Genomic DNA, 144,179 nt, shown 5'->3' with positions numbered 1-144,179 from the left:
GATGGAATCATATAGAAGAAATAAGCTTGTTTTGTTACCTTAATGGTTTAAGATGTGATGAATGCTAAGCCGTGAGAATAATCACTCACTATGTTGTGTGAAATTATGAAGAAGTGAATATGAAAGAGTGCAACATGGTGGGTGATGACTTAAGACGGGTAATCAGAGTCGCGCAGCGAAAGTGTGATGTGGAGTAGTGTTATGAGTACTACTCGCGGGAAGTAAGGAATTAATATGTCGAAAGCCTACATAGAGAATATGTATTGATCTATATGTTGGATTTAGAATCCAGTGGATGTAAGGATGTCGTGTCGAAGAATTATAACTCTTTTGAATAATTGCCGAGATGATGAATATGTTATTACGGTTGTACGTAGTTAACGAGTATGTATTCGGAAAAATTAAAACGAAGAGTTGATGCTATATGACGTTGTAATAATTTTGTGTTGTTGTTAAGGGGTTATTGTAGATTCTAGATATAATGAGGAATTATACTCTATGAAGGGAGGAATTGATTTAATTCTTAGAAAAGAGCGAAACTCAATTTGAGTTGTTTTGTAAAAAAAAATGGCGTATTGAGGCTGATGAGCATATTATAATTACTTGTGTGCACTCGTTCCGATGGCCGGAATGTTTAATAAATGTAGTAACTCAGGAATTTGTTTTTGAGTGCGAGTAAGTATTACTGAGTGGTAAATTGGTACCATGAATGATGAAGAATGATTCTTGAACGAATAAGTAAAGAGAGTCGGGATCGGGTAAAGCTCGGAAGTCTAATTGGTATAGATGATTGTGATGAGTAGTCAGAGTAGTGCGGAAAGAAAAAACGGAATGTAAAGTGTTGGATAATCGATGGCTTGACTTAAGAGGAGTCAGATAATTGGAATTCAATGGTATAGGAATATGAGTATTGAGTTTCTTGAAGGAAGCGGTTGGTGAAAAATGTAAGTATTATTTTATCGCTCAGATGGAAGAGTATGTCTAAGGTTGGTATGTCTGGTAGATGGTATGCATTACTGCAGCGTTGATCAGTGTGATCATACTATAGATTGTGTAATTGTATTACTCGGCTGTTGAGCGTATTGTATAGGTTGTACCTCAATGTTCTGTTGTTGTTAACCTTTTGGAGCTATAGCGAGTGGTATACTTTTGGATAGTCAAAAGCGACGTAAGAACTGGGATTTGAATGTATGAAACATGTTTCATGTTGGTTATGTCAGATGGATTTTGAGGATTGACCGATGGTAATGTTAATTGGGAGCTGAAGAGTCAGGTAGAGGACTCTTATACGAGCTGGTTACTTGAGGTATGTTTTCGAGGACGAAAACTCTTTTAGTGGGGGAGAGTTGTAACACCCGTATATTTTAATTTTTAATTTAAATGGAAATTTAATTTATAATTAGAATTATTGGTGGTTTGTGGGATTTAATTGGAAGAAAGATGGTTTATAGTATTGGGCCAAGTGTGGTGTTAGTAAAGAGGTGGTGCTATGTTAGTAAAGCCCTTTACTAATTTATATGTTATTTTTCATAAAAATAAGGAAAATTGGGAGAAAGGAAAAAGGAACGTGAAAAGCAGAGCAGAGGAGATGAGGGATTGGAAAGCTGGTACGTGAAGAGGAGCAATGGAGGGAGAGACCAATCAAGAATCTTTGGCTAAGGTAAGGGGGGACTCTCCGGTTATCATCTATTATCGTATTCTTGGATAATAATATTGATTAGGGATGTTGTTGAGTCAATTGGATTATATGTCGGGTTTAGGGAGGTTATGAATTGATGAAAATTGCATAGATTATTGATTGATTATGTGTTGTTTTGATGTGTGATGATGAATAATGATGCAATTGATGATTAACTGCCTGTATATTACGTTTAGAGTCAGTTTTGGACTCAGATTGAGTCAGATCGCAGGATCTGACGCAGACCCGAAAATCTGTGAAATCGCCAGTTCGCGCCGCGTCCCCGTGTTGGCGCCGCGAAGGCGTACTTGTTTTCTCGTATCGCGCCGCGTGCATAGGTTGGCGCCGCGAACGTGTTTGTGTGCTTCAGGTCGCGCCGCGAGCCTTGGTTGCGCCGCGTGCTGTAGCGATAGTTGTTTCCTTGAAAAAGTTAAATGATGTGTAACTTTCGAACCGTAGGCCTGTTTTTAGTGCCGTTTCGAGCACGATGAATCTTATGAGATAGCCTATGTTTTAAATGATGGAATAAGGTGTGAATCCAATTATTTTTAAATATGATTTTGTTTCTTGGTGAATGATGTATTGTACATATATGTGATAAGATGTGTTAAATACATGCTACGTTGAAATATTAATCATGTGACGATTTGTTTAATTAGATGATATATTGTTGACATATATGATGAAATGTTACAATATAAGATGTTGTTTTGAAAAACATTATGATGTGATGATTTGTTGAGAGTTGTATGATGATGACTGATTTGTTTTGGAATGGTGTGGATACATGTGTGTTCTTATTATTGATGATGATTGATTTTATTTGAATGATGCTAATGTATATAAACATACTTTGATGATGATGATGATGATGAAATGGGTATTTGATGATGTTACTCATTAGACTTGACGATGGTATAAGTATGTTGTATATGTTGCATTCATTCATATTCATTGATGATACTGTATCCATAAGGGTGTGTTGGATCAGTAAAGGGCATGATTCCCATTGTGTGGAATCTGTGCTGGCAGGGCCGTATCTGGATGATGTTGGATCGGTCATGGGTTATTCCCATTGGATGATGTTGGTACCACATGCATAGTGTCAGTTCATACATATGCATACTTTTATAACATGATTGGAAGTATTCCAGTGTTATAAATATTGATGACGTGTTGGTTGTGTGTTTTGTTGAATTAGTGTTGAGTATGATTGTCTGTTTGGAAGATGTGTTTTGCTGACGTTTGTGTAAATGATGGATGTTCCTGATAATCTGAATATGATGAAATTGGGTGAATAATATAACTATGATGTGTTGTTATTTAAGATGCAATAACATTTGTTAACTGTGATGAGACTCACCCTTACTGTTGACATTTTCAGATTGAGGATAGCTGCTTTCGACTTGGTGAGGATTAGCTCATAAGTCGGTTTAGTTGTTGTGTCGGTGTCATGCTCTGATAGATGTAACACTGGGGACGCGATGTTTGAGTTTCGATTATAACTCTATTGTTTATTTTGTTTGAAGTCTGATACATTAACGATGTAATGTTGACTTGATGATTTGATTCCGCTGTGTAAACATGATTTCTATCTAATGAGTTATAATTTCAGATGTTTCAGTGAATGCATGACATATGCCGAACGTGTGTTTTCTTTTATTTTTGAATTGTGACACCCTTTGCATGTTTACTCTGATTTAATTTTGTTAATTGCCGTGGGGTATTAGAGGGGTGTTACAGTGGGTCAATTGATCGGGGATAGAGATATTTCGGATCATTGTCCGATATGGATCAAGACGGATATTGCCAATTGGGGGCCTAAACCTTTTAAATTCAACAACGAGTGGTTTTCTTTGGATTCTTTCTTACCTTTTGTGGAGAAGGCTTGGAAGAGTATGGTGGTGGAAGGTAGAGGTGACTACGTTTTGAAGGAAAAACTTAGGATCTTGAAAGATAAATTAAAGGAGTGGAATAAGGAGGTGTTTGGGAAGATAGATTTGGAATTGGAAGAGTGTGTGCGAAATATTAACTTAGCGGATGAAAAAATGGAGCCGGATGATAGTCCGTCTTTTTTTGTCAATCTTGATTTGAGTAAGGAGGCTAGCGGTAATTTTTGGAAAAACTTAAGGATTAAGGAGAACATGATTATTCAAAAATCTAGATCTAAGTGGCTCAAAGAGGGAGATGCTAATAGCGGTTTTTTTCACAAGGTGATGAAGCAAAGAAGAAGACATAATCATTTAGGGCCGATTCTTACTCCTTGTGGTGTGAAGGAGACGGTGGAGGATGTTAAAGAGGCGGTATGGGATCATTTTAGGCATAAATGTTTGGAAACGAGGGAGGTTAGACCGGTGTTGGATGGTATTTCTTTTAATTCTATTAGTGAGGAGGATATGGCGGAGTTAGAAAAACCTTTTCTTGAAGGAGAAATTAAGGAAGCGGTGTGGGAATGTGGTGGAGATAAAAGTCCGGGTCCGGATGGTTATTCATTTCTTTTCATTAAGAAGTGTTGGTATTTCATTAAATTTGACTTTATGAGGTTTTTTAATCATGTTTTTGAAGGAAGAACGATCTCTAAGGCCATAACATCATCTTTTCTTTCTTTAATTCCGAAGATTAATAATCCTTTATCCTTGGATGATTATAGGCCCATTTGTTTGGTGGGTTGCATGTATAAGGTGGTGGCAAAGTTATTGGCGGGTAGGTTGAAAAAAGTGCTTAATTCCATCATCTCCCCGTGCCAAAGTGCCTTTGTACCCGGAAGACAATTGTTGGATGGTGTTCTTGTGGCGAACGAAGTGGTGGATTATGCGAAAAAGGAAGGGAAGAATTGTATGCTTTTCAAAGTTGACTTTGAGAAGGCATATGATAAAGTTAGTTGGAACTTTCTTAGATACATGCTTAGAAGGATGGGATTCGGAGAAAAATGGTTGCAATGGATGGAGCTATTAGTGTTTACAAGTAGTATGTCGGTTTTGGTTAATGGGAGCCCCACTAAGGAATTTACGGTGTCTCGTGGGTTGAGACAAGGCGATCCTCTTTCGCCTTTTCTTTTTGTGTTGGTGGCGGAAGGTTTAGCGGGTCTTGTGAGGAAGTCCATTGAAATTGGTGAATTCCAAAGCTTTGATATTAATGGTACTTGTAAGGTGGATTTGCTCCAATTTGCGGATGACACGTTAATTGTGGGAGAAGGGGGATGGAGGCATGTGTGGGCGATAAAAGCGGTGCTTCGGGCTTTCGAAATTGTTTCGGGCTTAGGCATTAATTATCATAAAAGCAAGTTGATTGGAATTAATTCCAACACTTACTTTTTGGAGGCGGCCTCTCACTTGTTTTCTTATAGGAGGGAAGAAAGCAAATTCTATTTTCTTGGAATTCCCATTGGATTCAATCCTAGGAAGGAATCCACTTGGAATCCTCTCGTTCAAAAGTTGAAGAAGCGTTTGGAAGGTTGGACTAATCGTTTTTTGAATTTGGGAGGTAGGATCACTTTATTAAAGTCCGTGCTTAGTTCTTTAACTATTTTCACTCTATCCTTTCTTAAAGCTCCGAGCATCATTGTGAAGAAATTTACTAGCATTCTTAACAAGTTTTTGTGGGGAGGAGTTAGGGAAAAGAGATCCATTCATTGGGTTAGGTGGGAGGATGTTAATTTACCGTTGGAGAATGGGGGGCTTGGAGTGAAAAATATTGCTTTTTTTAATCTAGCACTCATTAATAAATGGAGATGGAGAATTATTAAAGGTTCTAATTCCATGTGGTATAATGTCTTGAAGTCGCGTTATGGAGACTTATCTACTAAGATCTTTGGTGTTGATAAAGTCTTTAAACTTTCTTCTTCTTGTTCCTTTTGGTGGAAGGACTTATTAAAGATAGGTGGGTGCTCTTTGTTGGACCCTTTGGTTGAGAATTGTAGATTTTCCATTCATGATGGTTTTAAAACTCCTTTTTGGGAAGCTAGATGGTTGGAGGATATGGTGTTGAAAGAATATTTTCCGGAATTATTCAAGGCTCCTTGCTTGAAAAATGTTTCGGTGGCGGCTATGGGAGGATGGAGAGATGGTAGATGGTATTGGAGTGATCTTGGTATTTCAAATGGTGCATTGGATAGTGATGAGTTATTGGAGTCTTTTGGCGCTTTAAAGGAGCGGTTGGAGATTTTTGAGGGTTGGTCGGAGGGTAAGGACGAAGTAGCTTGGTTAGCAAATTCGGATGCGGATTTTTCGGTAGCTTCGTGTTACGAGTTTTATGAAAAATTGCGTATTCCGTTTGGTCCAAATAATAAAAGTGATGTAGCTTTTGGTTTGATATGGAAAATGGAGGTACCTTTTAAAATAAAAGCTTTTGGTTGGAGACTTTTTCTCAATAAGCTTCCAACTAAAGATCTTTTGGCTTTTAGAGGTTTGGCTTTCTCTATTGATAATCTATCTTGCTCTTTGTGTGGGAGTGGTATGGAGGATAGAAATCATTTCTTTTTTAGGTGTTCGGTGGTGAAAAGGATTTGGAGGGAGGTGGCAAATTGGGTTGGCAAAGAGGACAATAGGAAGGAAGAGTGCTTAGCAAACTTCATGGATTGGCATGAATATTTCGATTGTATGAAGGTGAAGCATAGAAAGGAGGGTGTGGTGTGGCTTGCGACTACGTGGCATTTGTGGATTTTAAGGAATGAGGTGTGTTTTAGGAAAGAAAAGTAGAGCGTTAATAATGCCGTTTGGAATATTAAGTTGCTTATTTGGAGATGGTCCTTTCGTGGGAATATTACCCATTCCAAATACTCTTTTTATGAGTTTATTAAGGACCCTTTGTTCTTCTTATCATAATGGTTATTTGGTTGGTAATGTTTCCTTTGGTCGGCTATTTCCGGCTTTTGTATATGGATTGAGGAACTCCTAGTTCTTCCGTTAATGTTATATTGCTTTCTAAAAAAAAAAAAAGTCTCCGGTGAAGATGTGTTTTTGAATTTTGAACAACATGAGAGGACTTGATCTTTTGGTTAGAGAGGGAGATTAATGACAATAAAAGAGTTAGATGTATTGTAACATTATTTTCATTTACTTCCATTGATCCCTAGTGTACTATTAACCTCAACAGCTTCACATTCTCCAACACAACAAAGTAAATTTATGACAAAAATTCTATGCTTCACATTCTCCTACACAACAAAGTAAACTTATGACATTAATTTTATTTACTTACTTATAGTTATTAAGTCTAAATTTTAGTTTTTTTTTTATAATTAATAATGTATTACAGGAAAGTACTATGCGGTACTTTAAACCCAAATACAAAGGAAACAGAAAACAAACAGTCCAGCCCGTTAACAAACACCTACAAATAAGCTAAGGGATTCCTGAACTATTCATAGAAATTACAATGAATCTTCTTCCTATCCCCTATTGCTAACCACCACCAAGAGAACATCAAAATATTGTGAACAATCTCGTTCGGATCGACCACCCCATTATTGAAAATAATATCGTTACGATGACGCCACAAACACCAACACACGACCAGCCAGATTTCCCCGATGCGATTGTTGGTGCAGTAAGGTTTCAAAACAGTCACCATCTGTAGAAAATGGTCACAACACATAGCTTCTTCCACATAATCCAACTGCAGCCAACCGAAAATTTTCCTCCAAACTCGCCTAGCACAGTAGCAGCCAATGAATAAATGATTAACATCCTCCACCTGGTTGTAACCAAACAAACATAAAGATTCTACATCTTCATATATAATACCCCGTTTAACCAATTAGAATTTCGTAGGCAGCCTATCCCGCACCAAACGCCAACCAAAAATTTGCACCTTTGATGGAACCTTTGCTTTTCATAACTCAGCGAAAGCAGTCTTCACCCTATTATCTCCACCCTCCATCACCGAGTCTTGAAGTAATTTTGAATAATAGAACCGCACCGAAAAGCACTTAGTGCCTTGAAACGGCCAAATAATCAAATCATTATTCTGACCAGAAGGCGCAATATGAGCCAACACCGCCTATAGATCATCTAATTCAGAAGTAGCCTCAGCGTTAAGAACCGTGAAGCAATTATCAAATTGTCATTCCCAATTATTATCAACCCAACATCCCATATTACTAACACTGTATTTATCATCTGTAACAAATTGGTATAAAATTGGAAAAGTAACTCTAAAAGTTCCATGCCCCATTGAATATCCCATAACGGAGTAGACACTCCATTACCAATCCTGCTAGAAATGAGTGAAGTAAAACTAGTGTTGTCCAACGAATTCCCTAAAACCATTAAGTCTCGCCACGATTGAGACTTGTTGCAATTCCTTCCAACCTTTTTCTTGAACAGAATTCTGTCTATTAGATTTCCGTATCTTAGTTTATTTGGTTTAGGTGGCCACCGGTGAGATGAATTACAAAAGATATCCTAGAAAAAAATTCATTTGAACTGACTTGTCGTATTGGGGGCGTTAATTTGATTGGCGTGGCCTAGAGGAGGCACCATCTCACTTGAATTGCTTTCTAAAATGTTTATTGCATGCGCCAAATTAACTAACTTGTGTTCCGCATCATAATTTTTTTTTATTTGAAACATGAGTATTTTGTAAAATAGTGGAGAAATATGTGATGTCGAATGATATGTCACGACACAAATATCTGTTGATAAATACTATGGAACAAGATGGTAGCAGTAACGAAAAATAGTACAGAAAGCTAAAAGACACAAGGAATTGTTTACCCAGTTCGGAACAACCTTCCTACTCTGGGGGCTCCCAAGCCAGGGATGAAATCAATATAGGATAGTATCAATTCGAAGTTAAACTCCCCCGTTTACAATTTCTCACTTAATCACTACCCTTCCTATGACTTCTACCAAAGACTCACCTAGGTATGAGGCCCTCCTCAAATCCCCTCAGTCACAACCCGTGACAAACAACACAAACAATCAAAAGTAGAAGACACTCTTCTAAACACACAATTCTCAATGCTTAAAAGCTTATGAGAACTGACAATACTCTCCTTGCTATTCTCAATGCTTCAGCCATTGTTTCTCATAATGTTTGATATATTTGCTTAATTTTTTATTTTTCTTTAGGTTTCTAATAAAATGAAATGCATTGTTCGGTTTTGAATCTACTTCACTTTGGGTAACAAAACTACTTGCATGTGTTTTCATTAAAATTGAAAGGACTATTCCAAATATGAAGTTCTTAAATTTCCAAATGTAGTTCATTGACTTTATCAGTCCCTTCCATAAAGAATGTTTTATATAAAATAAATAAAGTATTGTATTTTATCGGAGAGTTATCTTCAATCATATCCTCTAAGTTTAATACACAACACTATTTTCCTAAAAGTTAACGTTATTGTTCTGCAAGATCTAACAGAAAAGTTAGAATACAACACTGATTTCTCTAAACAAGATTTCCGCTATGTTGTAATCTAATCAAGTCTTAATGGGTTAGTGACCCTTCTGCATAATATATCCCAATCACATGTTTCATTTCCATTGTTCTTTTACTAAACCATAGAAATGTCTTACTATGATTTTTAAAATTCTTTTAGATATTGAATCTCCTTTTGTTAAACTGGGTTAGTGTTTAACCTGATTTTGTTAGAAGAAAGAATATTTTGGGTGATTGAAACCCCATGCTCGTCCTCTTTTCTCATTCATCATTGATATCCAGTAATACAAGTAATGGACATTCTTTACTTTTTTTAGGGTACCTTGTTTTCTGTTCTTAGTTTTTTTAAAGTGTATTCTTCCATTGCCTTTAGCTGGTTTTGTTTTTTTGGCTACTTAACTTTTATCCAAATGCTGAGGTAATAAAGTACACAGAAAAGCTTCTGAATTACAAGGTATTTATGTCATCTTATAGTTTATGAACATGAAGCTATTAAAAACATGAAGTAATGTCATCTTAACTTTTATCCAATGTTTACTCAGGTGGGTTGTTTACTCACGTATATTTCGTGTTTAGTGATGAGGATTATTTTATCCCTAATCTTCTCGGTTATCCTTTGTGTTAAAATCTATTCTTTCTATGTATTAAAATGTTGTAAAATAGTTAATTAAAGTGAAATGTAATAAATTATAAATTTATATAAAAGAATTTGATTGGAATACACTGTAAAGAAATTTTATACCTTCAGTGATTCACAACCCTTAATTTGTTGGAAATATTTGATTTCTATTTTAATTTTTAAAAAAATAATATAATCGTGGTTGAGATTCATTGACAGTGCATAACAATTAAACTCGTCATTTATTATTTATAGTTATGTTTTTTTTTGTAAAATTGCTATTTTTTTTAAATAATCATATTTTCTAAAAAAAAATCCAAATATTCATATGTTTCTCCACTATTTTTCTAAAAACTTTATCACAAACAAAAAAAAAAAAATCAGACGCATAGCTCAACCCAATTGAATTTCCACGCGCATTAGACATTTTAGAAGCTAAACCAAGCGAATTGGCACCTCCTTTGGATCAAGGAAATCTAATAGGCGTCTCTAGTAGGACAAACCGTTCCAATTGGAAGCTACATTTTGATCTTCAAAGGAGGCCCCAGTTCATCTTGCAACAACACTTTGCATTTTTTTAAATTGATTTTTGTTTCAATAGGCAATGGTATTAGAAAGAGAGTATAAGGGATATTCCTCCCGATACACACGGAGATTATAGGTAGTGGATAACCATTTCCACGAAATGAAAATGATCTCCGACACACATTCCGAAAAACTAAAGGACCCATTATCAAATATGATAGCGTTTCGCCTCACTCAAATACACCACACCGATGCTAGCCAAATTACCGCTACATCTCCCTTCGAACCAACAATCTCACCTTATCAAAATTAAAAGGGAAAACCTGAAATTCCTCCAAGGTTAACCCGGCGCTGTATCCAATCCACTCTAAAACCTTCTTCTATCTGGCCGCGACCACCCGACAACCGCCGAGAATATGTGATAAACGCTCTTCCTCCGATGAACAAAAAACATAAAGCAAGTTGTTATTATCCAAAATACCTCTCTTATGTAAGAGATCCTTAGTGGAAATTCTATTGTGAATGACCCGCCAACCGAAGAGGATGAATAGAGATGTGATGTGAATTAATTGTTTCATACATCTTTTCATTTTCTTAATATTTATCCATCTGTTCAAACATGAATAGTAAAAGACATAGACATGTTTTTTTATTTGAGTATCAAGTCTCCAATGAAGATGTGTTTTAGAATCATCCGAAGTTTTGAACAACATGAGAGGACTTGATATTTTCGTTAGAGGGGGAGATTAATGACAATAAAAGAGTTAGATGTATTGTAATATCCATTGATCCCTGGTGTTCTATTAACCTGAGCTTCACATTTTCCTACACAACAAAGTAAATTTAATATGATTTTTGTCTTTATAAATATTTCAACTTTCATTTTTAATCCCTATTAAAAAAATTATATATTTTAATCCTTACAAAAATTTCATGCATGCAGTTTTAATCCTTGCTATTTTCTAAAATTTCAAAAACTGTTTAATTAGCTTAAACTTATAATTTTTGAGTAATTTTTTTCATACATGTTTAGAATACAATAAAACATTTCTTTCTCAAATTTTAAAATTTTTTAAAACAAGAAGAATTAAATATGAATTTTTTAAATTTCAAAAGATAATGATAAAAGTAATAAAAATCTCGACTTAGAAATCAAATTTTGAGTTTCTTTTTTTTAGAGGAACTTTTTATAACGTTCTAAACATGTCTTCAAAATAATCATTCAAAAATACACATTGGTTTAATAGGAGAGACTAAAATTACATACATAATAATTTTGTAGGTACTAACATATATTATTTTTTTAATCGAGACTAAAATTAAAAGTTAAAATAATTATAAGGACAAAAATATATTTAACCCTTATTTTATTTACTTACTGTAGTTATTAATTCTAAATAATATATTTTAGTTTTGTAGGTTTAGGTAACCACCAGTAGGGGTGCTCGCGGTGCGGTTTGGGCGGTTTTGACGAAAAAAATCATCCGAATTGCAAGAGAAAAAATAGTGCGGTTTGGTTTGGTTCGGTTGGCTTTTAAAAAAATTCGAACCAAACCAAACCTAACTAATGCGGTTTGGTTCGGTTCGATTGGTTCGGTTTTTTACAAATATTTTATTGAGCCATACATACACATATAGATGATAAAATAATTTTGTATTTATACATTCATACACTATCAAATAACAACAAAACTCGTCATATTTTGACAACAATTTTCCATTTAATATGTAAAAATTAAATTAGACAAAAGTGGAATATTAAACATAAAATAATAGCATAAAACAATATAAAAATTATTATAACGAAATAAAAAAAATAGAAGAGACGAAAGATTAGTGAAAGTGAAAAAGAAAAAAAGTGTTGAGAGATTAGAGAAGAAGATATGCGATAAAAACGAAACTGAAATACGGAATATTTACATAAAAATGAGAAGGTGAAAAAGAAAGAATATAAGAGAGTAGAGATTATAGAAGAAGATAGAAGATGTATGTGGCAAAGAAGGTGCGTTAATGTTATTAGAGATTTTAGAAGATCGGGACTGAAATTATATGGGTAAGGATGAGAAAATTGTTCGTAATCATAATGCTAATGTATAATAAATTTAAGTTTGGGTTGGATGTGAGTTAGTAAAATTTAGGTTGTAACATAGTGCGGTTTGATTCGGTTTGGTTTGGTTTACAAAATACAAACCGTAAACCGAACTGAACCGCGCGGTTTTGTAAAAACTGACTCAAACTAATCCGAACCAAATGCGGTTTTTTGCGGTTTCGGTTTGGTTTGGTTTGGTTTGCGGTTTTCTATTGGGGGTATTTGGTTTTGATCACCCCTAACCACCAGTGAGATGAATTACAAAAGATGTCCTAGAAAAAAATTCATTTAAACTGACTTGCCGTATTGGGGGCGTTAATTTGATTGGAGTGGCCTATAGGAGGCACCATCTCACTTTTTTTTTTTTCAATAAGCAATTGATTGAAAGGAAAACGCACTAGGGGTGCAACCCTTACAATCGGGAAAAGAAAAAACAAAGAACCAGATCTACAGCACTAAATTGGTAACTTATACCAATCGTAGAAACTAGTTCTAGGAAACAAAATACTACACTCCGACCACCGCCACGACAGGAACACAATTCTGTTAAACACCTTCTCAAAACTAAAAGTTTCATTGTTGAAAACAATGTCATTCCTCATAAGCCATAAACTCCAAGTAGTCGCCAACCAAATAATATTAACTTTATCCCGGTTACTTGATTTTGACACCTTGGATTGAATATCATCAAGACCCAAAAACGCCTCCCTTAAAAGGCCTGAGCTAAAACCAACCCACTGAAGAACCTTTTCCCATATGTTCTTTGAAATATGGCAGAAGAAGAACAAGTGTTCCAAGGATTCCTCAATGTTATCACAAAATGGGCATTTAGGATCTATGTTGTTCGCTACCAAACCTCTAAGCAGCAACAAATCTTTCAAGGGCAGCCTAGAAATCAACAACCTCCAAGCAAAAATTTTTATTTTTTGCGGAACCAACGATTTCCACATTGTGCTCAGTCTCCTAATAATAACAGTACCCCAAGCTGGCTCCTTATACTCCTCAAGTAAAACAGCCACACTTGCTACTGAAAACACACCTTCATGGCTTGGCATCCACTCGAAACCATCCTCAGCAGCAGGAACCAGCAAACACGAGTTCACCATATGCAAAAACCTCTTCCAATTTGCCGATAGCATCTCACTTGAATTGCCTTCTAAAATGTTTATTGTATGCGCCAAATTAACTGACTTGTGTTAGGCATCTTAAATTTTTTTATTTAAAACATGAGTTTTGTAAAATAGTGGAGAAATATGTTAATTTTAAAAAAACCATGTAAATGTATATTATTGTGAAAATTGATGTTAAATGTAAAAAAGAAAAGAAAAAGAATCTATATTACAATTATTTTATATTACATTTATTTTAAATATGAAAAGGAAAAGTAAAAGAAAAGGTAAAAGAAAAAAGAAAAGGAAATGTATATTCCAATTATTAAATATAAAAGAGGAAAATGAAAAGTAAATATATATTAAAATTATTTTGAATAAGGAAAAGAATTCTAAAAAATAGATTTTTATGTGATGGAGAAAGTATTAATAAATGCATTTTAGTAAATAATATTTAATTTATCATAGAATTTAGGGGTGGAAAAGTGGGCAGCCCGCCCTATTAGGAAGATCCTAAAGTCAAGTCTCACAGTGATTGGAGATAGAGCGGTGAAAAAGTTTATATAGAGTGACACTCTTCACTTTAGCAACTAATTTTGTAAGGATGAGTTAGGTCAAACTCTAATATGGTATCAGAGTCTATTGATCTGATCATGGGACGTCGACCGTTAATATCCACGCATCAAGTCCAAAAAGAATGTTGGGTCTGAGCGCGTATATTAGGAAAATTCTAAAGTCAAGTCCCACATTGATTAGAGATAGAACATTGAAAGAGATTATATAGAGTGACACTCTTCACCTTACCAATAGATTCTGTAAGGATGAGTTATGTCAAACTCTATTACGTCCCATTTATGCCTATTCATTTAAATCTGTCCAAAATCGGGATGTGGTAGGACGGACCTACTTAGAAGTGAGAGGTCAAAATTCAAGTTCACCTCGTTTTCTAGCGAGTCGGCAGGATAGCACCCGCCAAATGTTTTTTCCCTTTAATTACTACTTTATTCATAATTTTTTAAATAATTTAATAATTTATATATGGTTTTATTTACTATTGTATTTACAAACTTTAAATTGGGTTTATTTTATATTCCATATGTTATTATCATCCAAACAATAATACACACTTTTAAGTGGCTTTAAAAAATAATATTTTATTAAAATTCTAGTATTTTACTAAATAAAAAAAATTTACTATTTCATTACTTCTAAAATTTTAAATTCACATCTCATAAATTATTGATTTTCACATTTGCAACTTGCATTTATTCACTGTGTGAAATAACCTGGAAACAAATTTTTTCAATTACATGGTGACATAAGTCGTAAGGATTTAAATTCCAATTTTTTAACAATTAGGAGAAAAAATTTGTGGATTTCTCTCCCCAAACTTTGAATATTCTTTAGTTCTGTTAAAATGCTTTTAAAAAATTGGGACACTTCAAATTGTTCTCATTAAGAAAAAAACAAATAATTGGTATTATAATTGTAATATCATATACCAATTTTCCTATATATACCCTACATTTTGTGAGATCAATACACACTTGCCATTTCTCATTTTCCTATTTCATACTTATTTTTCTACGTAGAGAAATGGCTTGCGCGACTAAAACATTGTTTGGTTTGTATCTTGTTTTCTTGGCTGCATGCAACATGCAGCATTGTGTTGGTTCATCTCAAGTGCCTTGCCTATTCATATTTGGAGACTCCTTCTCTGACAGTGGTAACAACAACTATATTGAAACCACTGCAAAGGCGAATTACTTGCCATTCGGTATCGACTTTCCAACAGGACCAACCGGAAGAGCTACCAATGGAAGAACCAAAGTTGACATAATTGGTAACAACTATCTGTACTATTAAGAACAATTGACATAAATGGCGTATATAATTTTATTTTGAATCAAGACAAGCTGTTAAATGGCGTATATAATTTTATTTTGGGGGTAAAAAATGTGGACATTGTGAATGTAGCTTTGCTAAGCAAATGGAAGTGGCGTATTCTTATGGACAAGGAGGCGGTTTGGCAAAATTTGTTAGAAGCTAGATATGGCAATACGAAGCTTAAAGTGTTGATAGGGGATGTATCGGTCTTGAATAAGAAGGATTCTTTTTGGTGGAGAGATTTAATTGTTTCGGATAATTATGAGAAGCTTCTCTTCGACCATTTTACGGGTGCAATTAAATGTAAAATTGGTAACGGGGCTTTTACACCTTTTTGGTATGCGTCTTAGGCGGGACAACAATCGTTGATGGAAGCCTTTCCCGATCTATTCTTTTTGTTTGAAAATTATATGGATTCTATAAATCTTGCAGGGTTTTTGGTGGAGGATGTTGGCGTTGGAATTTTGCAAAGTGGTTCGGGGAAGGGAGTGATGCAGCCAATGCTACAGCCAGGTTTGAAGAATCAGTTTGGCCGAATTCTGTGGAGGCGGGTGACGCTACTATGCACACTGCTGTTGGTGCTGGCAGCAGTTCCGGTTTGGACTCAGCAGCCGGTCAGCAGATGGCAGGTTCCCTGCAGCGTTTAATTGCTGTCCTCCAACGGGTTCCGATGCGTGAGAATATTGAGGACAGTTTTTCATGGTCTTTGACTTCTAATGGGTGTTTCTCGGTGAAGTCGTGCTACGACCGCTTTATGGCAAATTTCTCTGGGCCTCCTATGGATGGTAACAAGGTATTGGCTCTAAACTTACTTTGGAAGTGCAAAGTTCCTTCGAGAATTCTTTTTTTCGGTTGGAGATTTATTCTAAATAGAATAGCCACTAGGGATCAATTGGTGAGAAGGGGTATTTTGGTGGAAGGTCTTGATTCTTTATGTGCTTTATGCTTATCGGAGGAGGAATCTTTACCGCACTTATTTTTTTCGTGTGATATTACTTCTCGCATTTGGAGAAGGGTGTATATGTGGCTTGATTTTACCGAGTTCATGTCTCTTGAGGAGTTTGGGGATTTTTTTCATAATTATGGAAAAGTCCTTTTCTTGAATAAGAGAATGATCGCGGAAATTGTCTGGCTTGCTACGGTTTGGTCTATTTGGTTAAAGCGTGATGCAGTGATCTTTAAAGAGGAGTCTTTTAGTTTTACCGAGTGCATGTCGGAGATTGTTCATATTTCGTGGAGGTGGCTTTGTTCCTCTTATAAGAAGGTGAATCTTTGTAGCTTTTATTATTGGAAAATTCTTCCTCTCGAGTGCTTTGAGAGGTAGGAACTTTCCGTTTTGTATCAGGGTGGAGCATCCCTTTTGCTCCCTTTAATTCCATTGCTTATTTAAAAATAAAATAAAAAATTAATAGCTCGCGACTCTTCCTTCCATACCTTTGGCGTGTCTTCAGTCGCCTCTATGGTTTAGAGGGTCTTAAGGTTTCAGATTTACAATTAGAATCTCAATTGGGTAACCACGTAACAAAACTTAGAGTTGATTCTTACGTAAGTAATGTGTGTTCGGTATAGAATATAACTATCGTGAATATGTGTGTTAGTTAGGTTCAGTTTTGAGTAAGTTTCTTGAAATTAGAGCTGGAGGGTGAGGTTGAGTTAAAAACATTCCCTTTAATGAAAACTTTATTTAAGGACCAAACTAGTTATGAAATGATATACACATCAGGGAGGCTGGAAACTAGAGGTGAAACACAATTTTAAGCCAATTACATTATACATGTATACTTTTATGACATAGTTCTACTGTGTTCTCATGGAACTACTTACCAAGCTACGTTTGACTTGGGAACGCGTGGATCAAATGAGAGAGTCTTATCCGCTTCTGTTTTCGCCAGATAATTTTTATGGATGAAAATTCTTTAAGTGGAGGAGAATTGTAACACCCCAAAATAATTAAATTATTTATTTAATTATTTAATTGCGAATATTGTGATTGATTTGTGAAGTTATGTGATGTTTTGATGAATATGATGTGCGCTGTGGTGATATGGGTGGTAGAGTGAGAATTAAAGAAATATTGAGTATTTTAAATAATCTTGGATAATTAAAATAAATAGTTATAATTGTTTTAATTAGTCAAATAGAATAATATTGGTGTTAGAGATGATAAATTATCCATTTTTAGAAATAGTTAATTAAAATAATTAATTTATTAATTAAAAAATATTAAAAAATAAGTTATTCATTTCTAAAAATATTTATTAAAATAATTAATTTATTAATTAAAAAATATTAAATAATAAAATATAGAGTCATCTGTGTCACGTCATTTGTGGCAGAAGGTCTTGCTAGATTGGTAAGAAAATCCATGGAGATGGGTGATTTTGAGAGCTTTTATTTTTCAAAGTAGTTGTGAAGTGGATATTCTCCAATTTGCGGATGACACTTTATTGATTGGAAAAGGGTCTTGGGAACAAGTGTGGGCTATTAAAGTGGTTCTTAAGGCTTTTGAGCTAGTGTCGGGGTTGGGCATTAACTATAATAAAAGCAAGTTGATTGGCATCAATGTGGGTAGAGGTTTCTTGGAGGCCGCTTCTAACTCTCTTGCATGTAAGGTAGAAGAAAGTAACTTTTTCTTTCTTGGAATACTGGTGGGTTTTAATCCGAGAAAATACGAGACGTGGAGTCCGCTTATTTCCAAGATGAAAAATCAGTTGGTAGTGTGGAAAAATAGGTTTCTCAACATAGGTGGTAGAATTACATTATTGAAGTCCATTTTGGTTCTCTAACCGTTTTTACCATGTCTTTCTACATGATGCCAAAAAAGGTGGTGAAGGAGATAACAAAAATCCAAAGTAATTTCCTTTGGGGAGGAGGGAATGAGAAGAGGTGTATCCATTGGATTAGTTGGAATGATGTTACTCAACCGTTTGAGAAGGGGGGGATTAGGAGTGAAAAATATTAAAGATTTTAATGTGGCACTTTTGAGCAAGTGGAGGTGGAAGATCATTCAAGGGGCGGATTCTCTTTGTTTCAAAATCTTAAAATCTCGTTATGGTGATCTTTCGGTGAAGATGTCGGGAGGGGTGGTTGATGCCAAAGATGTTAGGAGGGCATCCTTTTGGTGAAAGGATATGTTGAAAATTGGGACCGATTTTTTTCTTGACCCGTTTGTTTCTTTGTGTAGGTTTTCAATAAATAATGGGTTTCGAACACCTTTTTGGGAGTCGGTTTTGTTGGACGGGAGGGTTTTGAAGGCTGAGTTTCCAGCCCTTTTTGAGGCATCGGCGTTGAAAGGGGTGGCGGTAGCCGCGATGGGTGGATGGGTGGATGGTAAATGGGTGTGGGGGGATATTGGTATAGCGGAGCACTTGTTGTCTAACGGTGCTATTTTGGTCGAATGGGAGGAGATTGGGAATTTGTTGGTGGATTTCGGGGATTTGGGGGAGGACAAGGACGGAGTGGAGGGGGATCTCAATAGCGGTGAAGGTTTTTCGGTTGCATCGTGTTATACGGAGTATGCTAGTAAGCGTGCTCCGTTTGGTCCTCTTTGTAGATTTCATGAGGCGAAGGGGTTGGTTTGGAAGTCAAACGTCCCATTCAAGATAAAAGCTTTTGCGTGGAGGCTCCTTGCTAATAGGCTTCCAACAAAAGACCTATTGGTGCTTCGAGGTATCCCTTTCTCTCTTGATAACTTAAAGTGTTCCTTTTGTACGAGGGATTTGGAAAATAGAGACCATTCTTTTTTTGCTTGTTCTTTTGTAAAGAATATTTGGAGGAATATAGCGGGGTGGATTGAAAAGAGTGGGATAGAGGAAAAAGAGAGTTTGTCGAGTTTTATGGATTGGCACTCGTTTTGTATATCAAAGAAGGTAGATGTAAAGAAAGTAGATATTAGTTGGTTGGCAACGACGTGGGCTATTTGGTTAGGTAGGAATGGGGTTTGTTTTAGGGAAGCGGTTTGGAATTTTGATGATTTAGCTTGGAACATCAAAATCTTGGCTTGGAGGTGGTCTTTTTGCGGAGAAATTACTCACTCCAATTATTCCTTTTACGATTTTGTCAAAGAACCTCTAAGGTTCTTATCGTAATTATATTTGGGATGTAATTTCTGTGTTTAGGCGTTTTTGCCGTTCCTTTTGTAAACAGGTTGGAGAACCCTTAGTTCTCCGGTTATATGATATCTTGTTTACTATAAAAATTAAAAATAAATTTTATAACTTATTCATCACTAAAATTGGAGGGAGACCAACAAAATCACTAAGGCTATGTTTGTAACACCCCATACATACATTGCCTAGGATATACGTATATGGCATTAGAATGGTACTCGAAAATCATAAACATAAGCAGCGGAATGGATAATATATAAGTACAAGTACAAAAGCCCAAACTGTTATGGCCAAAATACATGAGTTCCAACTGGTACGAATACATATCCATAGTACAAAAGATGATAGTACAAAATATCAAGAACTATAAAAGAACGCATCGCCAAGAAACACCATCTCGAAGCTAAGGCATCTTACCCTTCCCACGATCCTGCCTCGAACCACCTGGAAAAAGAATAATTGGAATGGGGTGAGATTACTAAATCTCAGTGAGTCTCCCTATCTTACGGGTTCACTCGGTTCTACAAGGAGCATGCAATCAATGGATCGACCGAGAATCCGGGTTACCTCACGGCTAGGTACAAGTACAAACAAGGTATACCACCATTAGAAGTCCCATAACTATCCAATGTGGCTACAAAGATAATCACACAATCAAAACCACCGTATGCAAACCCGTACCCATGTACGAGGAATCCAGGAGCAAGTTACAGCCCGCTCATTAGGCTACGCAATCCACACCCTCGGTGAGTTACACCCGTGCATCGCGTCAAGAGACTTGTACCGGCACACCGCAAGATGGAACAAACGAGTCCTAAGTGGCACACCGTTTGCGACGAGTTGCAGCGGTGACATTGCCTACATGGCGTCACAGCCTCGTCAACCATCAAAACGCACGTGTGAGGGACCCAGCCAGCTCAGTACAAAACGCCATCTTGACAACACGAGCCCAACGGGCGAAAGCCTAGTGATCTTGCCTACGTGGCATCACTAGAGGCGAATCGAAAGTAATGTTGCCTACATGGCATTACTTCTCCACCAAACCAAGCACGCCGATGTGTAACCGCTAGTGGAGAAACGCCTATAAGACCTCCACATGCACATCGCAATGGTAGCTCAGGTGTGTAGAACATACCGAGAACGCTGATGTGTACTGCAAGTGTGGAAGTTCCCCCTTCGGCCCGCACAAGCACATCGCAACGGTATCAAGTGTTCTATGCGATTTACCCCCTAATAGCCTAGGCCCACTTCGATTCAGCATACCATAACACAATCAGGCCACAGGGGCAAAGTGTCTCCGAACGTTCAACCGGAACGAACGAGAAAGGAAACGATCACATCATAACACAATCAACAATTGCATCTCTTAAACATACATGCATACAAGTAAGATGGTGATCATATATTAGTCTCATACACTTAGAACATGCACTAACATATCATACAAGTCATTAGAGGCCTTCGGTTCCGATACGAAGCGAAACTGCACTCAAATAGGGGAAATATCAATTCTGCATCAGACTAGTTCGCTACAGCGAACTTCTGTTCGCTACAGCGAACTCAAACAAAAGCAAACTTTCTCAAATCCAGGTTAGTTCGCTACAGCGAACTCCCAGCGAAGCCCCGATTCGCTACAGCGAAGGAAAGTTCGCTACAGCGAATGAATTAATTCAACTCCCAGGTTTATTCGCTACACAGTTCGCTACAGCGAATCATTCGCTACAGCGAATGAAAGTTCGCTGCAGTGAACTCTGCAAAATCAGCAAAAATGCAGAAACGTATTTGGGGTCCCCAAGCCCCAAATTTCGACATGCATCCATTCTTAAATGAAAATGAGACATAGAAACAATATGTAAACGGATTATTGCTACCAACAAGGTCTAACACATGCAAAAGAATGAGGATCAAAGCATTTACTCACAAACCCTTAATCCCCAAAGTTAGCATAAACCCCCAAAATATTCCCCAAGGTCTCTATCTATGAGACTCACCTGATTAGGCTGAGGAAGAAGCTCTGAAAATCAGAAGTAGATGATGAAGGTTGATGGATCAAAGGTGCATGCAAGGCTGAAAGTTGAAGTTGGCAATGGGTCTTCCTCTCCTTCCTTCTTGTTTCATGTTCTTCCTCTTCTACTCTCCACAATTCTGTTTTTGGCTTCTAAAAATCAGAATTGTTCCAAACCAAACAACCCTTAAGACTTAGATAGAGTGCAAAGACTAAAGTATCCCCCAACTAAACTTTATTTACCAAAGTGCCATTTAGTTACATTCTAACTAAATAGTTATTCCTAATATTTAGTCTCTTGAAATAATATTAGGATATTACAATGTTTGGGAGTTTGGAGGGGAGGAGAGGGGAAGGCTTTCAAAAATAAATTTTAAAAAAATATAAAAAAATATTTGACATTTTTTGAAAAAATGATTTTATTTAGAATGATAAAAGAGTCATTATCATTACTAAATTTTTAATTTTTCAGAATACTATAACAACCTAAAAAATATTTGGAAAATTTATATAAGCCCTTTAAAACCCTCTAAAACCCTCCTTCAATACAAATTTTTTTTTTTTTAGAAAGCAATATATCATTAACGGAAGAACTAGGAGTTCCTCAATCAATATACAAAAGCCGGAAATAGCCGACCAAAGGAAACATTACCAACCAAATAACCATTATGATAAGAAGAACAAAGGGTCCTTAATAAACTCATAAAAAGAGTATTTGGAATGGGTAATATTCCCACAAAAGGACCATCTCCAAATAAGCAACTTAATATTCCAAACGGTATTATTAACGCTTCAATACAATTTTTGAGTTCCCCCATTTTATGGGGTTTTTGGTATTATGAATAAAATCAAACCCTCCAAAACCCTCCTACCCAAAATCTTTTTATCATTTTCACTCAATTCTTCCTATTTTTCAAAGCCCTCCCCTCCCTCCCCCTCCAAACTCCCAAACATAGCCTAATGAAACAAAATTCTAAAAAATTGGGTTTTAAAATTGGGAGACTAAAAATTTAAAAACATCATAATAGAGGGACAAAAAGTGCATTTAACATTAAAAACAATTTTGTCATAGTGACATTGAAGTTCAATATCATGCATGAGATTAAAAAAAACATTCTCCATAATAAAAGTATGATATAACTTTGCAAGACTTAAGTAAGTAACATACTGACAAAACATGAGCAGCTGACTTAAATTCTCCCTGTTGGTCTCTAGCTCCAAATATGGAGTTCTCAAATTTCCAAGGGTAGTTCTTTGACTTTATCAGTCCCTGTCATAAACAATGTTTTATATTAAACAAACAAAGTGTTGTATTTTATCTGAGAGTTATCTTCAATCATATCCACTAGCTAAATTTACATATTTCAAAGAGAGAAAAGGATTCCTTAAATACCTCTATCCTCTAAGTTTAATACACAACACTATTTTCCTAAAAGGTAACGTTATTGTTCTGCAAGATCTAACAGAAAAGTTAGAATACAACACTGATTTCTCTAATCTAGTCTTAATGGGTTATTTACCCTTCTGCATAATATATCCCAATCACATGTTTCATTTCCATTGTTCTTTTACTAAACCATAAAAATGTTTTACTATGATTTTTAAAATTCTTTTAGATATTGAATCTCCTTTTGTTAGTTTGGGTTAGTATTTAACATGATTTTGTTAGAAGAAAGAAGATTTTGGGTGTTGAAACCCATGCTCGTCCCCTTTTCTCATTCATCATTGAAATCCAGTTATACAAGTAATGGATATTCTTTAGTTTTTTTTTAATGGTAGGTTGTCTTCTATTCTTAGTTTTTTTAAAGTGTATTCTTCCATTGCCTTTAGCTGGTTTTGTTTTTTTGGCTACTTAGTTTTTATCCAAATGCTGAGGTGATAAAGTACATACAAAGGCTTCTGATTTACAAGGTATTTATGTCATCTTATAGTTTATAAACATGAAGCTATTAAAAACTGACATTAATATATGCAATTTTAGATAATGACTTTACGGCAACAAAATGTAAAAAGAAAAGTGCTCCATTGCTTCATCTTATTCTTATCTTAAATTTCCCTCTAACTTTATTCCATTTTTTGTCAACTTAAAATGGACCACTTGCAATGTTTATGAATGGTCCCTAGACATTTCATTGTCAATATCTTATTTTTTCACCAGCAGCATAGTGGACCCATTAATGTGCTTATCAAATTGAGGTTAAGGATGATGTATAGGTTGATCATATTTTTCTCAAGGTAGATAACAGAAGTCTAGGTCTTGCATCAAGGTGGATATTAATCATATTTTTTTCAACATTTTAAATAATATTTCTATATATTAAAATGATATCAAACCTTGCCATTTACTATTTTATTTAGTTAAAGAAATATGAATAATATGAGCAATTTTTCATTATCCAATGTTTACTCAGGTGGGTTTTTTACTCACGTATATTTCGTGTGTAGTGAGGATTATTTTATCCTTTTTTTTTCCAATAGGTAATGGAATTAATCTCAAAACGACAAAAAAACAACAGAACTAACACTACCTTTGTGTTAAAATCTTCTCAGTCATCCTTTGTGTTAAAATCTATTCTTTCAATGTATTAAAATGTTGTAAAACAGTTAATTAAAGTGAAATGTTACAAATTATAAATATTTTGTAAAAGAATTTAATTGGAATACATTGTAAAAAAATTCTACACCGTCAGTGAATCACAACCGTTAATTTATTGGAATTGTTTGACTTTTATTTTAATTTAAAAAAAAAAAAATATAATCGAGTGGTTAAGATGCATTGATAGTGTAAAAAAATTTACGCTGCATAACAATTAAACTCATCATTTATTATTTATAGTTATGTTTTTTTATAATAGGCGTTTCTAGTAGGATAAACCATTCCAATTGGAATCTACATTTTGATCTTCAAAGGAGGCCCCGGTTAACCTTGTAACAACACTTTGCATTTTTTTAAGTTAATATCAATTGTATTATAGTTTAATAGGCATCATTATATATAAATAGAGGTGTGGTGTGAATTAATTGTTTCATACGTCTTTTTATTTTCTTAATATTTATCCATCTGTTCAAACATGAATAGTAAAAAACATAGACATATTTTTTATTTTAGTATCAAGTCTCCGGTGAAGATGTGTTTTTGAATTTTGAACAACATGAGAGGACTTGATCTTTTGGTTAGAGAGGGAGATTAATGACAATAAAAGAGTTAGATGTATTGTAACATTATTTTCATTTACTTCCATTGATCCCTAGTGTACTATTAACCTCAACAGCTTCACATTCTCCAACACAACAAAGTAAATTTATGACAAAAATTCTATGCTTCACATTCTCCTACACAACAAAGTAAACTTATGACATTAATTTTATTTACTTACTTATAGTTATTAAGTCTAAATTTTAGTTTTTTTTTTTTATAATTAATAATGTATTACAGGAAAGTACTATGCGGTACTTTAAACCCAAATACAAAGGAAACAGAAAACAAACAGTCCAGCCCGTTAACAAACACCTACAAATAAGCTAAGGGATTCCTGAACTATTCATAGAAATTACAATGAATCTTCTTCCTATCCCCTATTGCTAACCACCACCAAGAGAACATCAAAATATTGTGAACAATCTCGTTCGGATCGACCACCCCATTATTGAAAATAATATCGTTACGATGACGCCACAAACACCAACACACGACCAGCCAGATTTCCCCGATGCGATTGTTGGTGCAGTAAGGTTTCAAAACAGTCACCATCTGTAGAAAATGGTCACAACACATAGCTTCTTCCACATAATCCAACTGCAGCCAACCGAAAATTTTCCTCCAAACTCGCCTAGCACAGTAGCAGCCAATGAATAAATGATTAACATCCTCCACCTGGTTGTAACCAAACAAACATAAAGATTCTACATCTTCATATATAATACCCCGTTTAACCAATTAGAATTTCGTAGGTAGCCTATCCCGCACCAAACACCAACCAAAAATTTGCACCTTTGATGGAGCCTTTGCTTTTCATAACTCAGCGAAAGCAGTCTTCACCCTATTATCTCCACCCTCCATCACCGAGTCTTGAAGTAATTTTGAATAATAGAACCGCACCGAAAAGCACTTAGTGCCTTGAAACGGCCAAATAATCAAATCATTATTCTGACCAGAAGGCGCAATATGAGCCAACACCGCCTTTAGATCATCTAATTCAGAAGCAGCCTCAGCGTTAAGAACCGTGAAGCAATTATCAAATTGTCATTCCCAATTATTATCAACCCAACATCCCATATTACTAACACTGCATTTATCATCTGTAACAAATTGGTATAAAATTGGAAAAGTAACTCTAAAAGCTCCATGCCCCATTGAATATCCCATAACGGAGTAGACACTCCATTACCAATCCTGCTAGAAATGAGTGAAGTAAAACTAGTGTTGTCCAACGAATTCCCTAAAACCATTAAGTCTCGCCACGATTGAGACTTGTTGCAATTCCTTCCAACCTTTTTCTTGAACAGAATTCTGTCTATTAGATTTCCGTATCTTAGTTTATTTGGTTTAGGTGGCCACCGGTGAGATGAATTACAAAAGATATCCTAGAAAAAAATTCATTTGAACTGACTTGTCGTATTGGGGGCGTTAATTTGATTGGCGTGGCCTAGAGGAGGCACCATCTCACTTGAATTGCTTTCTAAAATGTTTATTGCATGCGCCAAATTAACTAACTTGTGTTCCGCATCATAATTTTTTTTATTTGAAACATGAGTATTTTGTAAAATAGTGGAGAAATATGTGATGTCGAATGATATGTCACGACACAAATATCTGTTGATAAATACTATGGAACAAGATGGTAGCAGTAACGAAAAATAGTACAGAAAGCTAAAAGACACAAGGAATTGTTTACCCAGTTCGGAACAACCTTCCTACTCTGGGGGCTCCCAAGTCAGGGATGAAATCAATATAGGATAGTATCAATTCGAAGTTAAACTCCCCCGTTTACAATTTCTCACTTAATCACTACCCTTCCTATGACTTCTACCAAAGACTCACCTAGGTATGAGGCCCTCCTCAAATCCCCTCAGTCACAACCCGTGACAAACAACACAAACAATCAAAAGTAGAAGACACTCTTCTAAACACACAATTCTCAATGCTTAAAAGCTTATGAGAACTGACAATACTCTCCTTGCTATTCTCAATGCTTCAGCCATTGTTTCTCATAATGTTTGATATATTTGCTTAATTTTTTATTTTTCTTTAGGTTTCTAATAAAATGAAATGCATTGTTCGGTTTTGAATCTACTTCACTTTGGGTAACAAAACTACTTGCATGTGTTTTCATTAAAATTGAAAGGACTATTCCAAATATGAAGTTCTTAAATTTCCAAATGTAGTTCATTGACTTTATCAGTCCCTTCCATAAAGAATGTTTTATATAAAATAAATAAAGTATTGTATTTTATCGGAGAGTTATCTTCAATCATATCCTCTAAGTTTAATACACAACACTATTTTCCTAAAAGTTAACGTTATTGTTCTGCAAGATCTAACAGAAAAGTTAGAATACAACACTGATTTCTCTAAACAAGATTTCCGCTATGTTGTAATCTAATCAAGTCTTAATGGGTTAGTGACCCTTCTGCATAATATATCCCAATCACATGTTTCATTTCAATTGTTCTTTTACTAAACCATAGAAATGTCTTACTATGATTTTTAAAATTCTTTTAGATATTGAATCTCCTTTTGTTAAACTGGGTTAGTGTTTAACCTGATTTTGTTAGAAGAAAGAATATTTTGGGTGATTGAAACCCCATGCTCGTCCTCTTTTCTCATTCATCATTTATATCCAGTAATACAAGTAATGGATATTCTTTACTTTTTTTAGGGTACCTTGTTTTCTGTTCTTAGTTTTTTTAAAGTGTATTCTTCCATTGCCTTTAGCTGGTTTTGTTTTTTTGGCTACTTAACTTTTATCCAAATGCTGAGGTAATAAAGTACATACAAAAGCTTCTGAATTACAAGGTATTTATGTCATCTTATAGTTTATAAACATGAAGCTCTAAAAAACTGACATTAATATATGCAATTTTAGATACTGACTTCACTGCAACAATATGTAACAATACAAAAAGTGTTACATTGCTTCATCTTATTCTTATCTTAAATTTCCCACTAACTTTATTCCATTTTTTGTCATCTAAATTTGGACCACATGCAATGCTTATGAATGATCCCTAAGACATTTCATTGTCAATATCTTATTTTTTCACCAGCAGCATATATAGTAGACACATTAATGTGCTTATCAAATTGAGGTTAAGGATGATGTATAGGATAATAATCATATTTTTCTCAACATTTTAAATAATATTTCTATATATTAAAATGATATCAAACCTTGTCATTTATTAATTTATTTAATTAAAGAAATATGAATAATATGAGCAATTTTTCATTATCCAATGTTTACTCAGGTGGGTTGTTTACTCACGTATATTTCGTGTGTAGTGACGATTATTTTATCCCTAATCTTCTCGGTTATCCTTTGTGTTAAAATCTATTCTTTCTATGTATTAAAATGTTGTAAAATAGTTAATTAAAGTGAAATGTAATAAATTAAAAATTTTTATAAAAGAATTTGATTGAATACACTGTAAAGAAATTTTATACCTTCAGTGATTTACAACCGTTAATTTGTTGGAAATATTTGATTTCTATTTTAATTTTAAAAAAAATAATATAATCGAGTGGTTGAGATTCATTGACAGTGCATAACAATTAAACTCGTCATTTATTATTTATAGTTATGTTTTTTTTGTAAAATTGCTATTTTTTTTTAAATAATCATATTTTCCAAAAAAAAATCCAAATATTCATATGTTTCTCCACTATTTTTCTAAAAACTTTATCACAAAAAAAAAAAAAAATCAGACGCATAGCTCAACCCAATTGAATTTCCACGCGCATTAGACATTTTAGAAGCTAAACCAAGCGAATTGGCCCCTCCTTTGGATCAAGGAAATCTAATAGGCGTCTCTAGTAGGACAAACCGTTCCAATTGGAAGCTACATTTTGATCTTCAAAGGAGGCCCCAGTTCATCTTGCAACAACACTTTGCATTTTTTTAAATTGATTTTTGTTTCAATAAGCAATGGTATTAGAAAGAGAGTATAAGGAATATTCCTCCCGATACGGACGGAGATTATAGATAGTGGATAACCATTTCCACGAAATGAAAATGATCTCCGACATACATTCCGAAAAACTAAAGGACCCATTATCAAATATGATAGCGTTTCGCCTCACTCAAATACACCACACCGATGCTAGCCAAATTACCGCTACATCTCCCTTCGAACCAACAATCTCACCTTGTCAAAATTAAAAGGGAAAACCTGAAATTCCTCCAAGGTTAACCCGACGCTGTATCCAATCCACTCTCTTCCTCCGATGAACAAAAAACATAAAGCAAGTTGTTATTATCCAAAATACCTCTCTTATGTAAGAGATCCTTAGTGGAAATTCTATTGTGAATGACCCGCCAACCGAAGAGGATGAATAGAGATGTGATGTGAATTAATTGTTTCATACATCTTTTCATTTTCTTAATATTTATCCATCTGTTCAAACATGAATAGTAAAAGACATAGACATGTTTTTTTATTTGAGTATCAAATCTCCGATGAAGATGTGTTTTTGAATCATCCGAAGTTTTGAACAACATGAGAGGACTTGATATTTTGGTTAGAGGGGGAGATTAATGACAATAAAAGAGTTAGATGTATTGTAATATCCATTGATCCCTAGTGTTCTGTTAACCTCAGCTTCACATTTTTCTACACAACAAAGTAAATTTAATATGATTTTGGTCTTTATAAATATCTCAACTTTCATTTTTAATCCCTATTAAAAAAATTATATATTTTAATCCTTACAAAAATTTCATGCATGCAGTTTTAATCCTTGCTATTTTCTAAAATTTCAAAAACTGTTTAATTAGCTTAAACTTATAATTTTTGAGTAATTTTTTTCATACATGTTTAGAATACAATAAAACATTTCTTTATCAAATTTTACAATTGTTTAAAACAAGAAGAATTAAATATGAATTTTTTAAATTTCAAAAGATAATGATAAAAGTAATAAAAATCTCGACTTAGAAATCAAATTTTGAGTTTCTTTTTTTTAGAGGAACTTTTTATAACGTTCTAAACATGTCTTCAAAATAATCATTCAAAATACACATTGGTTTAATAGGAGAGACTAAAATTACATACATAACAATTTTGTAGGTACTTACATATATTATTTTTTTAATCGAGACTAAAATTAAAAGTTAAAATAATTATAAGGACAAAAATATATTTAACCCTTATTTTATTTACTTACTGTAGTTATTAAATCTAAATAATATATTTTAGTTTTGTAGGTTTAGGTAACCACCAGTGAGATGAATTACAAAATTCATTTAAACTGACTTGCCGTATTGGGGGCGTTAATTTGATTGGAGTGGCCTATAGGAGGCACCATCTCACTTGAATTGCCTTCTAAAATGTTTATTGTATGCGCCAAATTAACTGACTTGTGTTAGGCATCTTAAATTTTTTTATTTAAAACATGAGTTTTGTAAAATAGTGGAGAAATATGTTAATTTTAAAAAAACCATGTAAATGTATATTAATGTGAAAATTGATGTTAAATGTTAAAAAGAAAAGGAAAAGAATCTATATTACAATTATTTTATATTACATTTATTTTAAATATGAAAAGGAAAAGTAAAAGAAAAAGTAAAAGAAAAAAGAAAAGGAAATGTATACTCCAATTATTAAATGTAAAAGAGGAAAATGAAAAGTAAATATATATTAAAATTATTTTGAATAAGGAAAAGAATTCTAAAAAATAAATTTTTATGTGATGGAGAAAGTATTAATAAATGCATTTTAGTAAATAATATTTAATTATATTTATCATAGAATTTAGGGGTGGAAAAGTGGGCGGCCCGCCCTATTAGGAAGATCCTAAAGTCAAGTCTCATAGTGATTGGAGATAGAGCGGTGAAAGAGTTTATATAGAGTGACACTCTTCACTTTAGCAACTAATTTTGTAAGGATGAGTTAGGTCAAACTCTAATATGGTATCAGAGTCTATCGATCTGATCATGAGACGTCGACCGTTAATATCCCCACATCAAGTTCAAAAAGAATGTTGGGTCTGAGGGGGTATATTAGGAAAATTCTAAAGTCAAGTCCCACATTGGTTAGAGATAGAGCATTGAAAGAGATTATATAGAGTGACACTCTTCACCTTACCAATAGATTTTGTAAGGATGAGTTATGTCAAACTCTATTACGTCCCATTTAGGCCTATTCATTTAAATCTGTCCAAAATCGGGATGTGGTTGGACGGACCTACTTAGAAGTGAGACGTCAAAATTCAAGTTCACCTCGTTTTCTAGCGACTCGGCAGGATAGCACCCGCCAAATGTTTTTTTCCCTTTAATTACTACTTTATTCATAATTTTTTAAATAATTTAATAATTTATTTATGGTTTTATTTACTATTGTATTTACAAACTTTAAATTGGGTTTATTTTATATTCCATATGTAATTACCATCCAAACAATAATACACACTTTTAAGTGGCTTTAAAAAATAATATTTTATTAAAATTCTAGTATTTTACTAAACAATAAAAAAATTTTACTATTTCATTACTTCTAAAATTTTAAATTCAAATCTCATAAATTATTGATTTTCACATTTGCAACTTGCATTTATTCTCTGTGTGAAATAACCTGGAAACAATTTTTTTCAATTACATGGTGACATAAGTCGTAAGGATTTAAATTCCAATTTTTTAACAATTAGGAGAAAAAATTTGTGGATTTCTCTCCCCAAACTTTGAATATTCTTTAGTTCTGTTAAAATGCTTTTAAAAAATTGGGACACTTCAATTTGTTCTCATTAAGAAAAAAACAAATAATTGGTATTATAATTGTAATATCATATACCAATTTTCCTATATATACCCTACATTTTGTGAGATCAATACACACTTGCCATTTCTCATTTTCCTATTTCATACTTATTTTTCTACGTAGAGAAATGGCCTGCGAGACTAAAACATGGTTTGGTTTGTATCTTGTTTTCTTGGCTGCATGCTACATGCAGCATTGTGTTGGTTCATCTCAAGTGCCTTGCCTATTCATATTTGGAGACTCCTTCTCTGACAGTGGAAACAACAACTATATTGAAACCACTGCAAAGGCCAATTACTTGCCATTCGGTATCGACTTTCCAACAGGACCAACCGGAAGAGCTACCAATGGAAGAACCAAAGTTGACATAATTGGTAACAATTATCTGTATTTATATAGAACAATTGACATAAATGGCGTATCTAATTTTATTTTGAATCAAGACAAGCTAACGTTTGCTGTTAATTGATGTAGGAGAACTACTTGGATTTAAGAAATTCATCCCTCCTTTTGCAAATACTACTGGCTATGATATACTCAAAGGTGTCAACTATGCATCTAGTTCAGCTGGAATTCGTTACGAAACAGGAAAAAAAACAGCGGTATTTCATGGTTCATCTTTATATATAAATGAGAGTGGTATTTATTATTCATAGTAAATTTAAATAAAATATTATATTTGTTCATCATTTTTCTGTTTTGTAAATTTTTTTTTTTGTTAAATATGGTAAGTGTTTATATTGTATTACTATTAAGGGTTTATATTGGTTTTTGGTATGTTTTATGATTATTATGTTTTGATAACATATTCATATTTTCAAAGATAATGAATGTCACTAATGTAGTGTATTGCAATTTTTATGTAGATTAATAATATCGCATTGGGATTACAGTTACAAAATCACATAATCACAGTGTCCAGAATTGTCGCCAGGCTTGGCGGTTTGCGACAAGCCCAAAATCATTTGTCAAAGTGCTTGTATTATGTTTATATAGGCACCAACGATTATGCCCTAAATTATTTTCAACCAGATCTCTATCCAACAAGTAGCATCTATACCCCTGAACAATATGCTCAAGCTCTTATCGTCGAATTATCCGTTTACCTACAGGTATATGTACTAAAATTGTATATAAAATTCAATGATATAAAACTGCCAATGATAATTTAAATGTTTCTAATAAATTGGTATTTTTGGTGGACAGGTTTTGCATAAGACTTGGGCAAGTAAACTCGTGCTAGTTGGGTTAGATAACATAGGTTGCGCTCCGCTTGAGATTGCTAATGAGGGGAAACTTAATGGATCATGTGTTGAAGAACAGAATGCTGCTGCATTAATATTTAGTCAAAAGCTTAGATCTCTTGTGGATGAATTCAATGCCTTGCGTATTTTTTCCAAAACTATCTTCATAAATACCACTGCAATCACCCTAGACAGCTCAGTTGGTAAACATTTTAATTATTTTCATTTTATATTTTAATATTAATAATGAAACAAATGAAAATATCTATGATTTTGATTCTTAAATATTATCAATAATGCCAATGATCGTTTGTGTTTTAGGTTTTACTGTTACAAATGCTTCATGTTGTCCGACGAAAGATAATGGATTTTGTTTTCCTGATTCAATACCATGCACAGATAGGAATGAATATGTTTATTTTGATGGAATTCACCCCACAGAAGCCGTGAACAACCTTGTTGCATTAGCTTCGTATGATAGCAGTTCTTATCCAGATGTGACTTATCCAATGGATATCAACAAACTTGCTCAGTTCATTAATGGAAAGGAGACTTAGTTTGAATTGTATCTTTATATAATTTCGTGTGTGAACAATAAGCAGTTGTGTTTGTTTTCAATCAATAAGCAATCATATTGCCTAAAAAAGATTAGGGTTGATGTCCTAGTCCTTAATGTTGTCTTGATGGAGTGTTTTGATGTTGGAATTGTTTCCCTTTCATTGTAATATTGTTTTTATCTTTAATAGATTCGAGTCTCATTTGTGTTCAATTTTATTTTGACGGTACAAAACAAGTTGAAATAAAATTATACCATTGGTTTCTCTTTTTTGACATATCTTCAACGAAACATGTTAATTAATATAGTAACTAATTTTATTCGGTATAATAATTTTTTAAAATTAAGTTACTATACCCTTTTTTTAATTTCATTTCCAAGATAAACCGGATAGATCTCTTTCTTTTATAAATAATTTTTTCCTGATTCCAACTTAACGGTGAGCCCACAAGTAAGTTTGATTATATCCTTGTTACCGATATTACTACGAATAAGTGATATTACCATTTACCTCAATTAGTAATGGGATTTCAATATGGTTTCGTAGGCGAAGCAAAGAAGCGTGTCATGGAATGGAATGTGTGTAAAATTAATTCGTATTATTTGTTACCTAATGGAAAATCGAATATGATTATGAGTTCAATCCTAAACACAACATTATTTTTCTTATCAAGCGCGCAACACATTTCTGAGCATGTTTCCCCTTGCTTACACTACGCCGTACAAGGGCTTTCACAGCGCTTTTTTTGGCCTTTAACAGCGCTTTAAAGCGCTGCCAAAGCCAGCGCTGGCGTAGGCTACGAAAGCGCTTTTAAAAGCGCTCTGGTAGACCCCCCCTTTAAGAGCGCTTTCCTGGAAAAAGCGCTCTGGTAGGACCCCCTATAAGAGCGCTTTTCTGGAAAAAGCGCTCTGGTAGACCCCCCTTTAAGAGCGCTTCTTAGTAAAAGCGCTGGCAAAGACCAGTAAAAAAGCAAAAAAAATTAAAAAATTACGCAGCATACAAAAGCGCTTTTGGAAAAGCGCTCTGGTAGGCCCCCCTATGAGAGCGCTCTGGTAATCCTTGGTCTCTATGTCGTATGATTCCCCTCATAATAGTGATGCCTCGTGCAACCTCTTTTGCTTCAGTATCAGGTGGAGCATTTGTATCCGAAGCAACTCTTTCTTGTGAGTTTTCTTGTAAGTTTTCAGGTGGGTTTTCAGGTGGAGCATCTCTATCTGAAGCCATTGAACCTGTATCAAACAAACTAAAGCACATTAGTACATTATTAATAAGCTAACAATCTATACAAGTCAAATGGAAGTCAAACCATGCATGTACAAGTAAATCGGAAACGAAATCGGTACAAATCAAAATAAGCGTAAAAAAAGAAAGTTATCGGAATTGAACGAAATTTACATGGCTATGGTAAAACGTCGCCACGGACTCAAAAACAAAGTCGGTTTTCCGAAATTCAGACCCTAAGCCCGACTTTTGATTACGGGCAGAAGCAAAACCGATAAAAAAATAGTCCCGAAATGTAAAGATAAGTGCATGAGCAGCTCCGGAATCGTCAAAATAGTATAGTTACATGTAAAGAAGTCAACAAGCGGATACATGGTTCAAAAGTTATGTACAAAACGAGAATATGCACCAAATTGAATAAAACAAATTAGTCGGACTATGTATACTATTACCTTTATCACTAACGTCTCTTTCTTTTCTTGGTAGGTTTGTGTACTACGCGTCTCTTAACAATGCGGACGGTTGGATTGATCCAAATACCCTCATTATGATCATTTCTAATACAAGATTCATTCTCATTTTGATCGTTTCTTGTACAAGATTCAATGCCAACACCAATATCACCTTGATCTTCAATTTTTTCATCAACTATTTTGTTAGATAAAAGCACTATAGACCATTTCGTACTTGTCGGATCATTGACATAGAACACTTGTTTAGCTTGAGAGGCTAGAATGAAAGGCTCATCTTTGTACCCTACCCTATTGAGATCCACTTGCAAAAATCCTGACTTATCCATTCGTACGCCCCTATTATTTTCAACCCACTTGCAACCAAATACAGGAATCTGAAACTTCGCGTAATCAAACACCAAAATGCGCTCGATAACCCCAAAATATGACAAATTTGCAAATTTCGGATTTAAGTCATTCGCACTTGATATGTGCATAGCTTCAGCTACCAAGGTAACACCACTATTTTGCATAGTACTTTTATCATCCTGTTCTTTGGTATAAAATGTGTATCCATTAATTGCGTATGCGCTATAAGAAAGTACAATTACAGATGGACCATAGGCTAAACATCTCAACCTTTCTGTTACTGAAGCAGGATCTGAACGATACTTTGAATAAATATGATCTCTAAACCACGGTATGAAACTTCGATTGTGCTCTCGTACTATCCAGTTCTCATTTCTATTTGGATTTAAATCTCGGAGAACAACTTTGTGCATTTCAACAAACGGCTCAACCTCAATCTCATTGTGCAGAACATACAAGTGCACTTGATCCCGTTCGACCATTGATACTGTCACAACTTTATTTCCAATTAGCCTTTTTCCTTCTTTTTTTTCGACAATATGAGATTTGGGGAGTCCAATTGATTGAACATTTGACAGATATTCAGTACAAAACTCAACCGCTTCTTCAGCAACGTATCGCTCGGCAATACAACCCTCCGGTCGACTTCTGTTTTTCACGTACCCTTTTAATATTTTCATATAACGTTCAGCAGGGTACATCCATCTCATATAAGCTGGTCCGCACAGTTGTGTCTCTTTCACAAGATGAACGACTAGATGAACCATTATGTCAAAAAACGAGGGAGGAAAATACATTTCAAGATCACATAAAGTAACAACTATCTCATTTTGCAATGTTGGTAAGATCGCGGGATCGACCACCTTACTGCAAATAGACCTGAAGAAGAAACACAGCTTAGTTATTGCGCTTCTTACTTTTTCTGGCAGAATAGAACGTATACCTATTGGTAAAAAATGTTCCATTATAACATGGCAATCATGCGTCTTCAAACTCTTTAACTTGAGGTCTTTCATGGACACAAGTCTTCTAATATCTGAAGAGTAGCCTTCTGGAACTTTTACTTCACTGAGGAACTTACACAATGTTTTCTTCTCCTTTCTAGATAGAGTGTAAACAGCAGGTGGCAGATATGTTCGTCTTCCTTTCGTCACGGGCCCCAATTCAGTTCTCATCCCCATGTTTACCATGTCATTCCTTATGTTAACGCCATCCTTAGACTTTCCTTGTATATTGAGTAGCGTACCTATAACGCTGTCAAATACATTTTTTTCAATATGCATAACATCCAGGAAATGTCTTACGTACAACGACTTCCAATATGGAAGTTCAAAGAAAATTGACTTCTTCTTCCACCCACCCTTGACAATTGAATGTGCAAAAGGCTTGCCAAACTGAGTGCTCACATCTTTCACCTTTTCAAAAATTTGATCACCTGACAAAAAAGGCGGGGCTGTACGATGTTCGGCCTCTCCATTGAATGCTTTTCTCCACCCACGGTAGTGATGATTAGAATTTAAGAATCTACGATGGCCGAGAAAGACATTCTTCTGACAAAGCGCCAATCGTGTCGTATCGGTTTCATCTTCACAAACAGGACACGCCTTTTGACCCTTGTTGCTGTACCCGGATAGATTTCCGTATGCTGGAAAATCATTAATTGTTCCAAACAACATCGCCCTCAAGTTGAAACTTTCTTTCCTATACCCATCGTAAACCTCCACACCTCTCTCCCACAAAAACTTTAAATCTTCGATTAAGGGTGCCAAGTATACGTCTATGTCATTCCCTGGTTGTTTAGGCCCAGAAATTAGCATAGATAACATCATGTACTTACGCTTCATACATAGCCACGGAGGTAAGTTATAAATCATAAGAATCACAGGCCATGTGCTATGCGAGATACTTTGAATACCATGCGGGTTCATTCCATCAGTAGACAATGACAACCGAAGGTTTCTTGCTTCTTTTCCAAATTCAGGATATTCAGTATCAACTTTACTCCATTGTGGTGAGTCTGCCGGATGTCGCAACTTTCCATCAATAATTCTTTCATCTGCATGCCAAGTCAAGTGTCTTGAATCGGTCTCACTACGATACATGCGTCTAAATCTCGGAATTATAGGAAAATACCATAAGACTTTAGCAGGAGACAACTTTTTCTTATATCGAGGGGCACCACATTTAGGACACTCATTCAACGCTGCATACTCGTTTCGAAACAAAACGCAATCGTTTGGACATGCGTGTATCTTATCATAGCTCATTCCAATAGAAGACAACATCTTTTTGGCTTCATACGTTCGATTGGGAAGAACATTATCCTCTGGTAGCATATCTTTCATAAGGGCTAATAACTCTGTGAAACTTTTATCCGACCATCCATTGTCCGCCTTTAAGTTGTACAACTTTAACACCGCAGACAATCTTGTGAATTTTGAACAACCATCATACAACGGTTTCTCTGCATCGCTTACCAACCTCTCAAACATTTTGGGACAATCCGCTAGATCTTCTTCCAGCGCTTCTGCAATCTCTTCGACTCGATCACAATCGTATGTGTCTGTGCAATCGTCGTTTGAAGCATACTTCCTATTACACCTCGACCCAGCATTCCCGGTACTTTTCTCACCATGCATTGTCCAACATGTATAACTTCTATCAATTCCAAACCGTAGTAAATGAGATCCCAACTGATTCCCGTCAACCTTACCCCCGGCATAACAGCAACCCAAGCAAGGACACGGCATTCGAAGCGGGTCTTTGGAGTTCGCAACCGCAAACTCAACAAATTCCCATACCCCTTTCTCGTACTCTTTCGACAATCGGTTTGAATTCATCCATGTCTTATCCATGTCTTAATTAAGCTAAACAACAACGGTCAAACTTCCACTCTTCACAAGTAACCCCTATGGCGAATTCAATTCACAAAGTTAGTAAGTACCTCCTATATTAACTCTCTAAACACATAAAACTAATGTGTTTCTGTCAAAACGCAAAGTATAAACGGAATGAATCCGAAGCAATAAAACGTAACATATATAATCACACAATTTCAGACAAATTCATCATAATACCAGTAATTTGAGAAAGAAATTTACCTCGGATGTTACCGAACTCAAGAAAACGCCAAACGTCGAACTAGGCTGGGAAACGATCAAACTTTCACTATACACAAGTTACCCCTATAGCAAATTCACAAAGTTAGTAACCACCAAGACAAAATCGATTGAACAAAGGAAATCAACAATAGTTTGATGTGTGTACATACTCCTAAATATGTAGTACCAGAGTCAATGATACGAGCTCCAAAGAGATCCAAAGTTATCAATCCAGTCAGACCTATACAAGAAATTCAATTCAATGTATGATTATAATAAGAATGGGTGAATAGCTCATGATGCAGTTAATTAAATACACCACTACTAACACTACTAACACAAGACACACGATGCAGTTAATTAAATACACCACTACTAACACGAAGCTATAAAACTTTTTGCTCAAAAGCAAACCTTATGAATCATCCTTGTCTATATACATTAACTCACTCTTGTTTCATTCTTTACCTTCTCTCTTCCTCATTAATTCAACTCTCATAAGGTATATATTATTACTATTATTATATATTATTTATTATTTAATTTCTCTATGTGCTGTCATTCTCATACTTTACAGTACTTGGCATCCTTGAACAAGCCAATTTATTGTACAATATATACCATCACTCTCAATCTCATACACACACAACATATATATCATAGAGTTATTATATATAAATAAAAGTATATAATATATATTTTATCATTTAATTTATATTCAGTTTTATGCCCAAATATATGATGGGCATCGGTTATGCCACTAGCTAGTTATATACCTTTACACGTATGTATATACCGACATGCCTCAAAATCCACTACATATATCATCATTGGTAGAGAAATATTGCACCTCCTCCACTATCTTATACAACAGTCAAGAAACTTTACTCACAATTTCAATTCTACTAAGATAACAAGAGACTCACAATTTCAATTGTACTAAGATAAGAAGAGGCTAAGGACATAAATGGAGACCACAAATTAAGAATAAGAGCCTCTCTATGGAACAGAACTCAAAAGATAAGAAGAGGTTAAATTTATATCTTGTGAAAACCATACAAGCAGACCCCAAACAATCCAACAGCCACCATTTCACAGTTCAACAGAACTCAAAACCCTATCACTTAGAAGTTTCTGGAACAAACCCTATCACCTAAAATCACACGTTTCTGGAACTAGGCAATTGCTAACAGAAATATTATGTATATATATATATATATCAAAGGCCTTAAGAAAAGAGCATTCCATCAAATTCAGAATCACAAGGATACATTGATACATCTAGGGTTTTGTTAAAAGCTATGAGAAGTGTGATACCTGGGTGGCGCAAAGCAAGTTGCTACCAGAGGAGAAGAGACGGAGACGAAACGATGGTGGTGGACGGAGGAGAAGAAGTTCGCGCGATGGTGGTGGACGGAGGACCGATAAGGTTGACGGAGGACCGACGACGGTGAGGGGTGGGGTTTCTGGTTCGCGTGCAGAGAGAAAAAGAAAGAGAGAAAGTGAGAAACAGTAGAAGCGTGTTTTTGGTTTTAATTTTAGTAATAAGGCTACTAAAGCGCTTCTGGAAAGCGCTCTCATAGCCTGGGCTATACCAGCGCTTTTGACAAAAAGCGCTCTCATTAAACACCCCTACCAGAGCGCTTTTGAAAAGCGCTTTCGTTCCCCCCATGTTCCCCCCACCTACCAGAGCGCTTTTGTAAAGCGCTTTCGTACCCCCCCTACCAGAGTGCTTTTGAAAAGCGCTCTCATAACCCCCCCCCTACCAGAGCGCTTCTTAAAAGCGCTTTCATACCCCCCACTATTAGAGCGCTTTTTTAGCGTGTTTTTTAATTTTGTCTTTAGCGAAGCCTATGCCAGCGCTTTTCCTAAAAGCGCTTTCGTAGGGGTGCTGCTAAAAGTCAAATTTGGCGTAGTGTTAAATTTCTTAACCGAAGGAGAGATTGACAACTTCTACCTTACTTTTAGATTAAAACACAGGATAAAACCTTTGTATGTTGAGTATTTTATATTATTTTACAAACCTTCATTTTAATCCTTACAATACTTTTGTCCAAAACATATTCCTTTAAAAAGTTGCTACTATTTTATTATTTTTGAGAGACAAAACTTTCACAAATATTGTTACATGAGAACTTTCGCAAAGATCTTTCACATACCGCATGAAATGTAATCAATACTTTTTATCTTCTTTATTTATATTAAGGTTTCTATTTTATTTTACTAGGATAAAAAATTCTACTACCAACAAACCTTATGAATTTGTGACCAATATTATTGTACGGAATAAGTCCTTACCTTCATTGTTTTTCATCCAAACAAGGTTGCCATGAGAAATATCGTCTCTTTCTTATGCTTTCGTATACTAGTTAAAAATTAAATATTGCAATAAACTAAACGTTGGACTCCTAAATTTGTCCTCCTATCTTTTCTAATTGACTTACACTTTGCATTAGACCATATACATAGATACATGTCATTGGCTCCAAAATCAAGGGATCAAGGTTCCCTCTTTCAAAAGCTACAGGAGAAATGAATCTTCTGTCAGTCGATATAGTGAAGTGAGAGCTCAGGTTACTTGAATTCGATACATTGAAATGAATAGTCCGCAGTTTTTCTCAAGTCCTCTCATCAGGGACCGATCAAACCCTTATCATAGAGAGTGACCTCTCACTCCAGTGTACTTTGAAACGCATAAGAAATCAAGAGTTTCCGCAGTTTTGGGATATTTTTAGATCAAGAGTTAGTTTTACGGCGTGTGCAAAATTCATAACTTTCGACTGGAAGTTCCTTGGTGCTTGGTTTTCTGGTAGTTAAAATTGTTTTGGCATTCTCTACATCTTTTGTGTTCAAGTCAGAAGCCAGATCTTTGAGGAAGATGCCCAGAAGTGCAAATTACTTGAGATTCGGATTTACTGTTCAACTGTCTTTCGGAGATTCGAAAAATCATAACTTTTGTTCGTTAAGTCAGTTTGAAGCGATCCATATGCCAAAAGAACCGTCTTGAGGTCTGCTACAATTCATGTGTTCTGGTCGATAATTGTTTTTTTGAAGAAGATTTATGTATTCGTAATTTATCTGAGAATATACAGTGAGAAAGCGTGTTGAACCGTTGTCTCCAGGACGATAAAAAATTCATAACTCCTGCACCGTTTATTATCTCGAGCTGAAATTTTAACACAAATTCCGTTTAAATGTCCCTGAGATTTCGTATGTTGGAACCAAAAGGCAATTCTGCACTAGAAATTTCAGAATCTTTCAAAAGCGTCGAGAATTAATGGCCAAAACAGAGTTTCTCGCACTATGCGACGATATTGGAAAATACATAACTTTCTAAATTTTTATCGGATCGGGCCCATTTCTAGCAGCATTCTTTCACAAATTTTTTCGGATATCAGTTATTTTCAGAACTCTAGTTACTAATTTAATCGGAACGTTGAATTTCATTGCATTCTTTGAGAGGTGCACACGAAAATCTACACAGTTGAGTTTTCCGCCTAAGATAACCAGATGATTTTCACCATTCAAACGTGCAAAATTTTTTCACCGTTTATCAGATTGAGTCTATTCCAGCAGCAATGTTTCAAAAAAATTTCATCTTTGATTTTTTCGTTGGTCTCGATTCTGAATTTCGCATCGAAACACATTTCCTCAAAAACGGAGTTAGAAAAGTCGTTTTGGCACACTTTTGGAAATTTAAATTTCACGGTACTATATATTCATTTTCCCTCATTTTTCACTCATTAACTCGAATTTTCACAAACACAATTTTCTCTCAAATTTTACAACACCTTCATCAAGAAATTAAAGAACACGAAGAACAAAAATCTCAAAATTCCTCAAATCTCCGACGAATCACCAACAGAGCACTACCGACTTTGCACCACCTCCATCGTGACTTCAGCCATCACCTGACCACTACATCTTCGGCGCGATTTTCTTTCCAGCGCAAACTCTCTCCTCTCCGCCTCTTTCGATCCAAAGCTCTCTGATCGCCTCCTCTCTCTTCGCAAGAACAACCGCGACACCTCTTTTGTCTTCGCGCTTCAATTTTGTTAATTGCTTGAACGTTTACTTGAATTAAATTTTGAATGATAATTATTGAACTTAATCGTGATTGATTCTTGAGATATTGTTGTTGATTCTTGAGCATAAATTGTTGATGGAGAATAATTTTTGATGCTTGATTTCAAATATTGATGTTAATAATTGTTGTTCATGATGATTAAGTTGAAGTGTTGATGATTAGGTTGTGCTTGATTCTTTGAATGCGAACATGAGTTATTGAATTGATGTTGAATCAAATTGCCGATTTTTTTTAATTATGCACTTAATTGATTCTTGAAGCGACAATGTTGTAAAAATCCGTATTTGGTTAAATGTTGATAATCTTGAATTTCGATTGCTAATTGTTTTGTTGAGTACTATTTCGTTGATAATTTTTTATTCCTATTGACAATTGTTGAATGTATGAAAATTCAATAATTATGTGATTTATGTGATCGAAATGGTACTTTTCATGAGAAATTTTTGTTTGCAATATGCTTGCGCTTTGATGTCGATTTAACTTGAACCGTTACATGATTTTGTGCACTAGTTTGCAGTATTTAATGTCGAATTTGGTGGAATTTAATGCATGATGTCATTTCTGCGCGAAACTGGAAATGTTCCATAGTTTACTTTTGGAAATTCACTTGTTGGTTGCTTATACTTGTTTATGCGTTTAGTGACAAATCGTGTTGTTAAATTTCTATTTCAGTGCGATTTCATATGCGTTTCTTCATGTGCGTTGTTGTCCCGTTTATTTCATAACATGTAATTTGTGATCCGAAATTCGATTTATGCATGTTGTCATACCCTAACTCTAGACCTCCATGAGATGTTACATCATATAACATCTCAACTACTCCATCAACTCAAAATAGATATCCAGAGGAGTCACTTGTTCACCAAGTACTTAGATTAGGGTTTCAAGCCAGGAATTTCAGGAAAAGGATCAATCATTATTTGAAATTCATCCTCAACACAATCATAGAGCTCAAAATTCTCCATGAATTTACACTTGATGTCCATTCTCAGAGCATCAAGCCTCAAGTCCATCAAAGGCACCAAATTATGGTTTTGAGCCTATCATGGCTTTCACTTGGGAAGACTCATAAAGCTTCAAAGAATGATTCAAAGAGCTCAAGCATCTTCAAATGATTCTCACATCAATATCTAATGCAATGTGTACTTCAATTCAAGCTCAACAACTCCCAAATTCATCCCGTCCACAATTAGGGTTTTTGACCTAGTTCACCTGGAAAGTTGACTTTTGACATAAGATCCCATGGCTCAAATCGTAGTTCAAGGGTCTCCAATACTTTATTATAATCCACTCACATCATTCATTTGAAGAGGAGAGCTTGATTCAATTATTAGGTCAAAACAATCCTAAAAAGGAAAAGATCCAACCCAAAGGCCCATGGACCTTCTTGGTCCTCAAGATTAAGAACCTGGACGTACTTGTGTCCAGGTGCGTCCAAGTGCAAAAAAGGATCAAAAATAGTTTAAAAATATGGAAATGCACCAAGCGGGAATTGAACCCGTTACCTTTTGTGTGCAAGCCTTGCTTCCTAACCAACTAAGCTATGTTATTTGTTTGAAATAAAAAGCCAATCGAAAGTGTATGAAGCATATGCAAGCATTCTTCTATTTATTAAAATATAACAACTTAAGAGTAAATGGTTATATTTTAAAATAGACATTAAATTGAATAGTTATAAAAATAGGATATCAATGTAAATGAACCCTAAATTTTTATAAAACCCAAATTTTGAAATAGGTTCAGATTTTTGAAAAGTGTGGGCAAATTTTGAGGTATGACATTCTTGCATAACAATAATCCAGAACTCTCAGTCAGGACTTCCTTGAAATTCTTTGGTTCAACTTTTGAAACAAAGAAGGAGTTTCACACAACTTCGCTTAACCTGGTGGTTACCCCTTTATTCATATCTCTTATGATATGCTTCTTAGGATGATCTTCCTAAATCCTGATAGAGGGTCCTTTATCAGCTGTCTTAATGTTTGTGGTTCAACATTTACATTGGAGTCACCGCATTACCAATTAGAGGATGGGATGTTTTAAAATTCTCTATAGGAGAAGATGTCTCAACATTGTTTCAACATCATCTACGACATCAACTTCTTTTGGTGAGTCATCAACCACCATATTTATGGACTTCATCATCACCTTTGTTCTTGTATTGAACACTATATATGCTCTATTGTTGGTAGAGTGTCCTATAAATATTCTCTCATCATTTTTAGGGTCAATTTTCCTTCTCTAGTCTTTATCATCCAGAATGTAGCATTTACTTCCAAAAACATGGAAATATTTCACAGTTGGTTTCTTTCCTTTCCACAGTTCATAGAGAGTAGCCGAAGTTCCAGATCTGATAGTTACTATATTGTGGATATTACATGCACTGTTCATAGCTTCAACCCAGAAATAATATGGGTGTTTCTTAGCATGAAGCATGACCGTTGCACATTCTTGGATAGTCCTATTTTTGCGTTCCACCACCCCATTTTATTGAGGAATGATGGGTGATGAGAACTCATGACTAATCCCTTTAGCAGAACATAATTCTTCAAATTTTATATTCTCAAATTCCTTCCCATGGTCACTTCTGATTCTGGCCATATTGCATCCTTTCTCTCTTTGGATCATTTGACACATTTCTTTGAAGATTTCAAAGACATCAGACTTCTCTCTGATGAAACTCACCCAAGTGAATCTTAAGAAGTCATCAACAACTACATAAGCATATTTCTTTCCTCCAAGACTTACAACTTGCATTGGTCCCATTAAGCCCATGTGAAGTCTCTCAAGGACCTTAAACATGGTAGTAAGATGTTGAACATTCTTACGAGACATCCTTGTTTGCTTCTTAATTTGACATTATCCATAAATATTTTCTTCATGAATCTTTAATCGGGAAACACCTCTGACAGCTTCACTTGATAAGACCTTCTTCATACCTTTTAAGTGTAGATGCCTAATTTTTTGACGCCATAGGATAGCTTCATCCTTATTTGACATCAAACACGTTGAGAAGCATTCAGTTTTTCGAGGACTCCATAAGTAACAATTATCTTTTGATATGACTCCCTTCATGATAACTTCACCTCCCTCATTTGTTACAAGGCATTCCGACTTGTTAAAGTTAACTTTTAAACCTTGGACACATAGTTGACTAATACTAATCATGTTAGCAGTTAGCCGCTTAACAAGCAAAACATTGTCAAGACCTGGCTATCCTGCATGGTCCAGCTTAACCACACCTTTTATTTCACCTTTTAATCCATCTCCAAAAATGATATAACTTGTAGAACGTGGCTTGATGTTTACCAAGAATATCTGGATACTTGTCATGTGTTTAAAGCACCCACTATCAAAATATTAGTTTTTTCTAGTGGTGGCTCTGACAGAAGTGTGAGCTAGGAGGGCATTCACAGCCTTTTTGGAAATCCACTTCTTCCTTGCTTTAACACCAGTCTATTCCTTTCTGGGTTGTGAAACCTGAAATTCTCGTATGACTCACTCTGGATGCCATTCACGATGTCAAGACATCTGATCTATTATTAATGTTGCAGAGGCAGAACAGAAGATCCCCCAAATTTTAATTACCCCTAAGAAGGAGTCAATGAGACCTAGGATGACATATGTTTAGTCAACATACCCAGATTGTAGATTTCATATGGTTCTGTAAAGGAATAGCTAACACTTCTGAACCTAATGTTATACACGATGTCATAACATCCATGACTGAATAAACAACATAATGCAGAAGATAAATAACCTAGTTAATTGTTAACCCAGTTCGCTCTAACTACCTACTCTGGGGGCAACCAAGCCAGGAAGAAGATTTCACTATCAGTAGTACTATTTCATGTAAACAACCTCAGGTTTACAGATAAACAACCTTTGGTTTACCTAGTCACTACCCAATCCAACCTTTATCTCAGACATCCATCCAAGACAAGAGAACCTCTGCTCACTCCCTAGTGATACCTAACTGTTACAACCCTGTAACAGCTATTTACACAATTAACAATGAACAATAACTTGATCTTGCTTCACAGCTTCAATCAAGAACACAGTACTCAACTCTTACCTATAGGTTTCGAGTGAGAACAATCACTTCTCTTACCTACAGGTTTCGAGAAGGACATGGCAGCCATCCCACAACCTGGGTGGTCTACCTATAGAAACCCTAATGACTACATCTTTTCTAAACAAGGTTTTCTAAATAAAACTAGGTTACAGAGGTTTCTATTTATAAACTATTCCCAATTGGACTTGGGCTTACAAATCACAGCACTCCTTGCTGTTACAAATCTGCAGAAATCTTGTGCTACAATCAAGGTCTTTTTAATCACGAGTTTCCTAATTTATCCCCTAAATTAAAAACTGCTGAATCTTCAATCTTCTGATCTGATTCTTCCTGAATCTTCAATCTTCTGATCTGATTCTTCAATATTATTGACCTTTAAATTTGCGCCACATAGGATTACAAAATATTCGACGAATATCCTGTATCTGTTGAGTAACAAACTGAATCTTCCTTCCAGTTTTGCAGGCGCGACGTCATGAGTTGATGTCATGAAATTCCATATAACTTCTTGCATGTACCTGTTTTGTTCTTTTTATATTTGCAAGATTACACATTGTATTATGTTTTACTGCTATTATGTTTTAGTCAAACATAGATGCCAATCAGCCAATAAAAGCACTAACAAAACCATCCTGGGATAGCCATGCAATATGAAACAGAAGGATCAATATAAAGTTCAATTTAAAGAAGAGACAACATGTACAAAATCAGGATCATTGAGAGTAAATGTTTATGCACATTGAAACCCTAGCTATGGAAACTGAAACTCTTGTAACATTCATGATTTCAATTGATTTTTAGCTTAAACCATAACTTGATAGCACTGGTATTTCTTATTAACTGTATTAAAGTGTGAAGATGCGGTGATGGGACTCTGAGGAACGAAGTGTATCTAATGTCAAGAGAATACCTGAGTAGAAGTGTGAAGATGAAGAAGACCACAACGCTAGGCTCCGACGAGGTTGCGGCAACAAAACACCGGCGAAGATGCGATGATGGGACTCCGAGGAACGGGCTATGGCGAGGTTGCGGCAACAGAACACCGACGAAGATGCGATGATGGGACTCCGAGGAACGGGCTACGGCTATGGCGAGGTTGCGGCGAAGACCAATTGATTTTTAGGTTTTTGAATTGTGTTTGAAGTTGAGTAATTTTGTTGAGCAAAGTAACATTGCAGGAACAATGTTGTATCAAGAATTACAATATCAGCAGAGTAAACATAATTTAAGTAGTAACAATATCAAGAACTACAATTTAATGAAGTGTCTTAGTGGTAGTTACTTAGTGCAATTAAATTCAAAATCTGGGTTCGATTTTTAGCCCAATTTTTTAAAGTTTCTTAATTTTATTTTTTAAAAATTTTGATACCTATTATTTTTTTATAATTTTATAATTTATTTTTTAAAAACTTTCATACTTATTATTAAATATAAGTTGAAGAATTATATATATATATATATATAATTCAAAATTTGCATACCATTTTTTATTTTAATAAAAGTTAAGATTAAAATTTGTAAAAAAAAAAAAGTTAAGATTAAAATTAAAAATAAAAATTAACTAAAACATATTATAAAAATAATTAATAACATAGAAAAAATTAAGATTAAAAATTAAAATTAAACTAAATAAAAAACACCATAAATATAATTAATAAAATAGAAAAAATAATGATTAACTTTTTTTATAAATTTAAATATTGAAATATGTCAAATCCGCAGGTAATTCCGCAGGAACATTTCCTGCGGAATTACCTGCGAAGACTGTATTAAATTTGGTTTTAATAAAAGTTTATATTAGCAGGAAGTTCCGCAGGAAAGTTTCCTGTGAAATTACCTGCGGATTTTATATTTTTGTGAGATATTTTGTTTAAAATGTATATTCGGCAGTAAAATCCGCAGGTATTCCTGCGGAATTTGCTGCCATTGCTGGATCCGCTGGAAATTTTTTTTTTAAATAAAGTCCAAGAAAATTCCGCAGGTATACCTGCGGAATAATTTTCGCAGGAAATTCCGTAGGTAATACGAGTATTTCTAGTAGTGTTTGTGTTAAAATCTATTCTTTTAATGTATTAAAATGTTGTAAAACAATGAATTAAAGTGAAATGTAACAAATTATAAATAGTTTGTAAAAGAACTATATTTTTTTTTCACAATTACTGAATCACAACAGTTAATTGGTTGGAAGTGTTTGACTTTTATTTTAATTTTTAAGAAATAATATAATCAAGTGGTTGAGATGCATAGTGTAAAAAAATTTACACTGTATAACAATTAAACTCATCATTTATTATTTATAGTTATGTCTTTTATAAAATTACTCTTTTTTAAAATAATCATATTTTCCAAAAAATTATCCAAATATTCATGTTTCTCCACTATTGTGTTAAATAATTTATTAAAATAATAAAAAAATCAGACGCATAGCTCAACCCAATTGAATTTCCACACTACTAGAAATACTATGTTTTCCTGCGGATTTACCTGCGGTTTTTTGTCCCCAGCTAAAACCTTCGTGGGTAAATTTTTCGGCAGGTAATTCCGTAGGAAAATCCGCAGTTAAATCCGCAGGTAAATCCGCAGGTAAATCCGGAAAACGAAAGTAAATATATATTACAATTATTTTGAATAAGGAAAAGATTTTTAAAAAATTGATTTTTATGTGATGGAGAAAGTATTATTAAATACATTTTAGTAAATAATATTGATTTTATCATAAAATTTTTAGTGGAAAAGTGGGCGGTCCGCTCGTCCAATATCGGGATGTGGTAGGACGGACTTACTTAGAAGTGAGAGGTCAAAATTCAATTTCACCTCGTTTTCTAGCGAGTCGGCGGGATAGCATCCGCCAAAATAATTACTATTTTATTCATAAATTTTTTTAGTGATTTAATAATTTATTTATGGTTTTATTTACTATTGTATTTACAAACTTTAAAACGGGTTTATTTTTTATTCCATATGTCATTATCATTCAAATAATAATACACACTTTTAAGAGACTTTAAACACTAATATATTTTTGAAATTCTAGTATTTTACAAAATAATAAAAAAATTTACTATTTCATTTTTTTTTTTGAAAGCAAGGAAAATATATTAATGAACCAACCAAATCTCAAAATACAGAACAACTCCTACCAAAAAAAATTACACACCTATTGAATCCTAGCTTAAGTAATACAATGGGTTATTGCAAAACTTATAGAAATTACAATTGGTATGCGTAATTTTCCCAATATACGACCATCTCCAAATTAGAGCTTTACAACTCCACACGATGGCTCTTGAGTTCCAATTTGAATTGTTGAAGACAATCTCATTACATCTTAAATTTTAAATTCATATCTCATAAATTATTGATTTTCACATTTGCAACTTGCATTTCTTCACTGTATATGAAATAACCTGGAAACAAATTTTATCGATTACATGGTGACATAAGTCTTAAGGATTTAAATTCCAATTTTTTTAACAATAAGGAGAAAAAAATTATTCTCTCCTCAAACTTTGAATATTCCTTAGTTCTGTTAAAATGCTTTTACAAAATTGGGACACTTCAATTTGTTTTAATTAAGAAAAAAACAAATTATTTGTACTATAATTGTAATATCATACCCATTTTCCTATATCATACTTATTTTTCTACGTAGAGAAACGGCTTGCGAGACTAAAACATGGTTTGGTTTGTATCTTGTTTTCTTGGCTGCATGCTACATGCAGCATTGTGCTGATTCATCTCAAGTGCCTTGCCTATTCATATTTGGAGACTCCTTCTCTGACAGTGGAAACAACAACTATATTAAAACCACTGCAAAGGCCAATTACTTGCCATTCGGTATCGACTTTCCAGCAGGACCAACCGAAGAGCTACCAATGGAAGAACCAAAGTTGACATAATTGGTAACAATTATCTGTACTATTAAGAACATGTTTTATATAGAACAATTGACATAAATGGCGTATATAATTTTATTTTGAATCAAGACAAGCTAACGTTTGCTGTTAATTGATGTAGGAGAACTACTTGGATTTAAGAAATTCATCCCTCCTTTTGCAAATACTACTGGCTATGATATACTCAAAGGTGTTAACTATGCATCTAGTTCAGCTGGAATTCGTTCCGAAACAGGAAAAAAAAACAGCGGTATTTAATGGTTCATCTCTATATATAATTGAGAGCAGTATTTATGATTCATAGTAAATTTAAATAATATATTATATTTGTTCATCATTTTTCAGTTTTGTAAAACTTTTGTTTCATTAAATATGGTAAGTGTTTATATTGTATTACCATTAAGGGTTTATATTGGACACCATATATATAATTAATTTTTGGTATATTTTATGACTGTTATGTTTTGATGACATATTCATATTTTCAAAGATAATGAACGTCACTAATGTAGTGTTATGCAATTTTTATGTAGATTAATAATATCGCATTGGGATTACAGTTACAAAATCACATAATTACAGTGTCCAGAATTGTTGCCAAGCTTGGCGGTTTGCGACAAGCCCAAAATCATTTGTCAAAGTGCTTGTATTATGTATATATAGGCACCAACGATTACGCACTAAATTATTTTCAACCCGATCTCTATCCAACAAGTAGCATCTATAACCCTGAACAATATCTGATACTTCCACTACAAAAAAACTCCTCCCCAGCGACATAAGTTGCGACGTGGACAACACGTGGCTAGAAAATTCTGGTTGCGACGTGATCTACACATCGCCACCTATATTTTAATAATAAATAACTTTACAGCTTTAAAGTGACTAGAAGTCAGACATGGGGTAATGTGAAAAACAGTTGCGACGTGGGATACACGTCGCTACATTAATTACATAAATTAATTCACCACACCCCATAACGTTCAAATGGGGGGAATATTCAAATTTATGAAAAATTTGGTTGTGACGTTATTACCACGTCGCTACATTTAAAATTCAAATACAACGTTCCATTGATGTGACACAGTGGCAGTTCTGCAGGCGTGTATGTGACCGTTGCCATGTTGCGACGTGTATGTCACGTGGCAACTAGCGATGTGCTTTCCACGTCGCTACATTGTCTTTTAATCCAACCATTTCACTTCCCCCCACCACCATTCACGAACCCTTTCACACTCTTTCTCTGCAAACCCTTTCTCACTCTTTCTCTGCAAACTCAAAAACCATTTCTCTGCAAACTCAAACCCTTCTCCTAAAATCCAACCCTTCTCTCCCAAATCAGTTCAATCCCAATTCTTTTTTTGAATCAAAGGTAGTTAATGTTATTTTGATATTTTGTTTATTTTCTGATAATTTTATTATATATGTTGTTGTTAATTTTTGATTTTTTTTGTATAGGTTAATTAGTAGATTGAAGAAGGTTGTAGATTGAAGAAGGAGGAGTAGATTGAAGAAGAGGTACGTTATTTTTGTGTATTATAGTATACATTAAATAGATTTAATAGGTATATATGTTAATTTGTTTATAAAATTTGTTTAATAGGTATTGTATTTGTTGAAAATATATTGTGTTTGTTATAAAATTTATAAAATTCTAGTATATATTGTGTTTGTATATATTGTGTTTGTTATATTGTGTTTGTATTTGTTGTAGTATATATATATATATATATATATATATATATATATATATATATATATATATATATATATATATATATATATATATATATATATAGGTATGTTTATTATATATGTTTATTTATTAGGTATATTATAAAGTTTTTATTTTTAATTTTTATTATATATATTAGTTATTATAATGAGTAATTATACTATATTTTAAAAAAACAGAATATATATTAGATATGTTTATTATACTATATTTATATATATTTGTTTATTAGATATGTTTATTATATATTTTTGTTTATTAGGTATATTATACTTTATTATAAAAAAATAGAATATTTATTAAAATATTTATATAGAATTTAATTTTTATTATAAATTTAATTTTTACATATATAGAAATTAACTTTTTATGTTTATAATAAAAGGATAATATTTTTATATTATGGATTATGAAAATAAAATATTAACAAGAAAATAATTTTATATATATAAGTTATGAATTTTTTATGTTTATATAAAATAAGTTATTTTTTTGAAGAATAGAAAGATAAACAAACTATAATTAAAAATACATCATTTTTATATATATTTGATAAAAATAGTTTTATTAAAAAAATTCTAATAGAATATGTTTTATATGTAATATATATTATTGTTTTTAAAAATAGAAATTATTATTAAAAATAATATACATATTAATCTTAATGAGTGTAAAAGTTATGTTTACAATATATTATTTATATTTAAAAATAAAAAATAAAATATTATAATTTAAAATAAAATAATATTTTTAATAATAGTAAATATTTAAAATTAGTATTTTTATTAAAGAATATTTTCAATATGTGTAGCTTAAAATGTGTAGTTAATAAAATAGTAACTTTATGGTTAACATAGGTTCAATATAACATGTGTAGTTAAAAATATTAGTAGTATTGTTATTAAATAATATTTTTAAGAATAGTAAATATTAACTAGTATACGTCTAAGAATAGTATCAAGTTGATTAGTATTCTAACTCAAAATGACAATGATTGTATAAATGTGCAGTATGGAATATTATCGGTATTATCGTAGTTGGATGTACGATAGAACATTTCCAGGAAGAATGGGACTTAAACCCAATTTTATAGTAGGAGTTGAAGGGTTTATCAGTTGGGCGTTTGCTCAGGAATTATGTCGAAGCGAAGGAGGAGTTAGGTGTCCCTGTCTTAAATGTGAATGTAGACCAATAATTAGTGACCCACATGAAATAACAGCTCATTTGCATAGAAGGGGTTTCATAGCAAATTATTGGGTTTGGACGTTTAACGGTGAAGAAATGCCTAGTAACGTACCAGAGACTAGCAACTCTCATGCTTCAAGTAGTCGGCCGCCTGTGGAATATGAGGAAAACTTTAATCTGATTGGTGACATGGTTGAGGATGCTTTTGGTGTGAACGTGACTTATGATGAGCCTGAAGATTTTGGTGGGGAAGAGATGCCGAATGAGGAAGCGCAGAAATTTTATCAGTTGTTGAATGAGATGAATACGCCGTTGTTTGATGGATCGTCTGACTCAAAGTTATCAATGTGTGTGAGATTGTTGGCCGCCAAGGCAAATTGGAATGTTCCTGATAAGTGTTTGGAATTCTTCGTAAAGATGATGTTGGACTCAACTGCAATGAAAGACAACTTGCCTACAACATTTTATGAAGCAAAGAAGTTGGTGTCGAAGTTGGGCTTAAGAGTAAGAAAGATTGATTGTTGCATTAATGGCTGTATGTTGTTCTACGACAATGAGTTTGGTACTCAAGATGGGTTGTTGGAGGAATGTAAGTTTTGTATGAGTCCAAGATATAAAGTTCCAAGTAGAGCCGTTAACACTAATCAAGACCGTGTAGCAGTAAAGTCCATGTTTTATCTTCCGATAATACCAAGGTTAAAAAGAATGTTTGCTTCAATGCACAGTGCAAGTCAAATGACATGGCATCACACAAATAACACAAGTCCAGGCACTATGCGGCATCCATCTGATGGCGAGGCATGGAAGCACTTTGATCGGATGCATCCTGATTTTGCCGCAGAACCTAGAAATGTCAGGTTGGGATTATGCTCTGATGGATTTACTCCATATGTCCAAGGGTCGGGAACTGCATATTCTTGTTGGCCAGTTATTGTAACCCCTTACAACCTCCCTCCTGAGATGTGCATGACAAAACCATACATGTTTTTGACGTGCGTCATTCCAGGACCTTCGAGTCCAAAAGCAGGAATTGATGTGTATTTACAACCTTTAATTGATGATTTGAAGAGATTGTGGATTGGAGAATGGACTTATGATATATCACGTAAAGAAAACTTTACAATGCGAGCTTCATTGATGTGGACCATCAACGACTTTCCAGCATATGGCATGTTGTCTGGTTGGGGTACGCATGGCAAAATGGGTTGTCCGCATTGCATGGGAAACAACAAAGGGTTCACGTTGGATAAAGGTGGGAAAAGCTCGTGGTTTGACTGTCACCGCAGATTCCTACCACGAAATCACTCCTATAGAAGAAACATGACAAACTTTAAAAAAGATGTACGAGTGAAAGATGCGCCTCCGCCTCGATTGTCACCATGGGCTATATGGGAACAAGTTAGTGAGCTACCAAAATTTACAGATACTGGCAAAGAATGCCGAATTGAAGGATACGGAGTCACGCACAATTGGACAAAAAGAAGTATATTTTGGGACCTCCCGTATTGGAAGGATAACTTGTTGCGCCATAATCTAGATGTTATGCATATTGAGAAGAATTTTTTTGATAATGTATTTAACACAGTGATGGATGTGAAAGGCAAAACGAAAGATAATGAAAAGGCCAGACAAGACATGGAAAAATGGTGTAACAGAAGAGAGTTGGAGTTGAGGCCTCTACCGAATGGAAAGTTATTAAAACCCAAGGCTTGTTTCACTCTGACTTCCCAAGAAGCTAAAGCTGTTTGTCGATGGCTAAAAGATTTGAGAATGCCCGATGGCTATTCATCAAATTTATCAAGGTGTGCTGACCCTAACACTGGGAAGTTGCATGGAATGAAAAGTCACGATTGTCACATTTTCATGGAACAATTGTTACCAATTGCATTTGGCTCGCTACCCAAACATGTTCTTGATCCACTAACTGAAATTAGTCAGTTTTTTAGAGATATTTGTGCGTCATCTTTAAAAGTGGAAGACATCATGAAGTTGGACCAAAACATTGCAATCATTCTTTGTAAGTTGGAACAAGTATTTCCGCCTGGTTTCTTTGACTCCATGGAACATTTACCTGTGCATCTTGCATATGAAGCTTTTCTTGGTGGACCAGTTCAATATAGGTGGATGTATCCGTTTGAAAGGTTCATGGGTGATTCAAAGCGATCAGTGAAGAATAAAGCAAGAGTTGAAGGTTCTATATGTGCACATTACCTGCATCGAGAAACATCACATTTTTGCAGTCATTATTTCAATCACTTGATGTTAACTCCTAGAACCATACGGAATCCGGTAAATGTCAACCAGAGGAGTCAATTCACCTTATCGGTATTCGGTCTTCCAGGTCGACCTTCTGGAAAGAAGAGTGTGCATTGGTTGACCCAGAAAGAAATGCAATCCGCACATGTCCATGTCTTGATCAACTGCGTTGAAGTTAAACAATACCTTGAGTAAGTTTACCCAATAGTTTTTTTACCTTTGTTGACAATGTCTGTATACCAAACTTATTTAACTTATGCTGTATATTTTGTAGGGAATTTAACAATGCCTATTTTCATAGTACCGGTGTACAGTCAACATCCGGCGTCATTCATGCTCAATTTCCCTTATGGTTCAAGCAAAGATTGTCTACCGTGTTTCCACCAACTCCAGAAATACTCCATTTGAGAAACTTAGCAGAAGGCCCTATCCAAAGCGCAAATGATTGGCACACATACTTCGTGAACGGATATAAGTTTCACACTGAGGCATGGACTGAAGGGAAAAAAACCATAAACAGTGGTGTATTTGTAAAAGGAGTTACAGATGGTGGTGAAGATGACTTTTATGGAGTTATTAAACATATCTACGAGTTGGTATACCATTACTTGGATTCAGAAAATAAAGTTGTCTTGTTTTATTGTGAATGGTATGATCCAAGTAGAGGCACCAAAATAGACAGGTCATACGGTACTGTTGAGATTCAAATGAACCGGAAATACAAAGAGTATGATCCTTTCATAATGTCAAATATTGTTAGGCAAGTTTATTATGTACCTTATCCTTCATTTGTGACACGTAAAAGAGGATGGTGTGTTGTAATAAAAACAAAACCCCAAGGTCATATTGAAAACGGAGATCAAGTAGAAGATGTTGCCTATCAAGTTGATGATGTTGATCAAATTAATGAAGTGGTTCCAGCTGAAGACATTACAAGTTTGAATGACACAACTGTTGAGGGACATCAAGTTGATGCATCTATATTGTTGGTTGAAAATAATGTGGATGAAGAGAATGATGAAGAGTTTGAATCCGATGACAATAATGAAGAGAATGACGAAGAGAATGATGAAGAGAATGACGAAGAGAATGACGAAGAGAATGATGAAGAGAATGATGAAGAGAATGATATGGATAGCGAAGATGAAGAATAACTAAACATTGAATGTAATATCTAATTATGTGTTAAGTAATATCTAATTATGTGTTAAAGAATAACTATTTATGTGTTAATGAATATCTATTTATGTGTTAATGAATATCTATTTATGTGTTAATGAATATATATTGATCTTAATGAATTTATTATCTTTGTTGGTGAATAATAAAATAGGTAACATGCCACCTAAGAGTAAAGATAGTGGTAGGAAGTCCCAACGTCCGAGGATAGTAGTATGTGACGCGCCTCACACAGCAGCGTGTCCCCGCCCTCAGAGTCATGTTGATCCTATGTCTCTAGCCAGTACTCAGGCTTTTACCCCATTACTCTCCTCCCACACATTCCCGTCTGGGGTACCTGCATCTTTCCAGTACTCAGCGGTACCTCCATCCTTCCAGCATCCTGGTGTGCCATCGTCCTTCCAGCAGGCAGCAGGACCTAGCTTTCCATTCACACATACTGGTGTGCCCCCTCCCAGCTTTCCATTCTCCCATACTGGCATGCCTTCATCCTTCCAGCAGACTGGAGGATCTGGTTTTTCATATCCCATCCTGATGACTTCATCCTTCCAGCAGACGGGAGGGTCCAGCAGTACACGTCCGACACAGGCTGGACGATCTCCTAGTCCACGCCCCACACAGGCTGGACAATCTCCCCGTCCACGTCCCACACAGGCTGGACGATCTCCTAGTCCACGCCCCACACAGGTTGGAGGCTCACGCACCCCACATCCCACACATGTACCAGCACGTGAGGTTGATGAGGCAGTTGATGAGATAGATGGAGCTGATCTTCGTGGGAGGGATGATCCTGATGAGATTCATGTGATTGACGGCTGATTTTGGATTCAGCCCGAAGGAAGCAAGTAAGTTTCCTATTTAAAAACTTTTATAGTATGTATACTTTTTCATTTTTTTTATAAATTTATATCTAACATTTTCATTTTTTGTTTCAGTTTTACGCCGAGTCGGACAGCTGCTAGGGTTGTTAGCTATATAATTCAGCAGATGTATAAATCAGCTTTTAAGAGCTATGGGGACGTCAAAAATAAAGATGAATGGTTTAGAATGTTTAAGGTATTGTTATTTATATATGTTATGCATTTAATTTATTGTTTTAGTTATAGTTATTTAAATAAAATTCTCATTATAATTACTTAACATTTTATTTTAATGTCATACATTATTGCAGGAGAAATGTGTGTGGGATCCTTTGAGTGAAAAAAGTGTTCAGAAAGTTTTCAACACCAGATGCTCTAAAAGAATGTCTGATATGCTGCGGAGAGTAAGGGAGAATCATGAGCTTCATGGCATCCGTCCTAACTGGATAGGCGAGGAGGTTTTTCATGATCTTGTTACATATTGGAGGAGTCCAGAATTCTGGGCTAAATCAGAAACTTTTAAGAAGATGAGGGCATCTGAAAAGGGCGGTTGTGTCAACACAGTTGGAAGTATTAGCACCGCCGAGCATGCCCGACGATTGGTAAAAATTTTAAATTTTTTAAGTTACATCTTTATTCATAATATATTTTACTAATTATTTTTAATTATATTATTTAGGCTAAGGAGTTGGGGAGAAAACCATTGATGCCTGAGCTGATTTCGAGGACCCGGACAAGGAGATCGGGAGGTTTTGTCGACGAGCGCACGAAGTTGTATCTTGTAAGTGAAATTTACGTTGTTTATTTTTTTTTAAATTAATACAAAATTTGTGACGTGAATTTCATGTGGCAATTGATAAATTGCCACATTAAAATCATGTGGCAAATCGTAAGTTGTGGCGTGAAAATCACGTGGCAACTTTTTAATATATTTTAATTGACTAATTAAATATGCATTTAAATATTTAACTTACATTTTTTATTGAATATCTGTGCAGGAAGATTATGATAGGCGACTTGCCATTTTTCTGGAAAATAATCCTCAATTCATGCCAGCAGAGGGGGAGCCGCTAAATGCGGATGTTGATCACTATATCTGGTGTGAGGTTATTAAAGAAAAAGGACCTAATGGTTGCTTTTTTGGTGCTGGAAATTTGGCGGCCAGCTATAGACGTGGTGACCGCAATCTGTTTCAAAGACTTCAGGATGGAGAGGGTGGATCGCGTCAACCAAATCTGACACAGGAACAAACTGAATTAGTAAGGCAATTGGCGAGACGCGAAAGTGAGGCCCAGATCGAGATGATGCGGAAGAAGCAGGCTGATATGGAGGAGCAGCATGCGCGACAGATGGAGGGCATTATGAAGAAGCAAGCTGAGATGGAGGAGCAGATGAGACGGTTTATGCAAGGAGGTGGAAATTACAGTAATGCTCCTCCTCAAGAGCCGGAGGATGACGGGGTGGCTGATGATTTTAATCCGGATAATTATTTTCCGGATGATGCGTCTTGAAAACATTTTGTATTTTATTTATTTTTAATTTATTTTTATGTAAAATATTCTACATTTTAATTCATTACAGTATTAGTTTTAAATTTTTAGTTTTAATTAATTGAATTTATTATATAATGTTTATTATATGAATTTATTTTATACAAATTTATTATATAAATTAGTTTTTATAGATTTTAATATATAAATTTTATTTTATAGGTTTTATTATATAAATTTTATTTTATAAATTTTATTATATAAATTTTATTATATAAATTTTATTATATATATTTTATTATATATATTTTATTATATATATTTTATTATATATTAATTAATTATAAAAAATATATAAAACAAAACAAATCTAGCGTGAATAAATTTAAAAAAAAAAAAGCATTTAATGTAGCGATGTGGTAATCACGTCGCTACATTGGTCAGCAAACACACTGTCCCACACCTGCCACGCCTGTTGTGTGTGCAGATGGATGTTCCCCATGTTTCCTTGTTGCGACGTGGGAGTCACGTCGCTACTTTCTGACGTGGTCTCCACGTCGCTACAAGTTGCCACTTTGTCTCCTGCGACGTAGTGGCTCACGTCGCTACTTTTTTGTTGCCACGTGATATTTCATGTTGCGACGTGTTTCCCACGTCGCTGCAGAGCATATTTTTTGTAGTGTTCGTTCCGGGTAATGAGATAGGCTCAGCTATGTCATGGCCAAGAGAAAGGGTTAGACAAGATAATGGAGTAACTAGAACATGGGGATCGATTGCTTAATCAGATGACTCTGATACTGAGACATATATAGGTGAACTTATTGTAATTTAACTGGCAACAAGATTCTTAGAAACTTCCTTGGAAAACGAATGGCTTGGGAAGAAAGTAATAAAGCATAGAAATTCTACATCTCTACTACAAGATGAGAGAAAGGAACTCTTTGAAATCATTGAGGATCTTAAAGAAGATGGTGTGATGTCTAAATCAGACCAATGCAACATGACTCAAATGAGAAGGAGATCATTCATAAGGACCTCTAAGAAAGGGATGAATCGTTGGAAGGGAAAGAATAGTAAAAAGATCAAGAGTCCTAACTCAAGAAGCCTAGAAATTGAGAAGGCTCCTCAAAGGAAAAAGTAGAGGATGTCAAGACCTGAGTCTCAACATCTGAAAATGGCAAAGAAAAGGTACGATAACTCTCACCATAAACATATTAACTATGATCACTATGGAAGGTCCAGTCATTCAAAGGCTACATGCTACAACTTGACTAGATTTTGCAAATGGATGTTGTCTCATCAAGAGAATCATGGTAAGACACACTCTGTGTTAAAGAAATTTTACGCTCCTAAGGCAAGTGTGAGAAATGCGTCTCAGGACAGATGCCATGCTATACATGGAAGAAAGTCCAAGTTAACAAAGGTTGAAGGCTAAAAAGGAGGGAATAATGCTGGTGCAATGAGTATTAATCTCTCTTAGGTCGAAATGACGAGGAAGTCTGCGGATTCGAGGGTTAAAACAGGAAAGGAAGACAAATGTAATCTAACCAAATGGAAGAAGATAATGGATTATACTGATGAGATCATTAGTGACCTTATCAAAAAGGTAAACATTGTCAAGACGACTGCATCTGCAACTGAAAGAAGCTTAAATGAAGATGTTTCAACATGTGATGTCAACACTAATGGATATAAAGCATATGCTGAAACCGAAGAAACTCAGGTTGTTGTCAAAGACCTAGGTGTTAGAATGTAGCAAGATAGGTACGATGTTCCTAGCCCAAAAGTTACTTCCTAATCAAGTGAAGGTTCATCAAGTCTCAACTATAGTTCAGAGCATGATTCATGGGCTGATCGCACGGAAGTGGGACTCAATCAATACATGAGGAATGATACAGAGAACCAGGTCTCAAGAGATTATGACAGTGGCTTCAAGGATGAGGAGAGTCTTGACTATCAGATTGAATATCCAGGTGAATTTCAAATTGAATGGGCTTGTATGAGTAATCGGTTCTTGCTCGATCTCATACTCACGCAAAGAATGTGTGTGGATGAAACTAACAAATACTGAAGGTTATGGAATATGATGTTGACTGAATCTCAAGCCAGTCATGGGGATAAAAGGAATGAAACTGACAAAGCTCTCTATGTTGAGAAGAACCCAAGAAACTATGCTCAAATGTATGTAAGTATGAAAGGGATGTCGGATAAAATAATCCAACATCTCGTCAAACAGATAAAACCAAAGATTGAAGAGTCTACAAGGAATGAAGAGTGGAGACTGTTCTTAGAAAACATCATTCATGAAGGAAATTTTGTCTCCTATCATCACAAAGGATTTAATTGTTCTTCTTTCCTTTTGATCTTTGAAATTTTAGCTTTTATTTTAACTCCTTCTAACCATATGTTATTCATTTTTGTCTCCAGATTCTTCTCATCCTTAGCATTTATGAATCTAACAAATCCAAAACGGTTGCCTCTCCAATCTCTCTTAGGAGATATAACTATCTCCTCTATCAATCCTAATTCCTTAAACTCCATAAACAAATCTCTAGCATTCCATTTGTCCCCAAATTCTGTGATAAAATTGTTGTTAACAAGTTCCTCTTCACACCATGTTCCTTTTTGAGAATGTCCCATTTTGTGCCTCCTCCTATCCTCTTGCTGTTCCTCTCCTTCACTTGTATCCATCCTTCCTCCATAGATTGCTCGGTTGAAAATGTAAACACAGAAACGTCAGACTCTCTAGGCACTCTCTCTCTCTCTCTCTCTCTCTCTCTCTTGTTTCTCTTTCATCTTTGTGTTTGAGAATTTTATATAAATCAAAACTAAAAAGCAAGTTTAACTGATTAATAAACTTAGACAAAAAACTTAAAAGTGTAAATTCTTGAATAGACGTTTATAAATCTTTATTTGTAATAATATTCAGTCGTTAAACACTTATAATTTGTATAATACTTTTGGACAAAATCATTATTTAGAAAACTATAATCCTTTTAAAAAGTTGCTACTATTTTATTATTTTTGAGAGATAAAACTTTCACAAGTATTGTTACTTGAGAACTTTCACAAAGATCTTTCACATACCACATGAAATGTAAACAATACTTTTTATCTTCTTTATTTATATTAAGCTTTTTATTTTATTTTATTAGGATAAAAAATTCTGCTACCAACAAACCTTATGAATTTATGACCTATATTATTGTACGGAATAAGTCCTTACCTTCAATGTTTTTCATCCAAACAAGGTCGCCATGAGAAATATCATCTCTTTCCTATGCTTTTGTATACTAGTTACAGTTTGAATTCCAAAATTTTCTCTCTTTTATCTCTTAATTCTCCAATTGTTTTGTTTTCATAGTAAATTACAAAAAAAATTTAAAAATAAAATATTGCAATAAAAGAAATGTTGCACTCCTAAATTTGCCCCCCTATCTTTTCTAATTGGCTTAGATTTTGCATTAGACAATATGCATACATACATGTCATTGGCTCTAGGATCACGGGATCAAGGTTCCCTCTTTCAAAAGCTACAGCAGAAATGAATGTTCTGTGAGTTAATATAATGAAGTGAGAGTTCAGGTTTCTTGAAGTCGATACAGTGAAATGAATGGTCCGCAGTTTTTCCGAAGCCCTCTCATCAGGGAACGGTCAAATCCTTATCATAGAAAGTGACCTCTAACTCCAATGTACTTTGAATCGCAGAAGAAATCAAGAGTTTACGCTGTTTTGGGACATTTCAGATCAAAAGTCAGTTTTACGGCGTGTGCAAAATTCGTAACTTTCGACTGGAAGGTCGTTGAGGCTTGGTTCTCACGTTGCTAAAAACGTTTTGGCATTCTTTACATCTTTTGTGTTCAAGTTAGAAGCTAGTTCTTTGAGGAAGATGCCCAAAAGTGCAAATTACTTGAGATTCAGATTTACTGTTCAACTAGCTTTCAGAGGTTCAAAAAATCATAACTTCCGTCCGTTAAGTCAGTTTGAAGTGATCCATATGCCAAAAGAACCTTCTTAAGGTCTGTTACATTTCATGTGTTCTGGTCGAGAATTGTTTTTTTATGAAGATTTCTGTATTCGTAATTTACCTGAGGATATACAATGAGAAAGCGTGTAGAACCGTTGTCTCCTGGACGATAAAAAATTCATAACTCTTGCACCTTTTATTCGGTCAAACCTCAATGCGTTTGAGTCAAATTTGCAGGGGACTCTGTGCGAAATTTGGCACCAGACCGAGAAGCAAAAATATAGCTGACGTCGATAAAAACCTCGTGCCAAAAAATGAGTCCAATCGGATGTAAAACGAAGGAGATATGAATTTTCCCGTGAAAAGACTATTAAATTCGAATTTTCCTTTCAAGTTCAGCCACTTCGTTTTGCGAAATAAACTAAAAACGAAGGTCTTAGGAGTACCGCTCTGTAACGCCCGAAAATTTATTTATTCGCTTAATTTAGACGTTTGTGATGTTTATTGAATCCTTTACGTTTTGGGTCTACTTAGTCGGTATTAGTTCGGGATAGCGGATCGACATTTAACCGGATATTTTAATATTTTTAGTATTAGAAATATTAATAAGCTAATATGTAGCATTTTGGGAATTTTCTGAGTATTTGAGATTAGACCGTAAATATGAGTTATTGAGTATTAACCCGATATATTAAATAATCATATATTATTTTTTATGAGAATAATAGTGGAATATTATTAGAAGTAGTAATTTGACCTATTTATTTTATGTTAAGGAGAATATTGGGCCTATTTTATTTAAGTGAAGAATAGAAATGTGGTGTTAGTATTTTAAGCCCAAATATGAAATTAAATGGAAAATAGGTTTTTGTTGGGTAGAAAAACCAGAAAAATAGAAAGTAGAGTAGTCATTTTAATGGAAGAGAAGAAAACTAGGGTTTTAGAGGGAAGAAGGAGGCCAAAGAGGGATTCCATTCAAGAGCTATTTTCTCCAAATTTCTCCAAGAATCCATTAGAGTTGCACTCAATCCAAGGTAAGGATGGGGGTTTTCTTCCTATAATGGGGTTTATGAGAAATTATATGTGGGAATTAGGGATTTAGGTTAATGTTTTGTTGTGTTAATTTGTACCGAAACTTGAATTCTGTTCATCGCTGTTTGTTGATTTCTACTGCTTGTTGGATAATTGAATGAAGCTAAACTTGTGTATTAAATGTTTGTTGATGTGGTTGCTGTTCGTGTAAATTGGAAATGTTGTATTAAACGTGAGAATGGAATTGACTTGATGTGAGTAGTGGAAATGAATGTCTGGCGGACGGCAAGCAAGGCCACGACGGCCGACAGGCCTTGGTTCATGCGCCATGATGCCTTGCATTGGTTCATGCTGACGGTGAGGAGATCACTTGGATTGCGTTCCACATGGAATTCTTGAGGAAGTACTTTCCTGAGGATGTCCGTGGTAAGAAGGAGATTGAGTTCCTTGAGCTAAGACAAGGGAACAAATTTGTTGTGGAGTATGCTGCCAAGTTTGGTGAGTTGGCTAAGTTCTACCAATACTATGATGGTGCGAATGGTGAATTCTCCAAGTGCATCAAGTTTGAGAATGGGTTACGTCCAGAAATCAAGAAAGCAGTTAGTTACTAGATGTTACCAAAGATTTCAACTTCCCTATATTTAGAAAGAATGAGAAGAGACGAAAGAGAAACTTGGTCGAAGAAGGTTCGACATAGAGTCTAAGAGCACTCCGTCGAAGCAAGTTACAGTGCATTTATTCTTAAAGATGCAAGTGTCAAAGACTGGCTTCTAAAAGCCAATCGAAGTCGAAGAGCGGGAAGAAAAATGGCAGTTGTTGTTGGTTTTATATTTTGAGACACGTGGAGAAGTTCTGATTAATATCTTATGCATGGTAGTATACGTGTCTTCAAGGGAATAAACAACCGTCAGAAACAGTTATTTTGAAATGCCTATTTAAGCAGAAGAATAGAATCATCTAGGGGGTCCACAATTTTACAATTTATGATAAACTCAATCTCTACACTGAAAATTAGAAACGAGTGCAATCTGGAAATGTATGTTTGTGTACCAATTTACTTTTAATGCAATCATTTATATCCTTTTCATTAATGTTATTTTGTTTCCTTTTACCACACTTTATCACCTTTTACTTTGCATTTATTTCAGTTAAAGTCTTTTCATTTGTTCTTCTTTTTCTCTACATTAAATTTGTTTGTCTTTATTGCATTTAAGTGAGTTTTGTCCTGCGTTTATTGCATTCAAAACTCACTTACTCTCCATCTTTCCATCATTCATTAGTTTCAACGTATCCATATTAGTCGATAGTCTACAACAAATCATAGGTTAGCACTTTGGTCTGAAATATTCTAGTTGATTCCGCAAAAGTAACCTTTAAAAAGGAAACTAGAGATTGTTTACCGTTTTTCTGGGTAAACAAATTGGCACGCCCTGTGGGACCCGTTTAGTGCTAAATATTATCATTTGTTTTAATAAAATCGAAAGTATGTATGAGATTACAAAGTGGTAGGCAATTGAGTGAAATGTCGAACAGTAACACTTCAAATAATGTCGATCCACCTAGAAACAATATAGATGTGGTTCCAACCGGAACATTACCATAAAATACGATGCTTATGTCACCAACACGAAATCCTACCAATACTGGGACAGTGGCAGCCACTGTATCGTCGCAAGTACGTTCGCCATTCCAGTTGGCGAGACCATTATTTCAAGGGGGAATTCCTCCACCTGGATTTCCCCAATATGGAATGCCTACATCAATGATGATGGGATTACATACTAATCCTGCCACTTATTCTAAAAATATGATGGCTACAGGTACTTCTTATAATCCAGGATGGGCGAACCCCAGGAGTAGGGTACTTGCCACCACCACCACCGACGTTAAATACGTCTTCCATGATTTCAATTAGACAATAGATGGATGAGAGTAATCATGATATGGTTAACGCTTTGACTCAACAGATTGGGACTATATTCACTCCCATGATAAATAATACAAACCATAGTTAGGAAACGTTAGCCAATCAAATGTCTAGAATAACATATTTCTTTGGGACACCACCAGTCCAACCTAGGCATACTTCTCAAGTGTCGAATGTGAGAGTAGTCGAAACACCAGGTAATGGGGATGGTTTATGTATTCAACGTCAAACCACAGAAAGAGGCGAAGAGGAACATTTGGAACAAAATATACCTAGGGTAGTACAAAGAAATCAGGATGCAGAGCAAGTTTTAAGAAATGTTCAACAAAATAATTTTATGGGAAATAATAACATTTCAAATGTGGTAGAACAAATCTTAGTCCAAAATGGTATAAATGTGGGTTTGCATAGACCCAATTTTGTATCCCCTTTGTCAGAATATATTAGACAAACAGAGTTACCTAGGGGTTGGAAAGTCCCAAAGTTTACAAAGTTTGCTGGTGAGACGGGCGAATCTACAGTCGAACACGTTGCTAGGTTTCAAACAGAAGCAGGTGATCTTGCTAATAATGAAAACTTAAAATTAAAATACTTTCCTAGTTCTTTAACAAAGAGTGCTTTCACTTGGTTTACCACTTTGCCACCTCAATCAGTGTTTTCTTGGAACCAGTTAGAGAGATTGTTTCATGAACAGTTTTATATGGGACAGTCTAAGATAATTTTGACAGAGTTAGCAGGTGTAAGACGAAAGATGTATGAGTCGATAGATGAATATTTAAATCGATTCAGATTGTTAAAGGCTAGATGTGTAACACCCCAAATCTACCCCGCAATTACCAGGAAATATCAGAGTACAAAATCTTAAAAAAGAAAGGAACAGAACGATTCAGGGCATCACAATAACAACCAAAGTTACATGCGCATATCATGCTCATTTACTTAGATACATAAGACACACATAGGAGAACAATATCGAAGTCATTAATCGTCACTATTAAAGAAGTATTCACGTCGCAGCGGAAATCAAGTATCAATGACAATATAAGTCATAACATCATGGCCACATGGCACAATCTATCCAACAAATTTGAACATAACATAATGGAGAAGTTTTAACAACATAAACAATAAGAAACAAAACATAAACAAGTAATCCAACATCCCCCGAGTGCTACGTATCAGAGCATCGACACACACCGACTCGAGCTATAGGTACATGACTACTCCGCGTCATTACCTGCACGTTACCAACGAAGGGTAACATTCAAACAGAAGGGGTAAGATATTGATCGGTAAAATAGCAAGTGTACTATTTTGCCTCTGTAGTAATAACGTAGAAATTCCCCGAATGTCGATCTCAATGACTGCGTAGTAATATCGAGTGCAAATTGTAGTTCAATTAAACAAAAACTAATGTTGGGGTTGTGTTTGCAAATTGTGACTAAACAATAATTAAAATAAGCAGAAAAGTAAATTGGCTTTTTGACAAATATGAGTATTATGCTAGGGTAAAGTGTGTGATTGTTCCTGTAATAACCTTGGATTTAGATCTCCTCAACAAGTTCATAGTATTCAATTACCAGCCCTTTAGGATATTTTCCCCTAATTCCTTAGCGGGAAAACCTTTGAACATTCATCCTAAATCCTAAGTCCTTAGAGAATTACGATGAAATCAAGCCTTTATGTTATCAAGAGTTAACCGGTAACTATAGGGTACCCCTAGTCCTAGGTGATATCTACTATAGTCTAATCGTACAAAAACCTTAACAACCGCTGTCCAGCTGGTTGTTAACCGTAAATCAATCTTGTTGGTCCGACAAAGAAAGCATAAAAACCTTGTACAATTAAATTAAATAAGAAAATAAATCTATTGATGAACTCATGAATTCAAAATCATTACATAATCAAATCAGGGATACCCCCTAGCATTAGGGTTTAGTTACTCATATTGTTCAAAGAAAACAAAATATAAAATAGAGACATTACAAGAATTGAGATGAAAGTTGATCTTCAATCGCTTCCGTTCATGAAAACCTTCTTCTCTCCCAAACCCTTGTTTTCTCCAATCTTCAATCGTGTCTTCTCCTGGCCAAAAAGTCCTCTAATTCATTGTTAAAACTCTTCTAAATAGTGCAAACTCACTTAGGTTGGTTGAAAGTACCCAAAATACCCCCTTGGGTCAACACTTAATAAAAAATCACAAAAATCAGCAAAATCAGCGTTTTAGCCAACTCTTCTCGTGTCAGGCAACACGGGTTGCCGTGTTGGCCGTCTGAACTTAAATTTTCAAAATCACTCCCAGCACTGCTGACACTGGTGCCCGTGTTAGGTAACACGGGCCGTGTTAGCGCTTAACTTCATAATTTGGCTTTGAGTTCTTCAGCAAAGTTGTAGCCCTTTTCGTTAGCGAAATTTTGCCACCAGAACCGCGTCATTCCGAATTACGAAGCTCTAGTTATGATCAAAATATTACACACTTGTCATGATGAGAAACATGCTGAAAATTTCCAGATCTCACACTTGCTAACACCAGCCGTGTCAGCCCCGTGACTTTCATCTCTTTTGTATTTTCTTGGCCACGCTTCATCCTAAAACGGCCAGTTTCAGGTGACACAGGTGGTCGTGTCAGACCTCATGTAGCTTGATTTTTCACTTCCTTCGAAACTCCCCTTTTTGTACTTTTTCGCATTGATTTGTCTCGATTTATTCCTTTTAGCCTGCACACAGTAAAATACACAACCAAAGCATAAAATGTAGAAGAATGAATTAAAACACTTGACAATATAAAGCAAAGACGACTAAAATCAACGGTAAATAAACGTGTAAAAACCACTGATCAAACTCCCCCAAACTTAAACTGTTGCTTGACCTCAAGCGACAATTACAAGAGAAAATGACCTTCCAGGCACACCGGTGTTCATACTTGAGATATCCGTTTGTATTGATCAAGAAACAGTTGGTCCGGTATTCACACGATGCGACGAGTTTCTGTTAGAACATTAAACCTTAAGCTCCCTTTTCGGATACCTCTCCAACTATGCTTTGCACTTAAGTCTCTTTCCGATTTTCCTCCTCTTTCATTCGAACAATCACATTAAGGCACTGCATTTCTTATAATGATCATCACATGCATGAGACGAATCAAGGCTTTTTATTTTCTTTTTCTGGCACCAACTGAGCAACATTTGCTACTTTTAATTACCGATGAAATTTTCAAACTTTGCAGTTATATATTTTCCTTTTTGGACGACGTTTGGGGATCAACCTCCTTTAGGCTGAATAACCGGGTGAGGGTTACCCAACTTAGCGAGTCGGTTGCCTTTTACCGCCTTTTCATCATCTGGTGCCAACTTTATCAATTTTTTTCTCAATCAGTCATCATGCATGTGAGTCTGAATTATGCCAGACTGTATCAATAAACTACTCAAGGAGTACTTCTCAGGAGACAAGTACTATGGTGCAAATCTACACGTTAGACTCGTATTTCTTTTAGGGAACCAAGGGTGTTTAAACAAACCTCTTCTTGTCACATTATTCCGAACTTCCTATCCTCAAACAATCCTCCCTTCATCTCTATATATTATTCCCGATCGCTCTTTAAGATCAAAACTCTTCAACAAAAATTAAAATTTCGGTCAAAATTTGGGAAGAACTCAATGTTTGGTTTTACACATCATAAAAAAAACATAAAAAGAAAAATGCAAGAGTAAATCCTCCCCCAAACTTGAACTAAACATTGGCCCCAATGTTTCAAAACAAGCCCGAGAGGGGTGAATCACAGAGGGTAGTGCAACTCTAACTGCAGCTTCCTAGCATTCACCAGAAAGGCCCCCTTTTTATTTCCTGAAAAAAACACAAACAAACACAAAAAGAAAACTAAGTTATTAAAAGCATGGGTTGCCTCCCACTAAGCGCTCCGTTTAACGTCGCATGGCTCGACGGTCAATTCCTCTTGTTAGGGTGGCATATATTACACAAAGAACAAATCATCTTTTTTCTTTCTTTTGTTTGGTAGCAACCCCATGAACTTAAAGTATTGATGATGTTGCTGCCAAATCCTTTTTAGCTTGATTTTATTGAACAAGGCATAAATGTCTTCCAATACTTTGTCAATTTCTTGTCTTCCATCTGCCTTGTTATAAAAATAGTTTTTGGGGATACTCTTTTGTTGAAGATTTTCTTGTGGGATATCCACATCTTCACAAATTGTTAAATTTGTGGTTTTATCCAAAACTCGATCATCTTCAAGTTTCCTTATTTCTTCTTCCCCGCATTTCTTTTTTACCTCAAATTCTTCTATTCTTACTGCATCCTCTTCATCTGATGTTATGCATTTTTCTTCTGGTTCCACACATTTTTCTTCCAACTCTAACTTTCTCCAAATAAACCTATCTGGATAAAAGTTAGCTTCCTTACATTCATTCATAAGGATTCTTACCTCTCTTTTATATGCTTTAAAAATTTTAGTCGCCACTTCCAAGGTGACTCCCGAATCAGGGGACCAACATGCAGGAGATACAGGTGGCAATGTATCAAAACAATACATAGCTACAAAACTCAGACAATTTGTTAGTAGCAAAGTATAGAAGAATTCATGAAGATAAAATAATCTGACTTTTTTTTTCCTTTTTTTTTTATAATAAAATCAAATCCAAATAAACAAAAAAAGAAAACAAATTTTTAGTTAACGAGTAACAAAATTTCAATTGAACTAAAATCAAAACTCTATTTTGGCAGTCCCCGACAACGGCGCCAAAAACTTGATCGGTAAAATAGCAAGTGTACTATTTTGCCTCTGTAGTAATAACGGAGAAATTCCCCGAATGTCGATCTCAAGGACTGCGTAGTAATATCGAGTGCAAATTGTAGTTCAATTAAACAAAAACTAATGTTGGGGTTGTGTTTGTAAATTGTGACAAAACAATAATTAAAATAAGCAGAAAAGTAAATTGGCTTTTTGACAAATATGAGTATTATGCTAGGGTAAAGTGTGTGATTGTTCCTGTAATAACCTTGGATTTAGATCTCCTCAACAAGTTCATAGTATTCAATTACCAGCCCTTTAGGAAATTTTCCCCTAATTCCTTAGCGGGAAAACCTTTGAACATTCATCCTAAATCCTAAGTCCTTAGAGAATTACGATGAAATCAAGCCTTTATGTTATCAAGAGTTAACCGGTAACTATAGGGTACCCCTAGTCCTAGGTGATATCTACTATAGTCTAATCGTACAAAAACCTTAACAACCGCTGTCCAGCTGGTTGTTAACCGTAAATCAATCTTGTTGGTCCGACAAAGAAAGCATAAAAACCTTGTACAATTAAATTAAATAAGAAAATAAATCTATTGATGAACTCATGAATTCAAAATCATTACATAATCAAATCAGGGATACCCCCTAGCATTAGGGTTTAGTTACTCATATTGTTCAAAGAAAACAAAATATAAAATAGAGACATTACAAGAATTGAGATGAAAGTTGATCTTCAATCGCTTCCGTTCATGAAAACCTTCTTCTCTCCCAAACCCTTGTTTTCTCCAATCTTCAATCGTGTCTTCTCCTGGCCAAAAAGTCCTCTAATTCATTGTTAAAACTCTTCTAAATAGTGCAAACTCACTTAGGTTGGTTGAAAGTACCCAAAATACCCCCTTGGGTCAACACTTAATAAAAAATCACAAAAATCAGCAAAATCAGCGTTTTAGCCAACTCTTCTCGTGTCAGGCAACACGGGTTGCCGTGTTGGCCCTCTGAACTTAAATTTTCAAAATCACTCCCAGCACTGCTGACACGGGTGCCCGTGTTAGGTAACACGGGCCGTGTTAGCCCTTAACTTCAAAATTTGGCTTTGAGTTCTTCAGCAAAGTTGTAGCCCTTTTCGTTAGCGAAATATTGCCACCAGAACCGCGTCATTCCGAATTACGAAGCTCTAGTTATGATCAAAATATTACACACTTGTCATGATGAGAAACATGCTGAAAATTTCCAGATCTCACACTTGCTAACACGAGCCGTGTCAGCCCCGTGACTTTCATCTCTTTTGTATTTTCTTGGCCACGCTTCATCCTATAACGGCCAGTTTCAGGTGACACAGGTGGTCGTGTCAGACCTCATGTAGCTTGATTTTTCACTTCCTTCGAAACTCCCCTTTTTGTACTTTTTCGCATTGATTTGTCTCGATTTATTCCTTTTAGCCTGCAAACAGTAAAATACACAACCTAAGCATAAAATGTAGAAGAATGAATTAAAACACTTGACAATATAAAGCAAAGACGACTAAAATCAACGGTAAATAAACGTGTAAAAACCACTAATCAAACTCCCCCAAACTTAAACTGTTGCTTGACCTCAAGCGACAATTACAAGAGAAAATGACCTTCCAGGCACACCGGTGTTCATACTTGAGATATCCGTTTGTATTGATCAAGAAACAGTTGGTCCGGTATTCACACGACGCGACGAGTTTCTGCTAGAACATTAAACCTTAAGCTCCCTTTTCGGATACCTCTCCAACTATGCTTTGCACTTAAGTCTCTTTCCGATTTTCCTCCTCTTTCATTCGATCAATCACATTAAGGCACTGCATTTCTTATAATGATCATCACATGCATGAGACGAATCAAGGCTTTTTATTTTCTTTTTCTGGCACCAAATGAGCAACATTTGCTACTTTTAATTACCGATGAAATTTTCAAACTTTGCAGTTATATATTTTCCTTTTTGGACGACGTTTGGGGATCAACCTCCTTTAGGCTGAATAACCGGGTGAGGGTTACCCAACTTAGCGAGTCGGTTGCCTTTTACCGCCTTTTCATCATCTGGTGCCAACTTTATCAATTTTTTTCTCAACAAGTCATCATGCATGTGAATCTGAATTATGCCAGACTGTATCAATAAACTACTCGAGGAGTACTTCTCAGGAGACAAGTACTATGGTGCAAATCTACACGTTAGACTCGTATTTCTTTTAGGGAACCAAGGGTGTTTAAACAAACCTCTTCTTGTCACATTATTCCGAACTTCCTATCCTCAAACAATCGTCCCTTCATCTCTATATATTATTCCCGATCGCTCTTTAAGATCAAAACTCTTCAACAAAAATTAAAATTTCGGTCAAAATTTGGGAAGAACTCAATGTTTGGTTTTACACATCATAACAAAAACATAAAAATAAAAATGCAAGAGTAAATCCTCCCCCAAACTTGAACTAAACATTGGCCCCAATGTTTCAGAACAAGCCCGAGAGGGGTGACTCACAGAGGGTAGTGCAACTCTAAATGCAGCTTCCTAGCATTCACTAGAAAGGCCCCCTTTTTATTTCCTGAAAAAAAACAAACAAACACAAAAAGAAAACTAAGTTATTAAAAGCATGGGTTGCCTCCCACTAAGCGCTCCGTTTAACGTCGCACGGCTCGACGGTCAATTCCTCTTGTTAGGGTGGCATATATGACACAAAGAACAAATCATCTTTTTTCTTTCCTTTGTTTGGTAGCAACCCCATGAACTTAAAGTATTGATGATGTTGCTGCCAAATCCTTTTTAGCTTGATTTTATTGAACAAGGCATAAATGTCTTCCAATACTTTGTCAATTTCTTGTCTTCCATCTCCCTTGTTATAAAAATAGTTTTTGGGGATACTCTTTTGTTGAAGATTTTCTTGTGGGATATCCACATCTTCACAAATTGTTAAATTTGTGGTTTTATCCAAAACTCGATCATCTTCAAGTTTCCTTATTTCTTCTTCCCCATATTTCTTTTTTACCTCAAATTCTTCTATTCTTACTGCATCCTCTTCATCTGATGTTATGCATTTTTCTTCTGGTTCCACATATTTTTCTTCCAACTCTAACTTTCTCCAAATAAACCTATCTGGATAAAAGTTAGCTTCCTTACATTCATTCATAAGGATTCTTACCTCTCTTTTATATGCTTTAAAAATTTTAGTCGCCTCTTCCAAGGTGACTCCCGAATCAGGGGACCAACATGCAGGAGATACAGGTTGCAATGTATCAAAACAATACATAGCTACAAAACTCAGACAATTTGTTAGTAGCAAAGTATAGAAGAATTCATGAAGATAAAATAATCTGACTTTTTTTTTCTTTTTTTTATAATAAAATCAAATCCAAATAAACAAAAACTGAAAACAAATTTTTAGTTAACGAGTAACAAAATTTCAATTGAACTAAAATCAAAACTCAATATTTTGGCAGTCCCCGGCAACGGCGCCAAAAACTTGATCGGTAAAATAGCAAGTGTACTATTTTGCCTCTGTAGTAATAACGGAGAAATTCCCCGAATGTCGATCTCAAGGACTGCGTAGTAATATCGAGTGCAAATTGTAGTTCAATTAAACAAAAACTAATGTTGGGGATGTGTTTGCAAATTATGACTAAACAATAATTAAAATAAGCAGAAAAGTAAATTGGCTTTTTGACAAATATGAGTATTATGCTAGGGTAAAGTGTGTGATTGTTCCTGTAATAACCTTGGATTTAGATCTCCTCAACAAGTTCATAGTATTCAATTACCAGCCCTTTAGGATATTTTCCCCTAATTCCTTAGCGGGAAAACCTTTGAACATTCATCCTAAATCCTAAGTCCTTAGAGAATTATGATGAAATCAAGCCTTTATGTTATCAAGAGTTAACCGGTAACTATAGGGTACCCCTAGTCCTAGTTGATATCTATTATAGTCTAATCGTACAAAAACCTTAACAACCGCTGTCCAGCTGGTTATTAACCGTAAATCAATCTTGTTGGTCCAACAAAGAAAGCATAAAAACCTTGTACAATTAAATTAAATAAGAAAATAAATATATTGATGAACTCATGAATTCAAAATCATTACATAATCAAATCAGGGACACCCCCTAGCATTAGGGTTTAGTTACTCATATTGTTCAAAGAAAACAAAATATAAAATAGAGACATTACAAGAAGTGAGATGAAAGTTGATCTTCAATCGCTTCCGTTCATGAAAACCTTCTTCTCTCCCAAACCCTTGTTTTCTCCAATCTTCAATCGTGTCTTCTTCTGGCCAAAAAGTCCTCTAATTCATCGTTAAAACTCTTCTAAATAGTGCAAACTCACTTAGGTTGGTTGGAAGTACCCAAAATACCCCCTTGGGTCAACACTTAATAAAAAATCACAAAACTCAGCAAAATCAGCGTTTTAGCCAACACTGCCCGTGTCAGGCAACACGGGTGGCCGTGTTGGCCCTCTGAACTTAAATTTTCAAAATCACTCCCAGCACTGCTGACACGGGTGCCCGTGTTAGGTAACACGGGCCGTGTTAGCCCTAAACTTCATAATTTGGCTTTGAGTTCTTCAGCAAAGTTGTAGCCCTTTTTGTTAGCGAAATTTTGCCACCAGAACCGCGTCATTCTGAGTTACGAAGCTCTAGTTATGATCAAAATACTACACATTTGTCATGATGAGAAACATGCTAAAAATTTCCAGATCTCACACTTGGTAACACGAGCCGTGTCAGCCCCGTGACTTTCATCTCTTTTGCATTTTATTGGCCACGCTTCATCCTGACACGGCCAGTTTCAGGTGACACAGGTGGTCGTGTCAGACCTCATGTAGCTTGATTTTTCACTTCCTTCCAACTCCCCTTTTTGTACTTTTTCGCATTGATTTGTCTCGATTTATTCCTTTGAGCCTGCAAACAGTAAAATACACAACCAAAGCATAAAATGTAGAAGAATGAATTAAAACACTTGAAAATATAAAGCAAAGACGACTAAAATCAACGCTAAATAAACTTGTAAAAACCACTGATCAAACTCCCCCAAACTTAAACTGTTGCTTGACCTCAAGCGACAATTACAAGAGAAAATGACCTTCCAGGCACACCGGTGTTCATACGTGAGATATCCGTTTGTATTGATCAAGAAACGGTTGGTCCGGTATTCACATGACGCGACGAGTTTCTGCTATAACATTAAACCTTAAGCTCCCCTTTCGGATACCTCTCCAACTATGCTTTACACTTAAGTCTCTTTCCGATTTTCCTACTCTTTCATTCGAACAATCACATTAAGGCACTGCATTTCTTATAATGATCATCACATGCATGAGACGAATCAAGGCTTTTTATTTTCTTTTTCTGGCACCAAATGAGCAACATTTGCTACTCTTAATTAGCGATGAAATTTTCAAACTTTGCAGTTATATATTTTCCTTTTTGGACGGTGTTTGGGGATCAACCTCCTTTAGGATGAATATGTAACGCCCGTAAATGTGTTTTTCTGATTAATTGTGATGTTTGCTACATTTTCCTAATTTTACCGTTTTCGAGTCGAGTTAGTCGGTAAATATTAATTGTTAATATTTTACTTATTACTTTCCATGTGTGTAATTATTATGTTTTGGGTGTTAATTGGTTAGAATTAATGTTTAGTGACATTTGAGCCAAAATTAGAATTTATGAAAGTTGAGTGGGGGAAAATGAGAAGTAGAGAAATAGAAAGAGATATTTTGATGTAGAGAGAAAATGAGATATTTTGAGATAGAAAGAAAGAAAGAGAACTTGGGAAGAGAAGAGAAAGAAGAGAAAAACAAAGAGAAGAAGAGAGTTGTAGAATCCAAACCAAGCTAGAGCCAAGAATCCAACCAAGGTAAGGGGGATGAATATAGTTTATCTTGATTGTATGGTTCTTGTAGTTTTGTATGCTTTGTTCTTGTTCTTCCTCTTTTCCAAGCTTGCTCAACAATGGCAAATTGTGTGTTTTGTGAGTTTTGAAGATAGAAACTTGATTTTGTGGTGTGTATGTGTACTATGATGATAGATATTCCCATGGATCATGTTTGTTTTTCATTTCTCCATGTTTTCTTGCTTATGAAGAAATATAGGTCAAAGATAATATGTGATGATCCAACCATATGATAATCATGGATTAGGTGTATATATAGCATGTTTGTGTTGTATTGGTGTTGGGATGAAGGTTTAAATGGGTTTTGAATGGTTTAGAGGGAGCTGAGACGGTCTGTTGCAGAACTGGTTTTTCTGGGTTTACGCAGGTCCGCTGAGCGGAGGGGGTCCGCTGAGCGGAGGTTCTTTTGCAGGAAATCTCTGTCCGGGTCCGCTGAGCGGAGGTTCTGTATTTTCGTTTGGTGATTTTTCTGTCTGGGTCCGCTGAGCGGAGCTCAAGCGGACTGTGTGAAATTTTGTTTTTCCTAACTTCGTTTTGTTGTATCTTTTGAACCGTAGGTCGTTTCTACGCGCCGTTTGAAGTATTATGAGAACCCTTGAGTATGCTTTATGATAAGGAGGAGTGTGTTAGTGGTTGAATGAATTTTTCATAAATGTATTTTTGTGAAATGATATTTGCTAATCAAGTATGTTTTGACGGTATATGTGTGCTGTGTGAATATGAACGCCTGAGTGGCAATTTTGATGATGTATCCGTGTGGATTAATATAACCGGTGTGATGAGGATATGTGACCGAGTTATATTATTGTTGTTGTTATGTAATCGAGTCATTTGTATGCACAGCATAACATTTCAATACGTTAATGGCGGAATGCTGTTAACAGATGGCCTGCGGGCATGGTTACCAGTAGGGGCTTAATGCTCGGTAATGGAATGAGCCTGAGTGGCAAGAGGTCATCAGTGGGAGCTGCATGCTCGATGACGACAGCCTGCGGGCTTCCTGAGTGGAATAAAGTCCCAGCATAATGCTTGGCAGGTGTATTTGTCATAATGACAAGGAGGAGTTTTACTCCGAATTTGGTACCACATGCATACGCATAGTCGAGTCTCATTCATCATCGTCAGTCTTTATAATTTATGTTATCATTCATGTACCACATTACTTATATATTGACTGTGGTTGAATTATTTGATTGTCTTGTTATATGATTCTTAACGATATTTGTGGGTATTACTATATTGATCATGCTTTCATTATGAATTGTATTCTCACCCTTCTGCCTTAATGTTACCTACTCGTGGGTAATGTGCAGGTGATCCGCAAGTGTAGGTGCTCTCTTTCTAGTCGTCCGTTTTGGTGTCGTCCGCTCGTGATACGTAACACCTAGGGGGGGATCGAACACTTATTTTGTAGATAATGCTTATAGGATCCTTTTGATGTATATTTGATCCTTTAGATGCATTCGTATTATGTATTTTGGACACCTTCTCATGCGATGTATTTTGGAAGAATGTTGTGGATATTTTGTTTACCGATGCATTTATATAAGTATGAATACATTCTGGTGTTTATGAGTATCCGTCCTCCTTGATTATTTGTGTTACGCATCTTTTGCGAGTATGTTATGTTTGGTTATGTGGTTACTTAAGTGTAACGCCCTAATTGTTTTTATGAATTTAATTTTTATACTCTGATATTTGTACCTATATGCCTGGGTAGAATTGGGGTGTTACATTAGTGGTATCAGAGCGGGTCGGTCTTGTCCGACCAAGTGTCGTGTCGTTTGGTCTAACAATTCTTGTGTTATTTTTTTTGGGCTTACTTCTCTTGGTGTTATTGTGAAGTTTAGAGATGGCTGGACGTAATGACGCAGCTATTGCTGCTGCATTGCAATCTATGGCTGAAGCTATGCATACGGATGAGAATGCAAGGTCTCGGAGTTTAGCGACTTTCCAGAGGGAGAATCCTCCTGTGTTTAAGGGAACGCATGACCCCGAGGGAGCCTTGACTTGGATGAAGGAGATGGAGAGGATCTTTCGTGTGATGGATTGCACGCAAGAGCAGAAAGTCAGGTATGGCACTCATCAGTTAGCTGTGGAGGCTGATGATTGGTGGCTGGAGACTTTGGCAAGGTTAGAAGCAACCGGTGAAGAGATTTCCTGGACGGTGTTCAAGAGGGAGTTTTTGAGGAAGTATTATCCGGAGGATGTCCGTGGAAAGAAAGAGACTGAGTTTCTGGCTTTGGTTCAAGGCAACATGTCTGTGTCTGAATATGCGGCCAAGTTTAATGAACTTGTCAAATTCTACCCGCACTTTGTTGGTGAGGGAGCAGAATTTTCTAAGTGCATTAAGTTCCAGAATGGGTTACGTTCTGATATCAAGAAGGCGGTAGGGTATCAGAAGATTCGGGTGTTTCCAGATTTGGTGGACATCTGTAGGATTTATGATGAGGATAATAATGCTCATCATAAGGTGATTAATGAAAAGAGGAACAAAGGTCCGCAGAATCGTGGGACGCCGTATGATGGAGGGAAGGGTAAGAAAAAGATGAATTATGGACCAAGGTTTAGTGGGGGAGATGCTCCTGCTAAGATTGTATGTTTTAAGTGTGGTAAACCTGGCCACAAAAGTAATGTCTGCAATGGTGACTCGAGGAAATGTTTCAAGTGTGGGAGGGCAGGACATTTGTCATCCGACTGTATGTTCAAGGGAATAGTGTGTTTTAATTGTGGTGAAAAGGGACACATGAGCGGCCAATGTCAGAAGAAGAAAGTTTAAGTTGGTGGGAAGGTGTTTGCTTTGGCTGGAACTCAGACGGACAAGGGTGATCGACTGATCAGAGGTACTTGTTTTATTAATGGCATTTCTTTAATTGCTATTATTGATACGGGTGCTTCGCATTGTTTTATAGCCGATGATTGTGTTAAAAGATTAGGTCTTGTTCTATCCGATTTGGGTGGTGAGATGGTTATCGATTTACCAGCAATGGGGTCGGTGACTACTTCTCTAGTTTGTAAGAATTGTCCCGTATCAATCTTCAGTAAGGACTTTACTGTTGATTTGATTTGTTTGTCGATGAACGAGTTAGACGTGGTTCTGGGAATGGATTGGTTGATGAATAATCGTGTCCATATCGATTGTTATCATAAGTTGGTGAGGTTTCCATTTCTTGAGAAGGATGTGGAATTTGATGTCTTATCTACCAAGGAGTTGAATCGACTGTTAGAAGACGGGGCACAATTGTTTGGTGTGTTTGCATCGTTGACTGTGGAGAGTCGAGCTGCAGTTGGGGATTTTCCAGTAGTGCGAGAATTTCCCGAAGTGTTTCCTGAAGACTTTTCTGATGTGCCGCCAAAGAGAGAGGTGGAGTTTTCCATAGATCTAGTTCCTGGTACGAGGCCTGTTTCTATGGCGCCGTATAGAATGTCGGCATCAGAGTTAGTGGAATTAAAGAAACAATTGGAAGAGTTGCTAGCAAAACATTTTGTGAGGCCTAGTGTTTCCCCATGGGGAGCTCCAGTGTTGTTGGTAAAGAAGAATGATGGAAGCATGAGGTTGTGTATTGATTATCGCCAGTTGAACAAGGTGACGATTAAGAATAAGTATCCGCTTCCTAGGATTGACGACTTGATGGATCAGTTGGTGGGAGCCAGTGTGTTTAGCAAGATTGATTTAAGATCTGGTTACCATCAGATTCGGGTGAAGGAAGAAGATATTCAGAAGACTGCGTTTAGGACTCGGTACGGGCACTATGAGTTTTTGGTGATGCCGTTCGGAGTTTCTAATGCACCTGGTGTGTTTATGGAGTATATGAATCGCATATTCCATGATCAGTTGGATAAGTTTGTTGTGGTCTTCATAGATGACATCTTGATTTATTCTAAGTCTCCGGAAGAGCATGAGGATCATTTGCGTGTTGTGCTGCAGGTTTTGAAGGAGAAGCAGTTGTATGCTAAGTTATCCAAGTGCGAGTTCTGGTTATCAGAGGTGAGTTTTCTTGGTCATGTGATTTCAGGTAACGGGATTGCAGTGGATCCATCCAAAGTAGATGCAGTGCTACAATGGGAGGTTCCGAGATCGGTTACTGAGATCAGAAGCTTCTTAGGTTTGGCAGGTTATTATCGAAGATTCATTGAAGGCTTTTCGAAGTTGGCACTTCCGTTAACTCAGCTTACTTGCAAGGGTAAGGCGTTTATTTGGGACATAGTTTGTGAAAGGAATTTTGAAGAGTTGAAGGGAAGGTTGACTTCAGCTCCGGTTTTGGTTTTACCTGATCCTGAGGAACCGTTTGTGGTGTATTGTGATGCATCGCACATGGGGTTAGGTGGTGTTTTGATGCAGGAAGGTAAGGTGGTGGCTTACGCTTCGAGGCAGTTAAGGATTCATGAGAAGAATTATCCCACCCATGATTTAGAGTTAGCTGCGGTGGTTTTTGCATTAAAGATTTGGAGGCATTATCTCTACGGTGCAAGGTTCGAGGTCTTTAGTGATCATAAGAGTTTGAAATACTTATTTGATCAGAAAGAGTTGAACATGAGACAACGTAGGTGGTTGGAATTCTTGAAGGACTATGACTTTAGCTTGAATTACCATCCTGGTAAAGCTAATGTGGTTGCCGATGCTTTGAGTCGGAAATCTTTGCATACGTCCGCTATGATGGCGGAGGAGTGGGAACTTTTGGAGCAGTTTCGTGATCTTAGTTTAGTATGTGAATTGACGCCAGGTAGTGTGAAGATGGGTATGTTGAAAGTGACGAATGACTTTCTGTCGACCGTTAGCGAGAGACAGAAAATGGATGTGAAACTTGTTGATTTGTTTATGGTGGCAAATCAAAGTGATGATGGCGACTTCAGAGTGGATGGTCAGGGTGTTTTGAGATTCCGTGGTCGAATTTGTGTACCTGATGATTCCGAGCTGAAAAAGATGATTTTAGAGGAAGGTCACAGAAGCAGTTTAAGTATTCATCCGGGAGCCAATAAGATGTATCAGGATTTGAAGAAGATCTTTTGGTGGTCTGGTTTGAAAAGGGATGTGGCTCAGTTTGTGTATGCGTGTTTGGTATGTCAGAAGTCGAAAGTGGAGCATCAGCGTCCTGCAGGGTTGTTGCAACCGTTGGATATTCCAGAGTGGAAATGGGATAGTATTTCTATGGACTTTGTGACGAGTTTACCAAATACTGTGAGAGGTTTCGATGCGGTTTGGGTGATTGTTGATAGGTTGACAAAGTCTGCTCACTTTATTCCTATTAACATCACTTTTCCAGTTGCGAAGTTGGCTGAGATTTATATCAAGGTGATTGTGAAACTACATGGTATACCGTTGAGTATTGTGTCGGATAGAGATCCAAGGTTCACATCAGATTTTTGGAAAGGTTTGCAAGAGGCTCTAGGTTCTAAGTTGAGGTTGAGTTCGGCTTATCATCCTCAGACAGACGGTCAAACCGAAAGGACTATTCAATCGTTAGAAGACTTCTTGAGGGCATGTGTTCTAGAGAAGGGAGGTTCGTGGGATATTTATCTTCCGTTGATAGAATTCACTTACAACAACAGTTTTCATTCTAGTATCGGAATGGCACCTTTTGAAGCGCTATATGGTCGTAAGTGTAGAACTCCACTGTGTTGGTTTGAATCGGGCGAGAGTGTGGTACTCGGACCTGAAATAGTAAGAGAGACTACAGAGAAGGTGAAATTTATTCGTGAGAAGATGAGAAGTTCACAGAGTAGGCAAAAGAGTTATCATGACAAGCGAAGGAAAGATTTGGAATTCCAAGCCAGTGATCATGTATTCTTAAGAGTTACACCTATGACTAGTGTTGGACAAACTTTGAAATCGAGGAAGCTTACTCCGCGTTTTATTGGTCCTTATCAGATATCGGAGCGAGTTGGCAAAGTTGCGTATCGGGTGGCGTTACCGCCAAGTCTTTCTAATCTGCACGATGTATTCCATGTGTCTCAGTTGAGGAGATACATTGCGGATCCGTCCCATGTGATTCAGATGGATGATGTGCAAGTGCGTGAGAACCTGACGGTTGAGACGATACCGGTGCGTATTGAAGATCGTGAGACTAAGACTCTGCGAGGCAAGGAGATCGCCTTGGTGAAAGTCGTATGGTTAAGTGCGGCAGGTGAGAGTTTGACCTGGGAGTTGGAGAGCAAGATGCGAGATTCCTATCCTGAGTTGTTTGTAGCAGGTAATCTTATTTTCGAGGATGAAAATCTTTTAAGTGGGGGAGGGTTGTAACGCCCGTAAATGTGTTTTTCTGATTAATTGTGATGTTTGCTACATTTTCCTAATTTTACCGTTTTCGAGTCGAGTCAGTCGGTAAATATTAATTATGTTAATATTTTACTTATTACTTTCCATGTGTGTAATTATTATGTTTTGGGTGTTAATTGGTTAGAATTAATGTTTAGTGACATTTGGGCCAAAATTAGAATTTATGAAAGTTGAGTGGGGGAAAATGAGAAGTAGAGAAATAGAAAGAGATATTTTGATGTAGAGAGAAAATGAGATATTTTGAGATAGAAAGAAAGAAAGAGAACTTGGGAAGAGAAGAGAAAGAAGAGAAAAACAAAGAGAAGAAGAGAGTTGTAGAATCCAAACCAAGCTAGAGCCAAGAATCCAACCAAGGTAAGGGGGATGAATATAGTTTATCTTGATTGTATGGTTCTTGTAGTTTTGTATGCTTTGTTCTTGTTCTTCCTCTTTTCCAAGCTTGCTCAACAATGGCAAATTGTGTGTTTTGTGAGTTTTGAAGATAGAAACTTGATTTTGTGGTGTGTATGTGTACTATGATGATAGATATTCCCATGGATCATGTTTGTTTTTCATTTCCCCATGTTTTCTTGCTCATGAAGAAATATAGGTCAAAGATAATATGTGATGATCCAACCATATGATAATCATGGATTAGGTGTATATATAGCATGTTTGTGTTGTATTGGTGTTGGGATGAAGGTTTAAATGGGTTTTGAATGGTTTAGAGGGAGCTGAGACGGTCTGTTGCAGAACTGGTTTTTCTGGGTTTACGCAGGTCCGCTGAGCGGAGGGGGTCCGCTGAGCGGAGGTTCTTTTGCAGGAAATCTCTGTCCGGGTCCGCTGAGCGGAGGTTCTGTATTTTCGTTTGGTGATTTTTCTGTCTGGGTCCGCTGAGCGGAGCTCAAGCGGACTGTGTAAAATTTTGTTTTTCCAAACTTCGTTTTGTTGTATCTTTTGAACCGTAGGTCGTTTCTATGCGGCGTTTGAAGTATTATGAGAACCCTTGAGTATGCTATATGATAAGGAGGAGTGTGTTAGTGGTTGAATGAATTTTTCATAAATTTATTTTTGTGAAATGATATTTGCTAATCAAGTATGTTTTGACGGTATATGTGTGATGTGTGAATATGAACGCCTGAGTGGCAATTTTGATGATGTATCCGTGTGGATTAATATAACCGGTGTGATGAGGATATGTGACCGAGTTATATTATTGTTGTTGTTATGTAATCGAGTCGTTTGTATGCACAGCATAACATTTCAGTACGTTAAAGGCGGAATGCTGTTAACAGATGGCCTGCGGGCATGGTTACCAGTAGGGGCTTAATGCTCGATAATGGAATGAGCCTGAGTGGCAAGAGGTCATCAGTGGGAGTTGCGTGCTCGATGACGACATCCTGCGGGCTTCCTGAGTGGAATAAAGTCCCAGCATAATGCTTGGCAGGTGTATTTGTCATAATGACAAGGAGGAGTTTTACTCCGGATTTGGTACCACATGCATACGCATAGTCGAGTCTCATTCATCATCGTCAGTCTTTATAATTTATGTTATCATTCATGTACCGCATTACTTATATATTGACTGTGGTTGAATTATTTGATTGTCTTGTTATATGATTCTTAACGATATTTGTGGGCATTACTATATTGATCATGCTTTCATTATGAATTGTATTCTCACCCTTCTGCCTTAATGTTAGCTACTCGTGGGTAATGTGCAGGTGATCCGCAAGTGTAGGTGCTCTCTTTCTAGTCGTCCGTTTTGGTGTCGTCCGCTCGTGATACGTAACACCTAGGGGGGAATCGAACACTTATTTTGTAGATAATTCTTATAGGATCCTTTTGATGTATATTTGATCCTTTAGATGCATTCGTATTATGTATTTTGGACACCTTCTCATGCGATGTATTTTGGAAGAATGTTGTGGATATTTTGTTTACCGATGCATTTATATAAGTATGAATACATTCAGGTGTTTATGAGTATCCGTCCTCCTTGATTATTTGTGTTACGCATCTTTTGCGAGTATGTTATGTTTGGTTATGTGGTTACTTAAGTGTAACGCCCTAATTGTTTTTATGAATTTAATTTTTATACTCTGATATTTGTACCTATATGCCTGGGTAGAATTGGGGTGTTACAGAATAACCGGGTGAGGGTTACCCAACTTAGCGAGCCGGTTGCCTTTTACCGCCTTTTCATCATCTGGTGCCAACTTTATCAATTTTTTTTCTCAACCAGTCATCATGCATGTGAATCTGAATTATGCCAGATTGTATCAATAAACTACTCGAGGAGTACTTCTCAGGAGACAAGTACTATGGTGCAAATCTACACGTTAGACTCGTATTTCTTTTAGGGAACCAAGGGTGTTTAAACAAACCTCTTCTTGTCACATTATTCCGAACTTCCTGTCCTCAAACAATCCTCCCTTCATCTCTATATATTATTCCCGATCGCTCTTTAAGATCAAAACTCTTCAACAAAAATTAAAATTTCGGTCAAAATTTGGGAAGAACTCAATGTTTGGTTTTACACATCATAACAAAAACATAAAAAGAAAAATGCAAGAGTAAATCCTCCCCCAAACTTGAACTAAACATTGGCCCCAATGTTTCAGAACAAGCCCGAGAGGGGTGACTCACAAAGGGTAGTGCAACTCTAACTGCAGCTTCCTAGCATTCACCAGAAAGACCCCCTTTTTATTTCCTGAAAAAAAAAAACAAACAAACACAAAAAGAAAACTAAGTTATTAAAAGCATGGGTTGCCTCCCACTAAGCGCTCCGTTAAACGTCACATGGCTCGACGGTCAATTCCTCTTGTTAGGGTGGCATATATGACACAAAGAACAAATCATCTTTTTTCTTTCTTTTGTTTGGTAGCAACCCCATGAAGTTAAAGTATTGATGATGTTGCTGCCAAATCCTTTTTAGCTTGATTTTATTGGACAAGGCATAAATGTCTTCCAATACTTTGTCAGTTTCTTGTCTTCCATCTGCCTTGTTATAAAAATAGTTTTTGGGGATACTCTTTTGTTGATGATTTTCTTGTGGGATGTCCACATCTTCACAAATTGTTAAATTTGTGGTTTTATCCAAAACTCGATCATCTTCAAGTTTCCTTATTTCTTCTTCCCCACATTTCTTTTTTACCTTAAATTCTTCTATTCTTACTGCATCCTCTTCATCTGATGTTATGCATTTTTCTTCTGGTTCCACATATTTTTCTTCCAACTCTAACTTTCTCCACATAAACCTATCTGGATAAAAGTTAGCTTCCTTACATTCATTCATAAGGATTCTTACCTCTCTCTTAAATGCTTTAAAAACTTTAGTCGCCTCTTCCAAGGTGACTCCCAAATCAGGGGACCAACATGCAGGAGATACAAGTGGCAATGTATCAAAACAATACATAGCTACAAAACTCAGACAATTTGTTAGTAGCAAAGTATAGAAGAATTCATGAAGATAAAATAATCTGACTTTTTTTTTTTTTTTATAATAAAATAAAATCCAAATAAACAAAAACTGAAAACAAATTTTTAGTTAACGAGTAACAAAATTTCAATTGAACTAAAATCAAAACTCTATATTTTGGCAGTCCCCGGCAACGGCGCCAATAACTTGATCGGTAAAATAGCAAGTGTACTATTTTGCCTCTGTAGTAATAACGGAGAAATTTCCCGAATGTCGATCTCAAGGACTGCGTAGTAATATCGAGTGAAAATTGTAGTTCAATTAAACAAAAACTAATGTTGGGGTTATGTTTGCAAATTGTGACTAAACAATAATTAAAAAAAGCAAGTAAATTGGCTTTTTGACAAATATGAGTATTATGCTAGGGTAAAGTGTGTGATTGTTCCTGTAATAACCTTGGATTTAGATCTCCTCAACAAGTTCATAGTATTCAATTACCAGCCCTTTAGGATATTTTCCCCTAATTCCTTAGCGGGAAAACCTTTGAACATTTTCCTAAATCCTAAGTCCTTAGAGAATTATGATGAAATCAAGCCTTTATGTTATCAAGAGTTAACCGGTAACTATAGGGTACCCCTAGTCCTAGTTGATATCTACTATAGTCTAATCGTACAAAAACCTTAACAACCGCTGTCCAGCTGGTTATTAACCGTAAATCAATCTTGTTGGTCCGACAAAGAAAGCATAAAAACCTTGTACAATTAAATTAAATAAGAAAATAAATCTATTGATGAACTCATGAATTCAAAATCATTACATAATCAAATCAGGGACACCCCCTAGCATTAGGGTTTAGTTACTCATATTGTTCAAAGAAAACAAAATATAAAATAGAGACATTACAAGAAGTGAGATGAAAGTTGATCTTCAATCGCTTCCGTTCATGAAAACCTTCTTCTCTCCCAAACCCTTGTTTTCTCCAATCTTCAATCGTGTCTTCTCCTGGCCAAAAAGTCCTCTAATTCATCGTTAAAACTCTTCTAAATAGTGCAAACTCACTTAGGTTTGTTGGAAGTACCCAAAATACCCCCTTGGGTCAACACTTAATAAAAAATCACAAAAATCAGCAAAATCAGCGTTTTAGCCAACACTGCCCGTGTCAGGCAACACGGGTGGCCGTGTTGGCCCTCTGAACTTAAATTTTCAAAATCACTCCCAGCACTGCTGACACGGGTGCCCGTGTTAGGTAACACGGGCCGTGTTAGCCCTTAACTTCAGAATTTGGCTTTGAGTTCTTCAGCAAAGTTGTAGCCCTTTTTGTTAGCGAAATTTTGCCACCAGAACCGCGTCATTCTGAGGTACGAAGCTCTATTTATGATCAAAATACTACACACTTGTCATGATGAGAAACATGCTGAAAATTTCCAGATCTCACACTTGCTAACACGAGCCGTGTCAGCCCCGTGACTTTCATCTCTTTTGCATTTTCTTTGCCACGCTTCATCCTAACACGGCCAGTTTCAGGTGACACAGGTGGTCGTGTCAGACCTCATGTAGCTTGATTTTTCACTTCCTTCGAAACTCCCCTTTTTGTACTTTTTCGCATTGATTTGTCTCGATTTATTCCTTTGAGCCTGCAAACAGTAAAATACACAACCAAAGCATAAAATGTAGAAGAATGAATTAAAACACTTGACAATATAAAGCAAAGACGACTAAAATCAACGGTAAATAAACGTGTAAAAACCACTGATCAGATATCATTCATGATAAAGGAGCGTTTGATAATATTCAAAGCATAGAAATGATCATACATTTGGTCACCACTTCTTGTCAAATATCACTTGCTACAATTCACATTATTCAACGTCTTATCAATAACAATAATATTAATTTCAATTAAGGAACACATTGTCAATTATCACATATAATCAACGAAAGAACCATCACCTCGACACAAGTTAACATTCATGTTATGCACACACAAATACTCAATTATAACTCATCATGCGACTTTACATATGAACACGAACAATGCAAATGCATGTGGTACCATTGGAGTAAACTCCCGTCTCAAACAATTGCAATTGGGCCGTCTCAAACATTTGCCACAAGGGCCGTCTCAAACATTTGCCACAAGGGCCGTCTCAAACAATGCAATGAATGTGACTCAACGATGCACATTCTCAATCACACTTAATGACATAATCGACTCAAACGACATATTCCACGTGAACGACATGATCAACTAAAACGACATAGTCAATTCGGAATCTCCAATGTCAACAAAATTCAATTCAAGAAAGATTAAAAGTGTTTCCAAAGTTATATTAAGCATATTCAATGGTATAACATCAATTAGGGCTTTACGTAGGTTCAAACGGCACTTGAAAAGGAGTTACGGTTCAAAATTTATGGTTTTTACAAAATCTGCTCAAAATTGAACCCCCTAGGTCGACGCAAACATCTCTCAGGTCGACGCAACTACTTTAGGTCGACTCAAAACTCTTTTAGGTCGCCGTAACTGAAGGAAAAATAGATTTTTGGCTTTCTGGACTGTTTAGGTCGACTCAACTTCTGCATAGGTCGACCCTGGATGCGTGAAAACTCAGATTTCACCATTTTTCTTCCCTAATCCCCTCATACAACACCCATTAACCCATATACAATCCATACATCCATTAACCAGATATAACCACGAAATCTATCATCATTCATCACTACATATCAATTAAAACACATTTCAAATCATAAATTCATGCATTTTGTTCATAAACCCTAACATCTCTACACACAACTTCCATGGATACAAACATACAATTAATTCCCACCCAAAACATCATCATACATCCCTTTAGCAAGAAATAATCCAACCCTTACCTTAGGTTTGGATTGAAGCCAACTCTATGAACTTGAATCTTGGAATTCTCCCTTTCTCTTCTCTTCACTCTCCTCTTCTATTTCTCAATTTTGTGTAAAAGGAGTTTTCTATTCTCTAAACCTCTAAAACCCTTGTTTTAGTTAACTTACTATCTTTCTCATAATGCTAATGGGCCTTAAATTACACCCTACACTTACTAACACCTACTTGGGCCCAATAACTCTCCTATTTCATCGACTTATATTTAACTTATGCTATTTACTATTAATTCCCAAAATATCATAAATACCACATAAACACTTAATTAGTGAAATAAAACACATAACATAACATGACATAATTAAATAAAATACGCAAGCTAAAAATGGGCGTTACAATATCTTTTACACAAGTCTCAGAGCATGAGTTAGTCGAAATGGCCGCTGGTGGTTTAGACTTTTCCATTAGGAAAAAGTTAGACACTCAATATTTGAGAGATATGTTGCAACAGATGAGTTTGACTCAGACAATAGTTATGATGAAAACGAGATTAATGTGGATGAGTTAAAACCAGGGCCTCCTTATGTTTGTAAACTACTCACGCCTTCGAACGGAAAAAATCCTGTAGAAGAAAACCAAAATGAAAAGTTCACAAATAAAACTTATACTTTTGATATAACAAAATGTGATGAGATATTTGATTTGTTAGTTGCTGATGGACAAATCATTGTGCCTCCAGGATTAAAAAATCCTCCATTAGAACAAAAAAAGAAGAGAGGATATTGTAAATTTCATAATTTTTTGGGCCATAAAACATCTCAATGTGTGCTTTTCAGGGATTTGGTGCAGAAGGCTTTGAAGGAAGGGATGCTGCAATTTGGTGGGAAGCAAAAATCATCAATGCAAGTGGATGAGAATCCAATGATGGTTGGAGAATCCAACTACACTGAAGTTGCTGGTATAATGATGGTCGAAACTACTAAGGGTTTTGACAAAGAAAAAGATATGGCTACTGATGGCCAGATATTGAGCATGGCTTACCCAAAGCCACCTGAAAGTCTGTTGAAGTTTTTGGAAAGGTGTCACAAAAATAATACACAAGTTGGATTGTGCCCAAGGTGCGACGCTGTGTATGACGTCGACGCTGCCAAAATAGTCAATTTTGGTTTGCAGGAGAAAGCAGTATGACTCGTAGGGCTGAGGTTTACAGAAAGAAATTCGAGAAGCCAAGAACTTTTCGTCCCCCATCTGACGTTCCCCAAGATAAATGGGTGAAGCCAGTGAACTTTCAAGGAGGAAAGCGTCCTGAATGGAGGATTCAGGAGGCTGGAGCCAGTGCTGAGAGCTCAAAGTGAAATGGGTCCAGGAAAAAGGATTACATATCCCCAAATTACAACGGGAAGAATCCAATGACAAGAAGTCAATGGAGACGTTACTAAAGAAATCACAAAAGTAGAAGTATTTTGTCGAATCTAGCTCAGATACAATTCGACAGATATGAACCAAGGCCCTACTAGAAGAAGTTAACAGAAGAACAAGTGAGGATAAACAATAATCGGTTATCGACTGGTTCGATACTAGGAAAAGAAAGGGTGGAAAATTCACCAAATGATAGTACTGACAAAGAGTTGGAGTATTCTCCATTGTCAGACGAAGAGCTGATAGACGATAACTTTGATGTAGAATCAGATGAGTTACTAATTGACTGTGGAATTGTGTCCTTACTTCCTGCTGAGTTTGACAGGATTTCAGAGGCTTCTGAAACTGGAGATGACTACATGCCAGACGAAAAGGAAGAAGATATGCCTGTCTGTTATTATGTAATGGAAAATGGTGTAGTTAGGGAAAAGGCTGTATTTGAAAAGCCTGATCATGGGATGAAATACCATCTCAAGCCTTTGTTCATAAGGGCAAAAGTAAATGGTGTGTCTGTTAACAAAGTGTTTGTTAATGGTGGGGCTGCTATGAATTTGATGCCTCACTCTTTGTTACAAAAAATTGGAAAATCTAATAAAGATTTAAGGCCTCATAATATGGTATTGTCAAATTATGAGGGTAAGACCAGCAGCATCCTGGGAGTATTGCAGGTGAAATTAGCTGTGGGTTCGACAGTGAGGCCCACTATTTTTATGGTGATTGCTTCAAAAGCAAATTTGAAATTGTTGTTGGGTTGAGAGTGGATTCATGGAGTAGGAGCTGTCCCGTCGACATTACACTAAAGGGTTGCAATTTGGAGAGAGGATGGAATTGTGAAAAATGTAGAAGCTGATCAGAGTTATTATAAAGCTGATGCAAGTAGAGTGAGTCGAAGACACTTTGAACAGCATTTGGCTAATGTAGGGCCTTGTTGTAGAGCAGAGGAAATATATTCTTCTGACAAAATGGTGTCTAAATACTTGAATTTAGACCCCAATTATGGTTTTATTTGGAATAAAGAAGACCCAAATGAGCCAATGAATGGCGAAGGTCCACCTGATGGGTGGACAATGATTGATGATAATGACTGCTGAGTCAATTCATTTGGCTCGAATTACGGCTTACATAGCCGAAAATAAATTAAAAGCGGCTTTGGAAGCCGAATTCGAGGAAAATATGGCTTTAGAAGCCATGCTTACAAGCGAAGGTACTCAATCTAACAATAAGTTGGATTCAGAGTTTGAAAGGTATGATGGGATTTATGATGACGAGCCTCTTGGGTTCGAAAAAGATCCAGATGAACCACATAGAAGGATAAAAGCTCAAGATCCTCTTTAGGAGATTGACTTAGGTGAGGATTCACTTCGACGACCAACTTATGTTAGTGCAAAGATGGATGTTGAAATGAAGATTAAATCAACTCAGCTTCTCAAGGAATACAAGGATTATTTTGCTTGGGATTATAATGAGATGCCTGGTTTGAGTCGAACTATGGTAGAACATTGATAACGCGAAAATGTATCGTTTATTTGACTTGATTTACATAGATTATTTCTCTATTTTATTTAAATTAAGTTGCTTTATGTTGGTATTATGCTGGTATTTTACTTGTTTTAAGTTTTATGTTCGTTTTGAGGACTATTTGTGAAAAGGAGAAGAAATGGAGCTAAATCCACTACTATTTATGCTTAAAAGATGAAAAAGGGGTGCTGAAGTATGTGAAGGGTGCAAATAGGATGGACCAAGTTTGGAAGTCCAGCCCACGAAGGAGCTGAAGCTCCCACTATGAAGAAGCTGAGACGCCCGTCTAAGGGCCCAATTGCATGGAGATGCCCGTCTCCAAAGTCCAAGGGCCACGTCATCAAAGGAGACGTCCGTCTCACCCTCCACAAATCAAGGAACGCACGTCTCCATCAGTCCACTGCCACGTCTCCAAGTGGGGGACGCCCGTCTCCAGTTCATAGGCACGTCTCCAAGCTCCAAGTCCACTAAGAAACGCCCGTCTCCAAAAGCACGTGGACCCCGCCACTTTCTCCACTACTTTCGTGGGCAATTCCAAGTCTTCCTATATTTTCTCAACTTCCCACGCCATGATCTCCACTATCTCCACTACTTCTCACGTGATGCTAAAAATAACTTCCATTGCCATTCACTATAAATAGAGTCTTAGCATTCATTTGAAGGCATCCAAGTTTTAGGCGCAGAAGCGCTGTTCATAGTTTTAGTCATAAATTATCACTTTGTAAAAGTGGTAGTTTCTCACATTGAGGAACTACCATACCATTAGTTTTAGGCCTACAATTTATGTACTCTTGGATCACAATCTTGCCGACATTATTTCAAAGCTTCATTCAAGTTTCAAGATTTGTTTTGTTCGTAAATTAATTCAAGTTCGCTTTGTCTGCTTTACTTCCAGGTTTATTTATTTGCAATTATTTTAGTTTCTTGTTCTTAGACATAGGACATTGGTTTTAAGGATGGCGAAAGCGTATTTGAACTAATTAGAACTTATTTATTTTTAAAAAGTGTTTTTAAACCCGCGCGGGATGGCGAAAGCGTACGTTAGGGATATTAGCATGTTCCGAGTCAACAGAGCAAGAGTTTGAGATTAGGAGATTTAAGTAGATAACGACTTCATAAAACAAGCATTTTATTAACTATGTTGTTTTCAAAAAGCGTTTCTAAATCTGGTGGGATGGCGAAAGCGTACATTAAGAGTTAGGATCGTAGTCTTAATCAATAGAGCGAGAGTTTGAGAGGAGGACTTTTAAATAACATAGTTAGTAAAGATCTTTGATTTAATTAGAATCTGGCCAATGGAACTTCGGATCACCTAAGTTAGATGAAATACATACTGATATCCGTTTGTTATTATATTTTACCTAGATTTAAGATTTTAGTTTCCCCATTTATAAAAAAACCCAAATATCATTAGCCTTAGCTTTACATAGTAACTTTAGATAACGGTAGGTCGATTTATAGTCCATGTGGATTCGATATCTTTTAAAACTACACGACAAGACTGTGCACTTGCAGTTATCCCGACTAATAGACACGCAAAGTCGCGATCAAGTTTTTGGCGCCGTTGCCGGGGACTATTCAAGTCGATATCGTAACTCGCTGTTACACCGTAGAGACTAAGGCATTTTTTTTTTCTTTTCATTTACTACTATGTATCACCCAAACTTTTTCTATAACCCCCACTCCCAGTATTTCGAGGAATCACCTGGATCCTATAAATCCGATCTCGAAATACTATTGGAGAACTTCAATGCTGCGCCACCAATTCATTCTCACCCAAATTACCTCTGCAACTCCCAATCTCAACATTTCGAGGAACCACAAGAAACCTACAATCCAAACCTCGAAACATTAATTGGGGATTACAATTCGACGTTAGCTTATCCTCAACCGAATTCCCTATACAATCACGAATCCCAACATTTCAAGGAACCACAAGAATTTTATAATTCTAACCAAACCTATCCTCAACCTAATTTCCTCTACGATCACCACGCCCAACATTTTGAGGAGTCGCAAGATTATCCTAAATCCAACCTCGAAATCTTAATGGAGGATTTCATTGAAGCACAAACTCTCTCTAGGGTAGAATCTATGATGACAAAGCACTTTGAGGCACGCAAAACGCAATGCTAACTCCCTTTGAAGAACCTCAAGAATCCCATAATTTTAACTTCAAAACATCAATGGAGGATTCCGACGAGACGCTAACTCACTCTAGATTAGAAGCCATGATGGAGCACTTTGTAGAGACACAAACCGTCCAAAACCAAGAGTTTATCAAACAAAGTCTTCAAAACAATGAAACCCTTAGGCAACTGACCACTATGGTTGAGTCCCTCGCAACTCACAACATGGCATTAGAAACTCAAATCTCCTAACTTGAACAAAAGTCGCTAGGACACTTACTTGAGGAGTATATGGAAACAACCATTAGTGAAGAACAAATTGAAATTCCTGAGGAGAGTGATAATGAGATTTAGGAGAGTGATTATGAGATTGAGGAGAGTGATAATGTAGTTGAAGAGATTTCTAGTGAGAAAAGAGTGGAGATTGAGAAAAATCCACCAACACCAACTGAAAGGGAGGTTGTAGAAGAGGCAGAGAGGGAAACACCTATTGTTATTCCTCTTCCCTATACCCCACGGATTTCTTTCCCGCAAAGTTTTGTGGAAGCTAAGGTAGACTCCAAATCCATAATGTATGTGAAGATATTGGAAAATATCCACACTAATGCACCCTTATTTGAATTCTTGCATAAAAAGAGAAATTTAGACGACCATGAAACTAAGGATATCGTTAGTGATAAGAGGGTAAGGTTAACCTTTGAGGTGGTGGATAGTATCACTAAGCCCGAACTTGAAAAGCTGATACTTAGGATCCATCCAGAACCGCCACCACGATTTCAAAAGAATGAACCACCCCACAGAAGAAAGAAAAGAAAAGGTGAGGGATATGTGAGATGGCTCGATAAGTGGCCATGGAAAACGAGGTTTGCTAAAAGTTCAACCGAGGAGTCATTCTCGAGAGAACCACCTTGAGTGCTTGCACTCTTAAGCCGTCGAGCTATCGACGTTAAACAAAGCGCTGCGTGGGAGGCATCCCACGAGTTTTCAATTTAATGTTTTCCTTTTTATCGTTTGAACTTGCAGATAATAAAGATATGGATCGCTTGTCACGTCTCGGCCATATCTAGGCGAAAAATCTATAGACGATCATCTCAAAGATTAATGGGTCTCCACGCACATTCCTACGAGTGTTGCTGCTGGTGGTGACACCGTTGATGAGCATGATAGGAGAAGATATTTCCTCCGGACGCGGAGCAGATTTGGTCATGATAGCCCGCCGGTAGCATCCATATAGGTTCTGACTTTTCTTCTCCACCTTGGATCGAAACATTGAGGACAATGTTTAGTTTAAGTGTGGGGGAGAAGCTTTACCGCTTTCATTTGTTGCTTTATGGTTTTCTAGTTATGTTGTCAAGTCTTTATACATGATTTTCTGTTGTTATCGAATTTCCCCAAAATTTGAAAATTTTAACCTCCAACAAAAATTTGAATTTTGACGCATGGCATACACACTCTGAAAGTATAGAGGTTGTCACACTTTAGGCATTGTTAGAAAGACTTGGAGATGTTTCAACAACATTGATACCGTCCTGACACCCTAAACCCCCTCATTATGTGATATCAATTTGGATGCCCATTATGTCGAGACCTTAGGCTCAAGTTTTCTCAAGTTTTCAAAGTAGCTCTTAAGTAGTTTATATTAGCAGTCGGCACCATCTTAAGCACAAACTACGTAGGGAGTCGATGAATATAAGTGAATGATCTTGTTTTTAATAGATAAATGATTTGATTGAAAAAAAAATAACCCTCTAAGTTAGGTGACCCTCACCCGGTCATTTAGCCCAACGGTTGTTACGCATATAAGGATTTAATAATTAGCACCCACTGTTGGTTGGCCTAGAGGTCACTGGTACTGGGCTTGGTAGGGTGGACTACGGCCCGATCCCCCGCAACCGCAGTTGGGAAAATGGGGCTGCACCACTTAAAAACCAGAACCCCGTGCTAAAGAAAAGAAAAGGATCATAGTCGCTAACCGATTTCCCTACTATGTGCGTGTACGGATAACGGGCTTAATGTGATTGCGCTTGAATGAAAAGAGTGAAATGAAAAACAAGAGATATAGGTTGAGTTATAATGGCATAATTCGAATTGGTTTGTATAAGGAGGGAGTTTTTGACATTGTGTCGTTACGGTATCCTTGGTGTTGGCGTTTAGTACCTATCGATCTAACCTTAGCCTAGTAACCACGTATGACTAGGAGTCGTGTCGTGCCTTTGTTTCAAAGACTTTGCTTAATCATTTTCTTTTACCGTGTGGTTGATTGCTTGAGGACAAACAATGGTTTAAGTGTGGGGGTATTTGATAACGCGAAAATGTATCGTTTATTTGACTTGAGTTACATAGATTATTTCTGTATTTTATTTAAATTAAGTTGCTTTATGTTGGTATTATGCTGGTATTTTCATTGTTTTAGGTTTTATGTTCGTTTTGAGGACTATTTGTGAAAAGGAGAAGAAATGGAGCTAAATCCACTACTATTTATGCTTAAAAGATGAAAAAGGGGTGCTGAAGTATGTGAGGGGTGCAAATAGGATGGACCAAGTTTGGAAGTCCAGCCCACGAAGGAGCTGACGCTCCCACTATGAAGAAGCTGAGACGCCCGTCTAAGGGCCCAATTGCATGGAGACGCCCGTCTCCAAAGTCCAAGGGCCACGTCATCAAAGGAGACGTCCGTCTCACCCTCCACAAATCAAGGAACGCACGTCTCCATCAGTCCACTGCCACGTCTCCAAGTGGGGGACGCTCGTCTCCAGTTCATTGGCACGTCTCTAAGCTCCAAGTCCACTAAGAGACGCCCGTATCCAAAAGCACGTGGACCCCGCCACTTTCTCCACTACTTTCGTGGGCAATTCCAAGTCTTCCTATATTTTCTCAACTTCCCACGCCATGATCTCCACTATCTCCACTACTTCTCACGTGATGCTGAAAATAACTTCCATTGCCATTCACTATAAATAGAGTCTTAGCATTCATTTGAAGGCATCCAAGTTTTAGGCGCAGAAGCGCTGTTCATAGTTTTAGGCATAAATTATCACTTTGTAAAAGTGGTAGTTTCTCACATTGAGGAACTACCACACCATTAGTTTTAGGCCTACAATTTATGTACTCTTGGATCACAATCTTGCCGACATTATTTCAAAGCTTCATTCAAGTTGCAAGATTTGTTTTGTTCGTAATTTAATTCAAGTTCGCTTTGTCTGCTTTTTTTCCAGGTTTATTTATTTGCAATTATTTTAGTTTCTTGTTCTTATAATATTGTTTTATCATTACAAATCTAAATATGCGCATGTTCATGGTTAATAATTATAATTTCATGTTTAATAATTATAATTTCATGTTTGTTTCTTTAAGTATGTCTGGCTAATTTATTTAGATGTCGGTATGTAAAGTAATTTAACCGTAGGGATCCGAAATAAATTGGCTTAATTATGTTTTATTAACTATCACTTTTTTTTGGTTTGTATGTCTAATTTAATTAGTAAGTCTTAAAATCAATAGAGCGAAAGTTTGAGGTCTTAAGACGGTCAAAGGTTAAAATCAATAGAGCGAATGTTTGAGATCTTTAACTGGATAGTAGACATAGGACATTGGTTTTAAGGATGGCGAAAGCGTATTAGAACTAATTAGAACTTATTTATTTTCAAAAAGTGTTTTTAAACCCGCGCGGGATGGCGAAAGCGTACGTTAGGGATATTAGCATGTTCCGAGTCAACAGAGCGAGAGTTTGAGATTAGGAGATTTAAGTAGATAACGACTTCATAAAACAAGCATTTTATTAACTATGTTGTTTTCAAAAAGCGTTTCTAAATCTGGTGGGATGGCGAAAGCGTACATTAAGAGTTAGGATCGTAGTCTGGATCAATAGAGCGAGAGTTTGAGAGGAGGACTTTTAAATAACATAGTTAGTAAAGATCTTTGATTTAATTAGAATCTGGCCAATGGAACTTCGGATCACCTAAGTTAGATGAAATACATACTGATATCCGTTTGTTATTATATTTTACCTAGATTTAAGATTTTAGTTTCCCCATTTATAAAAAAACCCAAATATCATTAGCCTTAGCTTTACATAGTAACTTTAAATAACGGTAGGACGATTTATAGTCCCTGTGGATTCGATATCTTTTAAAACTACACGACACGACTGTGCACTTGCAGTTATCCCGACTAATAGACACGTAAAGTCGCGATCAAACATCAATTGCCATTAAAATTGGGGAAAAAGCCAGTAAAACAAGCTCTAACGAGATTCGCCCCAGAAGTCATGGCAAAGATAAAGATAGAAATTGAAAGGCTTTTAAAAAGCAAGTTCATTCGAACTGCAAGGTATGTCGAGTGGTTAGCTAATATTGTACCTGTAATTAAGAAAAATGGGACTCTTCGAGTATGTATAGATTTTAGAGGCTTGAATCGTGCTACTCCCAAAGATGAGTATCCCATGCCTGTGGCTGAAATGTTAGTCGACTCAGCTGCAGGTTTTCAATATTTAAGTATGTTAGATGGATATTCAGGATATAATCAAATTTTTATAGCCGAAGAGGACATACCTAAAACAACATTTAGATGCCCTGGTGCTTTAGGTACTTATGAATGGGTGGTAATGCCATTTGGGCTAAAAAATGCTGGAGCCACTTATCACAGGGCAATGAATTTATTGTTTCACGATTTCATAGAGCATTTTATGCAAGTTTATATTGATGACATTGTAATAAAGTCATCATCAGAAAATGAACATTTGAACCACCTTCGACAGTCCTTTGAGTGGATGAGGAAGTACGGTTTAAAAATGAATCCTTTAAAATGTGCGTTTGGTGTTCATGCAGGGGATTTTCTTGGTTTTGTGGTGCACAATAAAGGCATTGAAATAACTCAAATTAAGACCAAGGCAATTTTGGAGTTGAAAGCGCCAGACACAAAAAAGCAGTTACAATCACTTTTGGGGAAGATTAATTTCTTGAGGAGATTCATCTCAAATTTAAGTGGTAGGACAAAGTTATTTTCGTCATTACTCAAACTTAAGAATAATGATGTATTCAGATGGGAATAAGAACATCAACAGGCGTTTGATCAAATCAAGGCATACTTGACAAAGCCTCCCATTTTAATACCCTCAAATAGAAATAAGAACATGAAATTGTACATAGCTGCATCTGATTCGACAATTGGGAGCTTGTTGGCTTAAGATGATGATCATGGCGTCGAAAGAGCTATTTATTATCTAAGTCGAATCTTAGTAGATGCAGAAACTAGATATTCTGATATTGAAAAACTATGTTTATGTTTTTACTACTCATGTGTTAAAATAAAGGAATATATAAAGCCTGTTGATGTGTATGTTTCATCTCACTATGATATTATTAAGCATATGTTGTCCAAACCTATTTTGCACAGTCGAGTTGGAAAATGGGCGTTAGCTTTGACTGAATTTTCTTTAACTTATGTTCTTTAACTTATGTTCCTTTAAAACTATGGATTAACTGATATATCAGTAAATATGGTCACTCAAACTATGTGGCAATTGTATTTTGATGGTTCCAGTCATATAAATGGTTCAGGAATTGGGGTGTTAATTATATCTCCCCAAGGTATACCTTCGACGTTTAAGTACAAGATCAGTGAAGCGTGTTCAAATAATGAAGTAGAATATGAAGCTTTGATCACTGCATTAAGAGCTCTTTTAGACTTAGGGGCTACTGATGTTCAGATAAAAGGTGACTTCGAGCTTGTTATTCGACAAATTACAAAGGAGTATAAATGTATTAATGAAATGTTTAAGTGAGGCTGAAGCATTTATAGCTTTATCAAAAGTACATAGTGGTGTTTGTGGGGCACACCAATCAGGCCATAAGATGAAATGGCTTTTGTTTCGACGAGGGTTATATTGGCCGTCAATGTTAAAAGATTGTATCAAATTTGCAAAAGGTTTCCAGGAATGCCAGAAGTTTTCAGGTATTCAACATGTACCCGCTAGTGAATTACATGTAGTAGTGAAACCTTGGTCGTTTCGAGGTTGGGCTTTGGATTTAATAGGAGAAATAAAACCTGCTTCGTCTAAACAGCACAGGTATATTTTAGTTGGGGTAGATTATTTTACGAAATAGATAGAGGTTGTCCCATTGGTGAATGTTAATCAAGAAAGTGTGATTGATTTCATACAAAAATTTATAATTTTTAGATATGGGATACCAGAAACCATTACTACTGATCAAGGATCAGTCTTCACTGGTAGAAAAATGAAAGAGTTTGCAAAAGAAACAGGTTTTAAGTTGTTGACTTCGACCCCATACTATGCCCAGGCCAATGGGCAAGTCGAAGCTACTAATAAAGTTACTATAAATTTAATAAAGAAGCATGTGGGAAGGAAGCCAAAAAGCTGGCATCAAACACTTGACCAAATTTTATGGGCCTGTTGAACTTCACCAAAAGAGGCAACAAATACTACTCCATTTCGTCTAACTTTTGAACATGATGCAGTTTTGACTGTTGAAATTTATCTGCAATCAGCAAGGATTCAAAGACAAAATGATATGGCTATATACGGATATTGGAATTTGATGTTAGATGAGCTGGTTGATTTAGACGAAGAAAGAGTATCAGCTTTAGACAGACTGATAAAGCAAAAAGAGAAAGTGGCGAACTCTTATAATAAGAAGGTGAAAACAAAGATGTTCGCTTTAGATGACTATGTTTGGAAAGTCATTTTACCTATGGATCAAAAGGATAAGTCCTTAGGAAAATGGTCACCTAATTGGGAAGGACCATTTAAATTTGTGCAAGTTTTTACAAATAACGCATATGAAATTGAGGAGTCAAGTGAGGATTGTCGAATCCTGAGGGTAAATGGTAAATATTTAAAAAAATATTATAAGCCAATACTTCAGGAAATAACAATTGAAACTTAGCAAAATATGATTGATAATGGCTCAATAGCCAAATACTATATTTGAATGTTATAAATAAAGCCACATATTACAAAGTTAAAAAGTTGGAAATCCACTCTTGAATCCTGCTAAGGCGTTTGACTCAAAGTCAAGTTTCTGGTTGAGTCAAGCCAAGCCTTGTTTCAATTGGCGAATATCTTCCTTTAGCTTCAACGCCTTTTCGCCATGGCTGATACCCTTCAAAGCTTCCTTATTGACAGTATCGGACTAAGGAATATCCTCAGATAGAGCTAGACGTGCTTTCTGTTCCTCAAGCTTGCAAATTTTTTGTTGAAGCCCCGCAATCTGGGCTTGGTAGTCAGAGATTTCGTCATTAATAGGCTTTTATTTCTCAGAGAATTTTTGGATCTTATCTTGAAAATATCTAACCTTTTTCTCAGAAGCTGCACTAAAATCCCACTCTCTGTCCATTTCAAGAGCCTTGTTCTTCATTTGTAGGTCAGCATTTTTGCGCGTGACCAAATCTCCCCAAACTTGGTTGAAGTAAGCTTCAAATTTGAAGAAATATTGGGCAACATGATTGGGAAGTGGCGCTTTGAGTATTCGGTCTAACATTTTTCTTATCTCGCCACCAAGAGAGTCAAATTCTTCTAGAACAAGGAGAAATTCAGTTTCATTAATAGGACCACAAAGGTCACAAATTAAGGAAACTATTGACGCTTCGATTTCAGATTCTGGAATAGGAGTCTGAATGGAAGTTTCTTGAGGCAAGGAAGTTTCCCTAAGCCTTTGTAGATGCACCAGAGCTTCTGAAGGATTGGTCTTTTTCAGATCCAGAATTTCTTCTTGACTAAGAGGATTGTTGGAGGTATTTTCTTCAGGAGGATTGATTGGACGAGTTTGAAAGCCAATGTTGGGGGTAGTGTCGATTGAGGCAAGAGTTGGTTGGACATCAATTTGATTTTTGGGTGCGAAAGGCTTGGTGAAACTTGTGCAGAACTATGAGGGTTCAGTTCTTGATTGGTTTGAGCCACTGGAGAAGTGAGAGTAGTAGTTGCTGCAGGCGTAGGTCGAGGAGGAGAATTGGTAAAGATAGTACCAATCTCAAAGGCATCTGTTCTTTGTGGACTTGGAAGAGAGTTGGAGGAAGTTTTTTGACGATTGTTTCACTTTTAAGAGGAGAGTCATCGACAATCACCAAGGGCTTCTGATAAAAGAATAACTTATGTATCAGATGAGTATTCGTCGAAAGAGGGAAAAGTGTAACAAAAATAGTTATACCTCAGCATTCCTTTCTTCTGGTTTTTTCCATCCTTTAGGGGGAGGCTTCTTGTTGTTTCTGGTGTTGGTTTTCTTTTTCTTCGACGGTGTTGGAGGATTGGAAAAAATTTCACTTTCGACAGGTTGTGGAGGTTGATTTTCCTCTGGTTCGTCTTTCACAATTAACTGAGAAGCAAAGTTTCTCGTTAAGTCCAAGAAAGAAAAAGAAATAAAGGTCAAGTTGAGAAAGAAAGACATACCTTTCGTCTTGTGATGTGTTTTTTTGGGGGAGGTCTAGTGTTGGTCGAAGCTGCTTGACATTTTTGCCCCTGAATTGAACGTTAGTCATTAAAAGCAAAGGGAATGATTAATGTCAGTAAATGTTCAAATACCTGTTTGACGATAGGGTCTTCGACTTTGTTGAGAGGATCGTCACCAGAAAGATCTAAAAACAATCAATGATATATATGAATAAATAGAGAAGGACAATATAATAAACATTGGATAGGAGAGGAAATGTACCTTTGAAGAGATAGTCCTCCAAAATGTCATAAGTAGTATTTTGCCTTTCATAAAAGTTGGTGTCGAAAAGTTGGTAGTAAATGATCCACCACATTTCAAATTCTTTTGTTGTAAAATAAGAATTTTGAAAGGTAAAGTTGGGAAGTTCTAAACTTTGCCTGCTGAGAAATTTGAGGCAATCTGTATGGTTTTCAGCTGTGAACTTTCGACCAGACCAACATATGTCAGTGGATCGACTATAGAAACTTTTTGGCAACATCTGGCTCAACCCAAATTGTCTAGAGACCATGTTTGGTTGATAACTAGTAAACCCATAACATTTGCCTATTGCTTCAATATGATGTGACAAGAGTGTAGGAGTTAAAAATGCAGTCCAAATACCATTAAGTTGAGCACGCAGAGTGGGGGTGTCTCCAAGGAAGATGGCTCTAAACCAAGTGGGCCCGAAACACCTGTTGGAAAAAGGAGCCATAGACGCAAGAAAGACTTTGCAGTTTGCAAAAAGTCTTACATATTTGAAGAAATTTGTGCGGTTTGAGTCGCACTGAGGAGTTTGAAGAACCAACTTCACACCTTCGACTCTTCTATCATGAAGAACTTCGAGGATGGCTGGCAAAACAGTGAAACCCAAACTATGTTTAAACGTGGCGTTTAGCCAGTGTTGCAGAAGCCAGTAAGGCCCAGATAATGAGAGTTGTTTTGGGGTTTCAATGAGTCGTTTGATTCTGAGGGAGGCTACTCCCAGATTATAGTAAAGGTAAGCAAGCAATAACTTACCTAGGGAGATCTTTCGACCTTCATGAATTTGGATTGCCATGGGAATGTAGGCTTTGGCTATTTGAAGAGAACCTGGGTAGAAGAGATAGTAAGATAACCAAAAATTCAGGAAAGCGACATGCTCTTCGTCAGACACCTCAGAAGTACTTTTTTCATGGTGATTTTGAATGTAACTTGTGATGGTGGCGTTGGCGAAATTGAATTCCATTTGAGTTGGCAGGGTGGGATCAAAAATTTCTCCCATAGGCGAAAGCCCTATGATAGCTGCCACGTCAAAGAGGGTTGTGGTCATCATTCCACAAGGGAGGTGAAACGTGTTAGTCGAGCCTTCCTAAAAGAAGAGCGACGCTAACAACATACAAGAGTTTACCTTGTGAGCATGCATGGAGAATTGAATTGCGTCGAAGATACCTAGTTCTTCCCATCGCTGTTGTTTTTGGGCTTTAATTTTGTCGAGCCAAGCGATATAGTTTTTTTTCCGGGAGGGGGCATCGAGCAGAAAACCCTCATAGTAGGATCCATGAACTTTAGATCAAGTTGCCTCTGCTTCTCAGAAGCCAATGGCACAGTATGAGCATAAGCAGGAAGAAGCTTTGAACCGTTTTTGGATGGGTACGGGTATTTGGGTATGGACCAGAAAATGCAAGGAGTTTGTCTGATACTTGAAATGGTATAAGCATTTGATTTCTCCAGATTGCAACATTAGCTTCGCTTGCGAGCAGAGGAGGAAGCGTTGATATTCCTTTTTCTTTTTCTTCCTGGTTAATGACAATGGCGAGAGGGTTAGCACCAGTAGCAGAAGAGTTAGTGTTGGATGCCATTGATAAGGAAATGTGTGGATTTTTGGAGAACTTTGCGTTTTGCTAAGAGGTTGCTGAAGAAGCGGAAAAGAAGAAGGAAAACGGACTTGAAACAAAAGAGCTTTTTATAGTGAAGGAGTGATGATTTGATGACGTCAGTGAAAGACGTTTCAAAAACAAATGTCATTTCATTGTTTGTTTCTTGGGAAACGGAAATAAAAAGTGGGAGAGTGGTTAAAGAGCCCACTACCTAGGGTATTAGGCCATAATTAATAACCTTGGAAACTGATATTTAATGATGGCGTTTAGGGAAGTCGAAATCTGAAGAAAGACAAAATGCCACTTTCTCTCTTTAAAGTTGAAAGCGGCCCTTTTGGGGGGGATTTCATGCCAAAGATTTCAACTTCCCTATATTTAGAAAGAATGAGAAGAGACGAAAGAGAAACTTGGTCAAAGAAGGTTCGACACAGAGTCTAAGAGCACTCCATCGAAACAAGTTACAATGCATTTATTCTTAAAGATGCAAGTGTCAAAGATTGGCTTCTAAAAGCAAGTCGAAGAGCGGGAAGAAAAATGGCAGTTGTAGTTGGTTTTATATTTTGAGACACGTGGAGAAGTTATGATTAATATCTTATGCATGGTAGTACACGTGTCGTCAGGGGAATAAACAACCGTCAGAAACAGTTATTTTGAAATGCCTATTTAAGCAGAAGAATAGAATCAGCTAGGGGGTCCACAATTTCACTTTATGATAAACTCAATCTCTACACTGAAAATGAGAAACGAGTGCAATCTGAAAATGTATGTTTGTGTACCAATTTACTTTTAATGCAATCATTTACATCCTTTTCATTAATGTCATTCTGTTTCCTTTTACCACGCTTTATCACCTTTTACTTTGCATTTATTTCAGTTAAAGTCTTTTCATTTGTTCTTCTTTTTCTCTACATTAAATTTGTTTGTCTTTATTGCATTTAAGTGAGTTTTGTCCTGCGTTTATTGCATTCAAAAATCACTCACTCTCCATCTTTCCGTCATACATTAGTTTCAACGTATCCATATTAGTCAATAGTCTACAACAAATCATAGGTTAGCACTTTGGTCTGGAATATTCTAGTTGATTCCGCAAAAGTAACCTTTAAAAAGGAAACTAGAGATTGTTTACCATTTTTCTGGGTAAACACTAAAAGATCCATATTTTTGCTGATTTTGTTGATAGTTGTCGGATTTATGAGGAGGGCAACAATGCTCATTATTGTGTTATTACTGAGAAGAGGGGCAAGAATCAACAAAGCCATGAGAAATCATATGATGCTAGTAAAGGTAAGCAAAGAGTTGCTCATGGTCATAAGACTAGTGGGGGAGATGCTCCTGATAGGATTGTATGCTTCAAGTGTGGTCGAACTGGTCATAAGAGCAATGCTTGTACTACTGAGGTGAAGAGGTGTTACCGTTGTGGTAAGACGGGACACATGTCTTCTGATTGTAAGCATAAGGATGTTGTCTGCTTTAACTGTGGTGCGGAGGGGCATATTGATAGCCAGTGTCAGAAGCCAAAAAAGACAGTTGTAGGTGGTAAAGTGTTAGCTTTGTCAGGCACTCAGACATCTAGTGAGGACGGTCTTGTTAGAGGTACTTGTTTCATTAATAGCATTCCTTTAATTACTATCATTGATACCGGTGCCACTCATTGTTTTATTGCTTATGATTGTGTGAAAAGATTGGGTCTTACTTTGTCTGCTATAAATGGAGAAATGGTTGTCGAACTCCCTTCTAAGGGAACGGTGACTACTTCTCTAGTGTGTTTGAATTTTCCTTTGTCAATCTTTGATAGGGACTTTGTTGTTAACTTTGTGTGTTTACCGCTTGTCGGTTTGGATGTGGTTTTGGGTATGAATTGGTTGAAACGCAACTACGTTCATATCAATTGTTTTAACAACACGGTGAGATTTTCTTCTCTTGAAGAAGAAGGAGTTGGTTTGTTGACTGGTAAGCAATTGAAGCAACTGATGCAAGACGAAGCACAAATGTTCTCATTGATGGCGTCCTTTTCTTTTGAGAATCAAGTTCGAATTGATGAGTTAAAGGTGGTGCAAGAATTTCCTGACGTGTTTCCTGATGTACCTCCAGAAAGAGAAGTTGAATTTGCGATTGATCTTGTACCTGGTACCAGACCTGTTTATATGGCACTGTACATGATGTCTGCATCAGAGTTATCTGAACTGAAGAAGCAATTAGAAGAATTGCTTGAGAAAAAGTTTGTAAGACCAAGTGTATCACCGTGGGGAGCACCCGTATTGCTTGTAAAGAAGATAGATGGAAGTATGAGACTTTGTGTTGATTAAAGGCAGTTGAATAAAGTGACGGTAAAGAACAAGTATCCACTTCCAAGAATTGATGACTTGATGGAATAATTGGTTGGTGCTAGTGTGTTTTCTAAGATTGATTTGAGGTCCGGATGTCACCAGATTAGAGTAAAAGAATACGATATTTAGAAGAGCGCGTGCAGGATTCGGTATGGACACTACGAGTATTCGGTGATGCCCTTCGGTGTTACTAATGCACCGAGAGTATTCATGGAGTACATGAACCGTATTTTTAATACTTACTTGGATAGGTTTGTGGTGGTATTCATTGATGACATTCTTATCTACTCTAAATCTGAAGAAGAGCATGAAGAGCATTTGAGAATTGTGTTACAAGTTCTGAAAGAGAAGCAGTTGTATGCCAAGTTGTCTAAGTGTGAATTCTGGTTGCATGAAGTTAGTTTCCTTGGTCATGTCATTTCTGGTAGTGGCATTGTCGTGGATCCTTCTAAAGTTGATGCTGTGTTACAATGGGAGAGTCCGAAGTCAGCTACTGAGATTAGAAGTTTCATGGGTTTAGCCGGTTACTATAGACCGTTTATCGAAGGATTTTCTAAGTTAGCACTTCCATTGACGAGATTGACTTGCAAAGGAAAGGCGTTTGTGTGGGATGTTCAATGTGAAGAGAGTTTCAATGAGTTGAAGAAGAGGTTGACGTCGGCTCCGGTTTTGACTTTGCCTAATTCAAGAAGGCCTTTTGTTGTGTACTGTGATGCTTGCTTGATGGGTTTAGGTGGAGTGCGTATGCAGAATGGTAGGGTGGCTGCTTATGCGTCTAGGCAGTTGAGGATCCATGAAAAGAACTATCCTACGCATGATCTTGAGTTGGCGGTAGTGGTCTTTGTGTTGAAAATTTGGACACATTATCTTTATGGTTCTAGATTTGAAGTGTTTAGCGACCATAAGAGTTTGAAATAACTATTCGATCAAAAAGAGTTGAATATGAGGCAGCGAAGGTGGCTTGAATTGTTGAAGAAATATGATTTCGGCTTGAACTATCATCTCGGAAAGGCTAATGTTGTAGTCGATGCTTTAAGCCGAAAGACTTTGCATATGTCAGTTATGATGGTTAAAGAGTTGGAGTTGATTGAGCAGTTCCGAGACTTGAATTTGGTTTGCGAAGTGACACCGCATAGTGTTATGTTGGTAATGTTAAAGATTTACAATGACTTTCTTGACAATATCAGAGAGGCTCAGAAGCTAGATGTTGTAACACCCTTCTAAACCCCGCGACAATTAATTAATTTAATCAGAGTAACATGCACAAGGGCGTCACAATTCATAATAATTAAAATAAACGTCATCAGTCGTACGTCATGCATTCACGGAAGAAACATCTTGACATAACTCATAAGTTAAATATCTCATGTTTACACAGCGGAATAAATCTTCATAACTAGCATTACATCATCAAGGCTTTCAATCCTCAAAATAAATTAAATAAAATAGAGTTATTATCATAAGCATTAAAACAGCGTTTTCCCCCAGTGTTACATCTATCAAAGCATGACCCGACGCTAAACAACATATCGACTCATGAGCTAATCCTCACCGAGTCAGAGCCGCTATCCTCAATCTGAAAAATATAGTGTAAGGGTGAGTCTCATTCACAATTAACAAATATTATTGCGTTACAAATAAAAATACATCAATAGTTATATCGTTCACCCAATTCATCTATATTCAGATAATCTATCATCCACACAATCACATAACACCAAAACATAACAATGAAATACACTCGGTCATGTTATCAAATTCATGCATAAGAATGCAACTGACTCTATGCATGTGGTACCAAACATCACCAGTGGGAATCATCCACCGACCGATCTAACATCATCCAGATACGGCCCTGCCAGCACAGATTCCACACAATGGGAATCCTTCCCTTCACTGAATCCTCTCATCATTAGGATTCATCCCTCATCAATGGTTATGAATGCATGCAAACATATATACAACATATTTCATCATCATCATTCTATGAGTAACCTCATCCTATACTCATTTCATCATCATCATCATCATCACTATTATTAAAGCATGTTCATATATACAATAGCATCATTCAAATCTAGATCAAATCATCATTAATACACAAGATCATATCACAAGGTTTATCATCCTCAAACAGTACGCAAAACAGGCCTACAGATCGAAAAGTTACGCATCACTGAACTTTCAAAGAAATCACAAAACAGGATTTTTAACACAGCGACCATACGCGTATCACCAAGCCCATACGCGTACCAGCCTTGCTATACGCGTATCATACGCGTTTCACCAGAATCAATTAGAACCAATTTCCTCTTTAAAATTTCCCATACGCGTATGAGCATCCTCATACGCTCCTCATTCGCAAATCACCAATACATGGTCTTTGGGATAGGGAATCTACGTATCATACGCGTATTGCCCCTGGGAAGTGTCCCTCATACGCGTATGGCCTCATCTCATACGCGTATGGCACTATTTCATACGCGAAACACCAGCAAATTTTCCAGAATCCTGCAACATCGCACAGTCCAATTCTTACTCGTTTTCACTCATATCAGTCCACGATTTTGAGTCTAAAACAGTCCAATTTCACTCTTTCATGCATAGGATTCATCTATACTTATTACCCTATCATCCTATATCAATTCATACATCAAAACCCAAATTCTAAATCAATTCTTAGGACCCAAAAATCTAAGTCTGACATACAAATCAAATTGATTTAACAACACAGCTAATCATGCACTATCCATTCATAATTACAATAAGAGATGGTAATTGGAAGAGTCCCCCCTTACCTTAGCCAAATTTCTTGATCTTTGGTCTCTTCCTCTTTGTTCCTCTTTCACGTTCTTCGTGTTCCAACTTCTCTCTTTTCACGTTCTGTTCCTTCTTTCCCAATTCTAATTATTTTATGAAAAATAATATTGAATTAGTAAGGGCTTTACTACACCACACCCCCTCTTCTTACTAATCTCTTACATGGCCCAAATGCCATAAACAATCATTTTTCCATTATTTTCATAAAATCCATAATAATTATAATTATTAATCTAATATTCAAGTTAAATCAAAATTAAAATTATACGGGTGTTACAGATGTGATGTTGGTGGATTTGATGGTAGGAACCGATCGACTTGGGAATGGTGATTTCAAGTTAGATGCACGTGGTGTGTTGAGATTCCGATATCGTATTTACATTCCTGATGATGAAGATATTAAGAAGGCGATTCTTGAAGAGAGACATAGAAGCAATTTGAGTATTCATCCAGGAGCTACAAAGATGTATCAAAACTAGAAGGGTTTTGTAATACGGTGGGAGAACTGACTTTTAGAAATATGCGGATAGCAAGAGTCGCCACCGACTTTTATTTTATCTAATATATAGAAAGACTAAAAGAACAGAAAAAAAACCTTTTTTAAAAGACTTTGAGTTCGGGGGGTAAGTTATACAAACGGAAGGTTTAAAGCACCCTTTGTATCCATGGTTATCCATGGGCTCTTAATTGCTTAGCTCACTTTGTTTTCAAAAATGTTCGAAGTGTGGAAAAAGAATTTGAATAAGGACTTTAGCTTGTAAAATAAGCGTAGCCTTTTTGAAGGTTTTTTGAGAGAGGCAAGTTGAATTTAAACCAGAGCATGCAATTAGTAGCAATTACCATAAAATTATAAAAAATGTTCTTTTAGCTTTTCAGGGCTATCCATACCATAGGAGGGTAGGAAGTCCTTTTATTGGATGTAAAGGGTCATCGGAGTTATCGTTTGCCATAAGACTGACCCTGCCATAAAGAGGGCAGGTAGTCTAAGGGAAGGATGCAATAGTCATTTAATATTTTAGGCAACAGGCGAGGATACCTTAGCAATGGGGACAATCAACTTTTATGAGGCAACCTCGAGGGGCAAAATTGATGATGAATGAGGGCAACATTTGCTTTAGGTATCCTCGGAATCGAGGGACTTGACTATTTTTTAGTATAATTAGAGGCAACGGGCAACAGACAACAAGGCAACAAGAAGGGTTACCTTAAAGGTGTGTGGGTGCACAATCAAATGATTAGGATTCAGATAATTTATCTTATAATTAGTGAGCTATGTTAATTAACAGGCTTGCACTCCCTAGGATTACTAACCACAGCAGAAAAGTAAAACAGTTTAATAGTCCTACGCTGTTACAATAAACACCTGCGGGGAAGGGGAAATAAAGGCAGAAAATAGGAGGGAAAAATAATTAATTCAAACATATTTAAATATCTTGAGCCTTCAATCGAACCTTCGATCAATCCTGAAAATTAAGAATGAGGAAGAGAAGAGATAGTGCATTAAAGATCGACAACCCTAATTTATCGGGAGAAATCAGGGTTAAAACCATAAGGTATGAAAAACTAATAATTTAAATAACACTAAAGGTTAAGAAAATCGAGAGTTCGATTAAATATAATAATTAAATAATTATTGGATTAAATCCTAATTATTTAATTCATTAAAAGTATAGGTGAAAATAAAATTGAATTTTAAATATATAAACAACTATTAATAGAATTATGAAAAAATCGAGTTTTCGATAAAAAAATTAAATAAGTATAAAATTATTATATGAAACTAATTTGTTAAATAAGTAAAAATAAATAAAAGAAAGAAATTATGATAGAAAAAGAAAAATAATATAAATAAATAAAAAGATTCATGCAATTAAAAATAAAAAAATTGAAAAAAAAACTTAGCTCTGATTAGGTGTGGTAAGCCTGTGAGGTCTACGGTGAGCTTTCATCATGGCGTACGTTGGATCTGATTCTGCAGAGATCCCAAGCTCGGTAGATGGTGATGCACCATAGTCTTGATATATGCGTGGCCACCAGATCATCCTGCAAGCCACATGATACAAATAACCAAAATAATAGCGTGGAGGGTAGGGTTCGAACCCAGACCCTCACTCATATTACAAAGGCGCCTTCACCAACTAAGCTATTTACCATGTGCTGTTAACAAAACTAATCTTAATAATAATTTAAAAAAATCATGGACAAAACAAAATTTCAAATTGGCTTCGCGCGCCCAGGATCTCGTCATCTTCTTCGCTGGGAAAAAGACCAGGGTTTTACCCACGGTCGTTGTTTGTCGCTAAAGACTACTACCTACGAACCATATCCGTAGCTACAGAACCTGAAGACCAAACATCACACAATATTACTGTAACACAGTGAACTGACTTTTATATCGAAATGTTGAGGTAAGCAAGAGTCGCCACCGACTTTTATTTTATCCAATTGGGAAAGGCTAAAAGAACAGGAAAGACCTTTTTGAAAGATTTTGAGTTCGGGGGGTAAGTTATGCAAAGGGAAGGTGTAAAGCACCCTTTGCATCCATGGTTATCCATGGGCTCTTAATTGCTTTAACTCACTTTGTTTTGAATTGTTTGAAAAGTAGGGTGTAAATAGAAAAACCTTTGAAGAAGAACTTTAGCTTGTAAATAAGCGTAGTCTTTTTGAATTTGATTTTGAAAAGAGGTGTGAAAAGTAATTTGAATTTAGAGCAAGCAATTAGCAGCAACTACCCTAAGTTTGAAAATTGTTCTTTTAGCTTTTCGAGGCGAAAGGATCTATCCATGCCATGAAAGGGCAGGAAGCCTTTCAATTGGATGTTTAAGGGTCATCGAGAGTATCGTTCGCCATAAGACTGTCCCTTGCCATAAAGAGGGCAGGTAGTCTAAGGGAAGGATATAATAGTCATTTTATCTGTTTAGGCATCATGCGAGGATACCTTAGCAATTGGGACAATTATTCATTATAAGGCAACCTCGAGGGAGTTTCAATAACTTTGAAGGCAACATTGCTTTAGGTATCCTCGGAATCGAGGGACTTGACTATTTAGTATACTTAGAGGCAACAGTAATAAGGCAACTGGCAACAGTAATAAGGCAACAGTAAGGCAACAAGAGGGATTACCCTAAAGGTGTGTGGGTGCAACAATCACGTGATTAATATTCAGATAATTTTATCTTATAATTAGTGATCTAATTTATTTTCAAGGCTTGCACACCCTAGGATTACTAACCACGCAGTTTAGAATGAGCAGAAATTAAAGGCAGAAATTAAAGCCTACGCTATTACAATAAACACCTGCGGGGATGGGGAATTAAAAGACGGAAAAAATAAGAAGGATCAATAATAAGTTTTAAACATTGAATGCCTTGATCTCCCTCGAATCTTCGATTGACCCTGAAAATTAAAATGAAAATAAATAGGAGTGAGTGTATCTGGAATTCATTGAAACAAACCCTATTTAATTCCATGAGGCAAAATAAAGATTAAAATGATAATTAACGAAGAGAGGGTTAAAAACTTAGCTTTTTGATTGATGACGCGTGATCGGAGGATACTAGAGTAACCCTGAAATTTTGCACAACGGAAAAGATTTTTAGTGTATGAATGATCTAAAGACCTTAATTGATTAAAGATCTATAAACCCTAAAAAGAAAACTTATTATGACCTAAAGGTTTATAAGGCCAAAAAATGCGTTAGTGGATAACGCCTACCAATTACAGTGATTAGTGATCATGAAAATAGTTAGAATAAAAATCAGGGTTTAAAGCAATTGGTTTAAAACATAAAGACTGAATAATTTTAATATATTTGAAAATTTAGGAAAATCGAACATTCGATTAAATAAATAAATTAAAGAGTTCTGAAAATATTTATCTAACACACAAAAGAGTTAACTAAAATAATATTTAAAATAAAAATAAGATAAAGGAAAGAAAACAAATAAAAAAAGTTTATATAATAAAATAAAATAAAAATTGAAAAAATTCTTAGCTTTGCTTGGGTGTAGCTGGCTTCTGAGTGTGCACCATGGGCAGCATTTTTGTGACCTTCCGATCTAAGAATACTGGAGATCCAAGGGCCAGCGTGTAGGGTGCATCGTGAGTGCTTGTAGTCCATAGGCATTAGATCTGTGAACAAAGTATAACACACAAATAAAATAAAAGATACTTATACCTAGGGGTCGAACCCAGGTTTGATAAGTGACCAGCGCGCTTGCTTCACCATCTGCTCCATTTGCTTTTGCTGTCACTGAAACCCAGAGGAATTAATATATAGTAAAACATGATTAAAATATGGATTAAAATCAAACTTTCCACGCGCGGGTCCCACTATCCCATATACTACCAATCAGAATGGAGAGAGGGAGAGTTGATAATTGACCAGCCATTAACGGATATACACGCCTGGAGAGAGAAACGAGTGCCGCTGACGGGCCAACCAGAAAACAGCACGCATGTGGTCCAAAGGTCAATGCTCCACGTCAGCGTATTCAAGCTCCAGACCTGTGGAATTTGCTGCGGATTTACATATGCTTTTTCCTGCGGAATTTCTTTCGACCTTCATAGCAAAATTCTACACATGATGAAACTAAAAAATACACGTTAACAAGATTAGAAAAGCGCCCAGATCCCCTAAATGGATCCCCACGAATCCATTGGTGGTGTTCTTTTGTCCAAAAACGGCCTTTATCATGAAGAACGAAGGTTGTGTTCTTCAAGCCCTAATAATGGTGTCTCACAATCCTTACGTCCAAACTCCCAAGATATTGTTCAGACCTGTTCTAAATGATCTCAGGATCTCATTAGTATCATCAAACCTTATTGAAACGCACCAATCCATGGAATACGAAAATCAGAATCATGAATAGAGTAGATGACCATGATGCATGCGTTTTATGTATAATCAACGTTTAAAAATTACCTGCACTCACCTTATGATACCCTGAAAGCTGAATAGAACGTTTGCTGGCCTCTGAATTGACGTGAAACAAAAAAGTGCAAGTTGCCCTAGTTTTTAAGAATTTTTGAAGGTTTGGAAGTGTCTTTTGAGGCTAGGGTTTTTTCGTCCCTTCTGAGGCTGGGGAGTCTCTATATATATAGAGGAAGTAATTAGGGTAAATAACTTGGAGAGAATTCAATCTTTGATCATGGAAAAAAATTTGATTTTGATTTGCACTAAATCTTTCTATTTTGAGCTTTATTCTATTTCATGCATATTTCTCCTCTTAATCTTGGCCATTAGATGATATTAAATTAGATTCAATCAAGAGGAAAATTTGATTTATTAATATTATTATTTGATGATTTATTTGACTTTTATTTGAATTTAAATGATAAAAATCAAATATAAATGAAGCAAATTATCAAAATAATAATTTTAATAACAAATAGACCTCCCTTGGGCTCAAAATTTCGTGGATCACTCAAGTTTATAGGCCCATCAATCAAAAGTTGAAATTTTGCTAATTAAGGTTTTGCACTTTCCTTGAAAATCGACCAACTTGTGAGCCTCGTATCTCCTTCAATTTTTATCATATAACCATGTTCTAGGACTTTTTGGAAAGCTCAAGATGTCTTCTACAAGCCACTTTGGAAGCTTTTTTGCATTTGAAGATTTTATCTTGATGATATGGCTCCTGACAAAAAACAGCTTTTTGTGATCTTCTAGAAGGACCTGTAATGTATTGGCTCATATCTCTTATGCGGAAGCATTTCCTGACCTTGGGCCCAACATCAAAGTTGTAGAGAATCAAATTTCCTTGTGAATGCGGTTTGGTTGAGGAATTTCTGAGAAAGTATGAGAGAGTTATGGCTGGTCAAAGTTCGGTTGACTTTTACCTAGAAACCCTAATTTAGCAACTTTGTACTTTTGTGGATTTTTGACCTTTTCTTGATGAATCATGATCAATCCTTGATCAAATGATGAATTATACTTCAAAATGAGAATGTTGACAAAAAATTAGGAACTTTGACTGTGATTTGACCATAGTTTGACTTTTAGGTCAACTGCTCGATTGTTGATTATTTGGGTCATTGAGTGAGCAATCTTTTGAATCAGGGCTTGAAACTTGGTATGAGGGTACTTTGAATCATATGAGAGACCATGGAATCCACTTGAGGTATCAGAAGTTCAAATTCCTTGATTAAATCAGAAACCCTAATTTAGAGGCTGTTGTTTAGGAGAGAGACTGCACGCTTCTTTCTTGTGTGTCTTTGAGCATTTGAAAGTCAGATGGATTGAAATATGAATAAATATGTTGGGCAAATTTTAGGGTATGACAGCTGCCCCTGTTCAATCTTCTTATACCTGAGGATGTAGATTGGCTTGCGTGCTTGTCGGAATCTGAAGGTAGAAGAGGATTGAACACTAGAATGCCAAGAAATTTGCCCTTGCTGAAGGTGAAGGGACTTTTTGGAGACGGGCTCGAAGATGCCGTCCAAGTGTTGGAAAAGATATATGAGACGGGCTTAAAAGATGCCATCTTATAGATGCCATATGGATGTTGGGAGTGTGAAGTGGATTGATTGTAGTGACTCTATTGTCATGACTCCATTGTCGTATTGTCTTGATTCGATTGTTATGATCGTTTTTGAACTGAATACCGGGACTTAAATATGTGACTCCATTGTCGTGATTCCATTGACTTCTTTGTCGTGACTCTATTGTCCTGATTCCATTGTGGTGACTTAGTGGTCGCGAGTTCATCTTCGTGACTCAGTTATCGTGATTCCATTATCGTGACTCCGTTGTCGTGATTCCATTATCGTGACTCAGTTGTCGTGATTCCATTATCGTGACTCAGTTGTCGTGATTCCATTATCGTGACTCAGTTGTCGGGATTCCATTATCGTGACTCAGTTGTCGCGATTCCATTATCGTGACTCAGTTGTCGTGATTCCATCATTGTGACTCAGTTGTCGTGATTCCATTATCGTGACTCAGTTGACGTGATTCCATCATCGTGACTCAGTTGTCGTGTTTCCATTATCGTGACTCAGTTGTCATGATTCCATCATCGTGACTCAGTTGTCGTGATTCCATCATCGTGACTCAGGTGTCGTGATTCCATTATCGTGACTCAGTTGTCGTGATTCCATATCGTGACTCTGTTGTCGGGATTCCATCATCGTGACTCAGTTGTCGTGATTCCATTATCGTGACTCAGTTGTCGTGATTCCATCATCGTGACTCAGTTGTCGGGATTCCATCATCGTGACTCAGTTGTCGTGATTCCATCATCGTGACTCAGTTGTCGGGATTCCATCATCGTGACTCAGTTGTCGTGATTCCATTATCGTGACTCTATTGTCTTGATTCCATTACCGTGACTCAATTGTCGGGATTCTTGGATCGTGTCTATATCGTTTGTGAGGATAGAATTTGACCCTTGAAGGTTGATCGTGTCAGTACCGTTCGTAGTAACTGAATTAGACTGAGGAGGTAATTGGTCGTGTCCACACCGTTCGTGGTAAATGAATTAGATCTTGGAAAGTTGGATATTTCGTTCATTTGTCTTTACCTGTATTCTGCAATATGGTAAATTTAGTCTTTATGCAATGTCATGATGGATGTATTATGTGACGAGTCTTTCAAAATAAATGAGAAACTTGCGTGTTATGTATGAATTCATTATGAGGTAATGCAATGCATGAATACGTTTATGACATATAATATGTGAATATGATTTATGTTGTCTTGATTGAGAAAGTAAATCTTTATGTCCTTGTGACTTTGTTGTCTGATCTTGTCTTGAAGATGCTCCGCTGGGGATTTATGATTTCTTCTTGGGGATGATCAGTAACTTGATGTTCCCTGATTGGGGATTAAAGATATTAATAAACCATGTTGGAGAAGAGCAAAGTGTTGGAGAACCGGTAGTTTTGGAGATGTAAACTCTGTTTGGGAGTCCTGTCTTTGTCGGGACGAGTATGTTTGAAGATATCTTCTTGAGGATCGCTCTGTGGGGATATGATTTTGTGAAATCGGAATTGCGGGAAGGCCTGGATGCCTTGAATATGGCCCCCAGTATTATAGTAACTACCATTCATGGATTTGATTAGGACACGTCACTAAGTATTGATCAAGATGTCGAACTAGACTTGTATAGATTTGCCCCTGCTAGTAAGAACTTTGGAAAGATTCGCCTCGCGAGGACTTTATGAGATGTGCACTATGGGCGTCATGCCCCTAGTAATCACAGGCCAAGGACAATGTCCCATGTTGACAGGGAAGTAGCTTCAGATATACTTGGATGCATGCTCCTGATTATTGATGCTTCTGAGATATTTTTTCTTTGAAACATGACCTGATTATCCCAAATTGATCGGGAAATAGTTCGAAACCCACTTGGGATGTATGCCTTTAATTATTCGGCATTTGAGATATTTTGGAATCTTGACCGGATTGCCCCAAATTGATTGGGCAAAACGTGTCGTGCCCCTTGTATACATAAGAGACCTTGCTTCTGAAGTGATTTTGTCTGTCGGGATAACTTTTAGTCATTAGTTTTACCCTGTGCAAATTCTTTCTGTTGCTAACATTTGAAATTATGTAGCAGAATATGTTTAATAATGAATTCATGAGATGCAATGCATACGTCTGTCTTGAGTTTTTGAAAAAAACTTAAAACAGAAGATGTAAAAGCGTGATATTTGTAAAAACGTGATGTTTTGTAAAATGAAATATCAACTCAGCGTTTTTGGTAAACCTTAAGGAGTCAGGATACCTTTTGGTGACAGTATGCTTTCGAACTAACCATGCTTCAGTTAGGACTTTCAAGGGTTGTAACGTGGCTTGGTTCACGGTTTAAGAAACAAAGCATAATGGCTCAAGATTTGATTATACCCATCCCTCTTCGTGATGATCTTCAGTCCTAAGCTCAGTTAATTCAACTTATGCATTCAGGTTCCAAGAGACTTTTGGATTTGCACCTTTGATAATGATGATGGTTCACAAGCAAAGAGAACTTTAGAAATGGCAGTCATTTCTTCCTTTTAGTAGTCACCACATTGTGTTGTTCAGGAATTTATTGACTTTTCTTTTTTCATCTTTTTGATATCCCTAACTTTTGCCTGAACTGTATATTTTGAGCTTACAGTCAACGGGATGCCTTGATTTTTGCCTAAGTCATCCTTTTGATTTTTGACTTAGCAGGCTTTTCCTTGTATGTTTTTTTTCATTTTTTCCTTTTTTGAAAGATATTGACTGCCTTGCTTAATGATTGATGAACCATCATTGGCTTATGATTGACATCTCCAACACTTCTTTAATGAATACGGATGAACGCTTGTGCTTGAAACCTTTGTTGAAAGGTGTACTGAATGATTCTCTTTAAAATAGAATGCACAGCCAGATTAACTGAGAACTACCCTGCCCCAGGTTATGATCAAGGGTTTTAATTAGTACAAGAAAGAAACTTCTACTTCTTAGGCTCAAGAGGGGTTGACGAGGGGTTAACATCCTTATATCTCCACTGTTTAGGAATTGAAACAATGCCTGTACATCATCAACATAGTCCACTCAAAAGCATACTGTATGAAGTTGCGGTATCGTTTTCGTCATCCTCCCTCAAAAGGCTTACAGCTTAGCAGGAGTTGAATAAACACAAAACATATGCAAAGTAAATACACAATTTGAGACGAGTGATAGCGAAATAAATTATTCAAGACAAACATATGCAATGCACTGATGATGATTATTAAAACGAATAATGTCTATCATAAGTCGAATGTTTAAACAAACAGAAAAGAAACTTGCAAATGAAAGTAGATCTAATGATCCAAAAGTTCGTCTGTCTAGACGTCAATCAGTCTTGTCATGACTAGGCATAGGAGCGGTGATCACCACAGGAGTTTCAGGAGGGTTGAATTTGATTTCTCCGTCATTGATCAGATCTTGAATCTTATTCTTCAATGTCCAGCAATTGTTTGTGTAATGTCCAGGAATGTTGGAATGGTACGCGCACCTCGCATTGAGTTTATAGCCAGAGGTGTTAGAATTCTTAGGAGCATCCCTCAGAGTAATCAATCTGATCTCCAACAGATGTTGTAATGTTTGAGCCGACGACATATTGATTTTGGTGAATTGACTCTTAGGTGCATCTGGCTTGCGTCGTTGTTGTGGAACTGGTGTAGAGATTCAGAGTATCCGGAGTTCGAGCTTCCGGAATGTGTATCTGATAAGAATGTTTCAGAATGTTCGGGGTTCGAGATTCCGGAATGTATATCTGATTGGAATGTTTCAGAAGTCTGGGGGTCAAGCTTCCAGAATGTTCATCTGATTGGAACTTTCAGAATGTCCAGGGTTCGAGCTTCCAGAATGTATATCTGATTGGAATGTTTCAGAAGTCTGGGGGTCAAGCTTCCAGAATGTTCATCTGATTGGAACTTTCAGAATGTCCAGGGTTCGAGCTTCCGGAATGTATATCTGATTGGAATGTTTCAGAAGTCAGGGGGTTAAGCTTCCAGAATGTTCATCTGATTGGAACTTTCAGAATGTCCAGGGTTGGAGCTTCCGGAATGTATATCTGATTGGAATGTTTTAGAAGTCTGGGGGTCAAGCTTCCAGAATGTTCATCTGATTGGAATGTTTCAGAAGTCCGGGGTCGAGCTTCCAGAATGTTCATCTGATTAGGATTGATTTGTTGATGGTATTTTTCTGACCAGTTGGTCGACCTGAAAGGAAAAGTTAGTTTTATGTGATGTTATGAATGCAAATGCAATCTTTTCAAGGATCTTTAGGAATTTAGTTAGCAACATTAGAAAGTGGTTTGGTCGCGTCTTTGTCTGAAGAATTTTGACTTTTGTCTTTGAATGTCTTTCTTTGAGAATCAAGCTCACCATATCCAGTGGGTCATAGCCTCTGATTCGGGATACTTCTGAGTATGGCTAGAGGAAAATAAATCCTCTTGCCCCTTGATAGGTACTAAGTCTCTGAATTGGAAGGTATGTGGCCAGAGGAAAATAAATCCTCTTGCCCCTTGATTAGGAATTCGGTCCTTGATAAGAGTACCTGAAATTGTGAGCCCTAAATCCCTAAGTTCCTTGAAAGGGTTAGTAAACATGTAGTGTTATGATGTCATGATGTCATGATGTTATGCAGATGCAATGCATCAGGCAAAACCTAAGGTGATAAGGACAAACAAATCCTACAAGAAAAACCTGCAAGAAAACCAAAGGGTTAGTAGCAAGCACAGACAAGTCACACAAGTGTCCTTAGGTTTAAAGGCTTGCGTGAAGTTCGTAGGTAAGTACCCTCCCCACTGAAGTTAAGTTGGTTCAACCTGTCCTTGAATAGTAACCGGGTTCTATGGTGCTCATATACCTGATCTTTCTCGCGGGCATTGTCTCAACATGGCACTCGATCGGCCAGCCAAAAGCATCCCTAGAGTCCAATCTCAATGAGTGTAGCATCGAGTATCAACCGGCTTCAGTCAGGAATCCAAAGCCAGCTATCTTGCTACTTCCTATAGGCCAAAGTCAAGTTCAACTAAGGTTCTAAGGGCGAATTAGTTCTTGTGACACCACGCGGTAGCCAAATGTCTCCTCGATCATATTCAAGGGCCATCAGGACAAACCAAAGCGTCGCACTAACGGTGGCCACCAGTTCAACCATAACGACACATGTCGTACAGCCTCCCTGGTCTCATGCCACCTACCTAAGGTACACTAGATCCGGGTGTAGGATCTTGCACACAGTAGAATACCCAAAACAGCCTTTAAAGATAAAGCAAACAATTCAAACAAATTTAAAGTGATCCTAGCTCTAAGGTAACCCCTCTTTTATTCGAAAGCATCCCCAGCAGAGTCGCCAGTTCTGTAACACGGTGAACTGACTTTTATATCGAAATGTTGCGGTAAGCAAGAGTCGCCACCGACTTTTATTTTATCCAATTGGGAAAGGCTAAAAGAACAGGAAAGACCTTTTTGAAAGATTTTGAGTTCGGGGGGTAAGTTATGCAAAGGGAAGGTGTAAAGCACCCTTTGCATCCATGGTTATCCATGGGCTCTTAATTGCTTTAACTCACTTTGTTTTGAATTGTTTGAAAAGTAGGGTGTAAATAGAAAAACCTTTGAAGAAGAACTTTAGCTTGTAAATAAGCGTAGTCTTTTTGAATTTGATTTTGAAAAGAGGTGTGAAAAGTAATTTGAATTGAGAGCAAGCAATTAGCAGCAACTACCCTAAGTTTGAAAATTGTTCTTTTAGCTTTTCGAGGCGAAAGGATCTATCCATGCCATGAAAGGGCAGGAAGCCTTTCAATTGGATGTTTAAGGGTCATCGAGAGTATCGTTCGCCATAAGATTGTCCCTTGCCATAAAGAGGGCAGGTAGTCTACGGGAAGGATATAATAGTCATTTTATCTGTTTAGGCATCATGCGAGGATACCTTAGCAATTGGGACAATTATTCATTATAAGGCAACCTCGAGGGAGTTTCAATAACTTTGAAGGCAACATTGCTTTAGGTATCCTCGGAATCGAGGGACTTGACTATTTAGTATACTTAGAGGCAACAATAATAAGGCAACAGTAAGGCAACAAGAGGGATTACCCTAAAGGTGTGTGGGTGCAACAATCACGTGATTAATATTCAGATAATTTTATCTTATAATTAGTGATTTAATTTATTTTCAAGGCTTGCACACCCTAGGATTACTAACCACGCAGTTTAAAATGAGCAGAAATTAAAGGCAGAAATTAAAGCCTACGCTATTACAATAAACACCTGCGGGGAAGGGGAATTAAAAGACGGAAAAAATAAGAAGGATCAATAATAAGTTTTAAACATTGAATGCCTTGATCTCCCTCGAACCTTCGATTGACCCTGAAAATTAAAATGAAAATAAATAGGAGTGAGTGTATCTGGAATTCATTGAAACAAACCCTATTTAATTCCGTGAGGCAAAATAAAGATTAAAATGATAATTAATAAAGAGAGGGTTAAAAACTTAGCTTTTTGATTGATGGCGCGTGATCGGAGGATACTAGCGTAACCCTGAAATTTTGCACAACGGAAAAGATTTTTAGTGTATGAATGATCTAAAGACCTTAATTGATTAAAGATCTATAAACCCTAAAAAGAAAACTTATTATGACCTAAAGGTTTATAAGGCCAAAAAATGCGTTAGTGGATAACGCCTACCAATTACAGTGATTAGTGATCATGAAAATAGTTAGAATAAAAATCAGGGTTTAAAGCAATTGGTTTAAAACATAAAGACTGAATAATTTTAATATATTTGAAAATTTAGGAAAATCGAACGTTCGATGAAATAAATAAATTAAAGAGTTCTGAAAATATTTATCTAACACATAAAAGAGTTAACTAAAATAATATTTAAAATAAAAATAAGATAAAGGAAAGAAAACAAATAAAAAAAAGTTTATATAATAAAATTAAATAAAAATTGAAAAAATTCTTAGCTTTGCTTGGGTGTAGCTGGCTTCTGAGTGTGCACCATGGGCATCATTTTTGTGACCTTCTGATCTGAGAATACTGGAGATCCAAGGGCCAGCGTGTAGGGTGCATCGTGAGTGCTTGTAGTCCATAGGCATTAGATCTGTGAACAAAGTATAACACACAAATAAAATAAAAGATACTTATACCTAGGGGTCGAACCCATGTTTGATACGTGACCAGCGCGCTTGCTTCACCACCTACTCCATTTGCTTTTGTTGTCACTGAAACCCAGAGGAATTAATATATAGTAAAACATGATTAAAATATGGATTAAAAGCAAACTTTCCACGCGCGGGTCCCACTATCCCATATACTACCAATCAGAATGGAGAGAGGGAGAGTTGATAATTGACCAACCATTAACGGATATACACGCCTGGAGAGAGAAACGAGTGCCGCTGACGGGCCAACCAGAAAACAGCACGCATGTGGTCCAAAGGTCAATGCACCACATCAGCGTCTTCAAGCTCCAGACCTGTGGAATTTGCTGCGGATTTACATATGCTTTTTCCTGCGGAATTTCTTTCGACCTTCATAGCAAAATTCTGCACATGATGAATCTAAAAAATACACGTTAACAAGATTAGAAAAGCGCCCAGATCCCCTAAATGGATCCCCACGAATCCATTGGTGGTGTTCTTTTGTCCAAAAACGGCCTTTATCATGAAGAACGAAGGTTGTGTTCTTCAAGCCCTAATAAAGGTGTCTCACAATCCTTACGTCCAAACTCCCAAGATATTGTTCAGACCTGTTCTAAATGATCTCAGGATCTCATTAGTATCATCAAACCTTATTGAAACGCACCAATCCATGGAATACGAAAATCAGAATCATGAATAGAGTAGATGACCATGATGCATGCGTTTTATGTATAATCAACGTTTAAAAATTACCTGCACTCACCTTATGATACCCTGAAAGCTGAATAGAACGTTTGCTGGCCTCTGAATTGACTTGAAACAAAAAAAGTGTAAGTTGCCCTAGTTTTTAAGAATTTTTGAAGGTTTGGAAGTGTCTTTTGAGGCTAGGGTTTTTTCGTCCCTTCTGAGGCTGGGGAGTCTCTATATATATAGAGGAAGTAATTAGGGTAAATAACTTGGAGAGAATTCAATCTTTGATCATGGAAAAAAATTTGATTTTGATTTGCACTAAATCTTTCTATTTTGAGCTTTATTCTATTTCATGCATATTTCTCCTCTTAATCTTGGCCATTAGATGATATTAAATCAGATTCAAGCAAGAGGAAAATTTGATTTATTAATATTATTATTTGATGATTTATTTGACTTTTATTTGAATTTAAATGATAAAAATCAAATATAAATGAAGCAAATTATCAAAATAATAATTTTAATAACCAATAGACCTCCCTTGGGCTCAAAATTTCGTGGATCACTCAAGTTTATAGGCCCATCAATCAAAAGTTGAAATTTTGCTAATTAAGGTTTTGCACTTTCCTTGAAAATCGACCAACTTGTGAGCCTCGTATCTCCTTCAATTTTTATCATATAACCATGTTCTAGGACTTTTTGGAAAGCTCAAGATGTCTTCTACAAGCCACTTTGGAAGCTTTTTTGCATTTGAAGATTTTATCTTGATGATATGGCTCCTGACAAAAAACAGCTTTTTGCGATCTTCTAGAAGAACCTGTAATGTATTGGCTCATATCTCTTATGCGGAAGCATTTCTTGACCTTGGGCCCAACATCAAAGTTGTAGAGAATCATATTTCCTTGTGAATGAGCTTTGGTTGAGGAATTTCTAAGAAAGTATGAGAGAGTTATGGCTGGTCAAAGTTCGGTTGACTTTTACCTAGAAACCCTAATTTAGCAACTTTGTACTTTTATGGATTTTTGACCTTTTCCTGATGAATCATGATCAATCCTTGATCAAATGATGAATAATAATTCAAAATGAGAATGTTGACAAAAAATCAGGAACTTTGACTGTGATTTGACCATAGTTTGACTTTTAGGTCAACTGGTCGATTGTTGATTATTTGGGTCATTGAGTGAGCAATCTTTTGAATCAGGGCTTGAAACTTGGTATGAGGGTACTTTGAATCATATGAGAGACCATGGAATCCACTTGAGGTATCAGAAGTTCAAATTCCTTGATTAAATTAGAAACCCTAATTTAGAGGCTGTTGTTTAGGAGAGAGACTGCACGTTTCTTTCTTGTGTGTTTTTGAGCATTTGAAAGTCAGATGGATTGAAATATGAATAAATATGTTGGGCAAATTTTGGGGTATGACAATTACACATAAACGAAATATGAGACCATAGATCGATTAGACTCAAGCCCCTGATCACGATTATGCCCTCGATTTCGTCTAATTACGCCGGGTTTACGAAGCCCTAATTCAAAGCATTAAAACCCTAGCAATGGAAGAGCGCATTTCCTGCAACTAAAATCAAATTGAACGGTCCAGGCATGTTGCAAATATCATCACGAACATGAATATGCAGGCAAAGTATGTTTATAACGCATGAATCATGGAAATCGACATTAACAAAAAAGAGGAGTGCAAACCGAGAATCCAAAGGTCGTTTCTGCTTATTGGGATCGAGGGAGATGATTGGTGTTATACCCCAAAATTTGTCCGCATCTTTTTTCAAGAAAACTTCAATCTAAAAATTCTGAGTTTCATATAATCTTGGATTTTCACATCCTGATTTATGAATACTTGATTTTTAGAATTTTTTTCTTAATACAGTATTTTGGCTTGCTGTTGAATTTATTCTTACGCAAACGCCAAGTACTGTCTATTGCTTCACACACGCTATTTATTTGATATTTGTTTACAGATAAATAGTACTGACGCAATTGGTACAGAACTAAATCTTTTGCAGGCGCAGAGTCCGGGATTCAGACTGTATTGGTAAACAAGTAAATTATAACTAATTTTTGTTTCCCACTAACTTTTGTACTATATTCCATTATTTTCAAAATCTCTTTTCAAATCTCTTTTTCAAAAATAAAATCTTAACTTTATTCTACACATCTCTCTTTTTTCCCAACACTATCATACACTTTCTTTCAAATCTTACTTCCACTCAAATTTTCCTTTTGTACGGAGTCACTTCATTCCCCAACGTTTCTATCCTTCTTTTCATTCTATAAATACCTCTCATTTTTTCCATAAAATTTCACATCAAAATTCTAAATCATTTCTCAAATTTCTACTTCATATCCATTCTCTCTTCCTCCCCGGCAAAATGGCGAAGCGGATGGAAACATGTTTTCTTATTGTAACGCCCGGAAAATAAGTATATGCTTAATTTGGACGTTTGTGACGTTTATTGGAATTTTACCGTTTTTGGAGTCGTTTCAGTCGGTATTAGTTCGGGATGGCGGACTAATATTTAATTGAAGGTTTTCATATTTTTGGTACTAGAAATATCATTAAGGTAATATTCCGCGTTTTGGGGCGTTTGAACGATATTTGAGCGTAGGGGCATTTTGGTCATTTCCGCGGGATAGATATTTTCTTTATAAGAAAGAAATATTGTGAGAAGGGAAAGGGATGGAAAGAAAAAGAAGAGAAAGAAGAGAAGAGAGGAAGAAGAAGAGCAAAGAGGAAAAACAAGAGAAAGTGGAGGATTCTCAACCGAATCGATTGCCGATCGTCACAATAGCAAGGTAAGGGGGTGAATCTAATTTATCTTGGATGTATGATTCTTATAGTCTTGTTCTTGTTCTTGTTCTTGTTTATTTCTATGCTTGACCAACAATGGTGGATTGTGAGTTTTGTGAGTTTATAAGTTATAAACATGATTTTGTGGTGTGTATGTGTAGTATGATGATAGATACCTTCATTGATCATGCTTTCTTTTCCATTTCTATGGCTTGATTGAGTTTGGATAAAATGTTAGGTTTTGAGATAGATTGATGAATCAACCATGAAAAGATTGATGTTAGGTTGTTTCTATGGTTTGTATGTGTTGTATTGGTGTTATAATGATGTTTTGGAGCGGTTTTGGGGGGTATAAGAGGGTTAGAACCGTTCTGGTTCGTTCTGGTTTTTTCTGGGTTTACGCAGGTCCGCTGAGCGGAGGTTCTGTTGCAGAAAATTCCCTGTGAAGGTCCGCTGAGCGGAGCTGAAGCGGACAACAGCATTTTCTGTTTTTCCAAACTTTGAAACTTCGTAACTCCTGAACCATAACTCCGATTTTGTCGCTGTTCGAAGCGTTGGAAAGCTAACGCAATGAACTATATTATTATCTAATTAAATGATTCATAGTATGTAGTATCCCATTATTTTTATTAGGATCAAGTGATGAGTTGTGTAGTATGTTCAATTTTCCAAACTTTGAAAGCTTGTAACTTTTGATCCGTAGCTCCGTTTCGTACGCCGTTCGAAGTGTTAGGAAGCTAGTTGGATGTTCTATATGATAGTATAGGCTTGGTTATCTTGTTACTAATTAGTTATGAGGTGTTGTTGATGAAAACACATAATTGTTTATATACGCGATATGATTGGTAAATAATCCTAGTGCTTGGTGGTAATTGTTAATGATGTAGGATGTAGTAGTGGGTGGTTGATTTTCATAAATGGTTTTGTGAACTAGTGCATGATAAATCATGATGATGTGTTGTGTGAATGTTATCGTATTGGTACGGGGTATGTGATTAGTTGTCGATAACATGAGATCATGTTCATATGTGTTATGTATTAATGAATGTTCATTCTTGATATGTGACGATGGTTGGTTGTTTGTTATTAACATGATGTGTGGCCTTATGGCAAGTAATTTTTGTTATGAAAACGATGTATTATCATTGTTGAAATGTTGTTATTACAACTTGTTGATGATGTAATGATGGAGTTGTGGGCCAATGGCCAATATTAATTGATGAGATGCAATTATGCGATCATTTATGCCGATGTGGCTAGTATGTTTTGACGGTGAATGTGTGTTGTGTGCTTATTAATGCCCGTGCGGTAATTATGGTGTGATGTAATTGATAACGATGTTATTAATTGGTGATGTATCCTTTTGGATAGAATATAAACGGTGTAACGTGGGTATGTGACCGTGTTATATTGTTGATGATGTTGTTGTCGTGTAATAGAGTCATATATTTGCACAGCATAACATTTCAATACGTTAATGGCGGAATGCTATTAACAGGTGGCCTGAATTGGCAATTATTACCAGTGGGGGCTTAATGCTCGGTAAAAAGGTGTATTTGCCCGAGTGGCAAGAGGTCATCAGTGGGGGCTAAATGCTCGATGACATTTAGTCGTAGCTTACTGCTCGACAAAGGTGTATTTTCCTGAGGGAAAGAAGTCCCAGCATAATGCTCGGCAAAGGTGTATTTGTCATAATGACAAGGAGGAGTTTTACTCCGGATTTGGTACCACATGCATATGCATAGTCGAGTCTCATTCATCATTGTCTGTCTGTATAATTTTATGTTATCATTCATGTGTCACATTACTTATATATTGATTGTGGTTGACTTAGTGGATTACTTTGTTGTGTGATTATTGATGATACTTGTTGGCATTACTATAATTGTCATGCTTTCATTATGAATTATATTCTCACCCTTCTGCTGATTTGATGCTTGAGTGGCATCCTGCAGATTAGCCGCTTTGGAAGTCTTTTGGAAGAGGTAGTTCTCCAGTTGGTCTTGTCGGTCGCTCTGATATGTAACACTGGGTAGTCGGGAGTCTGTTGTTATTTATTTGTATATGACTCTTTTGAACATGTATATGTGATACGTGCAATTGTGTATTGTAAACACTTTATTTTGGAAAACTCCTCTTTGAGAGTGAGAGCTATATGTATATATATATGTTCATATCTTCCGTGTGTTATGTATCATGTTATTGGCAGGTGTGTATGCTTTTGGCATCAGTGATGTCCGTTTGTTTTCAAGGTGTTTGTTTGGTTACTTATTGTAACATCCTAATTGTGTTGTATGAAATTTTAATACTCTGATATTTTCTTGCCTAAATGCTCTGGGTAGAATTGGGGTGTTACATTAGTGGTATCAGAGCAGGTCGGTCTGTCCGGCCAGTGTTGTCTAATGTTGTTTAATTCCTCAGTACGTAATAAGTGTGTGGAGCACTTTCAGTACTTGTTGTGCCTCTAGTCGGTTGTATGCAGGAATGGTTTGAAGCTATGTGGGGGAGAAGATATTCTTCTCGGATATGTTTCAGTTGCAAGATGTTAGTATGCTACTGAGGGCAGCAGTACTAGTGTTGTTGGAATTTGTTGTTTTCTGAAGTAAAGGCGACTTGGACTTAAGACTTTGGTTGTTAATCAAGTTGGAGTGTCTCGGAGCATATTTTGGTTATTTCTAAGGAATGGAATTTAGAAAGTTGTGATGCTCTAACGCTACTGATGGACTATGAAGTTGTTGTTTGAGTAGCCTTGTGTGAGGTGTCGTTGTTGGATCAATCATTAAGGAAACTATTGTGGTAGACTTTGTTGTAGGAGTTATTGACGTTGTTGGAAACGTTTTGGAACTCGAGTGAGAATTAGGAGTATGAAGAGTTGAGTAGGATCTCGGGAATTTTATTCTTGGGATTTGTTAGAAGTGTTTTGGTACGTAGCTACCGGACGTCGGTGTTAGCTGGTTCAGATAATCTTGAGAGATTTGTGAATTATGGAATCACAGTGCTTCTGTGCTATGAGCAAAAGTTGGAAAAGAATATTATTAATGTTAGTACTGATAGTTTATACTCCATTATGATTGTCGGCTACCTATTCACAAATTGAGGACTTGATCACCCTTAATCTCTTGTTGATAGTAGACGAAATCGTATTGGATGTGATAGGCTTATCTGGCTAGTTTGATAATATTGGAAATGAATGAGTTGGTGCAAGGTGGTACGACGTTGTTTATGTTGTCGACGATTTTGGATGTTCTTGAGAAAGAGCAATTGTTGGGATTGCGGATAGTTGCGCATTTGTATAAGTGTTTCTTGAAGGATTAATTGATTCATCGTCGAAAAGAGGAATTTTGTCTTGGAGTTCTGTTTTGACGGATTTAGTTCCTAGAACTATTGTTGTGTCGAGGGTTCCGTATCTGATGCCAACTTCTGAGTTGGAAGAGTTGAGGAGTCAACTTAAGGATTTTCTTGAGAAGAAGTTTGTTTGTTCGAGTGTGTCGTCGTAGGGTGCATGTGTTTTGTTGGTTAAGAAGGAAGGTTCTATGAGGCTTTATGTCGATTTTAGACAATTGAGAAAAGTGACAATTAAGGAAAAGTATCCACTTTCGAGGATTGATATTTTGATGGATCAAGTTGGTTTGAGCTTGTTTGTTTTGCAAGTTTGATTTGAGGTATGGGTATCATCAGTGTGAAGATGGTCATGCTAAGTACTTGAGAATTGTTTTGTCCGTGTTGGGAAGAAGAAGTTGTTTGCAAAGTTTCCTTATGTGAGTTTTTGGTTGAGCGAAGTGAATGTTCAAGGGGTAAGTGGTGGTTTATGCTTTTATGCAAGTTAAGATTTTTGAAAGGATTTATCTGTCACCAGATTTAGAGTTGGCAGTTGTTATTTCTGTTTGGGAAATTTGAAGGCACTAATTATTCAGATCAAGATTTGTGTGTGTAAGTGACTACAAGAGTTTGAAGTATTCGTTTGATCAGAACGAGTTGAATATGAGAAATCATTGCATACGTCTATGTTGATGATTCGAGTATTGTGATTGTTGAAACAATTGTGAGATTTGAGTTTGGTTCGTAAAACGACTTCTTCAAGTGTTGAGCTTCATATGTGAAAGCTTACTTATGGTATTCTTGATGAGATTAGAAAAGGTCGGAAATCAGATTTGAATGGGTTGATAAGATGACATTTATTAGTCAAAGATAAAGATGGTGATCTTCGGATTGATAAGAGCAATGTCAAGGGATGTCATGATCAAGTTTGTATTCCTAATGTTCGGATTTGAAAAGAGGACTTTGGATGAAGTGCGTCATATTGATTGAGTATTCATCCTGATGCTACTAAGAGGTATCAAGATTTGAGAATGTCATTTTTAGTTGCAAAGTAATGAAGAAGGATATGAAAGGATTTGTTTAATTCTGTTTGACTTGTCAGGAGTCGTCTGGTTTCATGTAACTGTTATCCATTCCTGAGTAGAAGTGGAATAGTATTTCTATGGATTTTGTTTCTGGTTTGCCGAGGACGTCGAGTAATTGTGAGGCGATTTGGGTCATTGTGGATATATTGACGAAATCTGCTTACGTTATTTCGATAAGAATGGATTAACCGATGGAAGTACTGGCGAGTGGTATGTTGATAAAATTGGTTGTTGGTTTGTTTGTTTGCATGGTGTTTCGAAAGGTATTGTTTAGATTGAGATCCGAGGTTTATTTCTGAAATTTGGAGAAGGTTCACAAAGTACTTTGGGTACAAAGTTGCGTTGAGTTTGGCGTCTCGTCCTCAAGCGGATTGTCAGACTGAGAGGACGATTTGGTCACTTAAGGATCTATGAGGGCTTGTGTTGTGAAACAAGGATGTGTTTGGATTAGCTTTTTGCCTTTGATTGGATAAAGCAAAGACTTTTGTCTGGTGTGCAAGCTGACACAGCATATTAAGAGGTTGAGTATGATAAGAGAGAACAATGAGTTTCTGGTGAATACTAGAAAAGAGCTGGAAGATGGTTATGAAATTGGTAAATCTGTTTGTTGTGGGAAATCAGAGTGCGCATCGGGAGCGTGAAATGACGCGGTTCGTATGTATTTGAATTATTAGAGTTCAAATTATGGACAGTGGATGTGGTAGGAATTATAAGACCACCAGATGTTTTGGTTACATGTTTGACTGCTATGTCTTGGCATGGTTATTTTGGATGTTGTGCGACCGGGTTGTTGTATATGTCATGGAACTTTATGTCCTTATCTATGATGATGTCTCGTTTCCATGGTGATGGTTCGAGTACATGTAGCTGATTCCTTGGATGGGGGATTAGAGGTGTGTTGCCTTTGATGACGGTAACAATCTGGATGCGGTTTGGTTGACAAGTGCATTGTATGGGCATTGCATCTTGTTCTTGTTGGTTGTGTCTTGGTTATTTCTTGTGTTTTGGTGTTAGTCGATGAGTGCATTGTATGGGCATTGCATCTCGTTGTCGTTGTTGTGTTTTGGTTGTTTTGCTTTTAGCTAGAGTGTTTCGTTGTTTGGCGCTGATTGTGTCGTTGCTTTCGTGGCTTGATAGTTGGTTAGTCGGAGGCGAGAGCGTATCCATGTTCGTTTGTGTTTGGGATATTTCCGAGGACGGAAATCTTCTAAGTGGGGGAGAGTTGTAACGCCCGGAAAATAAGTATATGCTTAATTTGGACGTTTGTGACGTTTATTGGAATTTTACCGTTTTTGGATTCGTTTCAGTCGGTATTAGTTCGGGATGGCGGACTAATATTTAATTGAAGGTTTTCATATTTTTGGTACTAGAAATATCATTAAGGTAATATTCCGCGTTTTGGGGCGTTTGAACGATATTTGAGCGTAGGGGCATTTTGGTCATTTCCGCGGGATAGATATTTTCTTTATAAGAAAGAAATATTTTGAGAAGGGAAAGGGATGGAAACAAAAAGAAGAGAAAGAAGAGAAGAGAGGAAGAAGAAGAGCAAAGAGGAAAAACAAGAGAAAGTGGAGGATTCTCAACCGAAACGATTGCCGATCGTCACAATAGCAAGGTAAGGGGTTGAATCTAATTTATCTTGGATGTATGATTCTTATAGTCTTGTTCTTGTTCTTGTTCTTGTTTATTTCTATGCTTGACTAACAATGGTGGATTGTGATTTTTGTGAGTTTATAAGTTATAAACATGATTTTGTGGTGTGTATGTGTAGTATGATGATAGATACCTTCATTGATCATGCTTTCTTTTCCATTTCTATGGCTTGATTGAGTATGGATAAAATGTTAGGTTTTGAGATAGATTGATGAATCAACCATGAAAAGATTGATGTTAGGTTGTTTCTATGGTTTGTATGTGTTGTATTGGTGTTATAATGATGTTTTGGAGTGGTTTTGGTGGGTATAAGAGGGTTAGAACCGTTCTGGTTCATTCTGGTTTTTTCTGGGTTTACGCAGGTCCGCTGAGCGGAGGTGGGTCCGCTGAGCGGAGGTTCTGTTGCAGAAAATTCCCTGTGAAGGTCCGCTGAGCGGAGCTGAAGCGGACAACAACATTTTCTGTTTTTCCAAACTTGAAACTTCGTAACTCCTGAACCATAACTCCGATTTTGTCGCCGTTCGAAGCGTTGGAAAGCTAACGCAATGAACTATATTATTATCTAATTAAATGATTCACAGTATGTAGTATCCCATTATTTTTATTCGGATCAAGTGATGAGTTGTGTAGTATGTTCAATTTTCCAAACTTTGAAACCTTGTAACTTTTGATCCGTAGCTCCGTTTCGTACGCCGTTCGAAGTGTTAGGAAGCTAGTTGGATGTTCTATATGATAGTATAGGCTTGGTTAGCTTGTTACTAATTAGTTATGAGGTGTTGTTGATGAAAACACATAATTGTTTATATACGCGATATGATAGGTAAATAATCCTAGTGCTTGGTGGTAATTGTTAATGATGTAGGATGTAGTAGTGGGTGGTTGATTTTCATAAATGGTTTTGTGAACTAGTGCATGATAAATCATGATGATGTGTTGTGTGAATGTTATCGTATTGGTACAAGGTATGTGATTAATTGTCGATAACATGAGATCATGTTCATATGTGTTATGTATTAATGAATGTTCATTCTTGATATGTGACGATGTTTGGTTGTTTGTTATTAACATGATGTGTGGCTTTATGGCAAGTAATTGTTGTTATGAAAATGATGTATTATCATTGTTGAAATGTTGTTATTACAACTTGTTGATGATGTATTGATGGGGTTGTGGGCCAATGGCCAATATTAATTGATGAGATGCAATTATGCGATCATTTATGCCGATGTGGCTAGTATGTTTTGACGGTGAATGTGTGTTGTGTGCTTATTAATGCCCGTGCGGTAATTATGGTGTGATGTAATTGATAACGATGTTATTAATTGGTGATGTATCCTTTTGGATAGAATATAAACGGTGTAACGTGGGTATGTGACCGTGTGATATTGTTGATGATGTTGTTGTCGTGTAATAGAGTCATATATTTGCACAGCATAACATTTCAATACGTTAATGGCGGAATGCTATTAACAGGTGGCCTGAATTGGCAATTATTACCAGTGGGGGCTTAATGCTCGGTAAAAAGGTGTATTTGCCCGAGTGGCAAGAGGTCATCAGTGGGGGCTAAATGCTCGATGACATTTAGTCGTAGCTTACTGCTCGACAAAGGTGTATTTTCCTGAGGGAAAGAAGTCCCAGCATAATGCTCGGCAAAGGTGTATTTGTCATAATGACAAGGAGGAGTTTTACTCCGGATTTGGTACCACATGCATATGCATAGTCGAGTCTCATTCATCATTGTCTGTCTGTATAATTTTATGTTATCATTCATGTGTCACATTACTTATATATTGATTGTGGTTGACTTAGTGGATTACTTTGTTGTGTGATTATTGATGATACTTGTTGGCATTACTATAATTGTCATGCTTTCATTATGAATTATATTCTCACCCTTCTGCTGATCTGATGCTTGAGTGGCATCCTGCAGATTAGCCGCTTTGGAAGTCTTTTGGAAGAGGTAGTTCTCCAGTTGGTCTTGTCGGTCGCTCTGATATGTAACACTGGGTAGTCGGGAGTCTGTTGTTATTTATTTGTATATGACTCTTTTGAACATGTATATGTGATACGTACAATTGTGTATTGTAAACACTTTATTTTGGAAAACTCCTCTTTGAGAGTGAGAGCTATATGTATATATATATGTTCATATCTTCCGTGTGTTATGTATCATGTTATTGGCAGGTGTGTATGCTTTTGGCATCGGTGATGTCCGTTTGTTTTCAAGGTGTTTGTTTGGTTACTTAGTGTAACATCCTAATTGTGTTGTATGAAATTTTAATACTCTGATATTTTCTTGCCTAAATGCTTTGGGTAGAATTGGGGTGTTACATTAGTGGTATCAGAGCAGGTCGGTCTGTCCGGCCAGTGTTGTCTAATGTTGTTTAATTCCTCAGTACGTGATAAGTGTGTGGAGCACTTTCAGTACTTGTTGTGCCTCTAGTCGGTTGTATGCAGGAATGGTTTGAAGCTATGTGGGGGAGAAGATATGCTTCTCGGATATGTTTCAGTTGCAAGATGTTAGTATGCTACTGAGGGCAGCAGTACTAGTGTTGTTGGAATTTGTTGTTTTCTGAAGTAAAGGCGACTTGGACTTAAGACTTTGGTTGTTAATCAAGTTGGAGTGTCTCGGAGTATATTTTGGTTATTTCTAAGGAATGGAATTTAGAAAGTTGTGATGCTCTAACGCTACTGATGGACTATGAAGTTGTTGTTTGAGTAGCCTTGTGTGAGGTGTCGTTGTTGGATCAATGATTAAGGAAATTATTGTGGTAGACTTTGTTGTAGGAGTTATTGACGTTGTTGGAAACGTTTTGGAACTCGAGTCAGAATTAGGAGTATGAAGAGTTGAGTAGGATCTCGGGAATTTTATTCTTGGGATTTGTTAGAAGTGTTTTGGTACGTAGCTACCGGACGTCGGTGTTAGCTGGTTCAGATAATCTTGAGAGATTTTTGAATTATGGAATCACAGTGCTTCTGTGCTATGAGCAAAAGTTGGAAAAGAATATAATTAATGTTAGTACTGATAGTTTATACTCCATTATGATTGTCGGCTACCTATTGACAAACTGAGGACTTAATCACCCTTAATCTCTTGTTGATAGTAGACGAAATCGTATTGGATGTGATAGGCTTATCTGGCTAGTTTGATAATATTGGAAATGAATGAGTTGGTGCAAGGTGGTACGACGTTGTTTATGTTGTCGACGATTTTGGATGTTCTTGAGAAAGAGCAATTGTTGGGATTGCGGATAGTTGCGCATTTGTATAAGTGTTTCTTGAAGGATTAACTGATTCATCGTCGAAAAGAGGAATTTTGTCTTGGAGTTCTGTTTTGACGGATTTAGTTCCTAGAACTATTGTTGTGTCGAGGGTTCCGTATCTGATGCCAACTTCTGAGTTGGAAGAGTTGAGGAGTCAACTTAAGGATTTTCTTGAGAAGAAGTTTGTTTGTTCGAGTGTGTCGTCGTAGGGTGCATGTGTTTTGTTGGTTAAGAAGGAAGGTTCTATGAGGCTTTATGTCGATTTTAGACAATTGAGAAAAGTGACAATTAAGGAAAAGTATCCACTTTCGAGGATTGATATTTTGATGGATCAAGTTGGTTTGAGCTTGTTTGTTTTGCAAGTTTGATTTGAGGTATGGGTATCATCAGTGTGAAGATGGTCATGCTAAGTATTTGAGAGTGAGAGCTATATGTATATATATATGTTCATATCTTCCGTGTGTTATGTATCATGTTATTGGCAGGTGTGTATGCTTTTGGCATCGGTGATGTCCGTTTATTTTCAAGGTGTTTGTTTGGTTACTTAGTGTAACATCCTAATTGTGTTGTATGAAATTTTAATACTCTGATATTTTCTTGCCTAAATGCTTTGGTAGAATTGGGGTGTTACACTTATGGTCATCACCATTGCTACGGTGATCATGTCCTTCTTTTGTCTGCATAGTCCTGAAAAATGTGGACCTGCGATGGTTACACTCCCGATCATCTATTTTCTGTTGGTCATAGCATGGGTTATTAATCGTCATTCTTAAAGTTTGCCGTATTATTTTCTTAAATGTACCGTTTACTCGTCGTACCGTTCATTATAGTATGTAATGTTTGTACTGTCAGTATTAAATGTTGTACTATTTGTCATATTGTTGCTTAATTATTCAGATAATATTTTGTGTGTTTTCTGCCAGTCAAATATTTATGTTTCTGTGCATTAAATGATTTTCAGGGTTATTATCGGTAATTTTGCTCGCGTACAGTAAATAATAATTATTTATTATGTCTGTGTTTTTTAACAAGTCATGTAAATAAACTTTCATCTTTCACATAAAACAAAAACAACAAAAAGAAAATTAACTTTGACTGTTGATTTTTCACTCTAACTGTTACATGCCTGAATAGTCAGTTGACAGTCAAACTGCTGACAGTACAATTCTCCTTGTTTTGTACCATCAATCAAATCAAACTTTTGCATTTCAAAATTACAAGATTTTTGTCCTAGAAGTCTTCTGAATATCACATGATTAGCAGAGACTCAGCACTGCACAAAAATCAGGTACGCTTAACTGTCTCCTACACAAACAGTCCCTGATTAGGGTTTATTGTTTTTTCAGGAGAAACAAGTTTTTGAGACCTCAAATGGATTTCATGGACCTCCATACATCTCAAAGTACCATCATACAAATTTTCAAACTTCAATTCACTCAGACGCACCGTCAGCAGCTCAAACAGTCAACAGACGACCCGTTTGACCAAAAAAGTCAACAGACAGTCAAAAATGAAATTTTTTGTCAACATCCATATTTTGTCAAAGGATTCATCATTTGATCATTGGATGATCATAATTCATCAAGGAAAGATCAAAAATCAACAAAACCCTAAGATTCAAAATTAGGGTTTTCTCCTAAAAAGTCAACTGAACTTTGACTGGTCATAACTCTCTAATCCTTCATCCAAAAAATTCAAACCAAAGCTCATTTTGAAGGAAATTCAATTATCTTTCAAATGCAATTGGTCCCATTGTCATTAGGTTCACCATTTGAAAAATACGAACCAAGACATTACAGGTCATTTTCAAAGTCAACAAAAAGACACTTTTTTCAAAAGGATACACAAGGAGCATCAAAAATCATTTTGACAAGAGACCAAAGACATTGGTTAGAGGACTCTTTGAGGTTTCCATAAAGTGCAAGATCTCCTTCATATGACAAAAATTGAGGGATTTACACCTTGTTGAAGTTGGCTAAATTTTGGGAAAATGCATAAAACCAACACTGCTCAAAAATGTATTTTTTCCAAATGGGGCCAAGTTTTCATAGTTCAAACATGTTTACCATGATAAAATGGGCCTCCCACGACCAAGACAAAGCCCACATCATTTTTATTCATTTTTGGTTTAATTTTATCCCATTTAAAATTAAATTGAAAATGGAAAATGGAAGGATAATGATGTAGCTTTAATCTTAAGCTAAAGCCTCCACAATTGACTCAATTCTGCAGCAAGAAACAAGTACAGCAGGCCTAGGGCAAGAGGTGTGGAAAAATTAAGCCATGGTTGCTTAAAATTCAAGCTTGATATATTAAAGAAATCAAGAATTCAACAAAGACATAAATGCTTCTTAGCTTAGTTTATAAGCACTTCAATGCTTATATAAAGGCTATATCACTTCAGCAAAGAAGAGAGGACGAATTTAGAAGCTCCCATAGGCATATATCACTGTTGTAACAACTTGTAAAAATTCAAAGAAACTTGAAATTCGAATTTTAAGTTTAAGTCATTTTCAATACAAACTAAGCATTCAAACATCATCTCTGAACTTCATTGAACTTGTCCAAGTAAATTTAAAGTATCAAAACCTCACAAATCGAGCCCCACAAGCCACGGTTTGTTCAAACATAAATCAACTCGTATTTGATCATACATGCATGCTTAGCAAGATGTAGACATATATTTGAGTTTAGTTTGATGTGTTGATCATTTCTGGAAGTTTAATTAAGTTTTGGATGCTTGTATACGAGGTTACCATTGTTAGGGTTCTTAGATTCTATTTAGGGATTTTCGTTACAAGTAAAATTAGAAGAAACTAAGGCCATATTCGAATTCAGGAGAGAAAACCCAGTCAAAAGAGCATGTCGCGAAAAATTTATGTTATGGTTTAACCTTATTCGCTATTTTGCAGGTTTAGAACACATCTACTATCGCGCTTTTCTCATAACGCGCGCGCCAATATTTTTGAATCCTGGGTTTCCATGTGCGCTTTCCATCATCTTTCCATGTGCCCTCAATATCTGAGCCATCTGATCTCATTAACTCTCAATCCAACGCATCAAAACACTCTCCATAACATGGACCTCATTTAAATACCACACCTGATTATTTTATTTTCTATTTTCTATTTTCATTTTAATTTCTTTGCAAAATTAGTTTAAATAATTGTAAAAATCCAAAAAATACACAAAAAATATATTTAGGCTTCTAAAATAATATTTTATTTTCTGATATAAAAATATTTTATTTTTCTTCATAATTTAAATATTTTGCATAATTAATTAGTTTATATTTATATATTTGCTTTTTAATTATTTCAACCAATCAAAAAATCATAAAATTTTTTGTTCTTTATATTAAATATAGTTTATATATTATAGGCTAATTTTGTACATATTTAGAATAATTTTCTCTTTAAGTTTTAATTATTTGTGTAATTATTTATATAATTATGTGTTAATTAACTTAATAAATTTCAAATCAATTTCAAAAATCCCAAAAAAATTAGTTTTGTTTTAAAATTAATTAACAAGCATTTTGAACATATTTTGAACTTAATTTTTAGGTTTGAAATTTATTTTCATCTTTTTTCCTCATTTTAATTTAATTAATCATGCATTAATTATAATTAAAAACAATCATAAAAAATCCAAAAACATTTCTTTTACTTCCTTGCAATTTAAATTCCTAGATAAATGTATAGGTTGTCAAATTCATGTAAATAGCGTAGTTTACATTTCCTGCACAATCGATGTAATAGCGTAGATTTACTTTCCGCATTTTACATTTCCGCATTTTAAATTCCAGCACATATAAACTGCGTGTATGCCAAAGATAAAATTGAATCGTTAGATCACTAACTTCAAAGATAAAATATCTGAATCCAAACACAATCACACTTGCACCTCTTAGGGTAATCCCTTTCTCATTCTTTTCAAAATCAAAATCAAATTCTATTATTTCAAACGCAAAATCGAACTTTTGTTTATATCCGGTGAAAGGATAGATTTTTAAAGGAAATAGGATAAATACCTTATAACTCAAGGTAGACTTCCTAATTTGCTTGCTCAAATCAAAACAAACAAATCTCTCATATATCATTGTTTTTCAAAATAAAACTTTCAAAAAAAGACAATACTTTGTATATATCCAAACGAGGATCATTACGAAGTTAACGTTCTTTTTTCAAAAAAACATCTTTTGAAAGATAAAAACACTTTGTATACATCCGCACAAGGATCATTACAAAGTCAACTTACAAAGGTATTTGGAACCACATACGAGCATTTCAAGGCAATCGAAAAGTAATTGAAAACAAGTGAGCTAAGCAAATTAAAGAGCCCATGGATAACCATGGATACAAAGGGTGCTAACACCTTCCCTTTGTATAACCTACCCCCTTACCCAGAATTTCTTAAAGGTCTTTTTTCTGTTTCTTTTATAAACCTTTCCTTAATTGGATAAAATAAAAGGTCGGTGGCGACTCTCTGATTTTCAAATACAAAAACAGAAACAAAAAAGAGTCAGTTCGCATATCTCTCCGCGAGAGGTATGGTAAAAAACCGAGTGGGCGACTGAACTGGCGACTCTACTGGGGATACTTTCTAAAAACAAAATGTTTTCAAAAGGGGTTACCTTTAGAGAATAGATCATTCCGATGTTTTCAATTGTTTGACTTGATTGCTCTATTTTTCAAAAGGTTGTTTGGGTATTTTGCTTGTGTGAAAGATTCTAACCCGAATCTCGAGATACCTTAAGTATGTGACAATGGACCAAGGAAACTGTACGGCATGTACCGATACGGTTGATCTGGTAGTCACCGTTAGTGCGATACTTTGGTTTATACTGATGTCCCTTGAAAACGATCAAGGAGTATATTAGGCTTCCGAAATGTCATTAAACACTAATTTGTCTTAGAACCTTTTAGTTGAACTTAACTTGTGGCCTATAAGTGGCTAGCTTTGAAATTGATCGAAGTTAGTTATCCTCGAGGAATATTTTGATCGGCCGTCCGAGCGCCGTATTGAGATTTTACCTCCAAGGATCATAGAACCCGAATACTATTCTAGGACAGGTTTTAACCAACTCAACTTCAGTGGGGAGGGTATCACCTATGGACTTCATGCAAGCCTTTAAACCTAAGGCTTTTGTTTGATTTGTTTGTGTGTGCCACATGTTTGACATCATAACATCATAAGCATCATAAGCATATCATTTTCGCACCTTACCTTTGTTTTGTTATTGCAGGTAATGGCTCCCGCCACCAGAGATTACATATGAATCAACATCTCAACGGTGCCATCTGAACTGAAAAACTTAGTATCATAATTCCCCAGGAATGTTCAATTCATCGTAAAGCACGGTCACCTACTCCATTTGGTTACCTCAAAATTTGAAGAAGACATGATACGGGTCCTGTTCCAGTTCTTTGATCCCGAACATCATTGCTTCACCTTTTTTGATTACCAGTTAGTACCCACTTTGGAAGAGTTCTCTGAACTAATTGGATTACCCGTTCGAAATCAATTACCTTTCACTGGTTTAGAAAGGATTCCAAAACCTGAAACCATTGCTGCTGCCTTACATTTGCGAAAGTCAAAAATCGAGTCCAATTGGGAAACAAAGAGTGGAGTTAAGGGTTTGCTTGCTAAGTTCTTAATGGAAAAGGCTCGATTACTACTAGAAAACAAAATTTACCCAGCTTTTGAGGAGGTTATGGCTCTTTTGATCTATGGGTTGGTTTTATTCCCTAATCCTGACCAATTCATAAGTGTGCACATCATCAACCTTTTCCTAACCCGTAACCCGGTACCAACATTGCTGGGAGATATTCTACACACTCGTACCATGAAGAAACGAGGAACTCTCATGTGCTGTATACCACTACTGGCTAGGTGGTTTACATTTCATCTTCCCCGATCAGTGTTGAGAAATGAACAAAGAATGCAATGGTCTCGCAGGATTATGTCTTTGTCTCATTCAGATATCCGGTGGAACAACTTCTTTCAAAGAGACATTACTATCATTGATCATTGTGGAGAGTACCCTAATGTGCCACTACTTGGCATCAAAGGAGGCATCACTTACAATCCCTCTTTAGCTTTATGCCAATTCGGATATGCACGGAGCAACGATCCTCATGACATGATTATCCGTGGCATTGTGTTTGATTACGAGGATGATTCCCACAGACATCGACGAAGGTTCATACATGCGTGGGGAAGTGTCTATAGAATAGAAAGCAAAACTTTGGGACAATGGAATTCTATTCCTATGGAACCTTACCTCAGATGGGTTCGGGCTCATGCTCAGAAACTCATCATGCCATATCCCGCTATTCTACCTGTGACTATTGAGCCGGAAGCCGAAGGAGACGAACCTCAAGTTATTCTACATCCGGATATGCCAACTGACCTGGAAGAGTTGCAAAAATCTTGGGTTCAACTAAAAGAGGAAAGAGATACCTTCAAAGCACACTGTCAAGACTATGAGAGAAGATTATTGGAGCTCACCGGACAACTCCAAGAAGAGCAGCAGATCAACACATTCCTGGGTGCAAAGAGAAAGCGTCCATGGGAGACCTGAGGGATCCTTCATTTTTCTTTATTTATTTCTGTTTTGTAAGCCCGAATGAGGCAAAAAAAATAAAAAAAAAAAGAAGAAAAAAATAATAATAAATTGTTTGACTAACAAATGTTTGTTTTTCTTTGGTTTTAACAAATCTAAACTCTTAGATCCTTGAAAACATTGCATATACATTTCATTCATTGCATATACATTTCATTCATTGCATATACATTGCATTCATACACATTGCATAACAGGTTCACATGACGGGTTTCTCATCTCCTCGCTGTTTATTTCAGTCAGAAGAGATGGAATCTGAAACAAGCATCAAGAATCTCGAAGCACAGAACGCCCAAGTTCAAGTGGCAATTCTGGAACTGGCAAGGGGCAACAAGAACTGAAAGCTCTGATGATCAAGAAGAAAAAGAATCCCAAAGGATCTGTAGGCTTGAGCCAACTGAAAAGAAAGATCAAAATCCCAGTCAAAAAGTTCAAAAAGCCACCGATCCCTGAAATAGTCCGTGATGGTGAACAAGGAGACAATCACAGCAACCAGGGTTCTGCCAAACCCTCTCTCTCTTATAATGAAGAAGATTATCATTCTGGAGACGAACAGGATGATGACAAGTATCAGCAGTTGGAAGAACGCATGAAATCTATGGAGATACAAAAAATACCTGGCTTAGATTTCAATGATCTGGGACTCATCTCAGATGTCGTCATCCCTCCAAAGTTCAAAGTTCCTATCTTTGCGAAATATGATGGAGTTTCTTGCCCAAAACTACATCTGAGGTCCTATGTAAGGAAGATACAACCTCACACAACAGATAACAAATTGTGGATTCACTTCTTCCAAGAAAGTCTGTCGGGTACACAACTCGAATGGTACTACCAGTTGGAAAGTACAAAAGTTCATACCTGGGAAGATTTAGCTGCTGCTTTTTACAAACAGTATCAATACAATGCTGATCTTGCACCAACCCGTACTCAACTAAGGGGCATGTCCATGGCACCAAAAGAAAGTTTCAAAGGATATGCACAAAAGTGGAGAGATATGGCTGGAAGGGTTCAACCACCCTTATCTGATCGCGAGCTGGTCGACATGTTCATGGGCACTTTAACTGGCCCTTTCTATAGTCATTTGCTGGGAAGCTCATCATCAGGTTTCACTGACCTGATATTAACTGGGGAACGTGTCGAAAGCGGCATTCAAAATGGAAAAATTCAAATAGGCTCTTCCTCTGGTACTACAAAAAGGCCCATCAGTGGGAGAAATGAGGTCAACACAATACACAGTCTGAAAGGTCGCAAAAGTGAGCAGCACCAATCTGTGGGGGCAGTTCTGATCTCCGCATCTGCACCTCAAAAAGATCAACAGCCAAAATATACGCGTCGACCAGATGCGCCAAGAAGAAATTTCACCAGAATCAATATGCCGATCTCTCAGGCATTGCAGCATTTGCTAAAAGCATATCTGATCACATTAAAAGATCCTCCAAAGA

General features: G+C 36.3%; 5 protein-coding genes and 1 long non-coding RNA gene across 6 annotated transcripts; 5 read left to right on the top strand and 1 right to left on the bottom strand.

The window, feature by feature from the left end:
- Positions 1–12,749: 12,749 nt before the first annotated feature.
- Positions 12,750–13,433, bottom strand: LOC131636747 (uncharacterized). The gene has a single exon (XM_058907342.1). The coding sequence runs from the start codon at positions 13,431–13,433 to the stop codon at positions 12,750–12,752; it is 684 nt and encodes a 227-aa protein (XP_058763325.1).
- An 18,023-nt stretch (positions 13,434–31,456) lies between these two features.
- LOC131636738 (GDSL esterase/lipase At5g45670-like) lies at positions 31,457–33,403 on the top strand. The gene is made up of 5 exons (XM_058907333.1): positions 31,457–31,750; positions 31,851–31,978; positions 32,243–32,488; positions 32,583–32,823; positions 32,942–33,403. The coding sequence occupies exons 1-5, from the start codon at positions 31,504–31,506 to the stop codon at positions 33,175–33,177; spliced, it is 1,098 nt and encodes a 365-aa protein (XP_058763316.1). The 5' UTR covers positions 31,457–31,503; the 3' UTR covers positions 33,178–33,403.
- A 16,709-nt stretch (positions 33,404–50,112) lies between these two features.
- On the top strand, positions 50,113–51,104 carry LOC131636754 (uncharacterized). The gene is made up of 3 exons (XR_009294166.1): positions 50,113–50,381; positions 50,497–50,625; positions 50,909–51,104. It is a non-coding gene; the product is annotated as an uncharacterized LOC131636754 (long non-coding RNA).
- A 6,996-nt stretch (positions 51,105–58,100) lies between these two features.
- On the top strand, positions 58,101–59,184 carry LOC131636753 (uncharacterized). The gene is made up of 3 exons (XM_058907347.1): positions 58,101–58,192; positions 58,270–58,371; positions 58,589–59,184. The coding sequence occupies exons 1-3, from the start codon at positions 58,118–58,120 to the stop codon at positions 59,099–59,101; spliced, it is 690 nt and encodes a 229-aa protein (XP_058763330.1). The 5' UTR covers positions 58,101–58,117; the 3' UTR covers positions 59,102–59,184.
- Positions 59,185–66,112: 6,928 nt separating this feature from the next.
- On the top strand, positions 66,113–90,389 carry LOC131636746 (uncharacterized). Its single transcript, XM_058907341.1, has 2 exons — positions 66,113–66,743; positions 89,713–90,389. Exons 1-2 carry the CDS (start codon positions 66,113–66,115, stop codon positions 90,387–90,389), a joined length of 1,308 nt encoding a protein of 435 aa, XP_058763324.1.
- Positions 90,390–104,478: 14,089 nt separating this feature from the next.
- On the top strand, positions 104,479–110,172 carry LOC131636745 (uncharacterized). Its single transcript, XM_058907340.1, has 3 exons — positions 104,479–104,540; positions 105,727–106,829; positions 109,973–110,172. The coding sequence occupies exons 1-3, from the start codon at positions 104,479–104,481 to the stop codon at positions 110,170–110,172; spliced, it is 1,365 nt and encodes a 454-aa protein (XP_058763323.1).
- Positions 110,173–144,179: the final 34,007 nt, after the last annotated feature.

Source organism: Vicia villosa, unplaced genomic scaffold, assembly GCF_029867415.1.
Source record: "Vicia villosa cultivar HV-30 ecotype Madison, WI unplaced genomic scaffold, Vvil1.0 ctg.001822F_1_1, whole genome shotgun sequence".
NCBI classification, from domain to species: Eukaryota; Viridiplantae; Streptophyta; class Magnoliopsida; order Fabales; family Fabaceae; genus Vicia; species Vicia villosa.
Note: the sequence above shows the minus strand (reverse complement) of the source record. Positions and strands in the feature narration are given on the sequence as shown.

Coding starts and splice junctions, on each gene's coding strand:
- LOC131636747 (XM_058907342.1), bottom strand. CDS start 13,433: ATGCTATCGGCAAATTGGAAGAGGTTTTTGCATATGGTGAACTCGTGT.
- LOC131636738 (XM_058907333.1), top strand. CDS start 31,504: ATGGCCTGCGAGACTAAAACATGGTTTGGTTTGTATCTTGTTTTCTTG. Junction 31,751..31,850: donor AACCAAAGTTGACATAATTG/GTAACAATTATC, acceptor TAATTGATGTAG/GAGAACTACTTGGATTTAAG. Junction 32,824..32,941: donor CACCCTAGACAGCTCAGTTG/GTAAACATTTTA, acceptor TTTGTGTTTTAG/GTTTTACTGTTACAAATGCT.
- LOC131636753 (XM_058907347.1), top strand. CDS start 58,118: ATGAGGGCATCTGAAAAGGGCGGTTGTGTCAACACAGTTGGAAGTATT. Junction 58,193..58,269: donor CCGAGCATGCCCGACGATTG/GTAAAAATTTTA, acceptor TATATTATTTAG/GCTAAGGAGTTGGGGAGAAA. Junction 58,372..58,588: donor AGCGCACGAAGTTGTATCTT/GTAAGTGAAATT, acceptor ATATCTGTGCAG/GAAGATTATGATAGGCGACT.
- LOC131636746 (XM_058907341.1), top strand. CDS start 66,113: ATGTCTAGAATAACATATTTCTTTGGGACACCACCAGTCCAACCTAGG. Junction 66,744..89,712: donor AATTTTGACAGAGTTAGCAG/GTGTAAGACGAA, acceptor ATGTTGCAACAG/ATGAGTTTGACTCAGACAAT.
- LOC131636745 (XM_058907340.1), top strand. CDS start 104,479: ATGGCGAGAGGGTTAGCACCAGTAGCAGAAGAGTTAGTGTTGGATGCC. Junction 104,541..105,726: donor GATGCCATTGATAAGGAAAT/GTGTGGATTTTT, acceptor TTTTGTTGATAG/TTGTCGGATTTATGAGGAGG. Junction 106,830..109,972: donor TGTAAAGAAGATAGATGGAA/GTATGAGACTTT, acceptor CGGGTGTTACAG/ATGTGATGTTGGTGGATTTG.